This window comes from Xiphophorus hellerii, chromosome 11, assembly GCF_003331165.1.
Source record: "Xiphophorus hellerii strain 12219 chromosome 11, Xiphophorus_hellerii-4.1, whole genome shotgun sequence".
NCBI lineage: Eukaryota > Metazoa > Chordata > Actinopteri > Cyprinodontiformes > Poeciliidae > Xiphophorus > Xiphophorus hellerii.
Window position 1 is genome coordinate 1,885,114 of NC_045682.1, and position 135,553 is coordinate 2,020,666.

The 135,553-nt window shown below is 37.3% G+C and overlaps 2 protein-coding genes across 12 annotated transcripts; one reads left to right on the top strand and one right to left on the bottom strand.

The window, feature by feature from the left end:
- The first annotated feature begins 10,428 nt into the window (after positions 1–10,428).
- Positions 10,429–104,318, top strand: dbn1 (drebrin 1). Of its 8 annotated transcripts, none has more exons than XM_032575928.1 (16): positions 10,429–10,625; positions 79,398–79,453; positions 81,091–81,203; positions 84,506–84,580; positions 88,286–88,429; positions 88,750–88,827; positions 92,343–92,494; positions 92,922–92,979; positions 93,695–93,751; positions 93,986–94,100; positions 94,949–95,077; positions 98,103–98,107; positions 98,994–99,123; positions 100,426–100,919; positions 101,014–101,113; positions 101,605–104,318. In XM_032575928.1, exons 1-16 carry the CDS (start codon positions 10,543–10,545, stop codon positions 101,658–101,660), a joined length of 1,845 nt encoding a protein of 614 aa, XP_032431819.1. In that variant the 5' UTR covers positions 10,429–10,542; the 3' UTR covers positions 101,661–104,318. The 8 variants fall into 8 exon arrangements, with proteins under 8 accessions (XP_032431819.1, XP_032431821.1, XP_032431822.1 ...); XM_032575930.1 differs by having other exon boundaries at positions 93,695–93,745; XM_032575931.1 differs by lacking the exon at positions 98,103–98,107 and having other exon boundaries at positions 99,013–99,123.
- Positions 104,319–110,315: 5,997 nt separating this feature from the next.
- prr7 (proline rich 7 (synaptic)) lies at positions 110,316–126,922 on the bottom strand. 4 transcript variants are annotated; one of them, XR_004341043.1, is made up of 4 exons: positions 126,524–126,922; positions 119,016–120,588; positions 110,860–112,057; positions 110,316–110,756 (listed from the first exon to the last, which is right to left on the bottom strand). XR_004341043.1 is itself a non-coding variant. In XM_032577267.1 (4 exons), the coding sequence occupies exons 3-4, from the start codon at positions 119,476–119,478 to the stop codon at positions 111,501–111,503; spliced, it is 1,020 nt and encodes a 339-aa protein (XP_032433158.1). In that variant the 5' UTR covers positions 119,479–120,365; positions 120,458–120,588; positions 126,524–126,922; the 3' UTR covers positions 110,316–111,500. The 4 variants fall into 4 exon arrangements, 3 of the variants coding, with proteins under 3 accessions (XP_032433158.1, XP_032433157.1, XP_032433156.1); XM_032577267.1 differs by having other exon boundaries at positions 110,316–112,057; positions 119,016–120,365; positions 120,458–120,588; XM_032577266.1 differs by adding an exon at positions 122,998–123,081 and having other exon boundaries at positions 110,316–112,057.
- Positions 126,923–135,553: the final 8,631 nt, after the last annotated feature.

The window sequence follows — 135,553 nt, forward strand, 5'->3', positions numbered from 1 at the left end:
AGCAGTTGACTTCTCAGACTTACTCTTCTTGTAGACAGTCTTCGCCATTATTGGATATAGACCATAATATAACTGAAATAAATAACATTTCTCTATCAAATCCTTTTTTTTTCTTGTATAGTTTTAAATTAACACAAAAAAGGCTTCTTAGTACTTTGAGTAATCTATATGAAGGTCTGACTTTTTGAATAGAATTCAGAGAATTAAACTTTGAGCTGTGTTTTTTGTGTGTGTGGTAGTTTTTTGTTTGTTTGTTTGCTTTTTGTTTTGGAAAATATGAAATCCTTAACAACATTAATGGGCTGTTGAGACGAAATTTATGTTTTCCATAATTTTTAAGTCCAGAGACATGCTACAACTTTACAGTTTGAAAGCCTTTACATTTCTTAATTATTATATTCAGGTTTATCCAAACCCCAAAAGGCAATTAATGTTACAGCAAGTTAAAAAAAAAAGAAGACACATACACTAGAAGATACAATCAGTTCTAAAACAAAATGAGGGACTATACAGTGAGCCAAAACATCAAATATCAGACCAGGCAAGATGGTGGCAGTACAGTCTATTGCATCAACCAGCATTTACCAATAGCATTAGTGTGCAGTTGAAACTGTCTCAGATTCTCCTTTTTGCTGTTAGAAATCTACAGGAATGAATTTTTAAAGCCCACAGATCAGATGGAGACATGAGCTGCTAATCCCCACTTTGCTTCACTCCCACAGTTTTTATCTCCTAATCTGGTTTCACATCCATCTCCACGCCCACATCTGTTCTTGACTGGAAACATTAGAGAGTATTTTCACCTCATGGAGGGATAAACCTGCTTCACATTAGTAGGTTTAAAACATGGGGATCTGTTTTATCTTTAAGAGATGAGCTAGACAAAATGTTTAGAGACTAATTAAACTAAACCAGGTTAAATCGAAACGAAGAATATCTCTGAGTCAATAGATTTTATTTGAGGTTTTATCTAAGACCTCAAAGAACATAGAAGAACACATCAATATCATAAATATGCTGAAGCTGCAGTAGTGAGCTTCTGGTTTGTCCATCTGACTCCTTCCTGTCAATAAATCAATCTTCTCTCTGCTGAAGAGAACTGTGGATAACTTTTGGAAGTCAGACTTTTATTCTCATGAGTTCCATTTTAAAGCTAGGAGAAAAAGATATAATCTTAATCTTTGTGAACAGTTAAAAAAGGCAGAATTTAAAACAATAAAAATACAAAAGTTCTGTCAGTGCAATTTGACTGACACTGATTAAAAAAAGATTATAATTGAGTTAATGTTGGATGATTTTTTTATTTTTTCCAAAGAACAGTTAAAATTGACAGTGATGGTTATAATTCAAAAGTAGTGCACAAAATACATAAATGCATCTTACTGCCAACACGGCTCAAATTTGACTTATTAAATTAAATATGTTCATGGTGTTTTATTACAGTGAAAATAAGGAAATTGTAATTTATTTTGTAATGGAGCATCAGCTGCAGAACTACACCCCCTGTAGATGTAAAAGCGTTATGACCGGCCTAGTTTGCATGTTTCACTAACATTGTTGTCTTTGACCGTGAAATTGTGCAAATTGGAATAACAAAAATATATTTGCTTAGTGTAAAAACGGCAATAAAAAAATTCATGTTCTTTCTTAATGATTTTGCAATAGGATTTTCCAACTGTATCAAAATTATTATATTTTGCAAAACTGCAATGGAAGCTTTTTATTAATTTGTTTTTTTGCATCACATGAGTCTCGTGATCAACAGCTGGTGTTTCCACTGGCAGAGACGACGAAGACGACAGGAAGTGGAAGGAGGATGACGGCGTCGCATGTTTTTAACGTCTCATTACATCAAGAAAAGTATTCATATCATTTTTAATTGCGTTTCTCATGTAATATAAACTCTGCAATTGCAAAATAGTTTTTTCAACATTAGCAGAATATTGTCAAACTTTTGTGCACTTTTATAATGGAAACTCAGCTAATGTCAAACAAAACTTGAGACAAACTATAATAAAGAAAACACCAGAAAGCTGGCTGTGATGAACAGCATTTCCCCAGCAACTGTCACCAGACTCCTTCATGTTGGCTGACGATGTAACAAGTGCGCAAGTCTCACTTTTTTATACATAATCACTCTATGTGAACAAGCTGTGAAAACATTATCCAGACTGCAAATCCAGGCTATTTGCTGCCAACCAAGGACCTAAAATGAAAAATCTGTAAAAGGAAACATTTTCTTACTCCATTTGCATCAATGGCTGTGAACTCCCTGCTCAACTTAGCTTTTGGCACCTTTCAGTAGTTTCTTCCCTTAAATCAAAGATTCCAGTTTTATAATCCTGGAGAGAATGTGCTTTCTTCTTTTTACCCATTTACTTTCACATTCAGTTCTCTGCATAGCAAAACTGCTTACTTCACCCATTTTTGGTCATGAGTAATAGACATACAGTCACAGATCCATTGTCATTTATTTACATCATATTTTTTACATTGCCTAGCTAGAAAACGAGACTTTTGCCCAAACCCCGTTATCAAACATGGGTTTGGATAATTACAGAAAAATGTCTACAATATACAAGCTATTGAAGTTATTTGTCTGCTTGATGCATGAGAACAAAATGATTTGTACAAATTAAAAATCTAGAATGTTGAAAGAAAGAGCAGGTGAAAAAGTCTACTGTGGTAATATCATTCTAGGTTTAAGTTTAAAGTTTAAGACCTCTCCATACTGTCACAGATCAATAAAAAACAGCAACGGTGGCCAGTTGGGAAATCATTTGTAGAATAAAGCAGATCTCCAATGACCTAACAGTCCAGGAATTCCCCTTGCAGCCCGTCTCTTTGGGCTTTTGTGAGCGATGGTCTGAAATGAGGTTCTTTTCTCTCCGTTTCCCGGAAAAGTTGACATTTAGGAAGGTTTTCTTTTTTTTTGGTCTTCTGTTGGTTGCCATGGCAACCAGCCCGCCACGGGGTCACCCTTAGTGTTTGTCTCTCTGGCCCGCCGACTGGCACGGAGCCCACATACCTTCCCCTCGGTTGTCAGAGGTTGGAGGATAATGGAGCAGGGCAGTTGGTTCTGTTGGGCTTTTTAATTGGCACAAATGGCAGTGGTATGCAAAATGAAAGTTTTTGAATAATTCATCTTTTTCTCTTCCTGTAACTTTTACCCCTCCAAGGTTTCTGTAATGAAGAGATCTTTATTACTGGGACTATTTTACTGAAATCACTGAATAGCATTTTTAAAAGTATTTTTTGCACTTTATTAAGCACTGCACTTTAAGCATAGATTTGCACATCAATAACAATTTGCACACAAGAAGTTTTAATTGTATTTATTGAGTATTTTTAGAGATTAGCATGTAGCCTTTTGTTCTGGGCTCTGCACAGCTGCTCCTCATTGACGAGTGAGGTTGGTTGCCTGTGGAGGGAGGATAATTGTTACTCAGAGCAATGAGCTACTGGTGGGTAAAACTGAGCAAATGTGTTGTGCATAATCTGTTAGGTGTGGAGTGCTAATGTAGAGTGACTCACCTGTCTTTTCTGTGTCCTCTCCAGGGTGTTCGGACAAATACTGCCTCAGGGGTCCAGACACCATATATAGTCTCCGGGAGAGGCCATTGAAAAGTGTGGGGGGAATTGTTTATGGGTTTTGTGGTGTTTCATATGGTGTAATGATAAAACATAAAATATTTATAAAAAGTAAATGGAAATGTTTGTATTTAGTAAAAGGTATTTTAATTAAATAAGTGGATATTGATGAATTGAGATTGCCCTGTGAATTAAAGGTGGTTTGATCCGTCACAGCTGGGACTATTTAAGACTGCAGTTTCACCTGTGAAGTGTTGTTGATTTTGTGTGAAGAATAAACCACTGCTGTTTTCCACCTGACTCTGCCTCAAAGCTTCATCCTCACTGTAAAATCCAACCGTGAAAGGCTACCTTGTTACAGTTTCTAAGCTCAACAAATTATATTTGTGCAGATAATGGTTCCCTGAATCTAAATATATGATATTTCATCATGGCCGTTTTGGATTTGTGTGATTGTGCAGCTCCATCATTTCTCCTTAATATGAAATTCCCTGTTATAATATGTAAGGATTCAGTTATATCAGATAATTATTTCTCTTAACGTCTTCTTTTGCCCCACTTTAAGTAAGAAGGTTGTAAATTATGTTGTTTCACAATTTCTGAATTGTATTTATCATGTTACCAAAATAAAAATTTTAAGCAGACATTATTCTAGATGCTAACTCTGCACATTCTGCTAGTAACCTGTGGCTGTTTAGACTCCACGGTGGCACCTAAAAACTTTAGCAAAAAAATGATAAAGAATTTTTTAAAAGTAACAGTCATAAATAAATGCAGATCAGCAGATTTTTCAACTAGTAGTGCTAGAAATATATTTTGTAAAAAAAAAAAAAGTTCTGTCTTTAGATGTCCTTTTTAAAATTTGTGAAATGGAAAAGTTAAAATCAAAAAAATATATTCATTTTCTTATAGGGAAAACATTGTCTCAACTATAAAGTTGAGACAATGTTTTAGAGATTTTTTTCTCTCTAAAAATCCTTAACAATATTGTAAAAGATTGCTATTTTTGAAGGGTTATGTAGTTTTTAGAATAGAATAGAATAGAAGTACTTTATTCATCCCAGCAGGGAAATTACTTCACAGTTACAGCATAGAGACAAGACACAATAACAACTACCACTGAGTAGTAGTTGTAGATAAAATAAAAAATAAAAATAAAATATAAAATGCTATGAATTGTAAAAATATAAAATGCTGTTAATATAAAAAGCAACTTAGAGCAGTCCTTGCAAAGATTTTAAAAAATGCAGATATGTATGTAAATATATGTACAGCAAGTGTGCCATAGTGCAGTTGTGCAAAATTGGACTGATTAGTGCAGAACAATGATTTAGCTTTTATTGTACAGTGAGATGGCATGTGGCAGGAAGGATTTCCTCTATCTGTCCCTATGACAGCGGAGCTGGAGCAGTCTATGTGAGAAGGTGCTCCGCTGTCTGTCCACTATGTGGTGGAGAGGGTGCTGTTTATCGTCCATAATAGACAGAACCTTCTTCAGTGTCCTCCTCTCCACCACAGTTTCCAGGGACTCCAGCCTTAGTCCCAGTACAGAGCCAGCTTTCCTGATGATTTTGTCCAGTCTATTAGAGTCGCTGGCTCTGATGCTGCTTCCCCAACACACAGCAGCAAAGAAGATGGCACCGGCAACAACACTGTGATAAAAGGTCTCCAACATCTTGCTGCACACATTGAAGGATCTCAGCTTCCTTAAAAAATAGAGTCTGCTCATCCCCTTCTTGCACACAGCGTCAGTGTTAGATGCCCAGTCCAGTCTGTTGCCGATTACAACTCCCAGGTATTTGTAATCCTCCACCTCCTCCACCACTTCCCCTTTGATCTTCAGTGGCCGTGAAGATGTCTTCTTCCTTCTGAAGTCAATCATCATCTCTTTGGTCTTACTAATGTTGAGCATCAGGTGATTCTGCTCAGACCACTCCACAAAACTGTCCACCAGTGTCCTGTACTCCCCCTCCCCTCCATCCCCTATACACCCGACAACCGCTGAATCATCAAAAAACTTCTGTAGGTGACATGACTCAGAGTTGTACTGGAAATCAGTGGTGTACAAGGTGAAGAGAGTCCACAGTTCCCTGTGGAGCTCCTACATCACCGACCACCACATCAGACAGGACACTGCCCAGACGGACAAACTGTGGCCTGCCTGTCAAGTAGTCAGTAACCCAGGAGATCACTGAGTCGTTGACACCCATCCTCCGCAGCTTCTCACCCAGTAGCAGAGGCTGGATGGTTTTGAAGGCACTGGAGAAATCAAAGAATGTGATTCTCACAGTGTCTCCTCCACCATCCAGGTGCGAAAGTGCTCGTTGCAGCAGAAAGATGACGGCATCGTCCACTCCTAAGTGGGGCTGTAGGCAAATTGCAGGGGGTCTAAAAACGTCCTCACCCGAGGCCTCAGCTGGGCCAGGACCAGTCTCTCCATGACCTTCATCACATGAGATGTGAGAGCAACTGGTCTGTAGTCCTCTGGGTCGGATGGCCTTGACTTCTTGGGAACAGGAACCACATGTGATGTCTTCCACCGCAGCGGGACTCTCTCCAGCCTCAAGCTCAGGTTGTACATGTGTGCCAGTACAGGGGACAGCTGGCCGGAGCAGGTCTTCAGGATCCGTGTTGTAATGCCATCAGGTCCTGCAGCCTTCCCTGGTGTAATCGCTCCAACTGTCTCTTAACCTGGACTGTAGTCACCGTTAGCTGGGGGTAGGTGTTGTTGTCTGCAGTGGAGGTGGGTGGGTGGGTGGGGGGGGGGGGGGTGCTGAAGGAGAGGTGGTGTGCAGGAGAATGCCGGTAGGTGGTTTGAACAACTTGGGGCAGTGTGGATGTGTGGGGGGATGGTGGTGGTAGGGGAGTAGCAGGAGGTGAGCTAAACCTGTTGAAAAACTGGTTGAACTGGTTTGCTCTATCCAGGCTCCCAGATGTCTGTGTGTCCTTCCCCTTCATCCCAACAATGTGCTTCATTCCTTTCCACACATCTTTCACACAAGCTTCCTCCTGTAGTTGTAGTATCTCTCTGAGTTCACGCTGGACTCTCCTCTGCTCCTCCTTATCTCCAGACCTGAAAGCCATCTTCTTTTTGTTTAAAAGTGCCTTCAGGTCACTGGTAATCCAGGGTTTGTTGTTGGAGAAGCAGCGCACGGTCTGGGCTGGCATGACAGTGTCCTCACAGAATCTGATGTAGTCCGTGATGCAGTCAGACATGTTGTCGATGTCCTCCCCATGAGGCCCACAGAGCACATCCCAGTCTGTCGACCCAAAGCAGTCCTGCAGTGCCTCAGCTGCCTCCTGTGTCCACCTCCTCACCGTCCTGATGCGCACAGGCTGCCTACTCACTAAAGGGACATACTTGGGAGTCATCCTTACCAAGATATGGTCCGACCTGCCAAGGGGGGGCAGGGCTGTGGCGCTGTATGCATGTTTGGCATTAGCATACAGGAGATCCAGCATTTTGTTTTCCCTGGTGGGACAGTCAACATACTGCTGGAAGTTGTGTAGAGTTTTGTCCAATGAGGCATGGTTAAAGTCACCTGTGATGACAATGAAGGCGTCTGGGTGTTGAGTCTGGAGTTTGGCTGCGGTAGAGCTGATGACGTCAGAGGCCACCGCTGCATCAGCTGATGGGGGAATGTAAACAGCGATCAAAATGGCGGACGTAAACTCCCTCGGTAAATAATACGGCCGCATTCCCACAGCCAGAAGTTCAATGTCCGGGCTACAAATCTGTTCCTTCACGTTAACATGACCGGGATTACACCACCTCTCACTCACATAAAGTGCAATCCCGCCGCCCTTCTTCTTCCGACTCTTGGAAAAGTCCCTGTCCCCCCGCACCAAGGAAAATCCAGGGACCTCCACGCTGTAGTTCGGAATAAGCGAGTGTAGCCAGGTTTCCGTGAAGCAGAAGATACTGCCCTCCCTGTACTCCTTCTGGGTCCTAACCAGCGCCATGAGTTCGTCTGTCTTATTCCCCAAAGACCTCACGTTCCCCATAATAATCGCTGGTACCGCTGGTTTGTGCCGTCTCCTCTTCTCCCTCCGTTTAACTCCAGACCTGCAGCCCCGTCATCTTCTCCGTAACTCCTCTGGGACCACAGGCCTGTCTCCGGGCAGCAGCAGAGGCTTACACAGCGCAATCAGCTGTTCACGCTTGTAAACAATGCCGCTACTCCATTCGGCGAGGTTCTCCGTAACGAAGAGTAGAAAAAGTAGCAGAAGAACACGGAGAACAGCGACAGAACCACATCCAGCCATTGTGGAAAGCTTAACTGATGATCTATGGGTTCTTTAAGCACGGATCCTTAATCGGTTACAGCAAATATACACAGATTAACACACACGACGGGAGCTGCGTCTGCAAGCAGCCAGCTGTGCCGGCGCCAAAAAAAAATAAAAATGCTTTTGTAGCTTTAAACAACTTTGTTTAGCTGTTCTGAAGGCAAACAATTGTAAAGGTGGTAAATTGTGCCAGCCAATCCCAAGGAAGTGGGATTTTGGCAAAGACTTAAACTGACAGAAGTTGATGGCAGAGTATCATTTCTCAAGTTATTTTTGCTGCAAGTTCAGCTAAATTACTTGCACTAATTAGCATAACAATAACACCTTTCTGTCAATGTTGTCACATTAAAAGTAATGCTTACATGCTATTACACGTTATCATGTTAAATAAACTCAGCATACTGTCATTAGTGTTAGAACACTAGAGCCATAGTTAGCATTATAATTGTAGCTAGCATGAGCATGCTAACATCAAGGACTGGACCACAGCTGTGATTTTTCAGCATTGGCTCTTGTTTCAACACTTGTTCAAGTCAACTCAGATATTCTTCCAAAATTAATACTTTGTTTTTCTCTGTCTTCACCTTCAGTTGCAAAATTGTGAATGTGGGGAAGTGGGCTTTTTAGCAAAGGCTGGGAATAAACCAAACGAGGTTGCTGGAATAGTATCTGTGAGGATTTGGTTTTTTCTGTGTGTTAATTTAGGTTTCTTTGTTCTGTTGAGTCTCCTGTTGCCCCAGCTACCCCTTAATTGGTTACCTGATCCTGGTTTCCCCTGATTGTCTCCCTGTGTATTTAAACCCACCTGTGTCTCTTGTTTCCTTGTCTGTGCTACTGTCTAGTCTGATGTCAGTTGTGTTTTGTGTTTCCAGTTGCTACCAGCTCTGAGCTTTTAGCCTTCTGCTTGTCTGTGCTGCCTGGATTTTGGATTATTGTATATATCTTCATTAGACCATAATTTCTCTCACCATAACCTGGGTCCACTGCCTGGGTCTACCTCACCACTTCACCATCGCACTTTATGAGAGTATCGTTTCTCCAGATTTCTCTGTTGCAAGTTAAGCAAAATTATTTGGATAATATCACAAATTAAAATATAGCACATGCTATATGATTGAAGTGGTTCTCATCTTGCAAAGCATTAGCAGTGAATGAACAGTGCTGCCAGCAGAGAGAATAAAGGATTTTGCAGTCATTACTTGTGGATGGTTGCAATATGATGTCCATATTAACGGAAATTCTACTAAAAGCATTTTGTCAGGCTGTTTGCTTTACTTTTCTAGCCCCTGTCTTTTTAAAGTAGGAATTGAATTATTTATTTATTTGAACCTTTTAATGTATTTCTAATAGCAAAATGTGCTGATTATTTTTTAAATTTGATTAATCATTAATCATCAGAATATCAATTAGTCGTTTGCTGCAGTCCTACTTTTCTATAAAAATCTCCACAAACCCAACGTCTTCAAATCAAATCAAATATTGCCCAAGTGACCAAGTTCCTTCTTACAGTGTCAACATGAGTACCTTTATGTTTTTATTGGATTTCAAGAAGATTTGACTGTTTAGATGCAGAGAAGTGGCATTTCTTTTAACTAATTATCGGTGATTATGAGGATTACCTCATGGCAGCTGAACTGTTACAAACATCAGTCGGCCTTTCTTTCACGTTTCTGCGGCTGCAGAAGATGCAAAGGACTCCAAGTTTAGCTCTTCTCCTCTGAACGAGATCCAGAGCGAGCTGACACTAAACTGCTTTTTCCTAAAGGAGCCTCTGACTGAACAAATTAGTCTGTCAGGCTGAGCCAGGGAGATCAGAGACTTTAGTTTCTGGAGGAAATGAAAAAAGCTCTGGATTTTCATCGGAGAGGACAAACAGGTCAGAATAAAGCCCACCTAAAGTTTCAGTTGAGTTTCTTTAAGAGAGTTGGCTAAAATGTCGTTTTGAAGATACTTGGATGATACAACATTTAATTCCCCATTAGGGTAAATTAACTTTTTTAAATTTATTTATTTTTTCATAATCAGGAAGCTTGAATTAAAAGTAGACCAGAGACAGAGCTTTGGAACCTCATGTGTTGAGATGTTTTCGGCACATAACCAAAATCTGTCAGTTTTTAAGAATATCGTCACTTTTTGTTTTCATTTAATGATTGAACAAAAAAAAAATTAGCATAGCAAAGTCTCTTTCCAGATTCCATATTACTGAACATCTTGTGGTTTTGTTTGTAGCTTTAGCATCTTCCTGGATCCTCGTTGCCTTGAGGAAAAAACTAGGAAATTTCCGAGTTTCAGAAGTTGAAAATGTTCGACTTTTGACCATTTTCTAGAACGTTTTCTAGAAAATTTCTGAGATCTCAACATTTCTGAAATTTGTAGAAATTGAGTCCATTTTATCTACAATGGCCCTAATTCTCCGCCGTACTGATCCTCTTATATATTCATGTTTGTTTGGTATGTGAGAGGGTTTCGCCATGGTTTAGGGAGCTAATATCTGGCTCTAGGACCCCGCGGACTTGTCCCTCTCCTCTTTGTCTCCACCAGTCAGATCCTCCTCCTCCTCCTCCTCCTCCTCCTCCTCCGCCTCCTCCTCTTCCTCCTCTGTGGTTTCATTCCGTGTCTCTCTCCATCAGCAGCGGTCTGGATGCTCGCAGGGACAGAAACATGGCTGTGAATCTCGCCAAGAACAGACTGGCCCTGCTGACCGCCTACCAGGACGTCATTGACGAGACCTCGGACACCGACTGGTGAGTCCCGCAGCCGGACAGCTCAGCCCTCCCACCGCATCCCCTCGTGTCGCTGCCTCTTTGCGGGGCTTTTCTCTGGATCTTTTTGTGTTGCGGGGTTGAGGATGCGCAGGGGCACCTTTGGGTCGCATCATCATTATGAATTATAATAATACCATGTGGAGCGGCGTAGAGTGCGGAGGTTTTATAACTCCAAACTATTTACTTTCTGGTTCTCCGGGCTGTTCTCCTCCATCAGCTGCGGGGCTGCAGGAAGCCTTGCAGCCGTGGAAGTGAGAGTTTGTCCGGGCTTTTTTCTTTCTGCTCCAAGCCGCACTGCAGAGTCTCATCCTGGCTGCTTTGTTTGTTGCTTCAGCAGATTAATCCAGCAGGGAGCAGTTTTCAGGGGTTGACTGGCAAGGTTTGGGTGAGCCAGGAAGGCCTGGTCCAGGGTGGGGTGTGTGTGCGCGCGCGCGCGTGTGTGTGGCGGGGGTAGGGGGTAGGACGCTGAGCCCCAGCATCCCTGAACCAGGGAGGAGGAGAGGGGCGAGGCCGGTGGGAGGAGGCAGAGGGGTGAGGGGCCTCCATCATCACTCTTTGTGGCTTTGAATCACTCAAACGATGTGAAGGCAGTTCTTCATAATTCCTTTAAACGCGGTCCAGATCAATACTTCAAGAACTACCGCATCAAAAGCTGATTTCTATACTAAACCTCTGATTCACTTAGATTTGTTCTGAACTTTGACTGGACCATTCTAACACAGGAATACCTCAAAAATCGAACACATGTAGCTCCATCCACATTCCCATCAACACTCTTTCTGTACTATTGAAGGGGCAGTATGATGTAAAATGGATTATTTTAGTTTTACATCTTGTTATGATGTTATTCGCTCATCAGAAACACTCCTGGAGTGTCCATGCATGTTTGAGAAATCTTCATATGACCTCAAAGCTCCTAAGAAAAGTAGAAGCTCTGTTGCATCCTGAAGGCAGCATGTTGGAAAGAGCAAGAACTTCTTAAAGAGACAGAGTCCCAGTTTCAAAGTGTCAAATTTCTTCAGTCATGTTTGACATGTACAACATTTTTGTAAAAACTGAAGGTAACATGATTGTAGTGCTGGCCAATATGGCTCAAAAATAACATTTCATTTTTATACCTAATCTGATCTTCAATTCTGTCTTCCCCTTAAAAAATACAAATGACAGAAAATATCTTTAAAAACTGGCTTTTATTTCAATAAATCCATCTGTGAGTTGACTTGAATTCAAAGTTGAAATAAACAGTAGCTGTAAAACACACTTGTCAAACAAGATGGTGGTTCTCGGGTGAGTTAGCATCGCTATGGAAACTCAAGGAGTTCATTGGTGGAAAATAAATAAAAAATTCTAAAAACCAAATCTGCAAAACAGAAAATTTGAGATAATGGATTTATCTCCCAGTCCTACTTGATTGAGCTATAAAGTGGTACTATGTGCCTGGAAGATGCATAATACTGCCTCTTTAAGATCAACATCCCACAGCATAATACTTCTGTAACCGTTTCTGTCAATACAGTGCAGTCTTAGAGTTGTACATCGTGTTTTTATTGAACCTAAAATTATATTTTTGTTCTTATTCCTTACCTGAGCTGTGAATCTCTGCAGCTCCTCCAGAGGCTTTCAACTGATTCAAAAAAGAGATTTTGTTTTTCTTACATAATCCTTCTTTAAATCTTCCAACGGTCATCACTACTGAGAATTAAGCAGAGCTGTGATTGTGTGTTGACTTGGATAAGATACTACGATAAGAGGCATTATCCTTCAGTTGTAGATTAATGCTGACTTTCTAACTAATATTAACAGGTATTGCTGAGGGTAATCAATACCTCTGTAGTTGTTTTCATCCAACCAGGAAGCCCTGAAGGTCTGACTTCCCTTTACACAACCCAGAACAGGAATGTTTTTGGTGAATCCCAAAGAAAAACATTGGCTTTGTGTAGCTGCAGGCGCGTTCAGTTCTCTTCCTCCACTCCTGTTAGGGGTTTGATCATTTTTTGTTTTTTTTTAAATAGGAAGGACACTTCCTTCTCTTAAGAAGCCTCTGCTCATAGCAGAAAAGGTCAAACCAGACCTCTAGCAGAGCGATCTGAAAGTTAAACTGTAAGCTTTGTGCTCGATAAAGCAACGAGACGTCATGTTGTGCGATTAAAGGTGCAGTCTGTGAAATGTGCAGATTGGCCAAGCTCAGGTTTCAGATCCTGTTTTCCAGTTTGTTTGCGGTCAAACACTCGTGAGTCACCATCTTTATGGTGAAATGTGAACTGCTCCCATCTGTTGTTGGTCATTAGTGTGAATCAGGTTCTGCTTTGAATCAGTTTTGGTTCCATGTTTTTTTATTTCTCACTCTTTGGGGTGATAGCTGGAGAGCAGCATCAGTATTTACTGCAGAGCAAATTTTACTTCAAAATCTTTACTCATTGATGCTGTCGCTGAAAATATCGCCTCGTCAGGGATTTTGTTCATTTTGAGGACGGTTTCCTAATCTTTAGTGCAGCATCAGTACCCAGTGATGCAGAAATGTCTCTATGTAACATTTATGTTGTTGACAATGATGGGAAATTATGCTTTTTCCTGTTAAAATCTCTGGAGGCGCCATAAAAAACAACCAGTGTGAGTTTGTTTCGGACTAGAGTGAGGCCTCCTCTGGAGACCTTGTATCCTTGTGTTCGATATGCCGCAGCAGAGAGACGATGCTCTGGGCCTTGGGCCTGCCCCCGATTTTTACACTTGATGGGCTCCGAACAAAGACAGAGACGTGCAAACACCGCTGACCCCAAACAACACGGGTCACCCCCACCTAAACACCGCCATCTGAGCTGCGTCTTTCCTTTGGTCTTTTAAGATAAACAGAGGAAGTGGTCTGTTCTCAGGATTAAATCTCAATAATTTCAGAATCATCAACCATCAAAGACTAAAACATGGATTTATGTTCCATATTTATCATTCTGCATCTTTATTGTAGCTTTAAAATGACATTAAAAATCCTCCACCATCATTTAATGCCCAAATTAAGATGGTTATGGAACAAAAATTGCATAAAATTTATTTTTGATGTGTAAATTCCAAAAAGATTTTATTCCAATAATTCAGTTAAAAATATGAACCTTGTAATAAATAGTAATATATTTTAAGTCAAGTGTAAATTTATTGCCAGTTGGCTTGAAGTTTGTCTTCACTGTTGTCAACCCATAAGATGTTGCCATGTTGTGCAAAAACAAAGAAAAGGTTTGGCTGTACTACAGCACATGGACCTTCTTCATACTACGCCCAGATTTTTGTAAAAAAAAAAAAAAAAAAAATGTTTATTTGTTTTATGTAAAATTCCAATTTTCCCAGAAACTGATTGTAAAGTTTTCATTGTAAATTTTCCATTAGCTGTCAAAGTTTATCTAAGTCTATATAAGACTTTTACAGTTTGCTTATATTCTAATTTACTGAGATGAATCTACAGAAATCATTATTTGTACAGCAATATCTCACACAAAGTGACCAAAGTACTTCTCAGCTAAAATAGGCTGTTACGCCCCCCAAGGTCTAGGGGTTCAGGGACAGTAACATAAAGATGTGTCCAGAGAAAAAGTGGAATAAAAAAATGATTTATTACAAAAAGAAGGTTTTCACAGAACCAAAACACAATACAACTTAACCCAATTAAACAAAAGTAAAGGACCAACAAATGCAGAAATCAGAGTGCAAATTAAATTACAAGATGTTCAAACACATCAGTCTAAAGTAACTCAAAACAACCAAAAAGAAAGGACAAAAGGGAGCACCAAAACCTCCCAAACACAAGCCTCTAGCTTGTTCAAGATTTACCTAAAGCAGATTCAAACCACTTAGCGAAATAAGCGAGAACAAAATTGTTCAAACTGTCCAAAACAGTCACCAAACACAGAAGGTGGGGGTCAGCTTCACACAACCTCTTCCTGCTAGCTGCCCCACTGGAGGAATGAACTCAGACATCTTTTATGTGGTGCAGGTGGGTCTCATCAACGTCTGATTGGCTTTACTGATCCAATGGGGTGGCTGCTCTCCTGCAGCCTCTAGGCAGCCAATCAGCAAACTGTGCCCGCACAGTTGATCCTGCATAATAGAAAAAAACAAAGAGCCTGCACAGCCTCAAGAGGCCAGAGGCCGTAACAAGTCAAAAAGAGTGAAATAAAAGAAATAACACACCAACACAGAATAAAAATAAGAAACAAATAGTAACATAACCTCAGACTTAAAATAAAGGAAAACAAATTAGTTTTTAGAGATTTAAAATCTCCCATGCTGCTGGCAGACATGATGGATAGTGGTAGACTGTTCCACATTTGAAGAGCTACAGCTGAAAAAGATCGATCTCATTTAGTTACTAGTTTAGTCCTTGGAACAACTAAAAGGATTCAGTTTTTTCCTGAAGTGGATACTCCAAAAAGTATCCACTTCACTGAAGTATCCACTTCAGTGGATACTTTTTGAACTTCAAGACTATTGGATCAGAGTCAGATAACAGATTTGTTTTTGTTTGTTGCTTTTTAGCTTTAATTCATATACTTTATTTTTATCCAACTGATTTAATTCTGACAGCCAGACAGTTTTCACTGTAAGGTTGTTGGAAGAGCAGAAATGGGAGCTGCTAAGGTCTGCAAACCTTTATTGGTGGAAAAAAATAAATAAACAGAAAATGGGATCAAGTTCAAAGCCTGCCACCGTTTATTCCTCCTGACCCCGAGGCGATCGGATCATAAAGTCTTCCTCTGTTCCAAAGCTCGCACAGAGAGTCAAAGTTATCTGATATCAAGAGTATCTCCAGACGCTCAGGAATGCAGAGCGATCTATAGCTGCTGTCAGGTGACCTTTTGACCCCCTCCAGCTGCTGGAGGAAGCCATTACCTGATGAGTCACCTCTGGCAGAGGCCCACAAAAGCAGAAGAAAATGGAGCCGATCACCAGGAATCTTGTTGTTGGTCTCTGTTTAAACCTCTGACTCCTTCACACTCGAATGTATATTTATGAGTGCCTGAGGTGACTTCCTGTCTGGATTCATGGAGAGGGCCGGAGAGGGGTCTGAGGAAAGGAACTGCAGGGGAAAACAACTGTTTCACTGGAAAGAGAAAGCAGCACAAGCAAGTGACAACAGGGAGGGGTTACACTGTGTGAATGTTAATGTGAGGGTGGAAATCTAAACACGACGGGTTCACCCAGTAAAACCAACACAAACCTTTTAGGGACTTTTGATGTACTGTTAAACTGATTTCCAGATTCTTTTATATACTAAGCCAAACATTAAGTCAATAAATAATGAGTAATGGTCTCTCCTGAGAGAATATTGTAAGCTCTTATATTCTGAGATGGTAAATCAACTTAAAATATGAACTTACAGGTGACTGTATCTGGGTTTTCCTCATTTGGAAGTATCGCGAAAGAAAATGTTAATGAATACAGCAAAATTTGAAATAATTTCCTCACTTGTGCAAAAATGTTTTTACGCTTGCAAAAAAGAGTTGATGTGCGGAAGTGGAGATGGAGACACGTTTGCTGAAGAAGTTTTGACGTTGCAAACATTTGCTGGTTTACTACAGCCATGCAGAGCGTCAACGTCTGACATTATTGCGCTTTACACAGGCTGGTTGATTCACTCCAAACCAGTAGGTGGAAATACGACTAATTTGCATTTTATTTATTTATTTACTTTCATTTGTGAAATTTTTAAAGATTGCTTAAAATTCACATGCCAGTTGGACGGAAATAGCTTAACAACTCAAGGTTAGACAACGAGGAAACATCTAAACAAGGAGAGCAGTGCAACCTTTACAACATAGTCGGTACAGAGCTTAATATGATACGATGTTTTCTGCAACATACCGAGAGTTGTCTGCAGTTCATTCTGGCTGCGAAAGAGCGAGAGAGAGCAGGATTTCCAGCAGAACTAAGTCGGGTGAATGGCACAGTTAATTTGTTCTGTATCTCTTGAGCTTTTAACCTAATGAAACATGACTTAAACTGTTGAAAGAAATTTCCGTTTTATTAACGCTAGGTAGGCCAGCAATGCTAATCTCCTATGAAAGATGCTAAACCCCATAATCACTGTGTAATTACACTTATTCATTGAACACGGCAGCTTGGTGCCACTTATAATCCTAATTTAAATGACCACAATTAATGACTGGAGGGTTTTTACGTATTTTAAATTAGTAGCAATTTCTCCTAACACTGCAGCTTGTCAAGAGAAATTGGAATTGGTTAATATCTGGAAAATGACCAACTATATATAACTTTGAGATATCATGCAAAATTTTGCAAAATGGTTGATCAAAAAGCATATATTTGCTTTTCCTTCAATGGAAAACTTGGATCGCATTTAGTTTTTATCACAGCAACAAATGGCTGCTTAAAAAATGCAATTCTTCTGTGACTCACAACAAATTTATTTAAGAACACTTATTTGGTAAAATAAAAAAAAATATTGAGTGAAGTTTTTTATGATCTGAAAATTAACAGCAGTTTAAAAAAAGCTGCTCATTTCTGTTTCAGACAGTTCTTTCTCAGACAAACTTGATTATTAAAGAGCATGCAGATGTTTGAATATTGTTTGACTTACTTTCGGGGTCAAAGTTGCAGAAAATCAGTCCAGGTTTGACCTCCTGACCCCGTCCCATCTCTTTCTCATCTCTCCTTGTCTGCTCTGCTTTATTTCCACAACAGGCATTCTTCAGCTTGTAACTCTGCCCTTAAAACAGTTGGTAGACATTGTTTTTTTTTTCCCCTGCTGTATGAACTGCCGACCGCCTCTCAGATTAATATAGAACAGGGTCAGTAGTACAACATGCAGAAAGCTAGGCTTCTGCTTTTATCATGCCTGCTGGAGAAAACACGATCTGACATTTTCCGTCCTTCTCCTGCTCTGAACATCTATAACCTCTCCTCTACCAGTCAGCATGATCCTGCTTTAACCACGGTTTATTTCCTGAATATACCTAGAAATGTTTCATCAGTCAATCAGGCAGTTTCTGTTTTACCTGCTTTCCTTCCCTCCTTTTCTTCCTGCTGCCCACATTTCTACTTAGTAACTAATGCTTTGAGGTACAGCTGCTCTAGAATCGGATTAAATAAATTATATCCCTTGCAGCAGCGGCTCAAAGGATGCAGAAAAAAATGGATGAAAAGTCAAAATTAGTAGAGAATAAAACCAGCATGAAGCTCTCAGTGAATAGCTGTCGCACACTTCTGAGGCTGTGTGTCTCTGAGTCTCCAACTGAGACCTACAGACTTTCCTAATAGCGTGACATTTGAAGCATCGACTCCAGTTCAGACTAAATGATGTCTCTGTTCCCTCCACTGTCAGATCTGCCTGCAAAATGGGTGACTTCAGAAAACAGGACTTAACATGCAGTGTTTTTAAAAAGGTAGCTGATACAGAGGTGAACTCCTATCTCCTCTGAGCAGCAGGATTTACTATATAGTTATATAAAAACTTCAGTTTTATTTAGCTAATGTTTAAAAATGTTCATCTCTAGTTTTCAAGTATCTCTGTTTTATGCTACTTTTGGGGGAAAGTAACTAAAATATGCAAATGGTAGTATGAAGCTAACAAAAGCATCTTAAGCTAACATGAGCATGCTCTTGAGAATTCATGATCCATTAAAAGACTATCAGCAGCCCCTTTTCTGGCTGCCATCTCTAAGCCTCATCTGCTCCGTTACTCACAGCACCAGAATGAGGTCACAACCTTTAGGTAATGTTTCGAAGACGTGAGATTGCTCGAGGGATGGTGGCGGTGTCAGTCCTAGGTCGGCCTCACAATGAGGAACGAGGAGGTCACTCAATAGTCCTGATGGCAGACGCAACAAATCAGAGGGAGACTGGCCCTGCGGTAGAATCCACTGAAACTCAGAAGTTTTCCTGATTAGCTACAGAGAAAAAACAACAAGATGAATGTCAGATGATTTAGATTACATTAGATTAGTATATATAAACAGAAGTTTTCAGCAGCATAGCGCTACACCATAAAAACATAATTTAATAACAAATATTAAGAAAAATGTAGCAAGAAATAAACATTCTGAATTTCGTCAAATGCCACCATGAAGCAAATATTTTGATTATAGTTCCAGTTATTATGACTCAAAGGCAACTGTAAACAAATTGGTTTTTAGCTTTGATTTGAAGGAACTCAGTGTTTTAGCAGTTGTACAGTTTTCTGGAAATTTGTCCCGGATTTGTGGAGCACAGAAGCTGAATGCTGCTTCTCCATGTTTGGTTGTGATCCTGGGGATGAAGAGCAGACCAGAACCAGAGGACCTGAGAGGTCTGAAAGGTTGAAACCTGTATAATAACAGCAGATCCATCCATCCATTCATTTTCTTACACCATTATCCCACTGGGGTCAGGAGGGGTGCTGGTGCCTATCTCCAGTTGTAAACGGGCGAGAGGCGTGGTCACCCTGGACAGGTCGGCAGTCCATCGCAGACAACAGCAGACCTTTAATGTATTTTGCTAAGCAATTCAGTGATTATAAACTAACAACAGTATTTGTTGTTAGCTTACAACAGTATTTTAAAATATTTTCTGAGCTACAGAGAGCCAATGTTAGGACCTGGACATGTGGTGATGTACACCATCTACCTGGTTTTAGTGAGAATGTGATCAGCAGCATTCTGGATCAACAGCAGCTGTTTTTTACGACAGACCTGCGAAGATAATGCTGCAGTAAGTAATGTGGCTGAAGTTAAACACATTAAGTTTCTCTAGATCTTGCTACAACGTGAGTCTTTTGATCCTATTAATGTTGTTCAGGAGATAGAAAACCGACTTTGTAATTGTCTTTATAAGCCTCTGGAGGTGTGCATATGGTTCTGCATGGATTTCTGTCCCGTCCCTCTGCGATGGACCCAGGGTGTAACCCATCTCTCGTCCAGTAACCGCTCAGTGAACTTGCAAGGTTGCGTCGGAGATGATGTTCTGCTGTAATTGTTTGTTACGGCCCTGGCCCTTATGGGCTGGGTTGCAGGTGTCTTGTTGTCTGTCTTTGTGCTCCTCCCCTTTACAGGCGCTGCTGATTTTATTCATTTGGAGCACAGAGCATTTAAACCTGGCTGTCTGTACCTTCTGGGTCGCCATTGGCGTCCACTCTGCCTTGATGCTTGCGGTGTTTTGTTGCCAGGCCTCAGCTCCCCTCCTTTTGCACATTTGAGTTTGTTTTTGTTTTTGCACTTCAACAACTCCGTATGCACTCATACATCACATCCAAACATTTGCATTACACCACTGATACTGACATCCTCAATCCATTGTTGTTTGTGTTAATAAATATTCCTTTTTATGCACTTTAATCCCTGCATGGTCTCCCGTTATTGTTATGACCTTGAGCCAGTCGTAACATTGTTGAACTGAAATTTTGAGCAGAACATTTGCAATTAAAGATCTTTAGATATTTATTAGCCACATAAAGACTGTACACAAACACGCTTTAGCTTTAGGCTGACTGGCGCAGTGGAGCCAACAGACCCAAGACCTTGGGGCTGAATTTGACTCAACATTGGAGCTTTACCCAACAAATGAGAGCTTTGTGCAGACATGCTGAGTGTCTTTATATGAGAATGTGAGAAGGAAGTATCTGTACTCGGATCAAACTTGATGTCGGTGTTGGATAGTTTCCTCTGAAGATTTATTGAACTGTTCCCTCCAGTTCTTCCTCTGCTCTCCTCCCCAACTCAAACTCCCCATCTGATAAGTTCTTGTCTTTGGTTTCTGCTGCACAAACAGCTTTATAAAACATAACATACTACCTTCAGTAGAAGACTTTTTCCTTGTACAATGTTTAATTTGTTTATGATCCTGTTAATTTTTCCCTTAAATTTCTGTCTGAAGGTAGAATTATTGCATTTTTAGATAAAATAAGCAGGAAAACCAGCAAGTGAATGGAGAAAACAAATGATTGGAGTCGTCGGATTTGAAAGTGGTGCTTGAGGGCAGATTGGAGTTAATTTAAAAGGGTTTGCAGCACCTGAGCGAAGGTTGTGAGTAAATATGAGCTCATTAAAATGATCTTTAATTAGTGATGTGAAGGCCAGCTTTCAGCGCTTTGATGCTACTTAAGTTATTTGGGACTGGAAGCCTATTTCATTCTTTCTTTTTCAGTAAATCACCAGGGAGCAAAGAGGTCTGAGTTTTACATTTTGCTGATATACACTAAATAAAAAATATTGTTAGCAAGCATTAAAAGAAGCAACATTTCATTCATAGAGTGGTTGGGCTCAGTCTAACAGATAAGGTGAGCTGCCATCAGTCGGAAGACGGACAGAAAGTGAGAGGAGTCCAGTGTTTCAGAGAAAGTCTCTTTAGTTTAAACTTGAATTCAGTCTGAAAACAGCCTGGCAGAAAAGTGGCTACAAGTACATATCATGGAGGCAGAAACAGAAACCAATAAGAGCTCAAGAGTCTGAAAATGGAATGAAAGATGGAAGAGAAACAGATGGATAGAAAATTGGATGAATGGAAGTATAAATGGAAAAGAAACTGGATGGACAAATGGATGGATGGACGGACAGCCCGGTTGCCTTGACGTCTCCCTCCTGTAAGTGAGCAGCTCTGAGGTCGCCTCTCGGTGTCAGCCTGTCATCCTGCTGCTGCAGGCTCAGGGTCGGAGTTCAAGAGAAAGATGACTCCTTGTAACCTCACAGCTTTTCAGAGGCTTTTTGTCTGAGCTCTCTGCAGTCTTGTTGGACTGAAAAAAGAAGCGATTAAACTTACCAGAAAAGAAGCAGACAGGAAGTCCTTATTTTTAGCTCTGATTTCACACATTTCATTTGAAACACAGAGAGCTGCAGAGGTGTAATGTTGAAACCAACAGAGTTTATGTGAGATGCATTGTTTTGTTCTAGAGAAACATTTTAGTTCTAAGCAGATGCAGACTGTATTAAAACTACTCAAAATATGTTAACTTGGATCATAAATGCCAAGGAAAGCTTTTGAAATAGTTTCCCAGGTTTAAGTTAACTGAGATCTTTCTAAATCCAGGACAAGATTCCTGAAACCTGCCTGTTGGTGAGAAGTTTATATAAGATTCACTTCCAAAATCATGCGAGTACTATCATTTTAACATTAAGAAAGTGAGTTAGTTAGTAAACAGAATATCCAATAATTCATAAGTCTGTGGGGAATTTTCAAATGAGTCTTCCTGGTTTGTTTCCAGGTTCAACATTAACTTTCTTTTCTTTCCAAGAGGTGTGCTTTCTGGTTATACAGTTTCTTCATTCATCCTGAAAGCACGACCTTTAGACTTTCATTTCAGAGCTGCAGGTGTCACTTTTTTTTTTATTTACACCAACAGGATGTTCAGTTTCATTTTGACATCTGCCAAAGTCTGTTAGAGTCATGCTCATCTTCTCAACACAGAAACCTGCTCTAGTACAGTATAGTTTAGTACAACAGAAACAAAATGTTTTCTAGATTCTACACCCGTCGCATTGGTTTTCACTTAAAAGAGAATAGTTAATCATTTATCTCCTTAACTCTGGGTTGGAGCCAAACATTTTCATGTTGGTTTTACTGTAACCACAAAACAGCCCATGTCAGGCTGTGCAGATCATATTTCTCAAGGGTACATTTACAAAGATATTTCAAATGCCTGATACAAAATGTCAGTCTACAGACAAAAATAGTATCACTCTTTTATCACTCTATTAATCGGATACATTTTTTTTGCCACTTTATACAGATTTTCCATTTAACCCCTTAAGTCTTTTTTTCTTTTTTTATTACTCCTCTAGTAAATTTGAAAATAAACTAACTGGGTGCAGCTTGAGAAGTTTTGGCTAAAACAGATTTGCAGACAAAAGTGTTTTTTTTTCTATATATACTTTACACAGTTTTGGCTTAATTAAAGATCCAAATGTTTGCTTTGTTTTTTCCAAAATTATTTCTTTGGAAAAATAAAAAAAAGTGTTCTAGACTGTACTACTAGAGCATATTTTTCCAAAATTTTCTAAATTAGTTGAGTATTACTTTAATGATGACTTAGTCAAGATTAATCTCAGTAATACTTTCAGCCCCAGTAGAAATTGGTTGTAAAAATACAATCTACTGAAAGCTGGTGGTACATTTGGTACAGCAGAAATAATAATAATAAAAAAAACTGTTCAAAATTGATCAAAGTCAGCTTTTTGAGAACATGGCAGTGATGTGATCTAGCAGGCTTACTGTTCAAGAACATCTCTGCTTGGTTATAAATCATCCAAAGTGGTTTAATAGTTAAAACTCCTTTTGTGGTTAAATGGTACCTTCTGTCCTGCTGGCAAGCATCACCGCCATTATAATATGACAGAATATACAAAAATATGGATAGGACAGATAATGTCATGAGTGCTTGGTAGATTATGCATTAGCATATTTGTGTACTGTATAATTAGACAATGTCATCTGTTTTTTCAGATCTTTATTAACATCAGCCAGTTTTTCTGTTTCTCCTGTCCTCCATCGTTGGTTCCCAGCTCAGGTGTGGTCAAGCTGTCCTAAAGCGATGATGTTTGTCTCAGGCTGCTCTGCAGAAAGCAAAGAGAACATCGCAGCCTGACTGTGAGGTGGAAAAAGCCTGTGATTACAGTCATATTTGTATTGAATCTGTGGTTTGAAGCTCTCAACCTTGAGAGCGCTTGTGTGACAACTCGAGGCAGTCTGTGAATAAATGACTGAAAAGAGCTGGAAAAGACTGAGGCATGCCTGTGTGGGCTGTAATGGTTGATCTTTTCAGGTTTCTGTTTGCCTTTTATCCATTTCTAAGTGTTTTAGCAGCAGATGGTTTTTAGTTGGCTTTAATGGAATGATCTACAATAAGAAAGATTTCAGTCATTTAAGAATAAAAGTTAACAAGGATGGGGCTTATGAAACAGCATCCTTTTAAAAAATTGTATTAATGTGCCTATAACGCTGCCAAAGACGCTTTACAGGCTTAGAATTGCTGCTCCCTAAATTTAGTGCTGGCTGATTGTTCTATTAGAGAGACTGTAGAATTAGGGCTGAAACGATTTATCTGATCCATCGATTTTTGAAATAGTCACCAACTAGTTTAGAAATTGATTAATATTAATATACAGACAAAAATGGCCATTTGCATAAAGAACAATTTACTCAGGTCAGAAATTAAGCCAAAAATGTAAAAATAATAAATACATTTTGCATCTAAGATTTAAAAGAAATAAACATTTGTCTGTAGATTTGTTCTGCCCAGAACTCCTCCAGGGCAGTTTTACAAAAGACTCCTATTAAGCACTTTTTGCGATCCAATTATTAATGGGTCAATCAAAAATAATCAACAGATCAGCCTCACACTGCATTGATAAGTCAAGCAGAAAGGACTGAGCTTTACATTTTGCTATGCTCCAGATGATCAGGCGTTCACTGAAGGTATGGTAGGTTATTGAATTTTAGACAATAAAATATTTATTTGAAAAAAGAATTGAAAGGTTTTCTGAGCATCTTTTTAATTTAGCCATGTAACTAAATGAGCCTTTTTTTTCACTTAAAAAAAAATCTGATTAATGATCAGAATACTTGATTACTAAAATAATTGTTAGTTGTAGCTTGAGGTGGAATCAGATAATGTTCCTGGAACTGAAACTGGTTTGTTGGAGAATCAGTCGTACACTTTAAATTACATGTTGTTTATTTAGTCACCTAAAAAAAGACGCAGCCATTCTCTGCTGTGCTTGTTGCTGGGAGACCAGGAAAGGTTTAAAGAAGTTCAGGCTCCTTAACACCAAGGAGAGACACACAGGTTGCCATATGTATGGATTGTGCTCAGTTCTGAGTTACAGATTGGGTAAAAATTTGCACATAAAGTCCAAACCAAGTGCTAATCTTAGCAGGTTGAATTTAATAATCATTTAAACTCTAAATTCCAGTTTTATATCTGTATTCTGCTTGCTGCACCAATTTTTTTTTTACTCAAAAAATATTTTTACTATCTTTAAAAAGAGGAAATGTTGGTATTATGTTTTTCCAAGTAAATTCCGTACTTTCTGAATGGTCATCTGTTCAGAGCGGCAGGCTAGTTTCCAATCAACTTGGGTTATAACGTGATTATTTTTGGCTTTATTAAATTTGAAGAAAATATATCATTCATTGTGTTATGCTCATTTGCTGGTTGTGCAGGTCTATGTCACAGCAGAGCAGCTGTTTTGTGAAGCTTCCACCACTTTCTGTTTCCCATCTCTCACAGGTTTATTCCTTTCTTTTCACATAGCTGTTGCAGAAATGCATCTATTTTTTTTCCTGGAATGTTTTTGTTGTCCCTCCCTCTTCCCATCCTGCCGACACAAAAAGCGTTCTCTTTGCGCTCTCCTCAGCTGTCCCATCTTTTCTCTGAGTAAACAGTGGCGGGACGGAGGGACGGACGCCAACGTTTGTCCTCTGTAGATCTCTGAGTCACACCAACACCGCCTGGAACTTGAAGAAAGATCCATGGATTGGGAGGAGGGGGTAAAAACCCATCTCTAGTCTGTGTGTGTGGATTGTTTTTCTTAGGGTGGGTGTGATGACATCAGTGTGTGTGTTGGCAGGTGGACAATACTCCCAACAAATTTAACATAAAATTATTTGAAAACTGGAAACTATAATCGGTGGAACAGATAAAAGAATCTCTGGTAAGAGGAATGGTTCTGTTCACTCCTTTGTTTTAACTCAAGAATTTTAGGCACCCAAAGATCAGGCAGATCTGGAAAGGACTGAAATAAAACAACAAAAAATTTGTCCGGTTTCAAAGTCAGGCAATAAGGAAACATCTGATTTTAGCTATAAATTAGGTGAAAGATGTTCTACAGTTTGGTCTAAACTTTTATATTTTCATAAATATTTTTAATTAAATCAGTGCTGTCTGACCTTTGTGAAACAAATGCTTGATTTTACAGTAAAAGAATAGAAGATATCACCACTATGAGGACTGTTGATCAACCAAGAAAATAGACATACATCTCTCAAATGATAATAAACAATGTAAAAAGTGTATCAATTAAAAACAATTGATAGTTTATTTAGATTGTATTTTTTTTAAATGTGGAGAAAGATCTAAATCCTTCTAAATAGAATTGGACCATATATCAATAACAATATACAGTATATCACAATAGACATGTGATCAATATGACTGGATAATACACCTGATAGAATGTTCCATATTGAATGTTTTATCAGAACTCTGATCCAGAACTGCACAGCATTCTGGGAGATGTAGGCAGAGTAAAGGCTTATCTTCTCAACCTCTCACAGCCAGTTAAGGTTGGTAGCATCAACTATTCACTCTTTGGTTACTTAGCAATACCTAGCAATACCCCCACTGTGTGGTTACCTAGCAACAACTTGTTGAGTAACTTGCACAGCAGTAGTTTCAGGTTTTGCTACAGTGGCTCATAAAGAATAAAAAAAAAACAACAGCACGGAGAAAAAGCTGTAGATAAAAGAGGAAAGGTCACACCACCAGTTTGGCAGTATTTCAGATATTTTAAACAAAAACTGATCAATAATTATCTATCGACAATTTAAATAAAGCTGCAGATTTTGTTGAAGAAAACAGAACCTTATTTGCTCCTAAATGTTTGAGCAGATAAATCCTATAAGACATCGTTTTAAACAAATATGTATAACTCTATCTGCTGTTGATAACTGCTTTGAATCGTTTTAGTTTGAAACATTTAACAAATTAACCCTGAAAACCACAAGGTGAAGTTTGCTCCTGACAAGAAGATAATGCAAATGGGGAAAAAAGCACATTAGTTTCAATTAGCTTGGCATTACTGTGGTTGAAGAGTGAGTGCATTATTTTAGACCTTCAGATTGACACGATTATTGTCTAACAGCATGCCAGTACATTCAGCAGTACCTGAATACATGACTAAATGTAAGTGGGGGAAATAAGAGGTAAAAACTGCTGGCAGGATCAGCGAGCGATGATGGGGGAAGGGAGCAAAGAGATTTAGAGGGAGCAGATGAGGATTTGGGGAGGGATAGAAACTGAAACTAGTAGCTAAAGAGGTCAATAGAGGGGGGAGTAAATACTGAAGTACTGCTGACAGGAGGGGAAAAATCCAACTTGGTGGATGTGGAAAGCAAATCATTACAAAACGACCACAATATGTTTTTCTCTCACCCATCAAAAATCTAAGCTACAAATGTATCTGTGCAAGTGAAAAATATTTAGGTCATCTTATAAACAGGACCGACATGTTTCGTCCTTTTTATTTTATAAATAGATAATTAGGCATAGGCTATGACGTTTTGAATTCACAATAGCATAAATTATATATTATAATCAGTGGTAGGAGCTACTAACTAGAAAGTTAGTTGTGTTAACCTAGTTCCGCTAACGTGCAATATCAACATAGTATTTAGCAGAAGCTATTGCTAAAGCACTATGCCATCATGATATTTAGCATAAGCTAATGCTAAAGCACTATGTTCAACCATGTTGATAGACACTATATGTCAATAACATGTCACAGCATAGTAGATCGCAGAGGTGGGGACTCGAGTCACATGACTTGGACTCGAGTCAGACTCGAGTCGTTAAAATCACGACTTGAGACTTGACTTGAAAAAATGCTCAAAGACTCGGACTTGACTTTGACTTTCATGCCATTGACTTGGGACTTGACTCGACTTGAAGCTGTTTACTTGAAAAGACTTGATATTTTTTACTCAAAGTCTTAAAATTTAAAACACATTATTTATAAAGTGGCGTCATTAATTAATTTCACTCATTCCGTATCAATATGCGCAGACCGTCACTATGTTTTTCCTCTCTCCTTATGTATGTATGTGTACGTAGCTGCAGCACAACCAATCAAATTAACAGGATTTGGACGTTTAAAAAACCGCGGCAAAGCTACAGAGCTCAGGGAACGAAATACAAAATAACCGCTCGAATATGCTTCCGCGAGTAATTTCTTTTGGCTACGTAGGTTATGAACTTTCGACTAAAAAACGAACTGCAACTTGTAAAACATGCAAGAAGAGAATATCGGATGGAGATGCCACGACGTCCAACTTTGTCCGGCATTTGAAGCTTCACAAAGATCGGTAGGTGGCTCTTTTCTTTTGCTGTAAGATAGTTGACTATAGCTAACTTCGTGTTAGCATGTGTACTCCGGGTTAAATTGGTGATGATTTACCATAAATCCGGTCCTTCAAATGCCTCCACAAATAATGTGCACCGTGTTAGCTCAGGAAGCCGGTGGATAGTGAGCGGGGCTCCGGAACAGAAAGCAGATTCTGGACCTGAACACAGGGAACAGAGTCTCTCTGTCCCATCATGATGATGAGCCGGGTCTAGTATCATCTAAGGATGGTTGGTGTATTTGAAGACATCTACGTTGGGAAATTATATTGACAATATATTGTTTTGACAGGTCAGAGAAAAGAGGAAAAAACTGCTGTTATGGTTCTTTGTATTGTGCTGTGGAAATGTCAGCATTTTCGTCTTTTTTTATTGAATATCAAGTTTAACAGAACTGGACAATAAAGTGGTCCAATTTAAAAATGTTTTTTATACTTTGTGTTCAGCTACACATGTTCTATCATTTGAGATAAATACATATTTTAAAACGAACAAATGGTCTATTATTTGAATTTTTTGTATAATTGCAAATTATAAAAAAAAAATAAAATAAAAACGACTCGAAATGACTTGAAATTAAAGGTTCCTGACTTGAGACTTGACTCGACTTTTGCCTGTCTTTACTTGAGACTTGACTCGGACTTGAGGACAAAGACTTGAGACTTACTTGAGACTTGCAAAACAGTGACTTGGTCACACCTCTGGTAGATCGTCCTCTGTACTGTCAAATGTGTCATTACACACCAATCTGTATGGTTGAGCTTCACAAAGTAATTCTTTAGAGCAGACGCTTCAATCATAGTTTCAGTTTTATAGTTGTTGCAAACTCTGTTGCTGATTTTGCCTGTCTGGCCACAGTAGGGCTTCGGTCAGAAATCAAGCAGTAGATCAGTAGATAAGATATCTAACTACTTGAAGAATCCTCTAGTCAATAACCAAAGATTCAGCAAATTTGATTAGATAACTGCATGTTATCTAATCATCCAAATAAATTAGCACTTAAGAATTTATCCAGAAAAAATCATTTGGGAGAATCTAAGTGTGCTAAACATTTTTAAATTTAGCAAAAGAGTTAACTGAAAAATTATGCCTGCTATTAGCTGATTAGCAGAAGTGTGCCAGCCAAAGATTATGAATCAAAATATTTTGAAAACACATACTGGTATTATCATTATTATCACGCTGCAAGAAATAATTAAATGTTACTATATTCTAAATAGTTTCTACCTACATGTGTCTGGAAAACCAGTGTTTCCACTGCGCTCTATAATTTGGTTGCTAAGGCTTTGAAATAGACTGTAAGCCTGGCCAATATCCTGTTATCTCATTGGCCTATTTAAAAGTGCTCCCGAACATGAACCTAAAACCACCAAACCATCAGTCTCTGGTGAGGCAGCTGTAAATGTATGTCTGGAGGCTTTAGTAACCAAATCTACTCATATAAGCTCATAGTGAAAATCTCCCCAAACCTTTCACCCTTGGCTGTGAAGATTAAAGTTGGATTTGCTGATCTGGCTCGAAAACCGAATCCTTGTGATGTTCAGTCTGACCATCCTGTGGGATGAAGGCCCTCAGATTTCTTTTCACTGGAACAAAAAAGCGTCTGCCGCTCTCGCCAGAGGGCTGCAATGCAGCAGTGAGGAATGTATTGTTCGTAAGTGAGAAATCTGAACGTTTGTCTCTTGCAGGCTGTCCACGTGGAACAGTTCTGTCTTTTTAACTATGAGACAGTGGTGGCTTATAGTAAAGCCCGCTGTGATGATAACTGTGTATACAAAGAGATTGTTTTCTTCACACAGGGATCCTAAATGTTTTCCTTTGAAAATCCTTGGTATATGTACACATTAGTCAATAGAAACTACCTACTGTGAATAAAAAAAAATCATTTACCCAATGCAAATGTGTCTATAAATGTACACACAAGAAAAATTCATAAATATAAAATAAAAAATCTGGGAGAATCCTATTTTATGAAAAATTCAAGTAGAATTTGGTTTGTCTTTCTAGATACAACATGAAAAGCCAGTTTGAGCTATTTATTTAAAAAAAACACAGCATTTTGACCTTTTCTAAAAAAGAATAGTCAGGAAATATATATTTTTTTACCATGCACTATATATTTTCACTCATAAAACTTCAGAGGATTAACAAAAGCAAGTACATTACTTTGTCTACTTTGGAGGTCCTCATTGTTGCCAGATTGGGCGTGTTTCTGCCCAATTGGGCTTCTTTTGAACATGTTGGGTTGGAAAAAACAGCTTTGGGTGTATTGTTAAAATTTGAGCTGCTTTTCACAACATTTAGTGGATTTATAAAGTGTTTATAGGGAGATGTTCTTGAATTAGTTGTTGGTGTGTGGCAGAAAAGGACAAAACCTGAACATTTGAATCAAATTATCCTTGTACTCATTTTATTTGTCCATTTATTTGGAAATGTCTAGAATGACACCATCAATTATTAATAGTTATTGCTTAAAGTGTCACTTTGTAATAGGTGTTGTAAAACAGAAATCTGAGTGCAACTTCATCATTTAAAAGAATATAGTGGTACAAAAACACAAACTTTGTGTTCAAAAAGTCAACTTCCTTAAAGTCCCAACAGAAACTAGTGAATATAACAAAGGTCAACCAAAAACATTCTAAATTGAGGATTACAAAGTATATCACTGGTCACATATAGATGAGGACATTGACCTATAGGACATAAAAGATTTTATATATGTTCTATACCTTGCGCTGTTAACACATGTAACAATAGAGGTTTGTGTAACCCACAAAAAGGTTACTTCAAATACACTTGATAATAGTAGATGGCAGGTAAGTTAATTTACTTCAATGACTAATACCAACACTACACAAGTATAAAGAAAGTTGGACCTGATTAGAAGATTCTAAATTCACGGGAGCCTAGGTGTGAGCAACAATAGAGGAGAGCACACAGTGTCTTAAGATAGAGTAGAATTTAATATAGAGAATATTGTGGATCCACATTTACAAATAAACAAAAATTGCGTGCTTTTTAAAAAAAAAGAAAATAAATAACCCAGTATTTTTTTGTCTTTTCAGTGCGTCTGTCAAATGTTCAGTCAATGTCTAACTGCTAGTGACCAGTCGGGTTCACTCGATCCTCTGGGCTGGGACTCGCCATCCGAGTTCTGGAGGGCGTGATCTTGAGGTCAGGCCAAAAGTGCACCATAACAAAAAGAAAAAACCTGACCTGGAATAAGGCCAAAGTAAAGCATCTTAAAATACAGGATGCTAATATCAATAAAGCTTAAGCTACAATTCAAAGAGATCTTTCATCATTTCTCAAGTTTTTCCATGTTCTACAACAATATTCAAGTTATCAGAGTTCAATATTACCAACACATCAGTAAAGAAATTAGCTCATATGTGGTAAAAAATAATATATATATATACAGTACAGACCAAAAGTTTGGACACACTTTCTAATTGAATTCAATGAGAAGGTGTGTCCAAACTTTTGGTCTGTACTGTATATATATCTATATATCTATATATCTATATATATATATAGATATATCTATATATATATCTATATATATATATAGATATATATATAGATATATATATATATATATTTCAATCTACAAGTGCCAATGAAGTACATTTATAACACTATATTTAACATCAGATTGTGGATTAGAAGCTCACATTGGCTCTGACCTACTCAGAACAGAAAGTTCCCAAGCAATGCCAACAGAAAAGCACATTACAGCACCATGAACCATGAATTAGCACCGTTGAAATATTTGAACATGTGCAATTACAGAGGAAAAATACAACATACACAATAATAATAATACAAAATCTTACAATGCAATTTTATTTTTATTAAATTTGATCAGTTACTAGGTATTTTAGCCAATTTTTTTGTGAGTGTTTTTTGGAGTTGGGTGGATTTTATGTTTTGGCTGGAAACTGTCAGATCTGGCAACCCTGAAGTAAACACAGAAGTCAAGTAAATCTGGAAGCTTCTTGTTCATCACAAACTCTGACATGTTAAATAAATTTTCCAAAAACAGGCATATTTTCAGTTATATGGACCATGTGATTGAATCACCTTTAACCCTCTGATGCATTAGTGTCCACTTCAGTGGTCTGTGTGCATTTATAACATAAAAATCCACAGGAAGCACAAGAAAATGGCTTTTAGATAGCTGTCCACTGTAGTGACCACTATGCATGAAAGGGTTAAAGTCTTTGCTTAAAGTTATTTTAGACTTTGTCACCACTGCTTTACTGGTGGCTAAAAACTTTTTACTTAAGGCAAGATGTGAAAATGCATTACAAAAAATGTTAGTTTATGTAAAATTTGTTTTGCTGTGGATTAGTTTGTACAAGCATCAACAATCTTTTTTAAGTACAATAAGGCCCTTTTGTGTTTTGCTCCTTTGAACATTTTTGAACTTTTATTTAAGTAGTAAAGCATCATAAACCTCAAATCAGTTTTTTCTTTAGAAGCCGTCACAATGTTGTCCTCTAAAATGCACTCAAACACAAGCTATAATTTTGTAGCATTGCAATGTTTTGCTTTAATCTTTATTTCCCCAACCGGCCGTTACCCATAATCTTTACTAGATTATAAGTGGCCATCTCTGCTGAGGGAGCTCCCTGTTGGACTTTCGCGCTACATTGAGTTTCAGACATAAAACAGTCCAGCTGTGTGTGTGTGGGTGTGTATTGTGGGGTTTAAACTGGCCTGACCTTTAGTTCAGAGTTCTTCCAGCTGCTAAGTGTGTACAGCTGAGTGACGAAGACTCTTAAATCACCTTCCTGAGGATGAGGATGAGGATGAGGAGGAGTAGGAGCGTTCCCAGCTGTGGAGCGATCTCTGGAGGGCCGGCGCCTCACCCCAACAGCCTACAGCCGTTATTGCTTCCACATGTGTGGATGAGACAAAACTAAACACATGTGGAGGAGCAGCACTGACTATCCTATGAGGATGTGAGTGGAAACCAAAGATGCTGCAGGAGGAAAATGTGCTGCAGCTGAATAAGTATCTTAGATTTTTACAGTAGTGTTGAAGGAACGTTTGGGTCCCAAATAGATGATGCTTGTCTAATCTCTTGGTATGTCTCCTCATTCAGTAATGTTTCTGCCAAAACGATCAGCCAAATAAGGATAAATAGTATTTGGTAAAAAGGCTACTCAAGAACTTAAACTTCAATTCCCAAAAGTCAACAATTTTTTTTCTTTTTACTAGAAAATTTCTAGTTCAGTTTTTTCAGCAAAGTCAGTTAGTTCAGCAAATTTTCACTCTTGAAACTCAAAATGTTCCTTTGTTTTTTCTAAAAGATTTCTGAAATTAATTTCATTCCTTTTCCACGTAGTCTCCCTAATATTCCATCATACGTAGATTGACATTTTTCTAGTTCAATCTATAGAGACTCAGACGGAGAAAAGACAATTAGAAGAGTTTATTGACATACAGGAATTAAAGTCTTTGGCGCTCGGGCCCCGGCTGGCGATAACAGTTATCGCAGCGTTAGCAATAAGCTTCAGATGAGCATTCCCGATGCCGATAGGAACGTCATCCCCCAGGGGCCCGGCACTGGTGGTGGAGGTTGAAGAAGGGAGCGGGCCTAAGGACCAGGCGAATGGAGGAGGAGGGGTGGTGGTGGGTTGAGCTCGGCTGGAGAGCGAAGGACACCGTGGGTGAAGGTCCTTATCAGCTGGGACTTGGACGGTGATTGGACGTGACGAGGCTTGGTCCGGCGTTGATAGGTCGACGTCTGTAGGCGGGTCGCTTCAATTAGCAGGTCCCGGTGGGGATAAAAGAGTCTTCCAGTTTGAATTTGCGCCTAGGCTTCATTTTAGCCTAAGCTCTCCTCTTCCTCCTGTCCAAAGTTCTCCCTGTTTGCTTCCTCTTGTGTTTAACCGGAGCAGAATCCTGTCCTCACATGACCACAGCTGACTGAGTCGATCTCTTTTTATCGGTGACCCTCTCGGCCTCTCTCACACACGACTTGTCCAAGTGTTAACTCACGGTAGGATTGTTGTTCTTCGTATTGTTGTTCTTCGTAGAAGAGCCACGGCCTGGGCATCCAGCTGACAAAGATGTGGTAACACTTACAACCAAGCTGTTGACTCTCTCAACTCCCTGCAGTAGTTTCAGTGATAACGGCAAAAGTTCCCGTTTATCATCCTCATTCTTCTTCTTCTAACTGAGCAGTGGAATTATTTCCCTGTTATCAGGCTGCAAACATCAGGTGTGGTTTAACTGTCAGGGTTTTTTTCTTGTCTTGGCTCTCCTTTAAAGCAGAAACAATGACATTAAGAGATCTGAGTTGCTCCCCATTTATCTTAGTCTTTCAGCTACTTTTAAGAAGATAACATATCTCCTTTTAGACAGTTTTTATGCTGTCTGTTCCACATTTATTCAGAAATAGTTCCCAGGCCAAAGCCATTAAATACAAACAAAGCAGCTTTGACACAATAAAAATCACACAGTGGTTTCCAGGATGAAAGAAAAACACTCAAACTGCCACTGCTGTCTCAATCAGCAACTCAAACACATTTATTTTGGAAGTTCTTAATGTGGTTTTGTGGAAAATCTAAAAATACTACATGTCTATCTATCCTTCCTTCTTTCACACATTCCCTTATTATTCTGAGCTCATGTTACAAAGACAAGTCTGTGTCATATACTGTTTAAGTTTTTTAGTTCCTAAATTTGTTAATAATCTTGTTTTGTTTTAAGACTCTTTTTTTTTTTTACCCCTCCAGGGGGTCTTTTTGTGGGCTCTAGTGGCCCTTATATGACAGTAGGCTGACAGGAAACAGGGAAGAAGACATGCGGCAAATGTCGTCGGGTCCGGGAGTCAAACCCGCGACGTCTGCGTCGAGGACTCAAGGCCTCCAAATACGGGTCGCGCCAACCGCTACGCCACCACGGCACGCCCCAAGACTCTTTAAAAGTAAACTTAGTGTTAGGATGTCTAAAAGTCTGGCGTGTAGAGTGTGATTATTTCCATGTCTGCAAATTTAGTAAAAAAGGAAACTAAGGCAATTTTCATACGCAGCAGGTCATAATGCTCAATTCAGATTTCCAGCTGAAATCCGCTTGATTTTTGTGGTTTTTTTGTACTTCTGCTGGGGTTGTTACTACTAATTAAACCTGACCAGAAAGAAACTTCAGTGTGAACAGTTTACCGTCATGCGATTAACTAAAGCTTCACAATCACAATATTCTGTTTCTGTGACACAAAAAAAAATTCCAAACGTTGATAGGCTCCGCCTCCATCCGCATCACCAGCATGTCTGAGTTTTTGCCTCATCTGGCTTCATTTTCTTTGTGACTGAATCATTTTGCTGCTGCTCTGTCTCACTGTTTTTCCCTCCAGATATCATGTTCTAGCAGAAGATGACACTTGCTAGACGTTTCTATAAATTAAATCCAGGTGCAAAAAAAAAAAGAAGTGCCAAAAACCCTTGAAATAAGCTGGTATTCATACAGTCAACCCCCCTTCTTGCATGCGCTGAGGCCTCTCTCATTCTCCTCCCATCAACACGTTCGCTGGATGACGGCCGAGGCTTTGGGATTTATGCAACATCTCCAGTGATTTATGGGGAGGGCGGCAGTTTACAGGCTCTGCAGAGGTGTAGGATGTTTCATACAGAGTTTTGCTTCAAATAAAAGCTTTTTCTTTTTTTTTTTGACAAGTCATTCATTCTTGAAAGATTAAATCACAACCAGAGATGGTTTGTAGGAGGATGAAAAGCTGGAACCAACGCAAGCTTTGTCGTCATTTATAAATAGAAACATTTTTATTTTTATTTGAAACCCTTTTTTTTATTATTTATTTAGGTCAGCTGTAGAAAAAGGCAGCACTTGCAGATGAGGATTAAGGACCGCTTCCTTCAAATGTAAACATTAACATGTCATCTGGAAAATTCACTATTTGCATGTTTTTCTACTTCTATTTGGTTCTCAACCGCTTCCAAAAACACCCAAAGCACCACATAGCCAGTTTTTGGTAATAAGTTTGGTGTCTGGAAAATTAGACGTGTCAAAAACTTCCCATTTGTTGGGACACAATAGATATTACCCAGCAACCCCAGCCAAGGTCCAGCATGTTTAGTGACCTGATTTTACTGCTGTGTGCACTGTACAATGGCTGTTTTAAAAAAAACAAGTGTTTTGTTGTTGACTTACCATCCAGAAACTACTCGCTGCATTCTTGTTGGTTGTGCAGGAGGCTCCATTTCTGCTTTTCAAAGATGTATGGTTGTATGATTGGGCATTTGTTTGTAGCCATTTTCACATGAGAGTGCAAACATTAAGTTAAGGAGGCGTGGCCACCAGCAGCTTATTTGGATTTAAAGTGACAGAGGCCCTAAAACATCTCATTCTGACAGGAGTTCAAAATAGACAGAACTGACCAGACTGGAAGTTCATTGTCTAAGAATGATGTAATTAACAGGTTTTGTGTAGCCAATAGACATATCCTAACCCGGTGAAGGAAGCATAATAGGTCACCTTTAAACTCCAGCGCTTGGTAGCAGCAATTCATTATGAAAAATAATCAACAACCTGTTTACACCTTGGTAAATGTGGCATTATTGTTATGTTACCACCCAAACCAATTCTGCAATAGTGAAGACATATTTTGTTGATGTATTTAAATCTACAACATTTTGCCCTGTTCTTATTGTTTATACTGGGTTCAAAATGCAATAAAGGTCACTAAGACTTCATAAACTGAACATCTGCCTGCCTGGTATTAGCATTACCCAAATCGGATACTCCGATTGGTTATCTCTGACATGATGTTGATGTTTAGGAAGACAATTCACTGACTGCAGAAGAATTTTGCTTGAATTACGTCATAAACATGTTGAGAACAAAATTTTTATCCTCTGGTATTAGCAAAATACAGTGTAGCATTGTGTGGGGTGATAAGTCATGATGCATTGCTATGAAATTTTCAAGTACAAAGATAAAAAAATTTGCATTCTTTTTGATTATGTATAAAAATGATCCTATTTAAGCACTGAAATCTTATATTACATGAAGAAAAATAGATATTTATTTAATTTTTCTAAATATTTCTCAGTGCTTCCATTTAATTATAATGTATAATATGATGTTTGCTTTATTTGTTGAAGCATTTCCACTACGTCGCATGCTGTGTTTTGAAAAGTGAGTGTGCTTTCGTTTAGTTCTGCTGCAGCTCATTCTGACCTCCTTTCTTTGTGCCTCAAACGTCTCCCTTCCTCCCTGGACTCATGCATATTCATCCCTCTGCTCTCTGCACATGTGCTAACACAGTTAAAATGTCTGTGATTAACTCCTCCAGACCGGATCAGCAGAGGAATGTCTCACTCAGTTCATTATAATTATTTTATGCAGTTTTGAGCAGATTCAACTGTTTAATGATTTATTTCCATGTGTGGGACCCTCACTCTGTTTTTACATATGTATATATGTAATATTCCACAATAAAACTATCTGCTACACCAGTATTATGCAATATACACATTTTAAAATATTAAATAAATTGATACAGAATTATCTTATCTGAAACATTCTAATGAAACATCAATCCTAGTATTTTGGGTTACTCTTAGATGGAGATGCGCTATGTTTTTAAATTTCTAAGCATCACAATACTCTTTGAAATAAAAAAAATAATAAACATAAATGGTTTTCAACCAGTAAAGCAGAGGAGGGCCCTAATATATGTTCTGGACTTTGAGCGATGTACTGTATCTCAGGGGTTAGTTGAAGATTTTATGAACTCGGACAGCATAGAAATTCCTCTTACTCTGCAGAAAAAATAAATGATGTTTCCCTCATTAAGTTTGTATTAGGTTTCACCCAGAGCCACGGGTGTAAAGCAAGTTTCTGTTGACTAAACAGAATGCAGGGCTCCAGAACATAGGCTGCCGTTTTGTGCGGTATTTGAGTTACAGGCAGTCAGCGCCGGTTTGCCCTCTGGTTTTTTGGCGAGACTGAGTCTGCGTGATTTGGCTTCTGTCGTCTGCTGGAGAGGAAACGGGGCTTTGGATTTGTTGCTGGATCCAAACAGCTGATCCCCTACATGTCTGCCTGTCCTCAAATGTCCTTTCATCTTAATTGAAAACAAGTTGATATTCATCATGTAGTGTAATTTGGAAAGTGTTTATGTGATGGTGCAGTTTGAGATTTGTTATTTTTATGCTGAGCACATCTTCAGCTAGATCAGCAATGCTTGAATTTTAAATCCAGCTGGTTTGTATGTGCAGGGCAGAGCTGTGTCTCCCTGCAGAGTGGATTCTTACCGAGGCCTCCGGTGAGAAAACACACATGAGGACAGGTGAAGTAGAGATGCTTTGTGCTGTTTCTCTGTGTTCAGCCATTCACTGTGCACGCTGGTACAGAGAGTGCACCTTGAGGCTTGTATTTGTGCATCCATGTGCAGCTGCGATGGTGTTTGATGATTGGTGCTTTTGTTCTGAGCCTTTTAAAGCTCCTTGTTTTTCTCGCAGTGGATTTGGAGCTGGTGAGACAGTGAGATGCATTTTTAACATAAATTTTTTTTAGCAATGCAGAAAGAGATTAAGAAAAAAAGAAAACAAAAAAATGCCATTTTCTTCTTCAGAAATTGTGTCACAGATTTGCTGCTACATTTTGTATTGTGCTGATAATAACTGCGTTTGAGTCAATATTAAGCTACGATGGTCAAGAGATGCAAATGCACACAAAGGGCGAAACAATCTGCAAACACTTAAATGATAAGAAACAGAAAAAAATAAGAAACAGAAAAACCCTGCAAAAAATGTAGCAATCATACAAAATGGAAGCGAAAAGTAAAATACTGCAAATGACAAAAACAGTAAATATGAAATGCTGCTAACTCACTCACTCCACAGAACAGAAGTGCTTCAAATCTTTGCTGTTTGCAAAATTTTTTCTTATGCTTCTATTACCAATTATTCAGAAAAATAAAAGCTAAACAAATGCTTAAAACTGAATAGTAAAATAAAACAGAAAATCTGAAGTCAAAATAAATAACAAAATAACTGTTAAAATACAGTTGCACACAAAATACATTCATGTTACTTTTCTTGAATTTACAGGTTACATTGCCTTTATTCTTACAAGTTAGAATATTCTCTGTTCTTTAGCAACGGGATAAAGATAACATTTACAACGAATATGCAATGTGCTGCTGCAGTTTTAAGCAGGTTGTTTTCTAAGTTTATTGTGCTTTACGTTCTAACATTGCAACATAGAAACCTAAAACAAGGACAGGGTGAGAGCAGAGAGACAAACGGTGATGGCAGCTTGGCCTGCACTGTGCTGAGTTCAGCACTCTGCCTTATTAGTGTGTGAATGTGAGGAGGGCGGGTGAATATGAGACACAGGGGCAGGTTTGGTTTGTCGCTTACTGTCTTTGTCTTCTTGGATACAAGCATCTCTTCCCTCGTCTCTTCATGTGTTTCCATCAGACTGTTAAAACAGATTGTTTAATTTTTTAGGAGGATCTTCTTATGTGAGATCTTCCATGTTAGCTAGAAATGGACTTATGAAAATTTTCTATAAACATATCTTTTGACAGTTACTTTTTAGTATGTGAATAATACTTTTCTGATTTAGTGTGTGCACATTTTGAGAAAGTTGTTAAAATTTGGACCACTCAGTGGAACCCAACAAAACAAGTCAATGTATTATTAATTTTCATCCATTTTTTAATTTACTTTTTTCAAATTAAGTGTTGTCTTGTTTATGGGTTTAGTTTGTAATGATTGTTAAAAGTGCAACCAGTATATTCAAGATGACCATTTTAGTGACAAACATATTTTATTTCTGTAAGGGCTGTGGTTTTCCTTTTATATGATTTTTTTTATGAATGGTTATGAAAAATAGTTGCTTGCTATGTTGTTTGGATTTTAACACCATCCACTGCATTTAGATTTAGGATTGTTTGTGTGGGACTTAAAATCACACAAATATTTATCTGATTTATACAATTTTAAAGAAAAGATTATATAAAACAGAAAAAATATATTTGAAAAATAGCTCATTGAGTTCATTTATACAAGAACTGATTTTTTCTTTTTACTTTTACAAGGACTGGTCAATAACACTGGTAGAAATACTTCAGGTTTCAGGAAAAATTCTTTAGCATCATTAGCAACATTAGTACAATTGAAATAAGTCTATAGTAGTTTGCTAATTCGAACTCTAGTCAATAGCCACTGTCTTCTTTAACGTCCGCTCGGTCATGGCACTGTTGCCAACTTAGTAGTTTTGTCGCTATATTTAGGGATTTTCTTTATTTAACTTTTTAAATTTCTGAATTATGAGCATATGCTTTCAGCAACATTAACCCTCTCGTTAGCATCTGTTGTTTGGACTGTTGGCAGTAACCTTTACTGTGACGTACTGTCAACATTTTAGCTTTAGCCTGTAACACAGCCTAAAGTATTAGTGTTAGTGCCTAGAACTACAAGCATTAGCATTGTCTCCTGTACTATTTGAATTTACACTTTGTGTCTGTATTTTTGTACACAAATACTTGCTCTTAGCATTATACATGCAATTAGCTGTTGTTTATTACATTTGTAGTGATAGCTGTCAACACTACTCTGAGATTCGAAACTGTAGCCAAGGTCATTAGCACTTGTTTTTGGCACCATTGATGCCTGCCAGTTGTCTCAAGGTTTTTTAGTTGTTGTTAGATGTTAGCATTAGCCTTTAGCACAACTGATTCTAATCTTGGTTTTTGGTCTTATTTTGTTATTTTCACACAAAACACTTTGAGTCATTTGAATAACAACTGAAAAACACATACGAAATGTGAAAATTATGTCAAAAGGATATAAATATATTCATGTACATTCCAACACATTTACCCAAATGGGTGGCCAGTGGAAAAAGTCAAATAAAATAGAGGTTTTATAACATACATGACCAGTAATTATATTTAGTCATTAATGCATTTTTTCAATTCATTCTTGATTTTGGTGGATTCAGACAAAAAATGTTTTTTGCAACACTTGAGGAACCATATTAATCTAATTCTTCCTGTAAGTCTATCTGCAGCAGCTGAATGTGTTTAATAGTTCTGTCTTACAGTTTAAAGCACAGAGGAAAATCCTGATTCTCTCTCAGCAGCAGTGGGGGATTTTCTCCCCTGACTATCTGTTTTTAATAAATCAGCCTGATGCTGTGCAGTTTTACAAGCTTGAATGCCAGTTTGTACAGTTTTTGAGAACTTATAACTATTCCAGCAGAGAGTAATTTATATCTAGTTTCATCTCTTATGTCTTTTTATGTCTATCTTTGTTGTTGTTTTTGTCATTTCTGCTCCCATTTTATTTTTCTTAAATGAAGTTTGTGTTCACTATCCTCTGAGGGACTTTAGAGGTTAATTGTTCAGATCAAAGTGAGAACGAGTAACAGTCTTCATCTGAAACTCCTTTCTGCTTTCGCACATCACACGTTGTTCTCAGACCATCTGGGTGCTGTTAGGGAACTGCTAACCCTGCTGCTCTCTCTCCTAAAGGCCGACAATGTAACACTCTCACACTCCATCGAATCTCAAAAAGTTTTGTTTTGTTCGCTTTTTTTCCCCACCACACATTGGAAAACAGATGGAGTAGCAACATTTGAAGTTTTTCACTTTAAGTTTGTCTCTCCTGGCGTTTGGAGGATTACAATTAGGCCAAGCTTGAAATCAATGAGCCACTTGCAGAAACTGTCATGGCTCAAGTGCCATTTCTGGAATATCAGAAGTGATGACTGTTGGAGTGTGATCATAAAACTGAGCTAAACAATTACACATTTAACCTATTTTTTCATCTAATAAACTGTTTATAATGTTGAATAATTTTATTTTACTGTCTTAGCTATTGTCTTAATCTGAACAAAAGAACTCAGAGCATCATAAAGGAGAATTAAAATTCTCTTGAATTGTTTGAAATGTTTTCTGCCTTTATTTAACTGATCATCTATTCATAACCTAAAGGAGCAGGATTATGTAAAATCCACTTTTTTGAGCTTTACATCATGTTATAACTTTATTTGCTCATCAAAAACATACCTGTTGCTTTGATTATTTCGTGCATGTTTGAGAAATCCGTTAGTCTCCATGGCAACCACTCAGCTGTACAAAATGCCTGGGTGGATCTAGTCCTGCCTTCAAGGTGCAGCTCCTTCTCAAAGCTGCAGCTTCCAAGTTTCTGAGCCTCTGCTTCACAGGTCTCTCCCCCAGCCCCCAAGTCAGCTCCTTCAAACTAGCCAGCAGCAACTAGCAAACACCTGGTGGAACTTCACATCTGCTGAGCTCGTAATGCGAGCTACTTCTCAGTGCAACGCTGGTTAAAGTGATGTTAAAGGGTTAACAGAGGAGCCATGTTGTGAGCAACTGCAAATAGGTACTTGATTGTACTTGAAAATGGCACTATATGCCTGGAAAATACATAATATTACCCCTTTAATCCATTTGTAGATGTATGCAAAGGCTCACAGAGCTCTGAAACTGAAAAATCTGACATTAATGAAATATACACCTTCAAAATCCCACTGGACCCAAATGAAGCAGCATTGCCTATTATCGTCTCGGTTCTTTAACTTAGCTTCATCTTATCATCTTGTTGGCACATGAACTCCCAACCCACAGACAGAGATTATGTCTTTTTGTTTTTTTGCTTTGACTAAGTCAGTAGCTGGAGCTGCTCCGGAAAATGCTGTTATGTAAAATGTAAAGCTTACTCTGCAGTCTGTTACAGTTTGTACCCAATTTCCTGCAGTAACACACAACAGGATGCGATTTTGGGTAAATCTCTTATCTGTTCCTCATTACGGCTGCCAAGAGTTTGTTTTTATCCACAAGCAGGACAGCATTAATTTTGAAAAGACCAACTTTCATCTGAGAGAATCTGTTCTTTTTGATGAAAACCAGGACATTCTTGGCGGTTTGGAGGAAGGCTCAGTTGTGTTTTCTGGTGTTGGGTGTCAGGCAGAGAGAAGATGAAAATAGACTGAAGCTATCAACTCTAAAATCAGAAACTGGTGAGCAGAACAGGGCAAATGAGATGGAAGTGATTTTTTTAGATTCACTGCAGGATAATGTCAGATTTAAAGAAGGCAAATAGAGCTGAAAGATTAATCATAAAGATTTGATTTATTCAAATAATTGTCAACTAATTTAGAAATCAGCCAATTAACTAGCATATGGATTTTTAAAAAAGACAATTTTCTGAAAGAACAACATATTCAGAGCAGTAATTAAGACAAAACTGTACAAAAATGTATATTTTGCACTTCGATAAAAAATATTAAAAACAAAATAACTTTCATTGTAAATATGTTCTACCCAGAACTCAAATAGTTTTAGCTTCTGCCGGTTCCAATTCTACAAAAAATAAAATCTTCTGTGAAACACCCTTTGCTATCCAATTATTAATTGTTTAATCCAAATAATAAATCAACAGATCAGCTATACACTCTGTTTTTATTAAGTCAATCAGAAAGGGCTGATATTTTGACATGTTGATGTTAGAAGGATTTTTTTAGCTTTAGAAGTTTCTTTTGCTATAAATGGTCAGTTTTTGGGTACTCTATCTACTCACCTCAGTGTTGGTGACTTTTCAAAACTTAGAGTTGATTTCCCAAACTTGCAGGGTATCATGCTGGACGTTACAAGCTGATCAACTGGAAGAACTCAAGTACTTTTGTGGAGTGAGTTGCGTCATGAGGCATCTTTCAAGTTGGTACTTTCTCTTTCTGGAACTTACAGGTTGTTTTTTAGATCCTATTACCGTACTGAAACATGCCGGTTCATTTTCTGGAACTTGAAGTGTACTCTCATAAGCCAGGCTGGCACATACTTTCTGGAACAAGTCACTTTGTGGAGCTAAAAGTTAACTTTGCAAAACGTATATTTTATATCTGGCATTTAGAGACTTTCCTGGAACATGGAGGCTTTAGATATTATTGGGTATATTTTTAGAGCTTAGAGTGTTTTTGGTTTACTAGTTTTAGTATATCAAATCTGAAAGGTGTGAACTCATCAACCCTATTTTAAAATTTCTCCTCTGGCTTCCAGTAAAACTGAGAATAAATATTAAAATCCTACTCCCTGCCTTTTAAGCTTTAAATTACCTGGCTGCTCTTTGTGTTGCTGATATTCTAATACCAAACACATTGCTCTATGTGTTCCTTTAAAAAGCTGTAATCTCGATAACTCTTATTTTTGTCCTTCCACCTCTTCACACCCACATATTTTCTAAAATGTAATGAAAAAAAAACTGTTTACTGTACAAGTACCCAAATGCTTTCATCGGAGCTGAAAATAGGAAATCGATGATTATTTCACCATGCAAACGTGTTCTGGATGCGATCAGCAGTGTGAAAACTCAGATGTAAATTGTAGAAACGGTGTGCTACCAGCAGCAGCTTCTGTAATAGATGCTTCAGAGAGACTATATGTATCCCCTGACTTAAAAATAAGCCTATGGGGTGGCAGCTGCAATTGAAAACAGATAAGTGGGAAATAAAATGATAAAGAAATGGGTCTTTTGTGTCTTGTTGACTGCATCAGTGGTTTCCATCGAACCTATCTCAGGCTTAGAGGTCCAACTGGACTTTGACAGACAGAGGAGATAACACTGCATTAAAACCACAAAGAGATCATTCCGAGCTGGACAACAAAGAATTCACTTAAAACAAGCTTTTTAAAACCATCTTCCATTTCCTCCGTTTTTAAAGTTTAGCTAAATGTTAACAAGTTAATAACTACAGGAAAGGGTCAGAAAACTGTAATACGCAAATAAATTAAGAAATGTGTTTCATACATTTCCATTATATTCTACGCAGTAATTATGTTTTTTGTTCTCTTAAAACAAAACAATCTTTCAAAAATAAAAAAATGTCAAGGAGGACAACTAGCATATGGCTCATTATAGCCAAGTATTTTAGCAGTCTAAAACTATGAATCTGCCAAAGAAAATGCAGAGAACATAACATAATGCAATCAAGCCAGTAATAACCTAATTTATTAGCATTGAAAAAACAGATTAGCTTTTCTTAACTCTGCTTTTTAAGCTTTAAATGACTTCAGCTAACTTTTTTAGAGTTCTTAGTATTTGGTTAATTACAGATAAGTTTGGCACCATTTCAAAAATGTTTAAATAAATGTTTTAACACCATGCATGTTGATTAGCATTGGATTAGTTGCTGCAAACTGTAATATTCTAAACTGATTCATATTTTATATATTGAGATATTTAACACCATACCAGCTAGCTAAATGGGCCAAATTTTATAAGTTTTATAGCATTCCAAAAATAGAATGGAACTAATTAAAATGAGTTCACACTAAAACTTATAGTATTATAAAATCACTGTTTATAGTTATTTTGGCTATTAACAGTTTCATTTTAAAAGTAGATCAAATCTTTGATTAAATAATCATAAAGTACTGACATTATACATGCTAATTAGCATATGGCTTAGCATATGTGTGGTGGCATTCTAATAATGGATTAATTCATTGCTTAATTAATTATACATGGAAATAATTAACACCATAGATGCACAGTCAAGTTAGTCTGCATTTTATTATGAATTATTCAATTGAAGACTCTATTACAAATGAAGAAACTACATTCATACATGCTAACTAGCGTGTGGCAATGTACAGCTAAGTTTTGTAGCATTTTTAAAAGAATTGTTTTGCAATAGAATTCTGTTTGAAAGTAATTTGAAGGAAAGAGAATGGGGGGGAAAAAGAGGGAGAAATGCAGATAATTTAACTTAAAACCAGGACAGCCATATCATAATACACATGATGCAGCTCTACCAACTGAAATGGAAGTGATATCACCACATATGCTAAGTAGCATGTGAGTAAGCTAAGGTACATCTAATGGCATTCTAAAACTGTATGGATAAATTCATCATAAACTGAAGTAATTAAGGTTATACTTGTTTTTAATTAAAATAAATATCTCTGTGTTGCTAGTAATAACAGCTGTGTTTGTCTTTGTGTAAGCCAACTAGACCTTAACTGGTTGTGTGCATTACTGACAACATCAAGCAGTTCTTTGCAGTAAAGTCCAGCAGCCTAATCATTCATAAATCGGAGTAAATTTGCTATTTGGTTTCTAATATATGTCTAGTCTATTAATTTATTTTTTTTTGTAAAAACTGCCATATACAGTATTTCTTTAATAACTGCAACCATCATTGCAAACGGCACATAGATAAGTCATAACATCGTTGTATAGGGTAAAAAAAGTGAGAGATTATTCTGTTATTGTTCTTTTCTGTATTTCATCTTATAATTTTTTTCACATTTCAAACTTATCCAACCATGGATTCTCAGTGGTACATACAGTAGTTACACAATGTCTTCGCCTCACCAACACAAACTAATATCAGAACGTTACAACCTGGCACAGCACATTTGTCTCTCAGTGGGAGTCTGACAGAAATAGACTGCAGTGACGCTGCCTCCTGCAGCCACATTCTCTTATTACTTGTGATTTCTGTGGCATTCGGTACCTGTTCGAGGGGATTTATTGCTGCAGCGCTCTATTTAATGCTTTGTGACAGTTCCATCAGCGCTTTTGAGTAGAAATGTAAAAAAAAAAGCTCCAAAATATGCTATTTAAGACTGGAAAACTTTCTTTAAGTTAATAATGTGAGTTGCTGCAGAATGACAAAAGCAAAAGATTGACTTTAATTGTCTTTCATTCTAATAGGTGTTGTTTTTGTTCAACAACACACATTTACTCAAATATCACTCAAACACAACTCAAAACTTCACTCAAAGCATTTACTATAAAAATGTTCTCACATTGATAAGCAGAGATCAAATTAGTGCACTGAAAAAACTGAGTTAGTCGAAGATCCTGAGCATAACTCTTGTAGGTTCTTAACTGGTGAGAAAAATTTTCTCCGTTTATATTCTATTTAAATAATGACATTAAGTTGGTGAGAATACAGAAGAAGCGACTCAGCAACTATTATTTTGCAGACTCATGATGCTTTTGAACCTTGGGAGAAGACTCTGCAGTTTCTGGAATTTAATTTTAAAATGACACAAATGATATTATGTAGCACTTTCGCACTGAAAGTTGGCCAGTTTTTCTTATTTTTGTTGCGTATATAAAATCTCTGTAATCTCTGTTGAATCAAACTCATTTTACATCACTATATTACACAGAAGTTTTCCTTTGATTATATTAATTAACTTAATAATGTGTAGCCATTCCCAAGGACAAGGAGATTAATGTTTTTTTCAATGACTTATGACTTGAACAAGCTTATTTACATGTGTTTTTAGTTGCATTTCATATTTAGTGGAAGCACTTCAATTGTGAAATTGTGGGGTTTTTTTTACATTAGCAGAATATCTGTAAGTTTTTGCCACAGTTGTAGTGGAAAAGCATCTTCTGGCATCTCAACAGCAGAAACTTACATCTTAGGGATAGTATGATGGAAAAATCTTTAAGCCGTCTCAATTTTGGAACCTTGTAATTAAAACCAAAATGGTTGATTATATTTTCTAGACATTTTATGTTTCACTTTTCATATTTAAGTTTTTACACAAGAACAAGTTTAATTTTTTGTCATACAAAAAACATCAAAAGCTTGAAATTCTGATATAGAAGACCCTCCATATCAGGAATAATTTATTTTTCCAGCAAACTCAAATTTCCAGAAATTTCATGCTGCAGTCCAATATTTCTCTCTGCATCACTCTTATCAGAATGAGTATCTGTACCTGAACTGCTTAAATTTAAACAGTTGGATGTTGGGTTTATTGTGAAGAGCCTGATGACTCAAAGCATTGCTGCAATAATCTAATTATCCAAATTGGGATCACAGATTGGAGAATTATCTGACTAGAGCGCCTAGCTGAAGCAGCAAAGTGGATGATGTCTGTTAAATCTCAGTTGTTAGGCTTTTGTTGTCTTTATGTTGCCATTTTGCTTACTAGTTGCAAATATAAGCTTAATCCATGCTTTACGAAACCTTCTTTTTATTGTAAAGAAGGTTCTTCAAAGTGTAGAGTCATTTTGAAGAAGGGAAAATATGATGTAGCCTCCTGTAGTTTGTTACATGCACCAGTGTCCTACAATGCAAAACACATAATGAATTATATTTTGTGTATTTTCTGTAGTCCAAATATCTTAGTACACATGAAATAAGACAAAACTAACTTATAAGTAAGTTTTCAGCAACATAGAGCTTGTTTGAATCAACAATTCCTTAATGTTGATGAAAAACTATTTGTTCCAATGGCAGATTATTTCACTTGTAACATGGGAAAATGTCTTGCTAGAAGTGAAATAATGTTGTTCATTAATACTTATTGACTGAATTATTATTGAATACTTACTTAATAATTATTGACTTAAAACAAGCTATTATCTCTTGTTGAAAAGTTACTTGAAAGTTACTTTTATCTTATTTCAAATGTACTATGATTTTTGGCCTATAAACTAGACCAAAAATACTTAGTCAGATTTTGTGTTTTTGCAGTGTAATGTTAGAAAGTTCTGGATTAGCTTTAAGGCTTTTGAGGTGATCAGTGTTTTACTTGGTGAATAAATTATGACTTTCTACCATTAGCTTTTACATGCAGCAGCATTCGCAATACCTTTAAAAAACTGGAGCAAATGGGGCATTTCTTGGACTATTTTCAGCAGCAACTGGATTCATATTTGATGCTCCATTCCGAATATTTGGGGCAGCAGGACACATTTCTGTAGGAATGGAAATAAACATAACTGTTGTGTGTAGCATTAAAGTTTACCTAAAAGCTTACAGCTAAAATAAGAGGTAAATGTGATTTTATTTGAATAATCCTTACCGATGACTGAAAATTCTAACAACCATTAAGAAAATAACACTTGAGCTGCAGGATTTTTCCCGTCCTACTTTCTCTGTTGCACATCACACTGTAGAGCCGATGAGCACATGTTGGATTTTGTGCGGCAACGTGTTTTCATGTCTTTTAGGACCGGTCCGAGACGATAAGACGGCATTATTTAGGCCCTCGCTCGCCTCAGATACGTGATCCATGTGGTTTTCTAATGATACTAGTGTTAGAGCTGCTGCTGCTGCAGGCAGAATGATGGTTTTACCTCCTTGTTCTCATTTCAGGCCCTTTATACATGCATTAATGTGTCACACTGAGTCAATCAGAAAACTCTTCATGCGTGTCATACAACACACATACGTATTCTGATCATGGGTAGAAATCACCCCCATCCCCCTCATACGCAGCACATGTTGTCCTGTATGTTACGACAGAGCAGCATTTCAGAGCAATACAATCTGGATGTTTAACTGGGACAAAGCTTAAATAATTGTTCTCTGTTTTTGAGGGGAAAAGTTGAAATTATTCACCCGAGTCCATTTGTATAATATAAGCACCATTATTTATTGCTAAAAGCTTAATTTCAACATTTTTAAAGGAAATAATTCCCTAGTTGCTTCATGTTTTAATGAAAATTGTTATTTAAATGTACTTTAATGGAATATATGAGACAGTTCAGGGTCATTTGGACTAGCATTGCATTACCGTTTCTTTTTAGATCTGTCAGCTGCCAGGAAATTAGCAAACAACATACAGTAGTTTGCATATGAGGGATACAACCATTTAGCTTCTTTTAAGGTTGTGTTTACACTTGATATTCCAGTAGACTTGCTTTGATTGGGGAACAAAATTGCAGAATTTGTTAAATTTTCAGCAGCTGCACTGTCAAACCAACTAAACCCTTTGAAAAACCTGTTCCCCTCCTCACCTGTGGTAGCGCTGCTCTAAGAACCATTGAAAAAAACGAGACAAAAACCTCTGAAGAAAACAGTGACCGCAACTTCCTTCTTCACAAAATGTGAACAAAAATAGAGTGGCGTCAGATTTTAGCTGTTGTAGGATTTTTTTTTTTTTGTCTTTGGTAAAAGATCATAGCCATTTCTCCCACTAGAGCTAGAATCAGGTGTTAGTTTTGGTAGCATTTACCCAGAATACCCTGATCTATCAACTGCTTCCTGCTTTTGCAGTGGTATCAGTCCGCTGGCATTCATATTTAAATCGCGCCACAGTTCACTTCAACCCAACCAAGACTAAGGTTTGTAAGCGGACCAGAGTGTGCTTTTGTGGTCTGTATCAGTTTGCTTTCTTGTCTTTTCCATTTTGAATGATCTTATTTAATTTGTAGGCCACTGTATATAAGTCAGTTACAACTACAGCTCAGAAAATACCATCACACACATGTGAAACAGACACACTGGCCACAAAATCCCACATTACTCGTGTCAAGCTACTCTTAAACCAGCCTGTTTCACTTTCTTAAAAAATATTGAACTTTATCAATGATATTCCAACTTTTGGAGATAAACTTCTTGAAATGTAGCAAATAACTTGGAAGTCCAGGGACAAATGGTGAGCTTCCTTTAAAAGTTGCAGATGCTAATGAAAAAAGTGAGATGTGCTCTGAGGGACTCTTTTAACTGGTAGCAAATCACTGAATTATGGTGTTGCTAGATGTGCTCCAGATGTCCTAAAATACCAAATACATCTGTTTCACTCATTTATTGCAAACTTATTGGAGTCAGGAGAAACTATAGATTCTGATTTCCTCATTTTTCTATGTCTGTTTGTGATTTCCAATTTTTTTCAGCTATTTCTGCAGGGAGTATTGGGTTTACTAACCTTATTTATACTTTTTTGACTGTACAGAACCCAGCCGCCGTTCTAATGCAGTTTAATGGGTCCATGTGCCACGTCTGACTGAAATCTTTCACTTTTACTTGTGGTCATAAGACAGTTTAGCTTCAGGAACTTTATATTTACAGAAATTTTATTTCTTAATTATTTTTAATAGTATGACTTTCATACATAAAAATGTAATTGCATAGTGAATTATATCAGATGTTATTTCAGATGCGAGTTCCACTGCATTATTGCAGCCCATAAACATTACAATCATGAAAGCATCAAATCTTCTCACAATCTGCTTTCATGTGAAAGAAATATGACTCTAGTGGTTTTTGTTTCTGTTTTTGCAATTCAAGATACATGATCTGATATGGAAAAATCCCAGTGCTGATAGAAAGTTTCCTATTGATTAAATTACCTTTTAAGGAACTGCCTGTTGCTTCTACTGCTATCTTGTGGTTAAGGTGGAAATAGCACTCATCTTTGAGGCAGCCAGTCTAATATCTGATGAATTACAGTTTGTTTATTTGCACCAACTAGAACGGGATTTATTTTCATTAAAGACAAATAATTAAAAGAATACTAATAGAAAACATTAAGCACCAAATGCTAAAATGTTAATTTTAAAACAAATTACCACAGTTTCTGCACATCCCAGGTTTTCAGGAAGGTGGTTATGGAACAGAGGGGCCATCATTTTAAAAAATTTGAGGAGAGTGAAGTCACACCAGTCCTGTTTGGTCCACTTTAATCAAACTGTAGTTGGCTTGCTTTGAAAGTCCAATTCATTTGGGAAGGTGTGAATGCACAATAAAACTCTGAGAACCCAAAAAAGGGAACACTGGTGCACCTACAAACCTTTTCCTCTGCTCGGTTGAAATGAACTCTGGTGCAGTTTGAATGCCAAGCAGACTGGAGACCACTCCAGAAGACGGAAGCAAACTATAGCGTTGGGAATTCTGGGTAAATACAAGGGAAAAACCATGCAGGTCTAGGTGTAGCGGGAGAAATGGCTTGTGGTCTTTTGCCAAAGACAGAAGAGAAATCCTACAACCACTAAAATCTGATGCCACTCCATTTATACTTCCATTTCGTAAAGAAGGAAGTGGTGTTCGGTGTCTTTTTCCTTAGTTAAAGTTCTGTTAGGGCCAGATTCAAACTAGAGGGTGCATTTAGACATTGACTAAAGTGGCCTGAGAAAGAAACCTTGAGTACCTTCCTGTGTGATATTTACTTGCTCTGATTTAAATAGTAAATGATGAAAGATAGCCGTTCTGTTCTTGTAAATGGCCTTAGGAGCACCAGACAGTCCCAGCTACATTTCTGTTTTACCACGTGTCACTTAAAACTTTAACTAATCCATCTTAGTGTTATAATATATTCACATTGTCCTTATATCAATGGCGTCTGTCTTAAAAAGTGTGTATGTTGTTTATCTGCCAATGCAGTGGTTGTCCCACTTACAGTATATGTGGTGAAATCATTTTGTTTAATATAACTCATTGTTTTCCATGTTTTGGCCCGTGGCTTCCTGTAATGTTTCGGCTAACATCTTCCCAAGACTACATTCCAGTTATTGTACAACTACATAGTTTTGGTCAGTCACTTTGCTCACACCCACAACTCAAGTCTTCCAGCCCAATCTATTCTGGTTTGATGGGATGAGAGGAGTAAAGCAAGAGCACCGTCAGCTTTTTTCCAGCTGCAATAAATTCAATGGTTGGAACCATCCACTGCAGCACCACATAGTTTCAATATTTAATTACAAGGTTCTGTTTTTCACTCATGGCTCCACCAAGGAAGAGAAAAACATGTTAAACTGTTAAAACATTTTTAGTAACCAGAAGTACAAATATGACATCTCTAGAAGATGTTCCTACAATCACTTTTTCAGTTCTTAAGGATGAAGAAGACATCCTTAAGAAGACAGTAGAAATCTCTTTACTACTGTAAAGGGATTTTCTTTACAATAATAAAGAAAATCTCCTTGTGTTGGACCACTACCAGAGACCGTCCTTCCTCTTCCTCACTCTCAACAATTACAGACGTAAAGACAGAAAACAAACAGGATCTGGCCTGTAAGGAACAGAGCGCTGCCATCTGTCTGCAAGGAAAACAGCATGTTGGGACCCCATGGGGCGTTCTGGCACCGAGCTCAGGCTGGGTCTGATGACAGCTTCTTATCTGTAATAACTAAAAACATGTCTTTTTGTCATTACATAGAGCCTATTCCTAACTCTAATAGGCGTTTCTGTTGAGACTGACTGTAGGAAAACAAACTCCTCCTTTTATTCAGAAGACAAAACTGTCTCTGACCTCCTCCTCCCGTCCCCGTCTCAGTATCTGTGTCTGCAGAGTCGACGTCCCTACTGGCCGAGTTTTGTCTGACTCATTCTTTGCACTCCTGCTAAAAACATCTCGACACACATTCTCCTTTTCTGGCCACAAGCTCTTCATCCTATAATCTACCGTACTCTGTACTGTCGTGGGAATAACAAGGGTTTTCCTTCCCTCAGCAGGGATGAATTATTGCCTCACGTCTGCTGGCAACTCTAGTTGAAATCAAGGAATGCCTTGATGAAACCGTTAGTTTTTAAAGTATGTCATCTTTTTCCACAGGCAGCTGAAAATAAAATATCTTGACAGGTTTCATGAAGGCAGCTGGCTCTGAATCTGTCCGTATTGGCAGTTTGGAGGTGTAAATGGATCTGATCGGGAATTATTAGAATGTTGATCCTGCTGGACAAATACAGAAAAAAATGTGTCTGTGTTTGCAAAAGAAATTTGTATGTAGAAATTACTGCAGATGGTTGCTTGGTTTGATGCATTGGGTAGGAAGAAACACCATGTGCTGGATGTCTCTATGAGTTTTGCACATCATGTCCACTATTGTGTTGAGACCAGCTAGGTCTCAGTGCCACAAATGTGAACCCTGGTGCGGTTTGAGTGCATTTGTGAATGCCAAGTGGACTGGAGACCGCTCCAAAAACAGGAAGCGAATTAAGGTAGTTTTCAAGCCTAGATTTGATTTGATTGGAGACCAAAATTGCTACATTTGTTTCACTTTCAGCTGCTTGAGGGGGTTCTGCACCAAGAACGACTGAGGGAAACAACACTTTTGAAGATGACAGAACGCTACTTCCTTCTTCAAGAAAATCTGAACGAAATGGAGTGGCGTCAGATTTTAACAGTTATAGGATTTAAAGTGTTTAAGCTTTTCAGTTGTAGAGTTTTTCACTTGTGAGGAGGTTTGAGAGAACAGATTTTGGAGATGTATTTGATATTCAACAAGTTTTTGGTTAATTGAATCTTATGAGAAAAATATGAGACGATAATGGTCAAATTCTTTTGTTTTAAATCATTATTGATTAATAAATATGTTGCACATTTACATAGGACTCTTTATTTTGTTACTAATGTTTACCTTTTGATTTAATAGGCTCTTTACTGCTAATCTAGTTTTAATTATTTTCTGACAACCAGACAGGTTAAACTATTTCAGTTTTTAGCTTTTGTTTTACTGAAGTTAACCCTTCAACATTAACGTATACTGGCATTACGTTAATGTCTTGCTATAAAATCAGTAGTCCTCAGTCTCTTTGCTGGATGAATAAAGCGCTGAAAGGCTGATTCAGGACAGATATTGTAATCTTTTAGTGGTTCCTCCCACACAGCAGGCAGCTGTGTATCTAAATGATCCGCCCACATTTACCCAGGGAGGCATTGCAGCTCATTTCTGCATTTTCTTTAGACTTTAGCCAATGCTGCTCCATTTATGAAGTGCAGAGCATTCTTTTCTCAAGACAGAGATGATTGTATTCCTGTCATTGTAGAAGTCATCTTTGATTCCTTTTGCCATTTATTTTCACATTTATTTCCTCTGACTGTTGAGTAAATATGCTGTCAGGCTTGTGCCTGATTGATTTGCTGGGAATAAAATTCACAGCTGTACTTGAGAAGCCGTTTCATGCCTTCGAATTTCTAGTGTGGAGATAAAATATAGTAAACTTTAAACCAGTAAAATGTAAGAATGCAGAATTATTGTGAATGAGGAAGAGAATTATCAGTTTTCCTTACTTAGATGTTCAGTTTGATTATTATTTATTTGTAATTCCAGTTTAATAGACATTAGAAAACTGGTTGTTCAAATGGGTGATAATTCAAAAATAATTTAATATTAGTTTTTGATTGATATTTAGTCAATATCGAATTATTAACTTTTGCATAAAACAAATTCAACATCTCGTTTTCTCTAGTAGAGCTGCTGACAAACTGTTGAAATATTGGAAGTGTAGCAGAGAGTGAAGTCTGATTAAAATAATCAGAGATTGCTACACACACATCGGGTTGTTGATGATCATCATGACATTCAAATATAAAGATGAAATTAAATGAAACAAAGAAGTATTTTGACTGTAGAGTGTTAATGCAGGATGCTAATGCTCATTTTCTTTCTTCTCTTCCATGTTTGTTCTGCTGCTGTTTCACCCATTCAGGTAAGAAACAATTCTCCCTTTTTGTTTCCAGAATGCCTAACAACGTGTAGGTTGGCAGGTGGAACTAAAACTTGTTGAAACGCCATAACATCCAAGATTGTTGAAGTTCTGCTGGAGTGTGGAGCTGTTCTGGAATGTTCTGGAATCATCTTGATCAGATTCTCATCTCCAATTTATTTTGTGACCATCTCAGACAGTTTTTGATGGTAGTCAAAGGAAAGTTTGTGTCAACTCTTTTCTTTGGGGTTAATTTGAGGGTTTTTGACCTGGAGGTGTATGGGTGATGTCATAGAACTCCATTTCCTGGTTTAACTGCAGGCTGTTGGCATTAATTAAGCTGCCATTCAAACACATAGTGATCTGCCTCCTCAGCAAGCGCAGTGATCTGAAGGTATTAATAACCTCATTATCCAGCAGCAGTTGCTCCTCCTCAGGTCATCTAAAATATAAACAACTTCACATCAATAATGTATATTTATCCAAAACATCTTAAACAGTCAACAGATTAAATTGTTTTTGTATATTTTTCAGATTTTGTTTTGTCCTCCTCTGCACTGCTGCATCTTTAAACTGCAGTTCTGCTGCACAGCATCAACCCAAAGAAACATCTGCACCCAGTTTTAGCTTTTGTGCCTTTATAATTCTCTTATCCTGGCTCTTAAAGATGCGTTCAAGAACCCTGCTGTAAACTCTGAGAGCTATGATTATCATTAAGAATAATCAGATAAAAGCTACAAAAGTATTGCAGTACAATTTGAGTTGTTCACAAGCAGTTGGGTATAACTAAAGCAACATTTCCTGGATGATATATTGATAGGACTGCAAACTTTTATTAAAAAGTTAATTGATTTAACTTATTTAGGCGAACCTTGTCTATTATATTGATAATTTACTCACTGACTGACAGACAAGTGTTTGTCTGTTAATTATGTCATATATGCAATGACATGATGAAATTCAGTGTTTTCCATACACTAAAATTTTATTTTTTTTGTTATAGATTGTTTTGTTATTTTCTGACCATCAATAAGACAAGACAACAGTTGTCCAGCAGGCTGTCAGTAAATCCTCCATTGTTTAGGAAGACACCTGTACAGAGTGCTGTACCCACCAGATTAATGGAAAGTTAAATGGAACAAAACAGTGGTAACTGCCTCCGTAAGAACTGCAAAAACACAAAACCTTACCAACTAGTATGTTTTTTAAATCAATATTAAGGAATTATTTTAAAGCAAACTCTTAGATCTTGCTAAGTTGGTTTTATCTTTTCTTCAAGTGTACTAAGCTATTTGTGCTAAAAACTAAATAAACAATACTTGGTAAGATTTTGTGTTTCTGCAGTGAAGGGATGTTGAATCAAACCCCATTCAAGGTGCAACTGGAATCGATGTTTCAAGATCGTTTCTTCAAAATGCCCGAGCTATCTCTTTAGGACCCAAAAATTCACACCAGAACTCTGAGTGCCTTCATGATACCAGGTTATCTATGCAAAGTGATAAGAAAAATACAGATATACACCACTTTAATGAATAAATACATAAAATAAGATATTTTCTTCATCTTTACCTTGTTTTGATAAATGTCCAAGGCCTCAGTTCAGGATTCGTCCATCAAGGAGCTTCTTTATTGGATCATCACTTCTAATTCCTAGAAAGCCGAGCACATCCATGTCTTCGGCTGTTTGTCTCCTTCGGTCAGCAGTGCTGTTCCTGGCGTTCAGGTCTTATCATAAATAAAGCTAACCGGGTTAGAAGGGAAGGCCGGCATCGACGGAGCCAATCAATAACGTTCAGCGGCCGACCAATGGGGGTGATGAGGGGAGCGATGTCATCAAGGGTAGACAGAGGGCTGAGAAATAACACCTGGACACAGTTTACAGGGAAAAGAGCATCACGCTAAATGATTTACAGAAAAATTCATTTTCTCACCACAGCAGACCATCAGTTATGTGTCACACTATAAACTCCCTCATGGCTAACTTAGCAACCTTGTAAGATATCTTTTAAAAACTAAAGTAAAATACATAAATATTTTATTGATAAGGAGTAAATTATAAAGAAAGTGTTGACGAATTCAAATACTGTAGTCTTGATATTAGCAATAGCACATTTTTAAAGCAATGTTAATATGAATATTGATCAATATATGTAGATATTGCATAAATTTAGGATATTTTTTTATTTATGTTGTGCATGGCTGTTTATTTCCACAAAAAGTTGGTCAATTTTTTATTAACAATTGAGTTTTTAAAAAAATTGAGAAATAATTAGTGTTATTTACTTCTGAATGAAACAGCGCTCCATAACTGGTTTATTTTTTCATTAGTTTAATCAATGATGTCCTTAATTATCAAGCCCTTCAAAACATTATCAGTTTTTATAATATCTACTATAGAAAACTTGTTTAGATTGTTAAAAGAGAGAAAAAAAATATTTTTGCTTTTTAGGATTATTTTTAAAAAATAAATAAAATTTTACATTAAAGGAAATGGAAAAAAACAATGTTTTCAGTTAAATGTTTGCTTGATGTTAAAAAAAGTATATAGTTTGCAAATACTTTATGAAAAATATTCCTGCTAAAAACTTATTATCTTTACATTTTCAAGCATTGTTCAATTTTTTATAATTTTTGTCAAAAGTTATTAAGAGCCAGATAGGACTGGAAGGTCTGGACCGCTCTGTATTTAAAACTATGTTGGAACCATTTGTTCCATAGGTTCTTCTCTTGGATCTACACATTGGAATCAGACCAAAACATGCTAATAATATTTTGTTTTATCAAATAGTTGTTTGTAAAATTAAGTTTAAATGATTTCGGTTTCTGTTTGTAATGAATCGTGGGTTTTCTAAATTAAGCAATTTTTTAAAATCTTTTTCTGCTGGTGATTGGTTCTTTTCATCTTTGTCTTTTCCATTATATTTTCAATGTGGCACAAATAAATCTGTGCAATTATTCTATTGAATTATCTGAAATGTCAGATTTCTTTTAAAATCAAGGCTTATTTTAAATTCAAAACAATTCTTTATTACAAAAACGTTTGAAAATGAATATTTACATATTATTTTCTCCACCAGATTGTGATGCTGATGGGACTGTGAAAAGTTTTTTTAAGAATATAGACACATGAAACTTGATGAATAAATAGATAAATAAGTGCAATGGATAAGACCAAGCAACCCAACTGAAAGAAAAAAAAGAGGACAAAACATGAACATGAAGCCCTCCATCTTTACAAAAGCTTTCAACTCTTGGTTAAAATGTCTGTCCACAGGGGTTTCTGCATCGACACCTGTGAATGAATAGACACCAACATCGTTTTATAAAAACACTTTTTATCCAGCTTGTTTCATTCAAACTGAATTGCAGCCGAGGCTGGAATACAGAAAGCCACACGTTGTTTAAATAAAAATAAAATCAAAGCGGCAACAACTTATTCTTTTTAGAGTGCAGATTTTAAAGGCTTTATGAAAGAACACCATAAAATTAACAACAAATGAGACTACATCAATGCAAAAGAAGTAAACAAGTCAATTAGGAAGTAGGAAGCAATCAGGAGCTGCTGATCAAATCATTGATTAACTGATCAACATCGGTGTGACCATCTCTATTAAAGTGGTGGATGAGGGTTGTTTTGTCTTTTGGTGTTTTGCTGGTCTATGATCTGGAGTTTTTAGTTACACAATGCCAGAGAGGAAAGACGAGGGAAACGACGTCAGGCTGTGTTCAATGAGACCCATACGTGACTTTCTAAATCCAGTCTGATCTTTTCATCCCTCAAAAATCTGATCTGTGCCACTTTCACATGTGGAACCAGTAGAGATTTGTATCTGATTGTTTTCAAAGCGTCTGCAGACAGAACAGTCATGATGCATTTTGTCCGACTTTTAACTAATTGGTGCAAGTTATGGGTCATAATTCTGCACCAGCAGAAGGCAGACATATTTAGTCTGGACATAAACAATACCTGAAAATAAATTATAATTATTAACTTATGAAAGAAGTCTGTCACTGAAGCACATCACATCATAATCCACCACTCTTGGTTCTGACTACACATCCAAACAGACTTCTCTACAGAAATTGCAATTAATGCTCCACAAAATGTTGTTATTAGTTATGCTTTTTTTTAAATTAATTTCCTTCGTCTTGTTATGATGTGACGATACTATCTGCTCCCATTGCTCAACAACTTTAAAATCAACCTGTAGACGCCGGCATTTATTATTACTTCCATAAACAGTGCACTGCTGTGCAACATTGGTGTTCTTCTGCGTGTGCAGGTTGCTTTGGGGTTGCAAACCGTTCACACAGATGCCTGATTGCAGTCGGATTTTGTATGAACAACCAAAAAACTCCCATTTCAGCAGCCATTTTTAAACATTGAGTTGGGTCATGGCCAACTGCAACGTATCTGGATTTAAAGAGGTCCTAAAACATTTTATTCTGAGCAGACTAAAATCATAATCTGAGAATGATTTTGTGCAAAAAAAACATGTAATGAACAATGTTTTTCAACTCCCATTGACCTACCCTAACCTGATCAAGGAAGCATAACAGGTCACCTTTAAAGGAACAGAGGAGCAACAGGCTGTAATTCAGACCTGGACCTCGTCGTTCTCAGGTGTGTCGACTTCCAACAGGTGCTCTGCACATCAGTGACAACCTTACATTCACACACATGGTAGGTGACACACACTACCGCCTTAAGGCGGAGTGTCACAGCTAATTGGAGAGTGGATGTTGTGAAGTGTGACAGGCTCCACGGTGGGCCGAGTTCCACAGAGCCTCAGTTCGGCAGTTAATTACAGCTCTTCACTGTTTACGTCACCTCGAGAAAAACTACCCAAGGAGATAACAGCTAGCAGGACAGAGAACGTCCCTCCTGACGGACGTCTCCATCTTGTTGTCCTGCATTCAGCACCTCAAACCTGTTTGTAGCTCTGCCGTCATGTCAGGTCTGATCAGTTCAGGGCACCCTCTTATCACTTTTAGTTATACATAGAAATATTGATGTCCAAGGACTCAACAGCTAGAAGAAATGCTCAGGCATTGCAGCAGTTAAGGATGGAGAAATCTCTCGTCCCTCTTTCTGTTGTCAGTATAAGTTTGAATATTGTCTGCAGAGTTTTCTGAAGTATGTGTTTGAAATAAAATACCCAAATCTAATTTTTTATTTTTTTTCTTCAACAATTGCAAATTCTATTTCAATAATCTTTGTACTAAAATAAAGCCAAGACTTCGGAGACTCCATCAAAATGTAAATATCACAGCAGCTGCTCCAGTTTCAAAGAAAATGAGGATGGAACATAAAATAATTTGGATTTTTTTTCCCGTCCTATGCTAGAATCATTTTGGCTTTGCAGTATATAAACCTTTTAGAAATATAATTAGTAAGACTACACACTTTTGGGAACCATAAATCTATGAGTCTGACATTTCTGTGGATACCGAATATACCTATAACTATTTGTTCATTGATCATAAAATTGGGCAAATTGGAATTACAAAAACACATTTGCTTAACGGAAACACGCCAATTTTGAAAAAGCACAATTTTTGATATAAATTTTTCACGCATCAGCTCCTAGAATGATGTGGTTTTATTTGGCTGTATCAAAATTTGTTTATTTCACAAAGCAGCGATGGAAACACTTTTTCCATCACACAAGTCACGTGACGATCAACCAGATGTTACTACTGGAGGAAAAGACGAAGAAGTTGACAGGAAGTGGCAGGAGGAGGATGGTGTGCCATGTTTTTTGTCGCGTCAAAGAACTTATTCCCATATGATTTTAACTTCATTTCTTACTTAATGGAAACACCACAATTCCGAAATTGTGTGTTTTCAACACATTGACGCTGACAAAGTTTTGCGTACATTTGTAACTTATGTTTAACTGAGACGAGGCTCAGAAATACGTGTAGGGAAAAAAGTGAATTCCTTCCCCGATACCGAGGTGGAGTGGCTTATAACGTGTCATATTCCGTGTTTTTCTGTGTGTTTATTTTGAGTTTCCTGTGTCTCTGAGTCTCCGTGTTGTCCTGTCTTTCCCTTGATTGCTCCCAGGTGTTTCTTGTTCCCTGATTGCCTCCTGTGTATTTAGTCTCACCTGTGTCTCTGTGTGTTGTCGGGTCCTTGTCAATGCGTTCTGGTCCATGCGTGTAGCCTGTTGCTACCAGTGCCGAGCCCTAGCCTTCCGCTCGACTGTGCTGCCAGGTTTTTTGGACTTTGTTGGACTGTGTTGTTTCTGGACATTATTCATTAAAATCATTCATTTATCGCATTCCTGGGTCCACAGCGTTTGCCTCACCACCACCTACACCACACTTCATGACATAACGAGGTAGAAGTAAACGGAGAGTAGCATAAGAAGACAAAGACACATTTCCCAGTTTATTAAATCTACACACAAAACAAACATTCCTTCCTGGTTTGAAAGCGAACTGCTGCCTGTGGGGGGGTTTAAATTCTGGGGACACTTTGATTCATCAGAATTCATGACAAAATCCTTTTAGAGAAACTGTGACAGATCAAATCCAAGATTCTCCATTAAGCTGAAGAAGATCTCTACAAAGCAGTAGGAGGGTGAATGTGGAGCACCGGTCATCCATTAAAAATAACCTTCCTATGCATTTGGACTCTTCTGTTTCATTATGCACCTTCCTCCCACACAGGCTCCTTGTGGGTTGGTGTCTGAGCCACTTTAGACATAAATAACTGAGAGTGGTTCATATTGACCAAAGCATTCATTTACCTGCAGCCTGATGAGCTCATGGTGGTCATCGCTCCACTTCACACTGGAGTTATTATTGTGGAAAAAGTGGTGACTCATCTTATTCAAAGAAAGCACAAGAACGTAACTACCAATAAAGTGATTTACAAAGTAGTCATTGATTCTTCTAACAATTAATCAATTATTCTGACAATTATTTGATTAATCTATTAATCGGATAAAAAATGGCGCATGCTGCAGATTTTTCACTTAACCACTTAAATGTATTTTATAAAATATTAGTAATTAGTAAGATGCAATTGAGGAAGTGATTTATTTCCTTCTTAAAGAAAATGAAAATTACATTGCCTAAAATGCAATAACGTGACATTCTTTTAGAGTATGCCTGATCATTTCTAATAAGGATGCGTCTGCAGCTTGAAAATATTTCTAACATCAACATGAGAAAAGCTACATTCTGCTTGACTTAAAATCAACACAGTGTAGACCTGATGTGTTTTATTTTTTGGATTAATTGATTAATAATTGGATGGTAACAGGTGTTTAACAGATTTTGTTTACAAAATTTGAGCCAGGTGAATCTAACAATATGTAACTTGTTATATTCACAAGTTTCAGGGAGTTGTATGGGTAGAACAGATTTACAGACAAAGGTTTTTTTTATTATTTAAAATGCAAAATATATAAATTGCTTTTACAGTTTTGGCCTCATTACTGCTGTGAAGTTCTTCTTTCAGCAAGTGGCCTTTTTTGACTCAAGTTATACTCAAGTTTACTATTAATTGATTACTCAATTAGTTGACGATTATTTCAATATTCAATTCATCATGATGAATTTGAATAATCGTTCATCCCTTTTGCAAAGGTTGGGTATATATGAAATGATTTGCTTACAGATAAATAATGTAAATTTCTTTTAAGCAACATAATAGCTGGGCTACAAAATGAGGAAATGACTTGGTGAATTGAGCTGCAGCCATTTTGTTACAGTTTTGGTACATTTTAATTGAACTGCTTTCTTCACTTTATTCAAGTTAATTCTACACTTGACTAAGTCTTGACTTGGTCTGCTTTGATCGAAGGTTTAATTTGTGGTCTGTTTAGTTACAACAAAACTCCATGGAATCAATGCAAAAAATACTTGCAGCGATATGAGCTCAGCTTCAGTTCTATTGCATCAGTCAGTCTGTTCTAAAGTTATTGGGCTTTTTTTAACCAGCTTTAACTGGTTGAAAACAAACTTCTCAGTCCAATGATCCCTTTTTTCATCCACAATAAAGTCGTCTTTGAACAAACAGGGCTGTCAGTCCATAGAGAGCTAGATATCCAGCTCTTAAATTCCCATTAGTCACTCCCTGTGTCGTGGGTTTTCCCACAGAATGCCAGACATTTCGTTCGGGCAAATAGGACAAATCACACCAATCAAACCGTCAAGCTGGAATGCATACAAACACACACACACTTTATAAGGCTACCCTTTTGCCTCTCTGGCCAAGTTGATCTGATTTTACAGTTTCGAGTTCATCACCAATCCAACTTAAACCAATAATTCTCAGAAAGTACATTTTTGTTCATTCTTTGTGTTTAGGGATGAGATCATTCCTCTGATGACTGTGTGCTCTTTGAAAACTCCCCCTACCAGTGTGTGTTTGTAGACTGTGATGGCTGACTGGAGCATGACATCATTTCACAGGAGGGGGGAAAGCACAGGAAGTGTCATTACTGTGGTGAAAGTTGGGTCGCAGTGTTCACACCTCTAAAGAAACTTGTGTGTGTATCTGAAGTCTCCACACAAGGAAGAACTGTTATTAATATTTAATATTTGCACAGCGGATTTTAAACTGCACTGCAGTTCTATGAAGATATTCTAAGGATTTGTTTGATCCAACAGACGCAAAAAATGTCTTTTGTAAATATGATGATCTGAGGGAAGCTTTTTGATGATCTTTACTAAAAGGCTTGGTTTAAAAAAAAATACATTAAGAAGTAATATAATAAAATGTGTAAATAAGCCCTCAGAGAGAGACCACAGTGGAGTGGTGAAAAGTAAAAATAAGTAAAATGATTAAAAATGAGAAATAAAATAATTAACTAATTCTAATAGCCTTAAAAACCTGGGCAAATTTAAAGAAAGATACCATAAAATAATTTCCCATTAAATATTGTGTAGCAGAAATAAATAAAAAAAAAAAAAAAAATATATATATATATATATATATATATATATAATATACAGTACAGACCAAAAGTTTGGACAAAACTGTGTGTCCAAACTTTTGGTCTGTACTCAGTTCAGACCAAAAGTTTGGACACACCTTCTCATTGAATTCAATTCAATTGAATTCATTGCTTTCTAATCTTTCTATTTATTTATTTTTTTATACTTATTTTGGCATCTCTTGGATTCCGTACAGCTTAAACGTGAACAGCGTCATCTACTCAGATGTGCTGCAATTTGCTTGATTGTGAGAACGTCATGTGACCTACTTCACATCCAGCCTCGATGTGAAGCTCTAGCTGTGTGTGGGCATAACGGGTGAGCGCCTGTGTGCAGTGTTTTGATGTTCGGGCCACAGTGGCAGTGGGATGAGGGGCTTCTCTGGCTGCTGACCCACTCTGAGAGGAAGGGGCTCCATCACCACTCATAAGGGGGGCCTCTGTGTGTGTTCCCCTTTGAAATCCTGTCTTTTTGGTTTTAGTCTCTGCCACACAGGAGGGTCTGTTTGCGGCTTCAACACACGATCACATAGAGCCACAGGATGTAAAGAGACAGGAGGAAAACATTTAAAATCAGGAAGTGAAACAGCTGCACATTTCTAAACTTCCTTGTTAAAGAAGTGATGAAAAGGTAGCGTTTCTAAAAACAACAAAAATCCAACGTTGTTCATTTTAGAATAAATAAAAGAAACAGAAACTTCAGAGGTCTTCAGTGCTGAATTTTTTTAAATACTTTTTTCTCCTATATTTAATTTAAAATTATTTGGAATTATGTTTCCATCGCTGTCTACCTCTTATGTGTTGGCTGTTTCAGCATTAAACAAAGCACCATTTTCAAAAGGACTGGGAAAATATCATCACTGCGTTAAGAAATGTAAAATACTTTAAATACCAATTTTAGTACCAATATCAAGGTGCTACATTTCCATTTGGACAGTATTTGTGTGAATTTAATTCTTTGTTTGCAGCGTTTTTCTGTTAGTTTTTGTGTTTGTGTTTTGAACTTTGCGTCATTCACGTGTTTGCAGCACGTTTTGAGGTTTGCTGTGAGTTTCCGCTTGTAGTTGTCGCCACTGTAATATATTATGAACCATGAAGCCATTAGTCTGTTATTCTTTTTAAAAAATGCATTAGTAGGTTTCCTAAAAATATTGCTGATGTTAAGAATCCAACATTGTGTATCATCTCTTCTCAAGAGCTTTGTTAGAAATTGTTACACATCTATTGTCATGTCTTCATTAAAAGTCTTTCCTTAAGCTCATGATGTTAGATTAGGAAAAAGATTTTTAGGAAAAGCTGATGATGCGTAAATAGAAATGAATAACAAAGAATTGGATGTACAAAAGCAACACAAAATCCACCAAAGCAGCTAAAATGTTGTTTTAGGCCAGATGCTTTAAAACTATTTGTTCTAGGTTAAACATGGTTCTATGCTTTTAGTGTTTCAGACTGAACATCAACTTAAAGCTTTAAGGAAAAGAATAGTCCCATAATCTGCAGAGAAAAGGAGACAATCTAAACAATAAATGGTAAGGTAGCTCTCCAACTGTAGATACAAATATTCCCCAAACACTGGAAAATGGGAGTGTTATCGGAGGAAGTGGAGAGGATGCGTGAAGGACGTTTTGCAGCAGGAATGCTGGGAATGATGTTTGACATTTCTGTGCAGCACCGAGGGTTTAGCTGCTCCATCTGCGCGGCGGTCTCCGGTGGCTGTTTTAGCAGCTCTTAATATCCGAGGTGAGGACAGATAGATGCGTTCTGGCAGCGTCTGGAAGGTTTGATATGCAGTTTATCTAAGAAACAGAAAAAGCTCCTAAAAAGCTCAGAGGTTTGTTTTTCTGCTTCTCTGCAGACCACCAGGTCCCAGATGAACATTTCTATCTGCAGTCTAGATGTTTTCTCTGGTGTTTACACTTTCATGGCAGTGGCCCAACATTGTTCTGGACCCTGCATGGGTTGGCGCTGAGATGTGCATGGTGCAGAGCCGACCCAGGCTCCGCAGCCACAGGAAGTCCATTGTGAGGCCTGAAACAGACGAAGCTGGGCTGTAAGAGCTGCTAAGGCAGGACTGACCTGTCTGTGCCCATAAAAATAGTCCTTCACTGAATGTTAGAGGCATTCTGGCCTTAAACACACGTCTTCATAATAAAATCAGCTTCACTAAGAGCATGCCTGATAGTTTCACCATACCTATTATGTGTTTTCATAAGAGAAAACAAACTTAGTTTATTTTGTTTGTCAGGCTAAAAAACTCTGTTTGGATTTTTACTGGTTTGATTGCCAGATCAATGTAATGGTGTCCATTTTATTGTGTGTGTTTTGGTTGAGTAAGGGAACAGTGTTGCTTAGTAGAGGTGCAACAGCACACATCAGTGATTGTTTAGTATGTAGTTAATAAAAATGTACAACTTCATTACTTGTTCTGTTTTGATTTAAAAATAGTTACATGTCATCAGTAAACATTTACACTAGAAGGCTTTAGTGGTAATGTTAGTGGATGCTTTTGTTCCCTTATTGAATCTTAACCTTCATGACTTCCTGTTGTGCTTTAGCAAAATCGAACTAACCTGAAGTAAATTTCCGCTGTCCCAGTACAAACGTCCCTGACATTAGCCTATTTTCACAATTTAGCTATTGATGCAGAAAATCTGGGACCAAAACTGGATGTTTTTTTTTTTTTTTAAATGGAGCCAAAGATAACATGAAAACTGGTCAGGGAGGCAACCAGGAAGTCAAACATTGCTTAGGAAGGCAAGATGCCCCTTCCTCCAAATTAAACCCTAAGGTCTGGCTAAAGCCAACACACTCTGGGAGAATAAGCTGAATCAAAGGTTCAACTAGAACCGTAAATAATGACCAGTCAGTTTTGACCCCAAACCTTCTAGTCTGCTAGAAGAATGCAACATTGTGAGTCCAACCATAGTTGTATTGTGTTGTGATGAAAAATCTATTAATTTTTACAGTTTTAATTATTTTTGAGCATGCAGCTTGGAAATGCTTTAATAACTTTGCCTCAGTCTTTTTGTCATTGTGACCTCAGTTGATGTCCAGTTATTGGATTTCATGGAATCATTTCAGTTCCAGCCTGGGTTGCATCTGAACCAGCTCATCTGTCTGTGTATATTCATTTTTCAGAAAGATAAATCTATCTTGTCCTTCGATTTAAAGAAAACAACTCGTTATGCGCAGGAGGCTGAATGCTGAATGTTAAATAAAATCCTGGAAACAATGCTGTCTCTCTGCAGCACATTCACAGAAACAATGAATTGTGTTATTGTGTGAGATGTCTGTCCTGCTGAGTCAACCAGTCCTCCATTCTGGGAGTAAGACACGCTGGTCCACATCCCTGGGGAGCTGATTAGGGACTCAGAAAGTGATGGTGATGTGTCCTAAGGGCCCAGGACAACTGAACCAGAGACTCGTCCTGCTGACTAAGTTGCTGTGACAGACTCTGGACCCACAGCTGAGGCTGTTTTGACTTCCCTGTCCTTCTACAACACTCTGCTTTTCCCCACAAGGCAGCGTCTGATGACTTCCAGGACAAACAGAAAGCAATTAGGTCTTGGATGAGGCAAAAACACTTTAAGGTTTACATGAAACCTTTAGGCAATATGCAAATAAAAAATAAAGTAGCATATTTCCCGAAAGTTGAAATGACTTGTGATTTATAGATGATCTTCCTTTTTCTTAATTTTAATTTTAAAAACTCTCCCTTTTAATCTGAGCCTATGGCTTATATTCAACAGTTGACTAACTTTTTTTTTTCCAACTAAAGCAGTTGTCACAGTTTCTAATCTTGTAATGTATGCTTCGTTAAACTGAAAACATATTATGTGGGTCTAAATGAGAGGAAATGAATGCATTTTGTGCAACATGAAGTCTGAGGTCAGTAATCACAGTGTTCAGTTGCATCATGACCAGGGACATTAAATGTCTGTGACGTCACCATATTGTACACTTAAGAGATGCACAGCAGATCAGAATTTACATTGTATCTATTGATTTCAGTCATTTTAATGTATTGGTGTCAATCCTGTAAGTAATATTAAGAACAGAGGTTTATTTCCATATTGTTGTGTTTTGGGTGGAGGTCCATCATGTGGTATTTGTTTAGGAATTTGACAGTGATAGTGGTGCAGCACAGTATTGTTCAACAAAAGCATGATATGTGGATTTGACTTAGACTTGACTCACAAATGTCAAAATTGACCTGGACTTACAATATTAGGACCTGAGGTTTGACCTGGATTTATTTCTCAAAGTCTTGTTATTTGACATGAAACCTCAAACACATTTGACTTGACTCAAAAAGACTTGTGACTTCACTTGTAAATTCCTCTCAGACGTGAGACTTTTGTGGGACTTGCCCCTCAAAGAACTTGTGATTTCACATTTAGTTACTGTGTAGTTGTCCACATTTGTTTTCTCAAGGTTTTCTTGTTTGTTTCTTACCACTGATGTCTTGCCATGCAGAAGTGAGATTCTGAAAACTTCAGGTTCAGGAAATCCTGCTTCCTGCTTGTCTTATGACGAGTCTTCCCCATTTTCCTCCAGGTTGCCTGTTGCTCTACATTTAGTTGGACTGAATCCATACATGGCGCCTGAAATATGTCTGAAACGGAAGTGAAACCAGTTGTTTGTGTAGACGCTGAAGCTAATTCCCCATTATTTCTACTGGTATTTAAACTTCTCACTTTCATTGTGTTTCTGTTGATAGACTTGAGGTCCATTCTCCTTATAACTGATCTGTAGCTGGTAATCTCTTCACTTATCTAGCCTGTGAACCCAAATGCTTTGTGTTTTGCTCTAATTTGGACAGAAAATCAGTTCAGACAGCCTTTTTTCCAGATTCAGATCTGCAAAAAGCCCTCTGCCCAAAAATGGAAGTAGATTTTTCTTGGTCAAGTTAAGAGCCTGAACCAAATTCTTGAGTATAAATGGAAAATGTTCCCTCAATGATATCACCACCTTAGCAGCTTCTAGTTCGGGAAGATTACTTTCCATCTGGTGGAAGCATTATTAACCACAAGTATGCAGAATTTTTAGTGATGCGTGGTGGGAGAGATGAGGAGGAGGCGTACAGTTTCAGCTAAAAAAACAGGCAGAAGTACAAGGAATATTCACTCATTTATCATGTTTTATTATGGTTCTGCAGAGGAACCTTGTTTGGTGTTTCAGGCTCATATAGACCCTCTGGAGTCAATAGTTTCAAAGTGAAATGTGCAAATATTCCTGGAAATTATGCAGTGTTGTTCTGTAGTGAGTCTGTTTCTGCAGTTAGGCCACATCTGTTTTCACTGGGGGGGCAGATTTACTGACATCTCTGCTCTGAATCATCGCGCTGCCTCGTCTCATTGCTGGTTAAAGGCCTGATCGTGTTAACATGAGTTCTGTTTGAAACGTGGCTGCTGGGTAAATCTCTCTAAGCAGACGGTTTGTTTGAGCTGGATACAAGCTTAAATGCTTTTTTTTTTTGTTCGGCAGGAGGTGATATCTGTTCTGTTTGCATATTTTTAAAAATGTTTTATTTTAAACAATTATGTGAAGAAATGTTTGTTCCTCTTGGTTCTCTTCCCATTTTTCCACATCCCAGCCTGAAAGTTGAATGTTTTAGAGGCTTGTCTGTGATAAACCAACACAAAATAGTGGATAATTGTGAAGTGGAAGGAAAGTGATTCATGATGCAAATAAATTCCCATGTGCATTTGGAGTCAGTGATTTGAAACCACCTTTCTCTGTAAATACTTTGGGGTATCGTCCAAACTTTGCCATTTTTATCCATTCTTCTTTGCAAAATATCTTAGTCACAGACAGATTGGATGGAGATGGAGTTAAATTTCAAGTTTTGCCACAGATTCTCAGTTCGATTTTGGTCTGGACTTCACAATGTAAAATTTAACCCGGTGCTCGAGGGTTGTTGTCTTTCAAAGGCTTATATAATTTGAACTGAAGTAAGCACGTTAGCATTAGCTTCTGGTAAATTGCTTTAGAGTTAGCGTAGCTAATTTTTTTGTTAGCAGTGCCGTCAACTATCATTTTGCTTTCATTTCAGAAGTTTGCACTTCTGTGTCGTTATTAAATTCTAATAAAAGAGGAATCAAGTTCAAGGCTTGTACAAGAACCACCTCAACGGATACAGGAACCACACCCAGGAGCCCGACAAACCACAAAAATAATAATAATCATAATATTTTTTTTATTTTATTTTACGTTATGTTTGAAAATTGTGTCCATTTCTTTTTGTAAGCAAGTTTGATAACTTTATTTTAAAAGCTAAAAATAAAAATAAAATTGCTTTTCTTTCATTATAGAATCAAATCATATTAATAATTTATGCTAAATAAACAAATTTGTTTCATGTAGCTTTTGTATCTTCAAACAAAGTTTGTTTACCTGGACCAAAGGCAAAATGGCCCTCTGGGTCACAAAGGATCCCTGACCTCACTTATGTCACAAAATAGAACATATAAACCACCACCTCTCCATCAGACTGCCCTCATGTGGCAGCAACACGCTACTACACATAGCTGTGCCGTTTCTCCTGCTTTTCTTGCATATTTATTTCTATTTTGAGGCTGATTAGCTGCAACAGGCTTGAATAAAAAACCGAGGGTGCATGTTCAAAGGTCGCGTCTTGTCCACATTGGCTGCTACAGTTTGTCCAAAATCCTATTTATATCCTACCATTCCAGCAGTTTTCACACTGTCTGACCTTTAGCACGCTGAATAAACTGATTCTCTTTGTATCTTAAGAGCTTCTTGTGCCTTTGTGTGACTGTGTGGGCAACACTTCTGAGAAATGGAAAAGCTTCAAAGCAGCATTTACCTCCTGAGAGAGGGCATTAGTGCTCCACCTACACGGCTGGATCCGCAGCGAGCGGACTCGCATCCTGCTCAGACCCTGCTCCATTAGTGAACCGCGCTGGAATCTGCTGCTGTTTCACTTTTACGTCCACACATCCGTCATTCCCAGATTCCAGCTCTCCTTCCCGACAGCAGAGCCAGTCATTCCCTCTGAATGATGATCCATTACTCCATGTTCTCATTGTCTGACTCATTTTTAGCTCATTAAATCACCATGTAGGATTCTGTCTCTGTAAATCAAGCTATAAAATCCAACCACAGGAACAACAACTTTTATTAAAGTATTTAAAGGGGCCTTGTTAAGCAAAATTCACATTATGCATATATTTTGTACTTTCATATGGATTTCTACTGCTTCTAGAGACACCCCAAGCATAAAAACACACCTAACCGTTTTTTGGCAATAGGTTAATATTTGTTAATGTTAAAAAAAACGAGCCATTTCACAAACCTTCTGAATGTAACTTCACAAATCAGTAGGAACTGCCACTCACCTAGCAACCCAACGAAGTCCAACCTGTCACCAAACAGCTGGTCACCTAAAACCAAAATTATGAACGACCAAAACCAAAAATAAAAGCAGAGATATAAAAATTGCCTAATAAATAAATGAAGTAATTTAAAATGCACCAAGTAATTTTAAAAAGAAGAACTTTTCCTTATGTCTTATAATTTATTTGGCATCTATTTTTATTTTTACGGCTTAATGCCAACAAATGAAATTTTTACGCTTTTTTTTTTTTTACACAACAAATATTTTGTTTTTAGAAATGTTGTGTTTTCTTTTACTTACAGATGCATTTGTGTCTCTTTAATTGTTTTTTCCCCACCATTCCTTTTATTTTAAGTTTTTCTTTTTACATTTTTCTGTCTCCTCTTTTTACTTCACTATATGTATCTCTGCCTCATTATGCAAAATGCACTGCCTGGCCAAAAAAAAAGTCGCCACCAAAAAATGGTCACACTCTCTAATATTTTGTTGGACCGCCTTTAGCTTTGATTACAGCCCGCATTCGCTGTGGCATTGTTTCAATAAGCTTCTGCAGTGTCACAAGATTTATTTCCATCCAGTGTTGCATTAATCTTTCACCAAGATCTTGTATTGATGATGGGAGAGTCTGACCACTGCGCAAAGCCTTCTCCAGCACATCCCAAAGATTCTCAATGGGGTTAAGGTCTGGACTCTGTGGTGGCCAATCCATGTGTGAAAAAGATGTCTCATGCTCCCTGAACCACTCTTTCACAATGTGAGCCCGATGAATCCTGGCATTGTCATCTTGGAATATGCCCGTTCCATTTGGGAAGACAAAATCCATTGATGGAATAACCTGGTCATTCAGTATATTCAGGTAGTCAGCTGACCTCATTCTTTGGGCACACAATGTTGCTGAACCTAGACCTGACCAACTGCAGCAACCCCAGATCATAGCACTGCCCCCACAGGCTTGTACAGTAGGCACTAGGCATGATGGGTGCATCACTTCACCTGCCTCTCTTCTTACCCTGATGCGCCCATCACTCTGGAACAGGGTAAATCTGGACTCATCAGACCACATGACCCTCTTCCATTCCTCCAGAGTCCAATCTTTATGCTCCCTAGCAAACTGAAGCCTTTTTTTCTGGTTAGCCTTACTGATTAGAGGTTTTCTTATGGCTACACAGTTGTTCAATCCCAACCCCTTGAGTTCCCTTCGCATTGTGCGTGTGGAAATGCTTTTGCGTTCACAATTAAACATACTCCTGAGTTCTGCTGTTGTTTTTCTTTGATTTGATTTGACCAAACGTTTAAGTAATCGCCAATCACGATCATTCAGGATTTTTTTTCCGACCACATTTCTTCCTGGAAGACGATGGTTCCCCACCATCCTTCCAGTTTGTAATGATGCGTTGGACAGTTCTTAACCCAATTCTAGTAGTTCTGCAATCTCCTTAGATGTTTTCTCTGCTTGATGCATGCCAATGATTTGACCCTTCTTAAACAGACTAACGTCTTTTCCACGACCACAGGATGTGTCTTTTGCCATGGTTGTTTAAGAAATGAGGAGTTACTCATTGCATCAGCTGGGGTTAAATAACTTGTTGCCAGCTGAAAGATAATCGCCTATGCAGTACTTATCCAATAGGAGGCTTGTACCTATTTGCTTAGTTAAATCCAGGTGGCGACTTTTTTTTTGGCCAGGCAGTGTATTAGGGGCGGTGTCTCAAGACTTCAACTTCTACCTGTTGGTTGGGTAGTATTACACTCATAGCCCAAACCGATGAATCTACAAAATGCATATATAAACTAAAATTAATTGGTGCATTTCAAGTGTATTGATTTACTTATTGAAACTTTTATATGTTTCTGCTTTTATTTTTAATTATGTCAGTTTTGGTACTACGTATACAATGGCTACTAGAAAAAACAAGTGTTTAGTTGTTGACTTACCATTCAGAAACCACTTGCATTCTTGTTGGTTGTACAGGAGGCTTCACTTGTCCTTTTCAAAGATGTACGGTTGTATAATTTCATCTTTGTGGCCATTTTCTCATGCATCTGTAAACGTTGAATTGTGGGGGAGTGGCCAGCAGCAACTTATTTGGATTTAAAGTGACAGAGCCCTAAAACAGCTCAATCTGAAAAGAGTTCAAAATAGGCAAAACTGAGCAGATTAAAATCTTATTTTCTAAGAATTATTTTTCCCCAAACATGTTTTGTGTAACCCACAGACCTATCCTAACCTGTTAAAGGAAGCATAGGTCACCTTTAAACATCACCCTCCTCTTCTCTCTCAGTCTCTTTGCTCTTAGTCTGAGCTGATGACTCGACTAAATGAGACTTGCAGTCGGTGTCTCTGACGTTTCATCTTCACTGAGTCTGTAGGAAAGCTGACAGCAGTTGAGAGCTCACTGCCTGGTTTTGTAACATCATCCGTTCAACTTGTGTCCAAGAGACCCAAAGGGAAAAGGGGTTTTTTTTCTCATTTTGAGTCATTTAAACTCACTGGAACTGTCTTGGACTATGCTGCTCCTCTGATCCTGCAAACCCATGAGCTAGGCCAATTTGCATTCCTCACAGCAACTGATCCATTTCATAGTTGAAAGATTGTAAAACTGATTTAAAGGAAAGAAATTCTCAGCCAGAATGCATCCAAAAAAAAAGCAATCTTTTGTGCATGTGAAGAAGGGGTTAATGATGTGCACGAGAAAGCAGACTTGGGTCCAAACAGTGTCTTGGCCTGTTTTGTTGAGTGTTCTAATTGAAAAAATTAACTGGGATTTAGGATTGGAAATACGGGTTTGCAGTAAACCAATGTAGACAAGCTTCTGGTGATTTATTTGTAGTGTAAAAATCAGACTATAAATGTATCTCCTCCCATCCATCCATCGACTATACCGGGAGTCTGCAACCTGTGGCTCTTTAGATTGTCTGCTGTGGCTCCTAATAACTTTGGCAAATAATTATTAAGAATTTATTTTGTAAAATATCTCACTAATTAATGCAGATTAGCAGATCTTTATACTACTAGTTTTTGTGAGTTCATTTTTTTTACTTTATTTTGCAAGCGATGTACATTTTAAAATAAATTCTATAAAATTCATAAGTTAAATTTAAGAAAATATATTCATTTACTTTTATTGAAAAGTTTGATGATTTTCCAAAAATAAGTTGATTTTTTTTTCATTTAAAAATCTTTTAATAGACATTGTAATAAAATGCTACTTTATTTTGAAGAGTCATGTGGTTTTTGAGGCTCTGTTGGACTAAATACTATGGAGACTAAAGTTGCAACACTTGTTACATTTTCAGCTGTTGAGGTGCAGTTTCACACTGCACTGTGTCAAATGAAGCACGCCCTTTGAAAAACCTTTTCCTCTCCTTGCCTGTGGTGGTGCTGCACCAGGGAACCACTGAAGGAAACGACATGAAAACCTCTGAAGAAGACACGGAGCGCAACTTAATCCCTTATCAAATTTAAACAAAAATGGATTGGAGTCAGATTTTAGTGGTTGTAGGATTTCTCTTACGTCTTTGATAAAACACCATGAACCATCTCTCCTTCTAGCACTAGACTCTTGCATTTGTTTTGGCTGTTTTCATACTATGCTGTAGTTTGTACTTTTACTTCAGTAATTTTATTATGAACTGTCACTTCTACTTGAATAAAATTTCTGTGTACTATACCCATTGTAAGTAAACTTTGCTCAATGAAGAACAACCAATGAAACCAACAATTCACCAACTGACCAATTATTTTGGTCAGTTACTCAGCACTTGACCAGCCTTTTTACCAAATACTTGTTTGTGTTTGAGTACTTTCTTGGACAGGTTCTTCTGACTTTTAGTGGAATAAAAATGAAGTAGAGCCACTCTTACTTGAGTACATTTTCTGGGTGCTTAACCCACCTCTACCAAATAAGAAATGTTGACTGAAATGAGAAAACTACAAGCGAAATGCTCGGCCTTTTGATGCTTTTGCATTATGACCAACAAACTTTAACTTTTCACATTTTTTATTACTACTCTCTGGCAACAAATGGTGAAAGTCAGAAAAATTCATGTACTCTGAGTTTATCCAGCATCAGAGTGTTTATCTGTTTTTCTCATTAACATGACACCACAGTATTTCAGTGAAGGACCTGCAGGGTTTTCACTCAGGTTAGACTCATATATTGTTACACAACTGTCCTTCAACCCTGCTTGCATCTTTACATTATCTCTCCCGCACCCCTCTCTTCAGGTCACAGACCGCTGGTACCGAGATAATGACGGGAGGATGCTGCCTGGTTGCCATGGTTCTGCTCCCTGTAGGGGTGTTTGCGTGTACCGGAGGGGGGTTGGGATTGATTTGTCTTGGCAACAGTTATATTGAACAACAGATTCTCTCTCCTGCCAGACAAAACGGCTTTTTGTTTCTAAATCCGACAAAGAGAGGGAAAAGCATTCAGCTGATGTCAGATTAACATACAGAATCAGCATGAGGAGCAAATACACCAGAGTTGGGAAGAAACAACTTGAATTGGTGGTCATTTTCCCGAAAAAGTATGTTGAATTGTTAGAATATCAGTCTGTTGCACAGAAAGTGTCGGTCTAGATGGCATGAACATGTCAAACATAAGGTTGCATTCATCATTGTTTGATTTTTTATCATTTTTTTAACATAGTTGATCTAATTTACGATTTTATTTTTTTATTTTATTTTTTTTCCTTTTCTATTGAAGAAATTACAAATGACAGAAAATGTTTTCAAAAGGTGATTTTTATTTCAATCATCTCTTCTGTGAGTTGTACAACAAAGTGTCATGGCCAGGCTATGAGAATATAGTCATAATATTAGCACAATAAAAAACTATTTCACTAGATGAACGACTTAAAAATGCTGTACAAGAAACAAATAGTTTTTTAATGAGAAAGCTCAGTTTGTGTGGTTCTTTCTTTTAAATACACCTGTTGTTGTCCCAACACATTTCAAAGTCCTACTTCTGATAATAATTTGATGTTGAGGCGTTAAAAGACGAAGTATTACCTTATCTGTAACCTTATCTGAAACAGATACCAGAGTATAACTTCACAAGGTGTTCATAGTTCATGTATTGACATCACTGAACTGCACTGATGAAAAATAATCCAAATTATTCAAAAATTAAATATTCAAAAACCAAGAATTTAATATATCGATAAAATCGTTTTATCACCCAGCCCTAGTTTTGAACATACAAAGTCTGCATTTATATTGAAAACTATCTGCTCAGAGCTATAAAAGGATGAATTGACCTTCACGTGTATTTGAAATAAAATGTAGATGCTCTGCTCAGTGAAAGTGCCTGTTAGAGACGAGAGTTTTGCCCTGATTGGATGCGCACCGCTCTGATGAAAACGTTCTGGATGGAACCTCATTAGTTGATTAACTCAGCCCTCCTCTGTCTTCATTATTCAACTCATATTTCATCGTTCCATCTTGGCATTTTTTCCACTTTTCTCTGCGATTCCTTTCTTCCTCTCATGAGGTGTCCCTCTTTTTCCACTCATCTTCGTCCTCAGCTGCTTTCAGACAAACACACTCGGAGCAGTTTCTAGGTCATGAGGACTTTGAATGAATAATAAGCTGCTGTTTGCTTTAAAGAGAATTATTTATAGACAGAGACTCATGCTCTGTCACCATCTCAGTCCTAAACTCTTCCGTCTTTTGTCTCAGGCTGTTTTTGTTTGTCATCTTATCATTTCCTAACAGCCTGTTTGTTTCTGCCTGTGGGACTCTTCTGTTGCCTCTCATTCTTCTGTACCTGTTGTAGTGATAATAACGGCAGATACAAACCGCATATGTTGATGGATAAACACTCAGCGTAAGTGTTGTTGAAATACTCAAGCCAGACTTTGATCTTTTGTCTTCCAGCTTTCTCACTCATTTGCTGTACATTTTAAGAACATCTCAACTCCTGCGCTCAAGGAATGAGCTAATGTTGTGCTGACAAATGACAGCTAACTTTCTAAAGAATACATTACAGTTTGCATTATGTTGCCATCAGCTTTTTGTTACAAAGACAAGTTTTATTCCCATATTTTTTGTGGATGGGAAATGGAGCGTGGAGGCTTGTAGAGTTAATCCCAGAATCCTGTGGTGTAGAAAATACTGAATAAATGTTTTGACATAAGTTAGGTTAATAAACTTATTAGCTCATTAATGTTAAAAATGAGCAAAAACAATCAATACAACAGTATATACAGCTACTAAGCTGAACTCCATACATGAAGGTTTCTGAGGAAAAATGTTAAAGAATTAGTTGCTAAATAGCTAACACAATTAGCATAAACAACCAAAACAGTCGCTGAACAAGTTGGTGCTAGGCTAAGCTAATAGATGGCTATAAAAAAAAGAAAACAAAAAACAAAGCACTGCACCATCATATGCTACTTTAGTCCAATAGGCTAAAAAAGGAGCCAACTCATCAAAGAATACTGAAATACTCTCAACAAGCTTAACTGTCAATCAGCTTGAGGATAATTTAAAATCTGTAAAGCTATGGAAACAAAAAAATAGGAATGTAGCTCCAACTAGGTGATTCTTAAACCTAGAATCTTCTCTGTCACATGCATAAAGACTGCACATTTTACTCAGGGCAGGATTTCAGTTGATACTTTATATAAAATCTTTCAGAAAGCTTTTGGTATGTAACAGTCAAGCTTAGTTGGATGTTTTCAAGACAGTCTGGCTTCAAGGCTGTGATTGGTTCTGATTAAGGTTAAGGTCATTCTTGCTTGTTTTTCTCTTGGTCATCTTTCTTTTTGCACTACAATCAGGCAAGTAGGCAATCCAAATTACTGGTGAGTTGTTGCGTCGTCTGCCTAATTTAACCCCAGAATGATAAATCATGTTGAGTTCAAGATGTCTGTTTCATTCCCCTAATAGGAGTAAATACAGCTGAGTGAGGGGCAGAGTTTTCTGCTGACATTATAATCAGAGAGGAAAGCAAGAGAGAGACAAAAGCTGCAAAGTGATTCTGCAGAAACAGGATGGCGGGAGGCGAGCTGAGGTCAGCAGGAAGTCAGAGTATGACCAAACTAAAGCTTCAGGCTCACACAGTGTGAGGTTGGCTGATAATCCTCACACAGAAGCACATGGCATGCAGTTTAATACGGAACAGAGGCCAGCAGTCATCTACAATTCAAACTCTATACTTTTATAGAACCTCTCATGGAGATTTTAACAGCAGGGAGAGGTTGATCTGCAAAAGAATGAAAGACTAAATCTGATTTTTTTAAAATTAAGATTCTTTAAATGATAAACATTTGATTAGTTAAACTATAGCATAGAACAGACAGTAGTAGGAATAGGCAGTAATTGATCAAATAGAAGGAAACTGACTTTAGATCATGTTTACATCACAGAGCTAAACAATGAAAGGGTTACAAGACTGTTTACAGCAACACGAAGGCAGCAAGTGATATGAAAATGATGTAAAAATGTTCAGAAAGGAAAGGGTCTTTTTAATGTATTTAAGGCCGCTCTTAGTTAGTTTATGAATAATGTATTTTTTGTAGATGCTTTGACTAATATCAAGTTGTATTTTAATCCCATTTTTACTTTAATGACTCTTAGTTTTTTCTTCTTCCTTTATTATCCATATTGTATTTGAACTGGGTTTTGATATCTGTAGTTTTGGTGTGAAACTGTCGTTGTACTATGGCCAGTCTTGGCCAGTCTTGGCCAGGTCTCTCATGTCAAGAGATTCTTTATCTCAATGAGACATACCTGCTTACATAAAGGTCATATATGTACACACACTGGGAGGTAGACGTTAGGTTTCGATATCAGGGGTCTCTCTCACTTAAGTTCCAGGATGCATTTAATGTATTTAATGCATTTAATATCTCCTGATATTAAACGCATTATAGTTTAATATCAGGATTATCGTTAATAAACGATAATCATGTTTATCCCATTTTATTCTGACATCAGCCACAGATTATCAACAAATTCTTGAATATGTCTGTATGAAGAAAAAAATGTAAAAGTTTTGCTATTCTTTAGCTAAACATACATAAACAAATGTGTTGACTGTTTCTACCTCTTCTGGGTTTTTATCAGGAAGTTGCTGATTAACTCACTGATTTCTTGTGACTGCTGTGTTTCTAATGAATCTTTGCCTAATCACCAGCCCCTCTCTGTGTTTCAACAGGGCCTTGTACACCTATGAGGATGAGAGTAATGACCTGACACTGGCTGCATCCGGAGGTACGCGTTTCCATCTCTTTTATTTCCCCTCACACATGTGGTCTCTGCTGGGACTCCCTCAGGAGGAACGCATCGCTGTTGTAATTTCTGTGTTTTAAATGGAAAATTAGACGCGAGGCGGTAAAGCTGATGAGCTCTCCAGGTTCTTCATCGAAACGTCAAACATTACCAAATATTACTGACCCAGTTTCTAGTGCAATTATCTTAGTACACTTGAAATAAGACAAAACTAACTTACAAGTAACTTTAAAGCAAGATATAGAAGCTAGAAGCTTGTTTTACTGAAGTAATAACAAAGGAATTATCAATACTTTTATTGATTAAAAAGTATTAGTTTCACTGGCAGATTATTTCACTTAAAACATTTTCCCATGTTTTCTCATATTTGCACCAGACACTAAACCAAAAATACTTGGTAAGATTCTGTTTTTGTAGTGCACTGCTGCTAACAGACCAAGGCTTCTTCTTTATATTTGATTCATTCTCGATTCATGATGCCATGTTGACACTGCAACTGTTGTGTGAATGGTTCCTCATAAATTAGCAAATGTGCATATGGACCAAATGCTTCAATACCAGAGGAGAGAAAACTGCTGAAGCTCGGGTTTGTTATAAAATGTCCCACATTGGCAACAAATAGATCACTGAAAGCAGATCTGTTATCTTACATTTACGCAGCTATATTTGCTTTCAGTTTGAAAAGAAGCTCCTGCTTTTGTTTGTATTACACAACAGTGCCTTTTTACACAGCTATAGAGAAGCATTACCTCATATTGTCCTGCTTTCGGTAATATTTAGATGCTGTAAACTCCAGCTGTGTCTGTGCCAAGTGCGCCCTTGTGCCGGTACAGTGAAACTGCGAATGGCTCATTAAATCAGTTATGGTTCCTGACAAGTGCACAAGTAAATACAATACGAATACGAACATTTGGAAGAGACCTAAAGCTAATCCAGAACCAGGAAGTTCAGCTATCTGCTTCAACCAGCAGGGGACAACCTGTTGTATCATACCCAAAGAGCTAGAGTTTTTATATGCTGCTTTAACTTGACACATTACAAAGCAAACCTCAATGTGTTTTACTGGGATTCTATGTGACAAATCAACAGTATGTAGTACAAAGTAGAAGGAGAATCATACAAATCTCTCCTCAAAATGTGGCTCTTTGTATTGAATACCCCAGGTCATACCACCAAGCATTTGGGGGTTTCAGCAACTTTGCATATCTTCAGCTTGGAACTCAGATGTCTTCATGGCATTCTGTGACTTGAGGCAGTTTAGGCTAGCTGCTAATATACCTAGCTAGCTCATTTTTTGAGTCTATCATGGGTGGATGCAAATTTATTGCCTGTTGGCTGGACGAAGTTTGTACATTTCTGTGGAGACATAGGTATTAAATTTCCTTCTAAATGCTCTGCAAAAGGTCTTAAATGTGAGTTGGTGAAACCTGCAGACAGGTGGTGGTAACTTGTTGAAGCAACTCTATTGAGTTTATTTTATTTGGTCGAATTATTGCATGTTGTGGACCTTCCACAGAGCCAGTGTGGAAGGTCCAAAGAGCCACTTGCAGCTCTGGAGCATCAGGTTGCAGACGCCTGAGCAAGAGGAACCAAAGCCTCTCCTCTGTTTTGTCCTGCAGGAGGAGGTCTGGCAGAGATCACACTGACCTTCGACAACAGCAGTGTGATGTACGGCTTCTGCAGCCTGAAGGATCCCACTGCCGCTCTGCCACGATACATTCTCATCAACTGGGTGAGTCGCTGTTTGAGGGGGAGAGAGTTGGGGAGGGGAAGTGAGGCAGAAATGTCCTTCGGTGTGTTGAAAGAAGGATGTCCAGGTCAGAAGGACTCGCAGCACATTTTTAATTTAATAGCTTATCTTTCAGGGATTGATCTAAACAGAGTTCAGTGCACAGCTGCTGCAGATTTGATGGTTTGATTCATCAAGGTGTTGTCATGCTTTCACAATAATCTAGATTTAAATATGTGTGATTGCTCTACTTGATTTTAAATACATAGAAAACAAAAAGCTAAGAGCGTCCAAACAAGAATCAATAAAACACGATTTTGTTTAGATTTTTGTTGGAAATCACTATACTTAAATATCTGGAGATGGAAACAGGCAGTACGATGACAAATGAAAAACAACTACGCTACTTTCTTGAGCTTGTTTGTCTGTTTTATCTTTTGACCACTTCACTCCAGTTCAGATATTAATCTCTAAACTGAACAAGATTGAGGCAGCTCTTTTACAGGCCTGAAAACTTTAATAGTAGTGAATATATCACTAATTACTTCACAGGTTATTGATGCTAATTGTGCTAATCACTTAGTGCAGCGATAAATATAGCTTAATTAGTTTTAAGTTTTACTGCATTGATAAAGAGAAGTTCTACAATTATACACCATTTATTATAGATCAATTTTCGTCCTTTGGGTTTGTTTGTAGACTTATTCAATAAAGTGAAGCAATAAACATCCAGTAAGGATACTGTTCTATTCACAGTAGAGAAAATGTAACACTAGTGAAAGTGTGTCGTTTATGTATTTGATGTTGGTGCTTTAATTAGCCAAATAACAACTTTTTGATAATTAGGCCAAATTGAGAGACCTAAATCAACCTCAAATGTAAGACCACACATAACATATAGGTGACAAAAGAAAGAAAACATGAATAATTTGTGAAGTTGAGCTCATTCATTCTCAGAGAAAGTCTCAGTAAAACGTGTTAAGAGCATTTGAATGCAGTGGGACTCCTGAGAGCTTCTAGATGAACGTTTTACTTTGTGGACCTGACAGCAGCGGGGGCTCACTGAGCAAGTACATAATGACAGAGTGCAGAATGACGAAGAAAGAAAGAAAGCTTATGTTTAATTACTGCCTGTTTTTTTTTTTCTTTTTTTTTGGTTTGTTCCCAGGACCCAATCTGCAGAGGTGAGCAGAAAAAATTTCACCCAGAGATCCTTTCATTAATGCAGCAAATAGTGATTGAAAGAGTCAGACAGGAAGACATTTGGTGGTTAATTGAGCCTGGGATCGCAGCCATTGGTGTTTTTCATCATCAAGCAACAGAAACAGCCACAAGAGCAACAGCCGGAGTTCAAATGAGCCAAGCCAGTCTGAACTGGGCCAGAAGGGGGAATTAAAGTTCCTAAATTAAACTTTCCAGCTGTATTTTTGTCTGATCCTGGCACAAAAACATGAAATTTAGATAAATTGTTATGAATGCAGATGAGATGAGTCTGTTTTTTTCCATCTAATTGGTGCTCACTGTGTTTTCTTTGTCCTGGTATGAATGAGTTGTGATTAGTAAAGTACATTTAGCCTGTTATAAAAAAAACTGTTTCAGTAACTGAGGCCAGTACCAAGCGAGAGCAAAGCAAGGCTCAAGTTGCGCTCGAATGCGGTCACTAAAAAGGAAAATTAATGAGTAATTCTGAAAAAAAAACCCATTCAAATTAAAATATTCAGTGCAGCTGGGGTTTAACCTTTTTTTATATTGGTTCGTTGGCCAACGCAATCTTTATTAAACCAAACTGCTGTTTTTTTGTTTAACTGCAGCTATAAAAATCTTTGGAAACTGTGTCACCTTTGACCCCTGGTATATTTTTAAAATACAAGATGTGCTGGTGCAGTGTCAGTCACTCATGAGATTACAATTTTAAGTGCTAGGTTGAAGGCAAACATATTTTTTTTGTTTCTCTCATCCAAGACTCTCATCCTAAAGGTTTCTTTGGTTCAAGTCAAAGATTTGTGTCCAAGAAATAAGAAAAGTCCAGTTTTACTGAAGCTCTTAGGAACATACAAGATAATAAATTACAGATCATATTTTAGGCCCAGAGTCAGATTTGGTGTAATAAAGTTTCCCAGTAGGGTTTTGCTTTTGGGCACACAGAGAAAACTTTGTAGTCGTCCTACATCCATGCATTCCTCAGCAAAACAGCTGATATACATCAACTTTTATTCCCCAAGTAGACTTTTATTTCTCACTTCATCTGCTGGATAGTCAGCCTGAACTTAAAACTTACAATTATCAGCCACTCAGTGTTAATATTAGTCTGAGTTTCTGGGAAAGTCTGGCCAGTGTATTTGACAACAGCTGCCATCCTGTTTCTTCCTCATTCTGATGCTCACGTTAAAGAATTTGATGTCTAAATTTGAGTTCATGCCACATAACTTGATTGTTAACAAGTTTTGTTAGCAAGCAATCAAACAGGTGTGCCACATAAAGTGGACAAACAAAATGGAGTCTTTGTTTTTAACACTTTCTTTAAGGTTGCCAATGGATGGAAGCACTTGCTACTGTATGATGTGTTATTTTATTATAATTATTCAATTTTTCCCACAGATGTTTGTTATTCTGAGAAAAGACACATTTTGCTAAACACAAATTTCTAGCATTGTTTAATCTCCATGTGTACATCTTCATATTGCCTCCCAGCTGTAGGACTCACTTTCTTTTGTTATGCTCCCAAACATGCAGAAAACTTTACTTCAGTTCACTAAATGTGGTGCTGAATTTGAATTTTAAAACTATTAGTGTAGCCTGTGATGTTGCCCACATAAAACACTGAAAACATAAAAAAAGTTTTGACATTCGTTGACACCAGAAGATTCTGATACACACAGTTCAAATTTTACCATGGATACCCAGTATCGCCAGGGATTAGGTGGAATTCTTTAAGAAATGTTGTAGTTTTGTAGGTTGATGTCTTTATTATATCAACTTTTTATCAAAACCTTCATTTAATCTAAAATATATTCATACATGTGTTGATATTAAAAGGAATAAGATGGGACTATTAGGATTTTCACCAATAAATTGAAATCCAGAATGTGTCTTGTACAGTTTGATCTTTCTAGACGACTTCTGTCTTTAGTTTTGTTTAATGAATTGACAACCTGTTTGTTTTGGAGAGGAACTAGTAACTGCACTAAGGCCAATAAGTATCTACTCTAAGTACCAAAAGCAAGGATTGGGGTGTCACTCAATCCTTGCTTTTGGTCTCGTTGTTTAAAGCTAATCAACATTTTCTCTCTCTCTCTGTGTGGCAGGTGGGAGAAGATGTTCCAGATGCCAGGAAGTGTGCTTGTGCCAGCCACGTTGCCACCATTGCAGACTTCTTCCAGGTCAGAATTGCACATTTTCATGAGCAACATAACCCATAAGAATATATATAAAGTCATAGTCATCTTCCACTAGTGTAACCTCTTAAAACAAAATACGTTAAATACGTAATTTTTTTGTGGTACAAAAAAATTCACAGAAAAGCTTAAAAAGTATTAATATTTTTACAAGGCACTATGTCAGAGGTCTGCAACCTTTACAACTATCTCCCTAAAAGAACAGCCAAAATAAACTTGTTTAAAGCCACAAATGTCAAACAACTCTTTGGAAAAGTACAACTTTATAGACAAGTATCTACTTCAGGACATTTCTTATCATTTTTAAAGAATCAGCATTTTCTTTCTAGGATTTTAAATAAAGGAAAACGGATCTAAAAACATTTTATAGAAAGTTTTAGTGTTATTGTTTGTGAAAATTCATTGCAAATATTGCAGGAAGGAATTTGTAAATAGTTAAAAAGCTGCAACATTAATTGGATTCTTGTCATTTTTAGCCATAGGTCAAGTATAAAAGAAACAAACTTGCAGCTCCTGACCTGCAGGTTGCAGGGCATCAGTTGTTTAGTGAATTAACCGGTTGGTGAGTTTTCTTTATATCTGAACTGGGCAGACTGCGAGGGAAGCTAACTCAAAGATTAAAATATTGGTCCAGTACTCAGTCAATGCACAGAAGGCTGCACTGGCATCCTCTTCCATTTTAACTCAAACAATTAACTGCTTTGGATTTTTTTTTTTTTCATCAAATGTATGGCTTCCATCTGGATGGATTCAGAACATTTTTCTTCTGCAAAATATCCAAGTCAATTTGGACAAAACTTGAATGTTTTCATCAAACCTTTGGCAGTGAAAGGAGCTTCATCGCATTAAAACCTGTAGGAGGATCAAAGAGGAGGAACAAGTGTGTGTGACAAATTGCATCTCTTTTTAAAGCAATCTATTGGTGCTGAGAGCATGGAGATGGTGTTGTGTGTGGAGGAAAATATACAAAGCATTTGTTTCCCTCCTGCACACCTGGCTGAATGTATTTTAGGATTTATAAAGCAGATGAAAAGATGGAGATTAAAGCAGAGGTGATGTTTTATTTATCCATTTTTTTCTAGCAGCTGAGCTGAGTGTGTGTTGGAGTGTCATTACTCTAAGTGGCAGCTTTCTCTCCCACACAGAGCCAACTTCATCACACCGACAGGGTTTTAAATAGCCCTTTTAGGGATGCACATATTGTGTTTCTATCACTTTAGTGGGCTCTGCAGGAACTGAGATTAATTTCATGCAGCCCCAAAAACTCTAAGAGTAATCTTACATGATTGGTTGTGTTAAACAGGAACATTAGCAAACATACAGTATAAAACTCTGAAGATGCTAATTTGCTGCTATGTATTTAGACAGCAGCTTTCCTACAGCCCTGATATCTCTGTTAGGTGATTGGTACTCCTGATCCAAGGATAGTTCCTTTTTTTGAGTCTGTATATTTTCTGTAACCATTCAAGATACTTGAACTTTCATATTCTGAAATAACTCCACTTTAAATCTAGGAGTTTGAGCGAGCCATTTATATATTTTGATTATGGTTCAATTTTGCCACTGTTGCATCTTTTTTACTTCAAGCAATTCAATTCTTTGTTGTCATGCTAACACCATTACATGTATTCAGCCACCAGCCTGCCGTATCATCCTGAAACATCAGTTCAAGATGATCACTCATCATCCATCATGTCTGTACAGTGGTAGAATCTTTTGGTTCATACAGTTAGTGTAGCCCCAGAAAGCAGCAAAGGTTCAGCAATATTCAATGTCATCATTCCAATCCAGATCAGAAATTCTTTATTGATCAAAAAAGGAAATGAAAAGAGACTGTTTTTATAACAGTCTCACAATGTACTCTCAAATAAATATATTGTTGCAATTAACTTATTAATATAGGTTTCCAGGCAAACCATTTAGATCAATTTTGAATAACAGTTAACTGGAGTTGCTGTTAGCTTGACTTACAGTGTTAACTTCAGCAGCTGCTGGTTGATTCTCTGAATTCGGTACATTTTGGGGTCTCAGGTTACTAAATAATTACCACAAAAAATTTTGTTTTTGAACACAATTTTAGAGTCATCTATTGAAGGACTCTTTGAACCTCCAAGAAAATATGTCTCCCCACCTTATGCATGAAATACCAACCATTAATACGAATTTCTTTGTTACTTAGGTTGCTTGTTCAACCCCATAACGGGACAATTTCATTCCTCTATCAGTATAACTCCATAACATAATTAAACTAATTCTTAAAGTTCCTTTGAGATCACCTGTCCCTTGAATATAATAACTAATTGTAAGTATATTTTTATTTGGTTCTGAATCATAATAATTAGACTGATAAGTAGAATATGGCAACTTGATATAAAAGCACTTTTCATAAATTATGAAAATACACTTTAAAATAAATATTAAATCAGGCTTTTTTTATATTTTCGATTCATTCTTTAATATTTGCATACAGTCCAAGATTAAAGTGTAATATTAGTGTAATATTTGCTGTTATTATAAAAAAAATCATAACAATGTATCACGTTACAGGGTTGAACCCAGTGTAAAAGTTGACCAGACTGTAACTGGGTTGAACATTCTGATCAGTCCAACATTCAACTCCATAACAAAACCACAGTTTTTGTAACGGGGTTGAATGTTACAGGGGTAAAGATTTTCACTAAAACTTGCCATAAGTCCACATTAGCTAGGGTATGGAGCAACATATGATATGATAAAAACAAGAAATTAATATGTGTTTCAAAGACAATTCTTTACTTTTTCCCAAACAACAATAAATATCATTTACATGCATAACAGTGTTGAAAGGTTGAGCTTGACGATGACGATCTATGGATAAAAATAATAAAATATAAGTAAGAAACTATACTAACACTTATCTATCTTTACAGTGTGAGCAGGAAGAGACTTAAGTGATGTCACTTCCAGGGTGCTGAGGAAATTAGACTGAACTTGAACTGAATTTATAAAAAGGAAAGGAGGGATTGGTATGCTGTTATGGGGTTGAACAAAACCGGAGGGACATGATTAAAAAGTGCTATTTTGTAAATAATTCATGTATTTTTCTCATATTTCTTTTATTTAGGTTCAGGTATTGTAAAAGTTTTTTTATATTAGTAGAAATAACTTTACTGTTACTGGCTATTTTTATTTGTTTTATATTCACTGAAAAATTTACATTGGTCAGTGAGGACATGCTCATTTGGCTGACTTCTACACTTCAACAACCCATAAAATTTTTCAAAACATAATTTTTAAAATATATTTGCATGTTATATTACTAAGATACATGGATATTTCCATTTCTTGATTTTTCTCAAACAATTTTGTTTGCATTATATGAAAATCTTTTAGATAAACATGTGAGACATAAAATGCACTGAATTCAGAGAATGACCCAGCTAACTTGATTCCAAGAAGCTGTTAGCCTCAGTAGTAGTTAGACTCAGTAGTTGTTAGCTTGATACTGAGTGACTGTTAGCTTCAGTAGCTGATAGCTTGACTCGAGGTAGCTGCCTATTGGCAGAGAATTTGAAATATTTCTCAAATTTAGGAGAAAGTTATATCTGAATAAATAGCAGCAAACAGACAGACTGTTGATACCACATCTTGTTTGTTTAAAAAGAACTAAATTCATTCTTTTCCAACTTCTTTCATCTTTGTTTACTTCAGGGTGTGGAGGTTACCGTGAATGCAAGCAGCCTGGATGACATAGATCCGTCAGCCATTGGTCAGCGGCTAACTAATGGGACAGCAGTGGTGGCGAGCCCAGTTCTGAGCCGCCTGAAAACCCGAGATGAAGAGCATGGAGATGTGGTACATAAACAGGAACAACATAAAATCAAGTCAGAATTTATTTTAGTTTGGACATTTTTAATAAAATAAAAAAGTATATTTTTTAAATGTATTCCTTTAGCTTTTATTTTTATTCTCTTGAATTTGTACACCTGTTCATAAATTTCAGCTGTCAAGAAATTAAAATATATAATCCTTCTACTTTAAAAGTAAGAAGAAATGTCGGGGTTTTATATGATAAAGGTAGAACTCAACATCAGAATGAGAGTTCAAAGTTGATGTGCTTTTTTGATTACATGACCAGCTGACAAATATGTATCCGTGCATCATTCCTGTTGCAGGGCACAGTGTACCAGAAGACTAATGCAGAGGTGGAGATGAAGAAAATCAATAGAGAGGAGTTTTGGGAACAAGCCAAGGTACACACTGAGCCTAATACAAGAAGAGGAAGAGAAAAATGCAAAAGGAAAATGTTAGGAAAAGAGTTTAGTCCTGCTTTTTGTTTTCAAGTGATACCTATGATTTATCATAATACAGGATTATTTAAAAAATGAGAATGTTACTCATAGTTTTTCATTTCAAAACATATTTTAGGCATGAGATAAGAGCAGAAGCCTGTAGAGGTTTCATAATGTGAATTTAGGAATTTTTTTTCTCTTTGTTTTTGTGGACTGGGTGGACATTCTTACCAGATGAGTCAAATCTGTAATGACTGATATGGAAACCTGGAGATTACCTTTGTTATTTTCTTCCTTCAATAATCTCTTTGATATTTTTCATTATTGTCTTTACGTTCATTTTCCTGTCCAATAAGTTTTGAATTAGCTAAAAAAAAACAGCTTCTTTAAAAGTTTGTTGACCTGAACTCAGCTAATACATCTAAAACCTGATCGTCATTTATTTATTTATTGCCTTGTCTTCAAGAATAGTTATTTTTTTTCATTTAGTTGTGCTTTCTTGCAAAATGACAATAAAAGGAATTCTGTAACAAAACAATGCATCTGTAGGTGCTAGGCTAAGCCAAGGTGCCATGTGTAGCTATCATAATAGCATAAACATGCCAAGCAGTGATTTGTAAATGTATATTCACCGTTCTTTGTTAAGCTGCTTTCTGAACATAGTTTGATAAGAGTTAGATAAAGTAGATAAAGTAGTCTGTAAGAAAAAAAATGTTGTCACCTGCAGCTGGTAAGCTCAGCTAACAAGTTAAAAATAGCTAACCATTGCTAACAGTTAAATTTAACATTTCTGTTAAAATATCACAGGTGCTATGATAAGCCTAAAAAAGTTAATAAACAGCTAAAAATACTATAAATCAAAATCATAATACATGGTCAAATTGAAATCTTTTGTAAAGTAAATTAAACTTTATGCTGGCTTTTCAGATGTGTTTTTTTTAATGTTTTTTTTATTACTTGATGAGTCTAGAATAGTTCTTGTGAATCCCAGTGAAGCTGGTGTTGAAAAGAGGTGAGAAGCAAAGTCATTGGTTGTCGATCCTCCGGCTGTTTTACTGGTGGCAAGTTTAGATGAAATATAAAATGACAATATGAATCATGGAGCCGCCGGTTGTTCAACAAATGTACCCTGCAAATGAAAGAGAGACTTTAAAGTCGAACATGAAAATGTATTCAGAAAAAAAGTCTTTGTTTATCAAAAAGGATGTGATTAGTTTTTATGTTTCTCAAATTTAATATTTCCACTGCAGATGCAGAAAAGTAAAGAACAAGTTACTGCACTTTAAGCGAAGCTTTTTGCCCAAACTTATTTAAGCTGTTGAAAAAAACATTGTTTTCAATGTTTGTACAAGTAATGTAATGCCAAATATATCAAATTTCATATCATAGAGTGGAAGTAGAAGTTCATTTTTGGGAATTAATAGAACTGACATTGGAGTTGCAGAACAATTTGAACATTTCCCTATTTTGGGTCATTTACCTGTACAAGATAAGACCAGCCAATATTTTCATATTTTACTCATGTTTGTTATGATCAGGAATGCTTTGATTGACTAGCTATGTGTTGGTAGCATCTCCACTTGATGAGATTTAGGGTAGGTCAACAGAACATTTTCTTTTCCAGCAGCCAGTGCATACAGTGGTAAAGTAGCTGACTAAATAAGCTGGAGCTCAACTTGGGTTCCTAGGTTACAGGTGGAGCTCTGCTGGAGTTATAAGGTTAGGGGCAGTCCCTGTTGATTTGTGTTGTTGCATTCAGAAGGTTTTTGAAACTGCTCATTTTCCAGACACCAAACATTATTAACTTATTGCCAAAAAACAGCTTGGTAGTTTTTTAAAGCTCTTGGTCTGTTTTTAGAAGCAGCAGAGACCTAAGTGGAAGTACAAACATGCAAAATGGGAATTTTGCATAATAGGTTCACTTTAAGAAAGGTTTTTTTTCTCTATTGTGTAATTTATTTGTCTTTGGTTTGGATTAGGAAACAGCTTCCCTTTTTTAAGACTTAAATAAAGCTAAAGTTTTCCATGTTGCTGAGTCATTGTGGCGTAGAATAAACCATAATTTATGAACGATTGTGAAGCTGAGTTTTCCATCTTGCATAATGTTAGGCTTACTGGTCTCATTGAAGAGTTAGGAAACAGAACTTCAAATATTTTCTAACTATTTTGGTTATGATGATGTAACATAAACTATGTTATAAATTATATAAAGTAATCCTATAAAATGCTGGTTTCCAAATAGGACTTTCATTCTTCTTTATTTGCTTATTTTTATAGATTGCTTAAGCTTAGCTGCCAGGTTTGGTGGTAAATTTAAAGTTAAAATGGTCTTCCTTCAATTTTAAGCATCAAATCTGTAAGTTTATCACAGCATTGGGCTTTTGAAAGTAAAATTATTTGTTGCATATCAGTTATTATCAGTGACGTGCGGTGAGGTTCATGGCTGGTGAGGCTCTGACTTAATCAAAATCATAAGACCCCCTGCATGTAATTGTTTACATACGGAAATTTCGCGCATGCGGACAACATTGAAGGGCAAAAAGACTATACTTTCACATGCCATCCATAGCCGCGCTGCCAAGGTAGAATAATTCTGTTAACTCAATGAAACTTGGAAATATAGATATTATTAATTTAGTGCTATGCTGCACAGCAAAGGGGAAACCCGTTGAAGTACAACTCAAACCACCGTTTTCTCTCTCTCTGTATCAGCCAAGCTACACGTAGGCTCGTTGCGTGTAGCTTCCCTTATGTAGCTACTGTATCACTACCTCGCAGTTACTGTCTCACTCTGTAGACGCGGAGTCACGAAGTCTGGGATCATGAGCGCCCCCTGCCATGAGGCAAGAAAACTGCTTGCCTCACCTCGAGTCTGTTCTCTGGCGTTTCTGATCGCTCCTCAGCACACGAATCACGTAACACACACAGTTGGTGACCACAAACACTGTACACTATATAGATAAGCTAAATGATGGAAAATCAGTTAGTATATTAAATGTTTTTTAACCATTTTATTGGCGGCGTACAGACAGGAGGAACATGCGCCAATAGAATAGCAACCAGTCCAGTTACAGAGGTTGCTCAGCTCGCTGCTGCCTCACCAGCTGCGCTTCCGAGCATGTGAATGGGAAATTGCAAAAATTCAGCAATTTTGAAGAAAAAATAATCAAAATTGGTTAAGCTAAATGAAAAATAAATATTTTGTAGTACAAAACACAGAATAAAAATAGCAATATAATTTATCTTATTATATTATTCTTCCATGATGACAGGTGAGGCTGTGCCTCACCCACCTCCCCTGACCGCACGTCATTGGTTATTATTGGACCCTGGTACCAAACTTGGTGCCAGCTCTTTCTGCTTCCACCTGCTGAATCCCAAAAAACAAGAAACAGAATATTACCGCAGGAACTGGACCAAAAACTCTGGGATGATAACGCAAAAACTGTTTAAATCCTGGTCACTCTGCTCTCCAGCGTGAAGAGGAGATGAGGAAGGAGGAGGAGCGAAAGAAGGCAGCGGAGGAGCGGCAGCGCTTCGAGGAGGAGCGGATGGAGCTGGAGAGGAAGGAGCAGGAGAACAGAGAGAGGAGGTACCGCGAGAGAGAGAGGCAGATCGAGGAGCACAGGTGGGCGTCCAACTAGCATCCTCTCCACATTCCAGAAACAAATCTGCTTCAGGGAATAATGTTTTCAATCTTGCAAATAAGAAATATAGCAATATATATATAACAATCAAGAGTCCTAAATCATCAGCTTTTATTTAACCTGGAGAAAAACTCCTTGAGATCAGAAATCTCTCTTATAAGTGTCCTGGCAAGTGGCAGCAACACAATTACAGCAGCAAAACAATGACACACAGACTGTTTCTGCTACGTTATTTAAAGAATAAAATTCATTCAGATGGTAGTGCACAATTAAAATGTTTAATTTTTAACTTGGGATTTTCTTTTTGTTTATTTGTGTTGTGCAGATTTAGTGGTGTAAAAAAAAACTTACTCTTTACACTATTGTTATCTGCATTTATTTTTATTTTTATTTATTTTATCTGAACAGGAAGAAGATACAGGAGGAAGAGGAGGCCAGAGAGAGGCTGCAGAACCAGACCACCATAGTGAGTCCCGTCATATAACTTTATTATCATCACTTATGGTTGCATTAAATCAGCCATTAAATCAGTTATTGGCTTTGTGATCTTTTGATCTTTTGATGCCCAAGTTATGCATTTAGATCTACAACTGAAATTAACAGTCATCCAATATGGAGACTAATTAGGGACACAATGTTTGTTTGAAGCATTTGTGAAAGTTTATTCAAAAAGAGGAATATATGTGTTGAAAATGGAGAGAGGTTTGTCATAAACTTGAGAGTAAATTTATACTAAATAAAATCATCTTTCTGAGTGTAAGTACTGAAGGGATTGATTCCTTTTAGAATTAAATAAAACAATTAATTAATTTTAATAAACAATATTTCTTTGAAAACTTTGACTTAAATAATCGCAGATCACTGTTTTAACTTTAAGTTCAATTTCTTGGGTTAAAGCCTAATGGGCTGTAATTAAGCTTTAAAATGATTCTCTCGGTTTTTACTTTCTCATGAATTGAATTTGGACCAAAACATTTTTTACGGCAGCCATATTTATTCAAGGATTACTTTAGAACCAATTTTGTTGTTAATTTCCATTCATCTTTTACATTTTCTTCAGTCTACGCTCATACTAAAGCGCATTATTTGGCATCTACTGACCTCTACTGGTAATAGTATGTATTTGTTCCTGTCTTTCACATTTGGTGAAAAAGACGCATGTCTTCTTTTGTTTTTTCCAGGCGTCTGAACCGAGCATCGAGGACCTGAACCTGGACAAGAAGGAGTCTGAGGTAGAGGTCAGTTTGATGAAAAACCTGAGCTCACAAATTGCAGCAGCAAATCCATTCAAAGGAGGGAAGATGAAATCTCAAAGCATTAAAAGAAACTGAGCTGATTAATCTTCACTGCTGTAGTTTAAAGCTCTAGGATTTCTTTAAAACATTAGCAGGCAGTTAATCAAAAGAAACATTACCCAGTGGTTTTGTTTTACTGCCCACTTGTGGTTATTCACTGCATTTTAACTTTTCCAGGAGGCGAAGGCCATCATCGCCCAGCGATCTGGGAACCCTAGAGAATTTTTCAAGCAGAAGGAGAGAGCAATGACCATCAGTGTGGACACCTCACCCGTCTCCATCCACAGGACCGGTAAACATTTTGCTGTCCCTCATTTCATTAAATGTGACCTATTATGCAATCTTGAAAAGGTTATGATAGGTCTGTGTCAAACTTTTGAGAAACAGAGAAAATGTTGAGGGTTTTTTTGGGGCTGTTAGCCAAAAAAAATAAAAATAAACTCGACCGGGGCCACAGTTCAAAAAAATAAAGAAACAAACACCTGAAATATATCACTCTGTGTATTTTTAAATTGAAATACTGAAATAAATGAAGTTCACAGTGATATTCTAATTTACAGGAATGTGTCTGTACAAAACTTCCTTACAGCTCCTTGCCTTTGACGTAAAGTCTTCGTTACACTGAAGTGTAAACCGCTTGTCGGACGGAATCAACAACATGAAACAAAACCCTCTGATCTCATCGACGACCTGCTTGATCAGAACTAAATATACGAATTTCAGTTAGTTAGTTAGTTAGACTAACATTTTTGCAATGCAGGGCAGCATAAACTATGCATATACCGTCTAATATCCACACATCCACACACAGAAGCTGTCAAACTTTCCTGCTTCTCCTGTCTGTCGTCATCGTGTTTATACCGTATATTACACTAATCGCTTTTCTTTCTGTCTTTTTCTCCTTTTTTCTGTCCATTCTTACTTTTGTTTAATTTGAATCTCTCAACTCTGGGTTTTCTCCTTGTTGGGCTTGGACACACCCCGATAAACCTTTTACCTCCTGACTTCCTCTTCTCCTTCCTGTCTGCCATCTTTTTGTCTTGTCACACCTGGTGCGTCGTTTCATGTCCGTGTTTTCTTGTCTGTGGCCTCATGTTGGACTGTGTGTGTGTGGCCACCGTGTGTTGCCCTGACCACCAGGCCGCTTGGACAGCCCGTTCTTGAAGCAGCAGCACAGTCCCAGCAGTCCCAGTACAGCCACCCCACCCCGGGGCGTGTCGCCCCTCCGCACCCCGCCACATGCACGGAAGCAGCCCTTCGCTGCAGCCGGTAGGTACAGCAGGAGCCAGAAAAAGGAAATAAAAAGATTTTTGTCCTCAACCTCTGGCACTAAGGACAAAATGAGATTAAAACAGGAGGTAATTACAGCACCTTCCTGTTTCCAAAATACAAATCAATAAAAGCTTGGAAATATTTTAAATTGCAAATGAAACCCAAATATGTATCAATTTGAGCTTTTCCAAATGTTTACCTACCAGGGAGAGAATATCATTTAGACCAGGAGTGTTTACAGCCTCTGGACTGATATGGTGCCCCCCCTGGCACAGGCGGTTGATTTAGATGAAGACATTTTATTTTTAACTATGGCAAAATTATTACTTAATTCAATGGAAACTGTTTGGTACAAAATAAAGTATTAATTCCTTAATTAATCACACTATTTTATTTTCTTAAAATTTTTAGTTGGAAAAATAAAAAACACACCAATCGCATGAATTTTACCCAAAACCAGACATGTGGTGTGACTAAATCCAGTGTTTTTTTGGAAACATTTAAACTGTAAGTTGATGTAGATATTAACTGCTAATAAAAGTGGTTCAAGGTCACGCTTATAGCTTTGTATAAGTATTACTACAATTATCTGTTGGAATAAATTGAAAAAAATGAAACATCAAAGTGCAAAATAATTATAAGGAATCTTCAAAATGATTAAAATACATCAGTTGTGAAAAAAATATTCAGAAATATTGGGAATTAATGTACCTCACATTTGAGCTAGCATAATAGCATCCCTCAAGCTTTTAGTGTGTAGACCAATCACAATGTCCAAAAGAATGCATTGTAGTAAGCAGCCAATCAGTCACAATCTCACTCATCATTGACAAGAACATATTTAAATGTTTTTTAATGTATTTGCAAAGTCATAGGAGCAGCAGGTTGATCAATCTGTCCAGCAGTTTTGACGTTTTCTATACAATATTAATAGAAGTTGGTAAGGTGCAATTGTCCAACATTTTTCACAAACACTGGTAAATAAGTTTTTTGTTTATTTTTTCAAAGAATGAAATCATTTTGTTATTGCTGAAAAGTGAAAATTTTTCCTTTCGGGGTAAATATAAAAAATCATTTGAAAGCTTTGGATCTGGTATTATTTATGTGTCTGTTTCCTCGAAAAATAAAATCAGACTTTTATTTGACTAATTGAAATACTGCATGCTTATGTCAGTGGTAAGCAGAAAATATATATATATACAGTATATTTATATACTGTATATATATATATATATATATATATATATATATATATATATATATATAGATATACAGTATATTTATATACAGTATATATATATATATATATATATATATATATATATATATATATATATATATATATATATATATATATATATATATATATACATATATATATATATATTGGCTTCCTTTTTTTCACTTTTTTTTTGGGGGGGGGGCACCCAAAAGATGTTTTTTCAGCCCACATCGTAAAATGTTTTTGGACACCACTGACTTAGTTTCAAAAATATATCCTGCAAAAATGAACAAATATTAAATCTGATGCACCAACAATAGGATATTTTACTGGTGAGGAGGTCGAGATTAGAAACAGAAGGAGAGTCCTCTAGATCTGGAGGTAGTGCAGGCATCTGGTTTGGTTTCCTCTTGGACTAAGAGTGAGTCGGTAAGCTCCCACTGACTGGAGACTCAGAGGAAAACTATGAAATGTTTCTCAGCTAGCCTGGGAACACCTTCAGCTCTTTCCTTCTGGAATGAAATTATTTTTGATCAAGTTATCCAATTATTTGGTCAGAAAACAACTTGACTGAATTAAACTGGTTCTAACCTGTTGACTATAATGTCTTCAGTGGAAGCTAAGTCGTCCTTTGGAGCTGTAAACTCTTTATTTATGGATTTTTGTGATTCAGTGGATGTTGTCATCATGCTTTCGATGTGGTCCAGTCTGATGTTAAACTAGTCTATAAATGTTTCTGTTTTATGGTGGTTCTGGTTTGATTTTGAAGAATAATTGTAATGTTTTATTCACTTTCTGATTTTTTTGTTTGTTTTAATCTTGCCCGGCTGATTGTGGACTCTGTCACCTTTCTGCTAACACATCCTCTAAAACCCATTCCTGCTGCTGCCTTTTATGCTGACCGACCAATTGACCTGTGAGTTTTTTTGTTTTAAATCATGTTGTCAGTCGTCTCCGGCTTGTTGACAGTGGAACTCGTGGGTTTTCTTGGAGGTTCATGTAGTTTTTGTGTGAATGTCAACATAAAGACCACAGTGGTGATTGTTTTTTTCCATCTTTCAACTTATAACTACAGAGTTTCTGTTGACCACTTTCCACAATGCAGTTTGGCATTAAAACAAATGTACTTTATCGGAAAATGGCCAACAATAATGTAGTTAATGAAATGGCAGATAATTTACCAGGACAGAACGTGAAATAAAGAAAAAATTAAGAAGGACGTCCTAATTACTTGTAAAGAAGGTATGGTTGGATTTGGTTTAGCATAAAGTTATTTGATTATCTGAAGATCTTACTTTTTAGTCCAATTAGATTTATCTTATAATTTCTAAACATGTTCTGCCATTTTATTGTATTCCTTCATTAGCGGTTCATTTTGTTGATGGTGAACTCTTGTTAGCAGGTACTAGAGTGCATTGGACATCTATGAATGAAACATCTGAGAAACATCTTGGTTTTAATATGTGATAGCTGATACTGTGATGATGTTGGTGTCAGGGTTCCTACACGTCATGATAAAAAAACTGACACCATCTACTTTTTTCATTTTTCATATTGAAAGCTTGACTACTGATTCAAAAATTGTAGCTAAGTTTATTTTTTTATTTTAGAAGCTCTCATAGAATTTGGAAATTTGAGCGTGGAAAAGTCTAATTTGTATGAAAAATGTGAAGGAACACTGAAATTCAATTAAAATGTATGGTGATGAAACCAATTCCTGTCAATGATTTGTAGGATTATTTACATGGTGTTTTTCATAGTGATTAACTTAAAATCAACTGGACGTCTTTGTTCATGAAGATGATTCACCTCACATCCCACACGTTTCCTCAGTTCTGAACATGAGTTGAAGTTGTTAAGTTTATAGTTTATTTCAAGAATAAATACACTAATGGAGTTGTTAAGATCAGTAATGGAAGTGAAAGTCATGCGATCACTGGTTTTATGGTGTGTTCTGCTCCATGTTTGTGCAGTTCTCACTTGACAATCCAGAAATGTCTCCTAATAGCATGTGAGTTGTTTTGGTCACATGTCTTGAACTGTCAATGTTAGGTGAAGTGTAAGTGACAAACGCAGACTGCAGTGTAGGTGTTCAAAAGATGGAAGTTTGATAATTCAGGCATGTTACCTAGCAACATGTAAGTTGCTTTGGTCATGTGTTTCAAGCTGTAAATGACAAGTCCAGGCTGCAGTGTAAGTATTAGAAAAATTCAACCAGAGGCAACCTCTTTTTTTATTGAAATCTTGATAGTTTTTCATTACCCTCTTGAACCACCAGTCTTGTTCAGAACTGGTGAATTATTTTGGATGAGAGGTGAAACATCTTCAAGAATCAACAGAGGAAATCTAGTTGCCTTCAATCTTGAATGCTGTGAATCTTGAATCTTATGGATTTTTTGCAATATTATGAAGCAACAAAAGCTAAAATCCTTTTCCTGATTAGGAATAAAAAGGCACCATAGATGTTTGCCCTAACTTGGGGGCGCTTTATTATCAAGAAGGAATCACTTAAGGTTCCTCTGTGAATGAGGAGCCTCTCCTTTATCATGCTTCATCATGTTTAATTCAGCTCAGAGATGCTTCATTTAAATATGTTTTTCAGAACTTGACTTCTCAGTGGGAAAATGCATGGAAACAAAGTAGTCTGTGAATTATGTGTATCTGTTTTTGTCCGTGTTTTTTTTTTTTGCAGATGACGATGATGATGAAGTGAGCATAGAGCGCAACATGGCCGCCATTTCGCCCATTCCTAAAATAGTCACTACGCCAATCAAAGAGGACTTTAACAGGGAGGAGGAAGACCACAGAGAAGATGAGTGGGGTACGAAGAAACATCTCTATTCTGAAATGACACATAAATTTACTCCTAGCCAAAGATGGTTCAGCCAATGAAACTCCTGTCCTGTTTGGAGCTCAATTATTCAGCTGGAGTCCCATTAGGAAAACCATGTAAAGAATGGAAATGACACAGAAAGCTTGACTGTACCTGGCTAGACCGTTTTTCCACAGCAGCAGTGTAGACATTATTATTTTTAAACATTTTTATGCATTCTTTCATAAGTACAATTTGTCTTATCAAAATGTGAACATCTAGACAGTGTGGTTTCTTCTACTTTACAGTTTCCTGTCAAATCATCCTAAAGTACCCACCAGATTAGGAATCTCTTTAACCTGCAAGATTTCAACTCAAAGCTCATTTAAATGTAGAAGAATTTGCATGTTTGACAACCAGAAAATACTCCTACTGTCAGCTGATTTGTTTGTTTGACTTTTGGGTTCCCTTTTTTATTTGAAGCTAAACATAAAACAAGAAGAGCTGCTACCAGTGACTCAGCAGGTTATGTAAGATTTCACCAACTTTAAATATTGTATTTTAGTACTAAGTGGATTTACAGAACTGATATGAAATCATTTTAAAAAACATAAAACATTTAGAAAACACAAACAGATTACAAGATTTTGAAAAAATTAAAGGCAAGTCTGGTTCTGTCATGGACTATGAGCTTTCACCAAATCCAAACTAGGCTGACAACAGAAAGTTTAGTCCAAGTTTCCTATGTAGACTGTCTTTGTAGCAGAAGGTCACGCCATTCTTTTTCTGTTTTTCAATAAGTGGCCATACATCAATTCAGCACATTAAATATGTATTTTTTCCTAAGAAAAAAAAATCTGATTTGTGTTTATGTATGTGTAGTGTGGCAGACTTCACAGGTTGTGGTTACAGATCACCCATATATGGAAATGTCTGTCTGTTTTAGTGGCATTGATTCCATATAACTGAAATTTTCTATTGGTATTTTTTATATGTATAGATAGATTTATGAATGGAGGTTGAGCACAGTCCAGTTCTACTTTTGTCATGCACATGTATGATGGCAATAAAGGCTTTGTATTTGTAAATGTTTTTGTGTTCAAAAAGGGATCCTTAAAATTACTTATCCACTTTGAAAACCAAGAAAAAGGCTGAATCAGACTTATTTATGTTTGACACCTTCAATATTTTTAGGTTTTCTGGGTCTAATATGTACTGTTTACATGGCGTAACTGTAATTAATTAAAAAAAAAAAACAATTGAGGAAGAGGATATTTTGTCTAGTAATGATTGTGATTTTATTTCCTCCAGATTCGGTGCCAAAGGAGGAACAGAAACGGCCCATCCAGGAGTCGACGTCCACCAAGCCTGTGCAGAGCGTCGCACCACAGGCCCGTGAACCCTCCGGTGTTTCTGCGTGGGACTCCGGGACAGACAACCTGGTGGACCTGTGGGACAGCAGCTCCACCCCCACTGTCAACCCCACCCCGTCCACCCATTCATCTAATCTAGTTGACCTGATGGGAGACGGCGACGTTCTCCATGACGACGTCCCACCCAGCATAGCCGCCGGTAGCGGCAGGCCTCAGCCCCTTCTCAGCTTTGACGAGATGATGGATGGGAGTTTCTGCTCAGGCACCGGCGCCGAAGACGACCCCACCAGTCTGGTGGATGTGACGGGGTCTGACCAGATGACCGTCAGCTACCAGCATGCTCTGCAGCACGCTTCTGGGGAGGGGCGGGATTCGGATGATGGGCAGCTGCTGATGACCAATGGGGAGACGCTGCTGAAAGAAGGAACTCAGGTTAGACGGCTTCAAGCTCCTGATGATTGTCTACAATTTTTTGTCATTATTGTGTTTTGTCATCTATTTTTCCTTCCTCTCATTTGTTTTTTAGGCGAGTGAGGGTTATTTCAGCCAATCACAGGAGGAAGAATTTGGCCAATCAGAGGAGTCATCAGCTAAGCCAGCACCTGTGTTTTATAACAAGCCTCCAGGTTGGGCCAGTCTTTTCATCTTAACAGTGTTTACAATATGATGGTTTATACAGTATTTCACTTTGCAGGATTGTTTAAGAGATTGAAGTTACTCTGATACATTTGCCACTAAAGTCTCATTTTTTAAAAAACATTAATGCTTCTGTTTGAAAAGAGCTGCATTGTGGTAAAAACATGTTTTTTGTTATGATTAACTATGTTATGTATGTATGTATGTATGTATGTATGGATGGATGTATGGATGTATGGATGGATGGATGGATGGATGGATGGATGGATGGCATCACACTTTATCAAACACAAACATCTGCACAAACACACAAGCTGCCACTTGTTGTTTTTTAGATTTCCAAAGTTCTCCAGCTGTTTCTTGGCTTATCTTAAACCCCATTTGTCCTTTCTTGTTTCTATCGCAGTCTCAGCTACATTGTCTGTCAGAAGTTTGTCTTCTGCAGAGAATAAAACCAGCTTCTGTTCTTGTGTCCTCTCAGAGATTGACATCACGTGCTGGGACACGGATCCTGTGGTTGACGAGGACGACGACTAACCCGCTGCTCTGACATCACCGTTGTACCCGGAGGAAGTAGGAACCGAGCTTCATGAAGAAACAGATTTCTTTCTTTTCTAAAAAAGAGCAAACAAACAAAAAAAGTAATAACAAAAGGTCTTGCATTAAAACTCTTTCAGTATAATCTTTTAGAGGAAGCAGTAGCCACCATTTGAGTTGAAACGGCTCAGATCTGATCTGTTTTCTGTGTTTATTTATTTTGATATTTTTTTTTCGTTTCTATGCAGATGTTTTAGCCTGGATTGAGGGGTTTTATTTGTGTACATGATTATTTCACGTAGCGCACTGCTGCATTAGAGACAATGAAGCTGAGTGTGCAGCCGGCGGCCCACACTCTTAGTTTGTAGTGCTTTAATAACACCTAAAAAAAAAACAAATCCAGCGGATGAAAACAGCTGCCATGTTTATCTTCACTCTCTTCTTTTCTCCTTCCTTCATACCTGAACATATTCACCTCTGCAGCTCAGTTAATCATGTATTTAGACTTCACCTTCATGGAGGAAAGTTATTTATTCGGGTGTATCTGAACTGAAAATCCTTTGAACAAGTCTGTGGCGCCGTTTATTTCATCTTTTTCACTCCTTTTGTATGATTTTAAAACTGAGTTCAACATTAAAAGGCTTCTTTTCTGTCCCAGTGCATTTTATGCTTCTTCTGCCTCCATGTGGTTGAACTGCAGCCTCACCATCAGAGCCTGAGATTCATTCAAATTTACCACTTATATATTTACACAAACAAAACAGTTTAGATAAATATACTGTACATATTTTTCAATTTTTTTTAAAAGAGCATAGAAATGCAATAAATTTCTTCTGTTAAAGTGTCTCCAGTAGACAAAAATCTAAGTTTCTGTACCAGGGCAGGTTGCCTTATTCTTCTTAGTTTTTAAATCTAGTTTTTAATTTTAATCTTAAAGTTCAGCTTAATTTTATCTCTTTTTTAAATTGACTGTTTTTGCCTTTGTATTAATCTGCAGGAGACCAGATGTCCTGGATTTGTCTCCAAATTGAAAGACGTTAGTTAAGCCTTTCCTTGTTTTGTTTTGCCAATCAAATTTCCTTCTGTTAGTTCTATTAGGAATATAAATCTAACATAATAAATTAATATAAAGTCAGAGAGACTGAAATTTGACACTTAGAAAATCCTGTATTAGTGGTTGCTATGGTGATTCCCTTTATTCTGGGAGTAGCAGGTGGAGAAAAACAGAAACAGACACAATTTTAGCATCAAACAAATGTTTTTTGCTTCAATCCTATGAGTTATGAGTTTTGTCCCAAAAAATTGGTGGACAAGCCTTCTAGCCGTTTCAATTTTTATGTGTCTGCAGTGTTTTATGTTGGAGATATGACAGGTTTTTCAAGGAAGATTCGGAGCTAGAACATAGTGAGAGTTATGATGGATCTAATTTGAGATTAGTAGAGATTTGATGGAAAGCTGTAACAGCTATAACAATGTGAATAACATCTGGTGAAAGTAGACAAAATTGCTTATAATTTGGTGTATAAAATGTAGATGCGGCAATAAAAATAAAAGCTTGAAACTAATATAAAGTAAAACATTTTAATATTTCTCAGGGTCAGGGACTAGAATGTGACATCATCACAGAGTAGAACAATCATGAAACACTAACTGCAATTAATGTGAAAATAAAAGGTGTGAAAATATCAATTCAGTTAGGTAAAATCCAACTTTCTGTGATCCATTTAAACACTGAAGTGTGACTCTGCCATAAAGTATGCTCAGGCATACTGAGCTAAACAGTAGTCCAGTAGTAGGCCTGAGTAATATGTCTGACATTTAGGTCAGTCCTTAACCTACATTTTATTCTATGTGTTTCTCTGCTAATTTGATTATACTGTTTATAATCTAGACTTATTTCCAATCAAGCCGAACATGTTATGTGTATTGGTTATGAATTTTATCAACACTTTGGAAGAAGTAGTAAACTGATGACAGAAACCAAATGTAGTGAAAAGCTTAGTGTGTCGTTCAGTACTTAGCTTAATATATTCTGTAAATTTCTCCTAAAAATTCTATTCACAAAGCTAACCAAGAAAATTGTTATTCTATTTTTTAAGAAAACCACTAGTTTTGATGAACTGCCTTTTGCCTTCAGTTAGAATAGCAAACAGCACAGCAGCAGCCTTGTATTTGTTGTTTCTGGTGTATCACATGGATTAGTCCTCAGTCTTTGGTTGAGTCCCACACTTAATTTTTAAAATTGTTTCCCGCAGGAGGAGAAAATGTACAGAAACTAAAGAAATTGAGTAAATGAGCACCATGTTTGTGTAAAAATAAATTCTGACACTTCCCTGACATCTGGTACTCAAAGCAGCTTGAAGTATATAAATATATAAAAGAAAAAAATCATTGTTGCCCCACACCTGCTAATATTGTTTTGTGCCAAGACAAAGGAACCACCTCAGTATTTTGTTACGTTTGGTTGCTAAGAAATGACTAGTTTGGTTGCTGTGGAAACTGGGTTTAAGGGGGCTTGCAGAAGCTGTATGTTTTTAATAACCTGTCAATATGTGTGATAGAATCGATTTTCAGGTCCCCTATTTTGGATTTTGGCACAACAGTGTTGATCTGTTTGCTGTACATCCCTGTAGACAATAAAAAAAAGCAATAAGAGCAGCTTTGTGTGAGTCTGTGATTATCTAGAAGTCCATGGCATGTTCACATTGCAGCCTAATCTTAAAGTGATAAAAATGCTGGTTAAAGCAACACTTATTGAACTTTTATCTATTCTATTTTATAAACAACTAAAGTGTCTTTTGACAACTGACAAATCACAGTCACCATTTTACATAATCATTACAATATTGTCAAACATGTATTAAATAAATCTGTATTAAACAAAAAGTGTATAAAACAAACAGGTTTTGCATTAAAGTACACCACATCAAAAGCAAAGACAAGATATGATGTTTAAAGAACTCTTTGTGAGACATTCCAAGGATAAATTTAAGTAAAATAAAGTGAGATGAACAATTTAATGAATGGAAATACAATAATACTGACTCCTAAAGAAAAGAGAGAGGAAAAATCACGGACAAAAAAAACTAAATAAAATGCTAAAAAACCATCAGGTTTTCGGAAAATATTTTTTGTAATTGGAAAGAAACGTGTTGCTCTTTTTATTATTAATCAATGACATAAACACAAATAAAATAACACCATTCTTATGTCACGTGTTAAAAAACCTAATCCCTGCTCAATTTTCTCCAATCTGCAATTTTGTTAGTTCAGATTTGCAAACCAAAGAGTTTCGTTCATCATGTGAAAAATGTATTTTCCGCTCATGTCACAAACTGCAGCGAAAATGATTCTGATTCAGTCCTAGTCTATTCATAATTTCCATCCAAGCAACCCAACTTCCTTAAAATCTTTTAAATTCTCCTCTTCATCAACACTTTTTGATTTTTTTTCCAATATCAATAGATTTGAAACTTCTCATCATCGATATACTGAGATATATCGCAGTTTCAGACTTTGTTTCCCCTCAACGGCTTCTTTTCGCAAAATGTCTGAACTGAAGCAGTCGCTGCAAGTCCCAGCTCTACCACCGGGTGTCGCCTTTGTCTGTACTTTAGAACAAACAAGCCAATTGGGACAAATTTTAAACTTCAGCAAAGTCCAAGCCAGCAATAGTTTTTCAATAGCCGAGGGTCTATAGAACAAAGTGGCTGTTTTTGAACAAGCTACGTTACAATCTGCAATGAACTTCAAACTGGGGAGGAGATTCACCTTCCAGCAGGACAAGTCAGGATTATGTATATAGAACAGCCAGAGGGGAATGCATTAAATCAAAGGATGTTTGTGTTTGAATGGTCTAGTCAAAGACCACACCTAAATCTAACTGAGAATCTTTGGCGAGACCTGAAAACATATCTTCACAGATGCTGTCTGATGATTTAGATGTTTTTGCATAGAAGAATAAGTAAAAATGTAAACATGCAAGCTAGAGCAGAAAATGAGTCAGTTGTTGCCTGAATTAGCAAGATCACCATCAGACCTGAGGGAACCAAAACCTTCAGATGAGAGGGAACAACAAGAAAACATTAAGCTACTCTTCCAACAAGCTCAATGAAAGAATATTTATTTCAATCCAATTATAAAGTAAGTACAGTCCTGTTCTGGCAAATTATAACCCAGTCCAACTCAGAGGACATCCCTTTCTCTGTTGTTGTCATAGTGATGTGGCATTAGGGGTGGGTGAGACTGTTACTTTACAACATGCAAACACTGCTGAACAGGTTTCCAGGCAACTTGCAGTCTCACAGATGCCATCCCAGACTGGATGAAAAGAGTCGGGTCGTGGCTGATGCTGAAGGAACTTCTCCAGCAGCCGTTTCCTTCAGTTGTTTTAGTGGAAATGTTTGTGCAGCAGGACTCACACTGAGTGTCAGACTGTCAAAGAAGCATTATCGGGTCTACTGCCATAAGCTTCAAATAATGTTTCAGTGAAGCTTTTATCACTTTCTGATGTTAACATTCCTTCTCAAAATCCTTAAATGTCTTCTGAAACTGAGGACATGATGAGATGAAGACTTTCAGGTGTTACTTCATCCTGTTCCTTCTGTATTTCTGCAAAGTCTGGTTGTTCTCTAACCACTCCTGCATTTCATATCACTGCCATTATGTAAACAAAGGTAGCACTCATCCTTTTTGTGGGTTAGGGAAAAGCATGTAGTTTTAGTGTTGTAATACAATAAATACATAACATGGTAAATCAATGTTTATATATGAAATTGTACCTAAAATTATTTAAAATAGAGATGCACCGATCCAATATTAATATTGGTATAAGGCCCAGTATTGAAAAAAAATTCTAGATTAGGTATTGGTGACAATGTGCCTAATCCATAGGGGCAGATCTATTCAGTATAATTCTATGCTTTGTGCTCTGAGTAATATCATGCTTTATTATTGTTACATTAAGTTTAGTATTTCTTATTTCACTTTCTGAGCAATTTGAAAGATGGCTTGTTGAAGTTTATTTTTACATGCTTGACCAAGGTAGTCAGTCTATCGTTATGTTCAGTTTCCTTATTATTTATTTTACTTTGGCTGCTGAATTCAGCTCTGTTCTGTATCAGCCAATACTAAACCTCTGAAGCATCCAAAGTGAAAAGAGTATTTTTGCATCACTAATTTAAATTTGTCGGTTCATTCAATACACACCAAAATAATTAAATGGTGAAAATAATTAATTAAAATGTGTTACATGTTAACCTCAAATAATTATTTTACATTTCCACTGCTATAGATGTTCATAAATCTATTTCAGCTGTCACAATAGCTGTCCCAATTGACAATTGGTAAATCAGTAGATTTACCAACTACTGATTGGTAAATCTGAACAGTGATGAAGCTGCAGAACAAACACTTTGCCTATTGTACTATCCTCTACAAAAAAATGTATTTGTTGGAAAATTTAACAAACCAAGAACAAGATGCAAACATCCTTTCCAGGAGTGTGTGCTGCTCCCCCTCCAGAGACCCTTCGTTACTTAAGACATTTGCAGTGGTGGAAAACACTCCTGAATGGTTTCTTTCTTTCTCTTTCTCTTTATATAACCTCAAAGGGTGAATCATCGAAGACTTTGTCTCCGTGGTGAAATGTGTCTCTAAGCTAATAAATTCATTTAGGTTTTGTCAGTCTCCTCAAGGCCAGGAGACATTGCTCTAAAGGTGTGAAAAGGTTATGAAGCTGAAGGTGCTGGTCTATTTCTTGCATACAGATGAAAATATAACAAGTCCATTTGGTCCAAACACTCAGTAAGTGCAAATTAAAAGACTGAACCTTGCTGAGAACATAAAACATCCATACTGTAATTCAGAAGCAGCACATTGGCGAGTTAAACTAAGAAGACACTGCCTGTTTGGACCTGCAGTAATAGCTTCAAAGGAGAAGGTTCTGTACTTGCATAAGGAGGTCAAAGTCAATTGCATACATTGCAGCTCAATCCTGAAACAAGTCAAGCAAGTTCAGCTTACAATGTCAATAGGTTAAAAAAAATCTTTTTAGGAATAAAGCATGGTCCATTGTGTTATTCTCTTTGTAGCAATCCCTTATAATGTGTAAGCAACAACAGAGGAAAAGAAAACCCTTTTAACAGGAAAAACATCCAGCAGAATGAAGCTTGTTTCAATGGAACACAGTGAGGAGAAAAGTGCTGCTTCTCCAAGGTGCATCATTTCTCTCACAGCTGCAAGGACACAATGACTGCATTGATATTCTGGTCAGAAATGGGTGGCAATTAAAAGTAAACATGCAGTATTTTCTCATATTGTAAGATGATTTATTTTTCATTTTCCTTTCAATGTGGTTACATACAGTTATTTACTAAAGTTGATCTATAGCTAAGGAATTGTGCTGTGCCTTTAACAGGAGCTGTTTCCTTCTTCGTTGTTTTTTTAGGACGAGACGCGTTCTGTTCGGTTAAAATGAAAGTTGAATAAACGTCGTGGCAGCTACTCTATTCCCTCTCGGTGTTCTGCTCTTTCTCCACCCACAACCTCCTATTTTATGGAAGCACGTATTTATCCCACATCGTAGCGTTGCAATGTCCTGCAACCTGATTGATGTTATGCTACAATCTGCCACTGAAAACCTTCAAAATCTTTTTCAGATGCATCTATTTCTCCCAAAGTTGTCATTATAACTTTCATTAGCATGTTCTTTTTTTGTTTTTGTCTTAAAGCATTTATGTAAAAATTGCAGAAGACCTAAGGGGGAAAGTTTCATAACCAGAAACCAACTACACTACTACACGCAAATATTTGATCCCAATGTGATTTAACAACACATTTTTAAAGGTTCTCTTTTAAAAAAACATTTTCCAGAAAGGCTGTGTGTGAATAATTAATTAATCTGGTCAATATAAAGTTTTTTTATATATCCATTTTCTTGCATTTTTTTCATAGTGGTTTCAGGAACAAACCCTAGTGGGTACGAACAGACACCAAACGTTCGCTGGTGTTTATCTCCAGCAAACGTTTCGGGTGAGAGGCAGGGTCACCCTGGACAGGTCACCAGTCTATCACAGGACAGACAACCATGCACACACACTAAACAAATTAACCTGACAGTCATGTTTTTGGACTGTGGAAGGAAGCCAGAGTACCCAGAGAGAACCCAGCATGCACAGGGATAACATGCAAACTCCGTGCCGAAAGACCCCTGGCTGGGAATCAAACTCAGGACCTTCTTGCTGGAAGGCAACAGTTCTACCAACTGCGCCACTGTACAGCCCATAAAGTTATTTTTTTATTTGAGGCTAAAAGTTCTTCAATGAAATTTAAACTTTTAAAAACTCTGAAGACAAAATAAATGAATGAAATACAATAAAATCTAAATTATAACTTCAAACCTATTAGGTCCTAATCATCTTATGTACATGTCAAACTGAACATTTCTTACGAAAAATTATTTCGGACTTGAACTAAGGGAAGTTCTTATTGGCAACTTTAAATTTGATCATCTTGTCAAATGGTTTCTCTGCTGCAACCAAATTGGTTGAACTCTAAGGTTGTTTACGAGTATAAAATGGAAACATGAAGGTATGAAGTGATATTTGAATACAAATTGACAAACTGAGTCTTTCATTTTAACTTTGGAGAGTATTGATTATTGTAACTTTAATGAAAAAATAACAAATTAGGTGATTTATAAGTGAATTTAACACATTATTCATTTGTGCACTACTTCCAGAAAATGTCTGTGTTGAATGACGAAATGTCACTTTAATCAACAACATGCTTCCGTCTCCTCATTCTGCTCCCTGTTACTTTGTCATAATAACTGTCTCTGATATTATTATGATCGAGCCTCTTCACCCTGATAAAAACCTTATAACGAGCATCATTTTGCAGCAGCGGGACACGATGAGGGATTGAGAGCATGTGACATTTAAACAAATTGCTCTGTTTGTTGCTTACAGGCTGAGACTGTGAAGTCAAATCTAGCTTTGTAGTCTAGAATTTGCCCATCATTGCTGATGATCCGTTTAAAGGGCAAACCAACAGGGGATTCTTCTGTTGTAGGTTAGAAAAGTTCATCTGAACTCCTCTATTATTTGTGCCAGAAAATTTAAAAGTTGCTTCACCTCAGGCGATGCTTTTTAGGATGGATTTTTTTAAAATCACGACTATTTACTTTTACCCAAAGTTAAAAGGTCAGGTGGATGAATGTGGAAGTAAAGCTGTGTTTTTTTTCCACACATAAAATGTAAATCTCATGTTTTCTTCCTGTTCAAATACACATGAATCAAATGAAAGTCTTGTTACCAAGGCATCTGCAGAGCTTGGTGAGATCCAGTTTAGTTTCCATCCTTCATCCATTATTATTCATGTACTCCATAATTACAAACTTTTCAAAATGTTGCATTGGTAGATCCGTTTATTGACCAAATATTGGCAGATTTCATGAGTTTGCATGTATTGGATATGAAAATATATATGTTTCCATATTTGGGTAGCCAATCATTGATTAGAGCCAATCAAGGAAAAACTTGTTGATTTGGATAGCTAGCTGATTGATTTATGCTTTTTTGCATTTAGTTCTATTAAAGGAAGTGTATATAGTCACTTTTCCCTTTGTTGCTCCCTAGACAAAGGAAAGAAACCTTGTTGATGAGAATGTTTTATTACACAAGAAAAAAGGCATTCTGACAATGTTTCAAAGATTGTCTTTCATGGCTGTACATGAAAAAGGTCCTTTTCGGATCAGAGATCCAGCTGACGTCATGTAATTTAAAAAACAAATCTCTACTGACGGTGAAGACAGCACTGAAAATGACAAAGCAGTTACAAAACAACAATCAAAGTTCACTTGATTCTGAGCAGTTGTTCTCCGTTCTTAGACGAAGCTTGGCCTTCTGTTTGGTGTCACACCATGTCTGGGTCCCACTGAAGGTCACCGTGTGCTCTTCTCCTACGCCTTAATTCTCACAGTACTTGAGAGGATGCAAACTGTGAGCCGAGTGATACAAAGAAAATCAGAGCAGATAAAGGAAACAGGCAGTTCTCAGGAGCCATGGCAACAGCAGGCCGGTACAATGGGTGGCTCTGAGACAGAAGCAGAGATCAGGGATGAATGAGAGAGGAGGTGGAGATGGAAATAAAGACCAGGAGAGGTTGGATTTGCAGATCGTTTGTTGCACATCTTTACCTCGTTATGGCTTCTTCTTCTCTCCTCCTCTGCACCTCCAAAGTTCTTCAACTCCGTCAGCCGCAAAAGTGATGGCAGAACACCGCTGTAGCTCTACAACAGTAGCTGTGTTTCAATTGTAATGTGTGCAAAACTGTCAATATTCTGCTAATGTTGAAAAAACACAATTTTGCAATTGTGTTGTTTCCATTAAATAAGAAGCACAATTGAAATCACATGTGAGTAAGTTTGTTCACTCGATAAGTTATTAAAAACATGTTATTATCTTCTTTGTAGTTAGCACTAGTGGCAACATCCAGTTGTTGATTGTGACTCATGCGATGCCAAAAAAAGTTTCCATTGCAGTTTTGCGAAATAAACCAATTTCGATATGGCCAAACAAACCACTTCATCCTAATGGCAAAACTTTTTATTGAAAACAAGTTTTTTTTTCAAAATTGGTGTATTTCCCTAAAGCAAATTTATTTTCCAAATGTCACATTTCATAATTACATGATCAATGGAAGCACAGCTACTGGTACAAACTTGTTTGTGTCCTCCTGTACTCACACATTAGCTCTGCAAACTAAGTAAGTACACTCCTGAGTTCATTTCCAGTTCCTCTTACTGGCTGATACGATGCTCCCAGTAGGGATCCAGGCTCAGACCGCAGTGCTGCGACCCAGCAAAGGGAAGGCGGTTGGCATACCACAGCTAGGCTCCAGACTTCTCAGTCTATGAACCCCCTGAATACCTTGAAATCCTCCCTGAAATCCCCGCATGCTCCTCTGAAGTCCCCGTATTTCACTTTGCATACTCTCATAATGAGTCCTAGACTCCCTGCGCGGCATGGTCGCCATGGCGGCGGCGGTGGCCACCTGAAGCGAGCGCGCCCCCGGTGGGGTCAGGCTGTTGTTCAGGTCCATGTTGGACAGGAGATGACCCAATGAGTCCCAGCGCTGGGATGAAGGCAGGCGGATTAGCGAGGAGTAACCCCTGTCAGGGAACACGGTGGCCACTGGGGGCTTGCTGGTCTCGGATGTGACGACTGGAGGCAGGTGGGGGTTTTCCCTGGAAGGCAGCGGCGCTCCCCGGAGTGGGCCGGGCTTCAGGTACGTCCCCCCTCGAGGGTCAGCCAAGACCTCGCTGTAGGGTGGAGGGGGGTCCTCCATCAGGACCGCGTCCTCATAGCAAGGCGGCTTCCCAAATACATCTGTGTCTGGAAGAGAGAAAAGACTGGCTTAGAGACGGATCAGGCATAAAATTCCTCAATATGGCTGCTACTGACAATTACTTTAGAAATCAATTACTCTGAAGATTAATCAAATATAAAAATTTGGAATATTCTGCAGTTGTTTCATTTAACCACTTAAATTTATTTTGTAGAAAATTAGAAAAACATTAAAAGATACAAATAAGTTAATTCAGATCCTTTAAACATTTTATTGACTGAAATGCAATAACATTCTTTTATTGAATGTTTTATAATTTGCAGCAAACCCTAACCCATATACAACAACAAAAAAAATACTTCTAACATTAATATGTGAAAAGTTCAGCTCTTTCTGCTTGATTCAACATCAACAGTGTAGGGCTGATCTGGTGATTCTTTTTAATAATTGGATAGTAAAAGGTGCTTAATAAGAGATAAGAGATTTTTTTAAACCAAATTATCAGTAAAAAAAAACCCCTGATAATTCAATTTTTTTACTGATTATTATTTTTACTGAATTATTTGGATAATGGAAAATAAATATGTTCTACCAGTTTCATTTTTCTGGCCAATCATCGATATTTAAAAAGCAATAATTTGTTTCTGTCCTAAATAGAGCAGAAAAGTTGCCAAGTTGGCAACAGTAGGCTGAGTATTGTGAAACGTAGCCCTCTCTCAAACCCTTATGGTTGAAGAAAACATCGGTGGATAAGTTTGGGTTCACATGTAAGTATCGACCAATCATCAATCACCCAAAATTAAAGAAATGGGGGCAATCAATGTAGACATCCCTAGAATCTCCTCCCATCCTCCCCTCCAAGGCCAAGTCCCAAAGGAGACTGAAGAGCACATGGATCACTCTTCTGAAGTCCTTGTGATATTTGGTCAGGTTTAATGAATTGGTGCTTTAGAATAAAAATTGCTGAATGGATGAGATGAAAGCACAAAACTTAATGATGTTTGATAAATGATGAATACTTTGTGTTGTACCAAACATTAAAAGAAAGTTCTGCTGGACTAAATTCAGAGGACAGCAAATGGCACCCCAAGGTTGCTATTTGAATATCCATTTGTCTTCTTGCAAGACATTTTAAATATCTTTTTCTGCTTTAAATTTTCTAAACAACACTCCATGATTGCAACGTAAAAAGAGTTTTCCTGAGGTGGTACAAAATGAAGCATTGCGTGCACCAAGAACGAGGCTGCAGCGACATCTGTGTGCAAACATGCTGCGTTTTTGGGACACCGATCATAAACCTGTTGACTGCTGGGTTACACATAACAGCATGTTCATTTGCTGCTCTGATCTCAAGCTCCCTCTCCATCTTTCCTAAGCATCCAGATTTGTTCTTTGTCTCATCACCCCAGCTCTCCATATTCCTTTGGTCTGACTGTTTGTTTAGCAGTTTGTCATCCAGTATTTTTCTGCGGCGCACACTCAGATATTCCCACGGTGGGAGCAAAATGCCAAACAAACCCACACGATATGGAGGTGAGAATGCGAAGTTATGAAACGGCTCGGTGCTGATGATGGCTGAGATCTCCACTTATTGCTCATGACTGACTAACACTGTTTATTATATACAATGGAGTGTAGTGAATGAGTGACAGAGGCTGTGATTTCACATGTGGGGTTTTTTTCTGCGCTCTGACAAGATCAAGAAAACAGTTTTCACAGATTCTTTTTATTTTTTGCAGAGCTCTGTCAGATTTTTTGTGTCATTCTTTTCACAGGTTAAAGTTTTTTATACTGTCCATGCCTTTGGGATATGACTCGTTGTATACTAGTCATAATTTATTTTTGTTTGCTTGAGCCAAGTTGGATCTTTTCTTCCTGCTTCCACACTGTAAGTCCTGGCAAGGAGTGACAATGTGCAACATGGAGTTCATAAACTCTCATGTGTTTAACAAATTCTGCAGTGCCACACTCATCAGCACCCCTGCTGGTAAGTCTTTGTACAGCCCCAGTAGGACAGCACTTAGTCTGGGCCTGGAGCATTTCACATGGTGAGAGCACACAAAGAGAGAAATCCTTGGCTAGTTCACTTCTCACAATGTTTCTCAACTGTAGAGTCCTGGTCCTTTCTTATGTGCTATTCTTTTCAGCTCAGCTCAAGGGCTTTCTGCAGGATTTTAGTGTGTGGAGTCAGATGGACATAGAAGAAGGTTGATTATTGTGCCTGAGCTGTGGTGGAAGCTTCAATGAAAGGTGCAAAGGTGGCTACAACTGTAAAACTACAACACTAAAACTGCTTCAAATTTAAATGAAGGTCTGAAACCCATGCAATATTATTTTTCCTTTATTTTATTTAGCCATATGTCAGTTAAAATTGGAGCCTAAACTGATGCCTAAAATAATGCAACCATTACATCATCCATCTGGATGTTGTAATGGTTGACTTCAACATTTAAAGGGGCGGTATTACATATTTATCCATGCACATGGTGCCATTTTACAGCACAATAAAGTAACTATGTTTCCTTGTAAAAATTATGTCCATATTAATTTTGACTTAAAAGAAATTTGAGTTCATAAATGAGCTACTTCTCATTAAAGAAGTAGCTATAAACACATGCTAATTAGCAAACACAGTTAGTACATGTTTGCTAATTGCTGCCAGCTAGTCTGAATGAGCTGAGTGGGGTTTTAAGGGAATCAACAATTTAGTCTCAATAGGCCACGTCAGTCTGAATTTTCAACTTTATCTGCAATCAGAAAACAACATATGGAACAAAGACAACATTTTAAAGGGAGATAATCTTTTGAATAAGTCTGATTTTTGTGAAATTTTTGGAAACCAAACATGAGGATAAATCGCAGCAGCTTCAACCCACATGAGTTCTCTCAGGACCTGTGCACAGTTACTGTACACCCAGGCATCACTGTTGGAAACTAACAGCTGGTTGCTGAACTGTTGCCATGGAGCTGGGTGTATTTATGGATGCAAATGTGTTTTGTGTATGTTTGTGTACCTGGCTGCAGTCCATCACCTCCCCCATCAGGGCTGACAGACACCTACAGGAACCCAGCCTCATTGTTTCTCATGTCGAACGTGCCGCGGCGAACAATACGAGCAGCTGCCACGGAGGCTTGAAATAAACATTAGCATGGAGACATCAGCAGCGCCAACATCAAGGTGGACGTTTGTGTCCACAGGGACAATCACAGATTTACTCTGATGGACAGATGATGGCAATCTCTAGGAGCTACTGTTAATAACGGAACCTCGCCTGAATGTTTGTGTCTCTGTGAAGTAGAGCTGCAACTAATGATTATTTCAGTAATTGATTATTCTCATGGCTAATTAAGTAATCAGACAAAAAAACTGGCACATTCTGCAGATTTTTTTTTTTTAACCAATTAAGCCTTTTTTATACACTGTTAGAAATACATTAAATAATTGTTTTTCACATAAGGAAATATTTTGTTGCCTGAAATGCTATAATGTAGCATTCCTGTAATGTACACTTAATCATTTGTAGCAAAGGATGAATCTCCAGATGCAAATATCATTCCACCATGTGAAAAGCTCAACTTTGCTTCATTTAATATCAGTACAGGTGGGGATGACCTGCTGACTATTTTTTACATTAGCAAATTAAGAATTGGATAGCAAAAGGTGCTTAATAGATTTTTTAACATATTTTGAGCCTAGTGGAGATAAAACTACCTCTTGATTAGTTCTTTTTTACAATATATGTACAGATTATTTATATTTTTATCTTAAAAGCACATGTATCAATATTTTTTAACAGTATTGGTTTAATTACTGCTCTTCCTGTCCTTTCACCAATTGACCTTGCTGAGTGTATACGACAGTTAATTAATTGACAATGGCATTGAATGACATCATATACTGATTCAACAAACCCACTGTCATCTGGACAAAGCAGGCAGCCCTGAGGATCACGCCCTTTAATTTCTCCAGAACGTTTAACATAATTTATCCTGATTTCCTTTGTCAGAAATTCCAGAAGACACAGGTGGAGGCCTCAACAATCACCTGGATGAACAGACCAAAGCTTTGGGTGTGTAACCAGGTGGTCAGGAGCCCCACAGGGAGCTGTTCCTGTCTGATTTCTTTTCACTCTGTACTCCTCAGACTTCCATTCCCAAACAGACTGCTTTCATCTGCAGAAATACTCAGTGGACCCTGGAGGATTCTTTATAAAATCAAGAAAATTACGAACAACGCTGACCATTCTAGTGTCATTTACAAAGGAGGTTCTTCAATTAGAGGCTTTTTCAGAGTCACTGTAATACAGACTGCTACAGGAGATCCTTCCTGCCCACAACCATGAGCATCAATGAAGAAGAACCTTGGACAGTTTGAGTTGCATTTAGCACTTATTAATCCCTGTTTTTTGAATTTGATTTGAAAAGGTTGAAATTGCCATAGCAACCAATGTTTTAGCCACACTCTTCCATTACTAAGCAGCTTCTTCTTTCTTATATTCTTCCATCATGAATTCGCCTCCACAACAAGACAGCAGGAAGTTGGTTTGCTCACTGTTTTCAGGCAGCAGCTGCACGCTTTTAAATTTAGATTTTTTTTTCTTCTTTTTTTAATGTTTTTTCTTCATTTCCATTTCTTTTGCATTTTGAAGGACTTTACAGTCCAATAACTTCTGTTGTCTTAATCTCTGCAAGGAAAATCACAACTTCCTTCTCTTCTTCCTTCCCCTGCTGGCCGATTAACTATGAAGTGTTAAATATTAAGCTGTGAGGGCATTAATATATTTCTTTGCTGATCTCACTGCAGCCTTGAACATCAGCGCTGAAATGATATACAGAGGAACAAGAAGCCTAATTTCCTCAGAGGTGCAGATTTCCCTCTTCCCCCTTAAAAATTTGAGATCAGAGCATCTCCACAGCTCTCTTTTATTCACATAATCTACAACTGAATTGTGCAGCTTTATTCGTGCTGCTGCCTGGTTACTGGAGCTCTTCATCAGTCTGCCTTGTGAGCAAGACTCCAGCCTTTTGTTTTATCCTCTTTGTGATTCTCTGCTCATTATACGCCTCTGACAGGAGTTTCTTTAAGTTTCTCATTTCCTTTTTCTCTTCTTGTTTTGTTAGTATCATCCAGAGTTCTAAAAGGATTAGCAAGTCTTACTTTATCAGTCTGTTTATTTCTGTTTTACTCTGTAGATGACCATGAATTCATCAGTATTTAACATATATTTTGTCCGGTGGTGAATAATGCTGAGTGATTAATGATAAATGTATAAGTTGCTTCGTATTTAATGCTGCACACCAGCTATTCAATTATTTTGCTACATCTCTGCATTTTTATTTTCTGGATTCTTTGCACGCCAGACTGCTTGGGATTGTGGTTTTTTAAGGCTGAATTCCTTCTGAGAAACAGAATTTTTACCTTTGTGAGGAAGGGGAAGGTAAAGCAGCGCCTAAATCTCATGAATAAATTTAGATTAAAAAGCTGCACAGTTCTGCTTTAGGCTGGCAGGGAAAAGGAACGTCTGAGGATTAAAATTTTCTACTTACTGCTCATGATTTTGGTGTCTGAAGGAGGGAAATATTCTTATGAATTGCTTTGTTTGTTTCAAAGTACCTTAAAATGATATTTGTTTCCAATTGGTTTAAACAATTGAAACAACAATTTCAGAACGTTTTCATTGAGAGAATAATAAAATGCTTGAGAGGTTTCAGTGGCACTGGTGCAAATCTGCTCTGCTGACTCCCTGCTACTTCCTACATCAAATTGAGGTTCAGACCATGTTGTCACTCACTCTGTCAACGGTCAGCATCCACAGCCGACGCCCACGCCTCAGTTGCAGCTGTCATCATGACGCCCTTTGGGGGGGCCTGAGACGCCCAAAGAATCTGATTGTGCGTGATGCGGCGTTATTACATGTTTAAAGTTTAATCTTAAAGAGGCCAACATGAACTGATGGTAAACTGGAAATGTAAGGTTTGTGGGTGAAATTCTGATCTTGTCCTCAGATAAATACACCTAGCAAAAGTTTTCAAACTGCTCAACTTTAGGACATTTTGTCTCGTTACAAACACAACTTTGAATGTATTTTATTTACACTTTTATGTGATAGTTTTATAACATTTCCACAAATACAAATGTTAGGATCATAGCCTCCATTTGCGTTCAACTGTCTTTTAAAGGGGCACTATTATGTATATTCATGACAGACATAGTGCCATTTTATAGCATCATCAAGTAACTATGTTACCTTCAGTTGATATAAAAATGCTTTAAAGATCAAACATAACGTAAAATAAATTAGCAATTTAATGACTTAAATGGGGCCTCTGTCTCTTTAAGAAGCTCCTGATTGCTTTCAGAATGTCATCACAACATTTCTCTATTAACCCTTTAACAATGCAGCTCCAAAGTGGAGATTTCACACTGCACTATGTCAAATGAACCAAACACTTTGAAAAAACGGTTCCCCTCCTCGCCTGTGGGGGCGCTGCTTCAAGAAGTACTGCGGGAAACAACATGAAAACCTCTAGAGAGGACACTGCGCACAATTTCCTTTATCTCTAAATGTAAACAAAAACGTCTGATTTTAGCAGGCGTAGGATTTCTCTAGTCATTGGCAAAAGGCCACAAGCCATTTGTCCCACTAGCTCTAGACTCGCACGTTTGCTTTGGTTGTATCTACCCAGAATGTCCTGCAATTTAGTTCGCTTCCTGCTTTTGTAGCGGTCTCCGTTTTGCTTGGTGTTCACATATGCTTTCGAACCGCACCAGACTTCACTTCAACCAAACCAAGACCCAAGCTTTTTGGCGGACCAGAGTTTACTTTTTTTGCATCTACACCTCCTGAAACAAACCAGACTTTCCAGACAAATGAACTAGAGTTCAAGTAATGTGGATAAACAAGGCTGGTGTGAATCCAGCCCAAGAGAGTTGTGCTGAAACAAATTTCTGGACATAAAACATTGCTTTTAAGTTCTCACTCATGCCACTCCTTGAAACATTACCTGGCATGCTGACCCAGTTGGCTTGTGGCATCGGATGAGGAACCGGCAGAGCGACGGGTGCCGCCAGCATCTGGGAAGGGCAGATCTGCGGTGGCGGCTCCCTCTGCACCTGCGGAGGCTGCGCCGGTGGCGGCACCGATGGGTATCCGGCAGGATGTGCAGAAAGCGGCTCCATCTCAACGGCCCGCAAACATTGTTCTCTGAGTCTGTCCTCTCTGTGCCGCTTCAGCCGGCGCTGTAAAAAGCTGCAGAAGCAGCACAGCATGACGATGAGGGCCCAGACCAACCAGAAGCCGGCGAAACAGGCCAGGAAGGTGTAGGTGCCCTGGGACATCACCATGGCGGTGACAAGAAGAGTAGTGAATTCTCCGCCCGAGGAGATAAGAAAAGTTTTTTGGAGATAAAAAATGTTTTTAGGAGATAAAAAATGTTCTTCACAACAATGAAAGGGAGAACAGACCATCCAAGTTCATAAAGCTTGAGACAGATTGAAAAATACCCCAAATGTCACATGTTTGAAGACTGATATAAGTCAAAGTATCAAATTAAAAATAAGGACGAATGTTTGTGATGGACATTATTATAACAGCTAAAAGCTGTTATATGTTATATGTTATAGTTTTGAATCTGTTAACAGCTGATCAAATTCTTAAAAGCAGTCGAGGTTTATGTTGCTCTCCTCAAAATTCTGCTATTTCATAGGGTTACAACTAGCAATTATATTAGTAATTGATTATTCTGACGACCAATCAGATAAAAAATTGGCATATTTTTAAGATCTTTAAGCATGTTTAAGCCTTTTTTATGCAATATTAGAAATGCTTTAAAAGTTGCAAATTAACAAATTCACTTCCCTTTTAAATAAGAAAATAAAGATTGTATTGCCTAAAACATCAAACAGCTTGATGATGTGCAATTTGACTATTGCTTTGCATTAACTGATTATTAACTGAGTAGCAACGGAGCTTAAAAGATTTATTTTTTGTTGTTTACAAAATTTGAACCAGGTGAAGCCTGAACTGAGCCACTGGAGGAGTTCTGTGTAGAACATATTTACAAAGGATTTTTGTTCTAAATGCAAATGTACATATTTTGTACAGTTTTGGCTTAATTACTGAAAATGCTATTTCAGCAAATAGCCTTTTTCTATACTGTATACTCCAGTTAATGATTAATCGATTACTACATGAGTTGCGAGGTTAATCATGATTAAAGCGATTAATCATTTTAGTTGGACTATTTCTAAAGAATCAAAGACAAAATCTGTCTTTTCCTCCTCATTCCCACAGCAAACATCCACTTATAGCCCCCACGGCGCTCTGCAGGATCCACACGACTGAAAACATTTTCCTGTCAGAGAAAAAACAAATGGTCTTCTTTCAGGTTGTGATCTTTGGAGGGTTGAATGGAGGCGACATCCAATCAGAAGCGGCAAAACCCACAGAAGTGATGCCTTCATCCGCACGCAGCCCAACAGCTGGTCCCTTCAGGGAGTCGGAGTCCCCCCCGCACCGTCGGAAAGCCGAATTCCTCCCCCTTAGATCCCGGCGGGACTCTTCATTCTCCCGCCGTTCTGCGAACAGAAACAGACATTTCTGATATAGCGAGGAATAGAGACAAACCGTTTAGCTGCTTTGATCAGATTCATGCCCACAGAGGAGCTTTGAGATAAAATATCCAAAGTGAAGGAGGTAATTGGAAGCTTACGTCTCAAAATTATGAAGTTCAGGTTAGGATAAAAACAAATCTGGGTTCTCTCTGTGCATCTCCACTTCCTCCCAGAGTTCAAAAACACAACTGTTGACTGATTGTTGCTTGTCTTGCATGTTTCTGTGTAGCATATTAAACTGGTCATAACATTAAAACATGACATAATGCTCAAAAAAGTCGATTTTACACAATATTGCCCCTTTAAGGGGAATGGAGATCAAAATTGCAACATTTGCTGCAGTTCGCTTTCACACTGTCAAACAGACCAAACTATTTGAAAAACCTGTTCCCCACCCTCACCTGAACCAAGAACCACTGAAGAAGACACTGAGCGCAACATCCCTTATCATGAAATATGAACAAAAATGGAGTGGCGTCAGACTTTAGCGACTGTAGGATTTCTCTTTTGCATTTGGTAAAAGACCATGAGCCATTTCTCCCGGTAGCGCTAGACTCTTGTGCTTCTGCTTGTTTTTGTTTAATTTTTTTATTTCAGAATGCTCTGTGCTGTAGTCCATGTCCTGCTTTTGGAACGGGTTCCAGTCTGTTTGATTAATGGATTAACCCTTATGAGTGTTGCTTGTCTTGTGTGTTTCTATGTTGCCATGGATTGAACTGGCAATCTGTTTGTCGTGTACCCCGCCTCCAGTCGGAGATGGGCACCAGCAACCATGCAAGGAGAAGCGGATATTGACAACAAATGGATAAACGTTTCTTAAGTCATAAAAGCACAAAACTAAATCTAATGAACAACAGCAAATCCTGAGATTTCTGTCCTGTTTCTACACAGTGATTCACAGACTCTTCTGTTCAGTTTAAGGATTAATTCTGAACACAGAAGTTCCCGCTGGGCTCCATGTCAACAACCCCAAACAGACAGACGGTAATTAGGCCATAGACATTAAAGTTGGATCAGCGTGTAGTGTTATTTCACTTTAATTTTGTGTGTGGCTCCAAATCCAGGCCTCCATTGGTTAATAAATTTGATTTCCATTGATGATTTTTGTGTGATTTTGTTGTCAGCACATTCAACTTTGTACAGAACAAAGTATTCAATGAGAATATTTCTTTCATTCAGATCTAGGATGTGTTATTTGAGGGTTCCCTTTATTTTTTTGAGCAGTGTATATATATGGGGTGCTGTGGTGGTGCAGGGGCACAGTATGACCCATGTATTGATGCCTTAGTCCTTGTGGCAGTGGTCACAGGTTCGATTCCCGGCCTGGTGACATTTGCTGCAAGTCTTCCCCCTCTTTCTTGTCAAATTACTTTCAAAGAAAGGCCACTAGAGACAACAAAACCTTAAAAAAAGAAATGTATATATATATTTTTTATCAGGATCTGTCTGTTCCACAAATTTGTATCTTGTGAGCCTTTGTCACAAGATAGTTTTCTGTGAACCTTGACCTGAAGTGGAATTAAACCATGCCAAAATACAAAAGAAAACAATAAACATGTACATGTTAGATAATGTTTTCTTTCAGCCTGAAGAAAGCCTGATGTAAATAATTTTATTTTAGGTATTACAGCTACTAGATGAAGTTAGTCAGAGCCATTGCTCACAACTGTCATGTTGTACTCATTACTGCTGCAGCAGTGCAGGCTCAGATCTGTGTGAGAGTGGCGTGCTATGTATTTTAATTATGTTCTCAAAACAATAAAAGTTCTCAAACTCATTTTGTTAGAATCTAAAAAGTATTTTTGCAGACATAAGTGCCTCTGATCAAATAAGTAGACCTGGCTTTGTTTTGGGTTTTTTCGGCTGCTGTCATCTCCTACATCTTTTTTTTCCCAGCAGCCCGTTACTCAGTGATGTGTTGCTGATGTTAATGAGCCATGTGCATACTTGTACTTGTAACTTGTAACTTATTGCCTGAAAGCCAAACAAAAGCATGTGATACATACAGTATATGGTAGAAACTATAGGAAATTGGCATACGATAGAGATCTGCAGACTATCAGCTAACTGTGGTAATGCTTGTTGATGACTTAACTGGCCGACATCAAAACAGAGAAAGCGTGAAGCAGTGTGGCTGAGAGCGCAAGGGAAGAGCTTGTTTAAAAGGCAGGTACAAAAACATCAATGATCTGGACTTGGTCCAGGTTTAACCTCTTGGTGCAACGCTCAGGAGGAGCGTGAGGAGCGGTCAGACAGCGGGGAAGCGAGGGGCGAAAGCGCACGTGAGGTCGGTGCGATCCCTGCCAGGACGTGAAGAAGGTAAAGCTCGCTGAGTCCAATGGACCCTGTGTCTTAACACTCCTGCTGTCTTACCGCGATTCTCAGGAGGAGTGCGGCAGATATCACGGTTAGACAGCGAGACAGCTCTGTGGGGCGGGTGATGGCCTGACCGTCTTTCTGAAACCAACGCACAACAGAAACTCGTAAAAGCACATGGTGTGACAGTGCACAGAATGAAAAACTCATGAGGACCTAGTAATTAAAGCATGGATTGTTTTTTTTAACTTCAAATAATGTATTTTGCAAAAACAAAACAAAACAACTGAAATCACTATTTTCTCAGAAATTGGAAGATTTTATCTTTTTTTCTCAGTTTCCAATGTGGCAACTTGTTCCTGGTTTTGCCACCACATTTTGGCTGATCTCAGAAGATATCTGCTAAATTTTACCTATAAAAATAATCTTGTAACTATTAATCTTAATAATCTTGTAAATAATTTTGTTTGTCTATTTTTGGAGAATTAAAAAGTCACAGCAGGGTTGCAAGGAGCTGCAGAGACAATCAGTGTATGTGTTGCCCTGTTGCTTGAGATTATTCCACACCATGAGTGTAGGTTAAGCTGAAAATATGACATTTCATCAATCTGAAGCACATTCATCTAACTGAAGTGTTTTCCTCTCTGGACTGGACTCTTCCACTGTATTACAGAAACATTTATAGCAGGAGTGGAAGTGTTGGTGTCATTGCCCATCCCTGCAGCCTCCCTAAGGACTCGTATGGCAGTGCCCGTTGTACTTTACAAAAATTGTGACTCATCCTGTGAGGTTGAACCGCCGCTGGTATTTCAATCTGTAGGTGCTGATGTGGAACGGAGCTTCTGTTTATTTCCTCTATAACCCACAGCATTCTACACTCGTAAACCTACACATGTGCAGCAAAACCGCAGCTAAGCCACCTGCTGAGGCTATTTAGACCAGCCTTGTGTCCCTCCTTTACCTGATGTATCTCAAGTGAACTGATAGAGACTTGATTTTTCAGAGCGACAAGAAGCGTTAAATGGTGTGACGTGAGTGTTTTGGTGGTTCCTCTGTATATCTGCTTGAAATGACAGGACAGGTTTATATGGTGTATCAAATCCTTTCAACAGATCAGAGAAGCTACAGCTCTCTATACATACTGGCTATGGAATTAGTCAAAAACTATTCAATTTCAAACTTAAATAGTTTTAAAACATTTCAAACAATGGTTTTAAGAAGCAGAATTTTGAGTATTACATGTACTACAAATTTTTTGTTTATTTGCATTTTTTATGTATTTCTAATGAAGTTGTCAAATGAAAAATCTGCTACATTTCACCATTTTTTTATCTGATTGATCGAGTAATCGTAGGAATAATCAATAGAATAATTATTACTAAAATAATCGTTAGATGCTGCCCATCTGAGATATTTTTTTGTCTTCTGGTAAACTTATTTGACCTGATCCCCTCTACCTTTTTTAAAAGCAAATGCTTAAAAAGACAGGCAAATTTCTTTAGAGAATCCCTCAGAATGTTCCTTACTCTGTTGCATTGCTAATACCAGCATTACTGCCTCCTGCTGGTCAGGGATGGGATTTCTGGATGTTTTCTTTAGTTGCTCAAGAAAATACCAGTTAAAAACAATTCTACATCTGTTTTAGAAGGATTTTGACAGGGTGTGCTCTAATATCACATTGATTGCTTGGGATATAATACCACATGAGTGAAATCGGTGCATCAACAAGTCTTGCTTCTACGAACAGAGCTTCACATGTCAGCCAGGATTCAAAACCAGGAGTCTCTTTGTTTTAAGGTGGATCTGTGTCCTTACCTGAAGGCTCTAGGGCACAGAACGTCAAATTTCACTTAAAGTTTGGGATTATAATTCCAAGATCCATGTTGTTCTCTGTTCTGATGGATTTGTTGATCTGATTCTTTTTGCCTTATCCTCCTCATGTAGAGTTTTAGGGATGCAGGCAGTGAAGAAATATGCCAATATTTTACGGCAGTTCTCTAAGTGTCATTTCCTGGACTCTTTTTTTTTTTCATTTTTGATTTTCCTGAATTTTCAAGGTTTTAAAATCCTAAATCTTTTCTGGACCTCCTAAACGAATACAATAAAGTTAAATTGTGTTTTATTTTATGAGTTTACAGACTTAGCTGGAATTCCTAGGAGATAATGTTTTAGAAAAATATACAGGAAAGTTTCTGCTTGGATTAATAAGAAAAAATTGGTACAATCTGCAAATATTTCAGTTAACCTTTTAAGATTTTTTATACAATATTACAAAAACATTAAGAAAATGTAAATTAACCGTTTTATTTCTTTTTTAAAAATAACAAAATACACACTTTGTTGCCTAAAGTAAATATGGCATTCCTTTAGTGTATGTTTAATCATTTGTAGTTTTTTTTGTTTGTTTCTTTTTACCTAAAATGCTAAATGTATACATTTTTGCACAGCTTTGGCCTAATTACTGTTCTCAGTGTGCTCTTTAGGCAAATTGCCTTTCTTAGGGTCTGTACACTCTAGTTAATGATGATCTAGATTAACTAAATTAGTTGACGATTATTTCAAGAATAGACTAATCATGATTAATCGTCCTTGAAAGTGCTTGATATTCTATCTGCAGTTTTCTAATAAAGTTGTAATAATTCTTTTAGGAGAAAGGACTCCTTACAGAAAGTCAAGTGATTATTAATATTGCATCTAAGTATTTAGTTTGAGCAGGAAGATAATTTACCTGAACACAAACGATTTGTTCAATGTAATGAACATTTATTATACTCAGTGAGTTATTGATCTGTATAAATGAAAATAGGTGGTCTTATGTTTTATACATTAAAGTGATTGAAATTGGGATTTTTTTTTGTGTTAAAATTGTTTTGTTCTCAGACGAAACAAATGTGGTGTGTGAAAGAAAATTTTTCAAATTTTGTTATATTTTGTTATATTTTAGCTTACTTTATCCCTGCTATGTATGTAATATCACAGGACATTATTAATAACAGTAATAAATTATGTCATATAAGTGAATTGAAACTGGCGGCTAAAAATGATACAAATAAACTAAAGAAGACAAAGTGTGGTGCCGTAAAAGTTTGAAAACTAACTTTGGAAATGCTTAAAGGGTGCTTGAATTTTAATGTGGGGAAATGTACGAACCCTGTTAAGAGTAAGCATGATATAAAAAAAACTCAGCATAGATTAATTTAAATATTTTTGAATTGTTTAAAATCCATCTTAGCAAACAATAACAATTTATTAATAATTGCCTTTAAGCTCAGTTAATTAAATTGTATTCAAATAAAAACACAGTCAGTGGTGGTTATGAACAGGAAGTGGGCCCCAAATCAGATTCTGCCTAAGGCTCCATACAACCTCAGATCAGCCCTGCCCATAAGTCATATTTAATGTGGCATAAAATCATCCTTCAGTCAGCCTGGTTGAGTTTTTTACATTATGTAACCCTCTGAGACGCCTTTCAGCGTCTCTTCTTCACCTGTCATCCTGACACTGAGAGCAAACATGATGATGAGACGGTCTAATAATGAGGCAGCTCAGGTAATAAACCTCCTGTTACTGTGGAGAAACTCACCTTGAATCCCTCCGCTGCTCTCGACGGAGTAAACCACTCAACTCATTCCATGGCGGCGAACTTTATGCCCCAAAATGTCCACAAACACGCGGGGAAAAAGTAAAAATAAAAATAAAAATAACGCGTCCTTCCAGCGAAGACGGCTCCGTGTCTGTGAGGTTATTCCAGCGGCTGCACTCTGACCGTCACCCCGGGGACAGGCGCGCGATCCGCGGCTCCGCTTCTGTTCGGCACGTCCGTATAAACACGCAGCTTTAAAGGTTCACCTTGGCAGCAGGACTCCTCCCCTGCCTCTGCTTCATCCAGTCTGTCCCTCTTCTCTCATCAGTGTTTCGTGACTCTGACTTTCCGCCTGCCTGCCTGCCTGCTGGATGGGAATACAAATCAAACCGCCAGCAGGGGGTTTTCCAAGGACGCAGCACCAGAGGCGCAGACTGGTTTAGGTTGACATATCAGCTGATTGGTCTCTTGGTATGTGTCTCCCATCACTCCTGAGAAAAGCTTTTACTATTAATTTAATGAATAATATAATAGCGATTCATGAAAAAACAAAAATATTTAAGAACTGAAGCTGCTTTGTCTTGATAAAGTTATGGAATCATCTTTTTTTAAATATAAAATACAATTATGGAAACTATTGTATAATGAAATTAAAATATTAATAAATTCGAAATAAATATTATGCATGTTAGTATTAATAAAGACAAATAATTGCAAAAATAATTACTGATTTATGAAAAATAGTTTATTTCTTATTTCTAAAATAGGGTGAGTCCATATTGTGATCTAGTCAAATGATACAACGGTTTTATTATAATATTAATAATAATACGGATAAAATAAGAAATAAAAAAAGAAATAATCAATTATTATTAATGATAATTCTAAGGAAAAAAATAAAAAGCAAGAAATAAGAAATTATAAATAATAAGTTATAAAAGAAGTTAAAAATAAGGGTAAAAACAATAATCTAATAAAAGATAAAATAGTTTTAACAACTAAACAGTCTTTTTTTAGATGAAATTTTAGAATTTTAAAAGCCAATCGTTCTGGCTTTTTACTGATGGAGTTATGGACTCGCTGTTTTTAGTAGAAAGAAAATAACATGGATTCACTAAATCATAAAAAGGCAAAGAAGGTAAATCAACACATTATTGGCATTTCTTACAAATGTCAATCAACATAAAGAAAACAAAATATCAGCTACAGTCAGTATCAGGTAGATGTCAATAGTCAGATGATTGTTTCCAGTGTCCTGGTTTTTAAAGTCCAAGCAACATGCTGGACCATCCAGGTCGATCAAGGTTGGTATTAGAACCCAGAACTCAAAATAATTACTTCAAAATAGAAAATACACAACAACAAAAAACTAAAATACATGCATGACCAGGTCCATCCTGCAAATCTGATCTGTCAGCTGCTATTTAATGAAACTAGGATCATGCTGGATGAGGAATATTTCTCATTGGTAAATTACATTCCTAAAATAACTTCAGCTTTCTGATAAGCAATAGGATAAGTAAAGTACTAATTGTGATGTTTTATTTATTTTAACTGAGTGTTTCCATAAATGTTTTTTTTTACTTGATTTGTAATCAAAACATCCCACTCATTACAATAATGTTCTTTAATTTATTAAGTATCTCAAACTGAGACGGTTCACTGTAAGATAAGTAATGTCATACCTCTGTTAAACTCTTATCCATGCTTTTTGTAAAATACTTTATCATCTACAACCTACAACCTTCATGGGTTCCTCAAAATAAAGGATTATAAATAACTTCAAGCTTCTTAGTGATGATGAATAAAATCTTTACATACATGTGAGGCTCTGGTCAGTCCAGCAGTTAATGTCCAAACTGGTCCAGTGCAAGTGACTGAAGTTGGTTTCATCACCTGATCTCAGTTTACCTGCAGCTAATTTGACTTTCAAACATCTCCAGTAGGCAGCATTCAAATTGTGATAAAGTGGGTCGCATCTGCAGGGGCCATTTGGTTCTCTTGGTAAAGCATGTTGAATAAAATGTTGCTTTTTGATGTATTTATAGGCTAATGTTTTCTTTTTTCTTTTGCAATAATTGTGTGAAGTAGGTAGGGCTAGTCAAGATGTTAGCTTTAGTAGAAAGTAGTCAGAGATGTGAGGGAGGAATTATCACTGAGGACACAAGCTGACAGATATTAGGGTTTAACCTAACAACTACTCACAGAAAGATGAAAGCTATTAATTTAATCCAGAACACAGTTCTGCATAGGAGACAGAAGTGGAATATCTCAGAGCTTGCAACATTAGATGCATTTCCATTACAAATGTGTGCAAAGCTTTGTCGATATTCCACTAATGTCAAAAAAACAATTTCACAATTGTGGTGTTTCCATTGAATAAGAAGCACAATTAAAATCACACACAAATAAGTTTGTTCCCATGATAAGTTATTAAAAATCCCTCAAACTATTTCATCTTCTCCTTTGTGGTTTTCTCTAGTGGAAACATCAGAGCTAACATGATCAGCTGTTGATCATGTTACTCATGTAATGCGAATAAAGTGTTTCCAGTGCAAATTTGAGAAATAAACCAATTTTTTGTTTTGTTGTGTACATTTGCTCCATTAAGCAGAGGTATTTTCTAAATCTCAAATTGTGCAATTATATGTTTAATGAAAGGAGTACTAGATTTGGCTAATTTTAATTTAGCTGATTATTCTTACATTTGAAATTTGGATGACAAAATGAATGTCTTCTCTGTCATGGATAGGGCTGTCTAATAAATCAATACCTATGTATTGCAATAGACACGTGATCAATATGAAAAGGCTTTAGCTGTTCAATCTCTCACAGCCGGATAAACAAGCTTGGTGGCATCAACTAACTTACTCACTCCTTGGTTTCCTGGAAACTCCCTGCATTTCTTTGGTTATGTAGGATAACTGAGTAACTTGCACAGCAGCAGTTTTAGGTTTTGCCACTGAGCCTCATAAATCATCAAAGTAGAGTGAAAACTGTGCATAACACAGGAAAGGTCACACCAACAGTTTGGCAGTATTTCAAGTATTAAAAAAATTGTAATAATTATCTATCAACAATTATTGATATCGACTGTTATGAAACGCTTCATGATAACTTTTTCAGCCCTATCATCCAGCACTAGTAATGGTAAAGTTTTAAGTGACAGTAGAGTAATCAAACCCTTCTAATAGCTTCTGAAAGCTACAGATGTGAACCTAACAGTAGTTTCTGAAGCTAGCAGCTACTCAGACCCAAAAGCTAGTCAAAACTCAAGTTTTCACAAAGAGCAAGGACATTTTTTAGGGAGAATTTCCTTAATGTGTTTGTGTTTTTTAAATAGTAATGGTGGGAGAGACTTGTAATCAGGTCTGCTGCTGATTTAAATATACAAATATTCCCAATAAAACAATAAAACAAGGGCATAAAGTTAACTCCAACAGTCTTCAAACTATTTTCCTCTTATAACTGTTGTCACTGCTTATTATGGCCAGAAAGCTTCTGCCATTTATTTTGTACATTTTATTTTATATCTAGAGACATTGTCATGGCTCTCTGCTCTGTGTTTAATGATACTGAGCTGTGACTTTAACTTTGGCACACATTAGCAGTATTAGTTTCTGTAATGTGAACATGTATACACTGTGGTGTCTTTGCAGCAGCGCCAGCTTCTGAGAAATTATTTACATAGTCACTGCAGGAGTGCATTAGCTCCAAATTACAGTCAAGTTGGACTGAGCCTTCTGGATACTTAACTGTTGACAGGAAAAGACTTTCTGACACCGAAATATGTTGGATAAATTTAACCGAGTTTGATATGAAGAGATTGTTGCTTTCAAGAAATAACACGCCACTGTTACCACAAGTTTGAAACATACTACAGATTATTAATAAGCAGCAATTTTCTTGCTGTAGAGCTTCAGTAGTTCTTCTGACGAATGACTATGGCTATCATGTTTATTTCCCAGGAGGCTTTGCAGCAGCTCCTGAGCAGAATGTAGGTGGTGCATATTATAACTGGCATTAGGAGACGGGAGGTAATAAACTATTCTTTTGGTAATACACATTAAATATGACTATCATTAGCATTGCTGAGCTAGCTAGCTATTATTTTTTGCTGCTGCTGTTTGTTTTTTACTATATTTAAGTTAAATGTTTATCCTGGTAATTAAATCTCTAACCAATAAATCCAAGCATACAAATGGTACAAAGATTTGTCACACCTCTTGATTTATCTTGAATGATTTTGATCAGCAATCAGTGCAGTTTCTCAGTCAGTAATGCCTCTTCTCAGGTTTGTGTTGAGTCTCCATGGCAAACATCTGTCCTACAGTCCAATGGGTGTCGACTTCTTCATTAATGCAGTCGTGTTCCAGAGAAGCAAGATGTAAGTTTTGTTATATTTCCATTTAGTTGTTTTCAATTGTTAAGATTTTGCAGATTAAAAACCTTTTGCTGACATTTACATTGTTGAAATTATGTGAAAAACATCTCATTTGTTTAGAAGAAGCTCTAATGTGTTTTTTTAGTGAACGTTTATGGCCCATTTCTTTCCCCTTTTGGCTTGGCTTTTTTGTAAAAAGATTTTTAAGATATTTATAAGACATTGGAAGAAGAAGTGCTGATGTAACCTGGTTCCACCTTAACTGCCTATGAGTAGCTAATAAAATGTAAAACCTGTTTGATGTCCAAAACATGGACTTCAGTGGTGGGAAGTTTTAAGGATTTTGTTTTCATTTAAATCAAAATTCATTTAAACATTTGTGATTATAATTGTGATAATTTTAGTCAATTTAAGAGAATGAATGTCTAAATGGAGACACTGGTCCAAGTGCTGTTTCTTGCCTTTATGGGACATTATGTCCAACAGAGTTCTAATCTGACTGGTTTCAAGTTTCAATTGGAAATCTCTAATAAATGTCAACAGGATTCTGAGGGTGATCTAGTACTAAAGCTTCCTATTTTGCAGGAAACAGGAAGGAAACTATGATTATCTTTAATGTAACAAAATTCTTTTTTTAATCAGTGTAAATTAGATTTTTCTGTAAGTTAGAGCTTCCAGTTGTAGCCATGTCAGCTGTAAACTGAATGACACTTCAGGCTCACTGCAAACATCAGCCGTTTTACGACCATTCCTGGGAATCATTTATGATTCTTTCTAACAACATCAGAGTTTTTGCTCTGTTTTATTCACGGCCGTTTCCCCTCCAGCTGAGACGAGAAGCAACGTAGTAGCAGTTCGTTTTCAGGCTGACAGCGTTTCTAAAAATGTTCTGAGCCATTTCTGGTTCCCAGCAGGTGGAGCGAAGCTCCGAGTGGAAACTGCTCTGAAGTGGTTTTACAGCTGACGTGGCCCCACTGATAGGAGTCCACCTACACAGAGGAGTGGGTTTATGTGAAGCTGCAGGAATCAGATTGCAAACTGGTTTTAATCCTAAAGACATGAGCTTAGAGACTGGTCTGACACTTTGATCCAGACTGAAATACCTCAACATGACAGCTGTTTATGAAGAACATGAATATGATTAAAACCTTAAAATCCTGAAAGTATAAAACATAAATTTAGAGTTGCAAATAATGATTGTTCTATTAATTGATTATTCAGTTGAGTGTTCTGATAAGTAACCTAGTAATCAAATTCACATTTTGCAGGTTTTTCCATTTAACCACTAATTTTTTAATTTTGTAAATAATTATTTTGTTATTTACAATATTAGAAATACACAAAAAAGCAAACAAAATAAACATGTTATTGATTAAAGTGTAAGAACATAGCATTCTGTACACTTGATCATTAGTAGCAAAGAATTCATCTGCAGCTAAAAAATAATGCTTCTAGCATCATGTTAAAGCTCAACCTATCAACACACTGATCTGATGACTTTTTTTTAAAAATTAAAACTGAATTGGTCCAGATTACTGGCTGTCTGTTTTATAGTGTGAGTGAGACCTGTCTTAGGAACTGTGGGGAATAATAACCGTTTTGTAGAAAGAGTTACAAGCGCGGCGCACAGGCTCACAGCAAATAACAGTTATAATGATCTCAGAAGATGACGGCATAATGAGCAAAGTAATAAAGAAAGGATTATACAGGTACTGACAGGATATTTAGAAAATAAGATCGTAGTCCTGGGTTTAACAGGGCAAGCCGTACTGATTCAAACTAAATGCACTGTTGGGCTGCAGTTATTTTTAGAAGTAGTGCCAGGATATTGATGATCTCTTTACTGTCCTTAAAAAACTAAAAGAAATAATAATTAAAAATTGGACCAGGTAAGTATATAAAGATAATTTGAGAGACATACATGAGCATCCTGGTTCTGTTTAAATCATTTATTATCTAACACATTCTGCTTTTACCAGCTTTCCAACTGTCCTGTTCTATTTTAGATCCTGACTTTTGAACACATTTTCTTTTCACATTAGTAGGACTGAAACGATTAATCAGATTAATTGTGATGAATTAATGAGGATTAATGAGGATGAGGATTATTGAAATAATAGTCAACTAATTTAATAATGGAGCAATCATTAACTGGAGTATACAGACTCAAAAAAGGTAACAAACTCAGAGCAGTAACTAAACCAAAATTGTACAAATAATAATATATCCATTTTACATTAAAAATAAAGAAAAACTTGTGTCTGTATGTTCTACCCAGAACTCCTCTGGTTTTATCTTCACCAGATTAAAATTCTTTTTTTTTAATTATTATTATTAATTTTGAGCATTTTTTCTATTAAATTAATAATCAATAGGTCAGCCCTCCACTGTCTAGATGTGAAGTCGAGGAAACATGGCTGAGGTTTTTATATACTGGTGTTAGAGGTAATTTTGTTTTAGCTGCAGATCATCCTTTGTTACAAATGATCAAGCATACACTAAAGGGACATTAAGTTATTGCATTTTAGGCAATAAAATGTTTATTTCTCATTTTAAAAAACCACTGAATTGTTCATTTGGATCATTTAATGTATTTCAAGTATTGTATAAAAAGTTTTAAGTGGTTAAATGAAAATCAGCAGAATGTGCCAATTTGTTTTTATCTGATTACTCATCAGAATAATCAATCGATTACTAAAATAATCATTAATTGCAAACCGTAAATGTATTGTGATAATAATGAATTAGTTACAGTAAACCTCCAACATCTCCACATGTTGACACAGGTATTTTATTACATCTCCAAAAGTAAACGGTTTTTGAAACATTTCTTCTTGGTGGTGCTGATGGTAAAATCTTTACCTTCCATTTTTATTGTTGCTGTTTTTTTGTTCATTTCTGCTTGCATTTGTCAGTATCCGAGAAGTTCGGTTCATCCTGTCAAGGCTATTCTGACTCAGAAAAACCTGACCAGTGAGCAACACTGCAGAGTGACCTGGATTCTGACCCAGCAGGCGGGACAAAGTGTCAGAAAGGGCAATGAAGGAGAAAAGGAGCGAGCAGCGGCCGGAGGGGTCCAAGGTGACGTAGATGCTCTGAGGTTACGGGACGAAGTGACTTTCAACTGGCAGCAGCAGACTACTCAATGCTGAGAAATGTGTGTGTGGGTGGAAGTGTGAGAGCGTGACGTCCGATCCAAAAATGACACAGCGACACACAGTGGAGGTCTTTGTGCTGGATGTTCAATAAAATGCGTCTATACACAAAGTTCAGACTTGATTCAGTCTGTAAACGAGCTGATTCATCGTAGATATGAAGCATTAAGTTACATATTTACTAGATTCTTCTCATTTACACAACCTGATATTAAAGTTTCCATAAATGTTTATGTATGTTATGAAAAAACCCTTGGAGTTTATGTCTTTTTCATTTCTCCTCACATCTAAATGTTTCATATCATTAAAGAAATGATAGAAATAGACAAAAGAAACCTGAGTGCATGCAGTGTTCATACAGGAGCTTGAAATCCTTGAAATGCTTGAATTTTAATTTGTTGATTTCAAGGTTTGAAAAGTGACTGATTTCTGTATAAAGTCCTTGGAAGTGCTTGATATTCAAACTGCACCGTTTTGTAATAAAATGCAATGAAACGTTTGATTAAAAGCTTAAATGTGGAAATTGTTATTCACAGTAGAAACCAGATATTTTTATACACCTAATAAAAAACAGAGACATCTTTTTCTCTCTGTCAGAAGTTAAGTAAGGCAAAACTTTTCTTGCTTTAGGAAAGTTATAAAAAGATATTTCTACTTGCTGAATGCTAGAAAATGTAGCAAGAACATTTTTTAGAGATTTTTTTTGTAACTGTTTATTTTTCCTAATGGAGTCATATACTGGTAACCTGGTAACTGGCTCAAAGACATTGACCTGTGTATTTGAAATAGAGGTTGGCTTATATTTGTTATGTTAAACAACGTTATTGAAATTGTTTTATTTTATTATTACTTTTTAATTGTTCTCAGAACATTGAGGTGTGTGAGGTGTGTGTGGTGTGTGTGAGAGAGACATTTGAAAACATTACATTTTGCTATATTGTGGTTTATGCTGTAGAATACCATCAGAAGACAGCACTGAATGATATCATATAATAATTAATTGAAACCGTCTTTTTAGTTGTATCTTTATCTTTGTTTTTATCTTGAAAGTGTGGTGCTTGAAAAGTTTGAATCTTCCCTTGAAAAGTGCTTGAATTTTACTGTGGGAAAAGCCGTTTTTGTAACGATTATTTGCATTCTGGGACTCAGAGTTTTCACCAGCCTCCTATTTGGTCTCTGTATGTAGTTCAGTAGTTCATACAGACACCTTGTTTTCTATAGCTGGGCCCAACTTATGATTTAAATATCTGGTTTCATTCATGTAAATATATGTTAAAACTTGGCTTTTCTTTCCAACTTTAAACGGACAAAAAATATTTTACTTGGTTGGAAAATTGCATATTCTCTCCACAAAACTGACGGGATACTTTAGATGGTTTATGTTACTGACAGTGAGAAGTCTCCTTCCTGCTGGTTGAATTCCCACATCCTCTTCAAAGCTCCCGTCCCGACAGGTGAAGGGGTTGGCCTCCTCTCGACCTCCGCCGCCTC

Excerpts from the sequence above, each read along its gene's own strand:
- dbn1 (XM_032575928.1), top strand. The coding sequence starts at position 10,543 with ATGGCTGTGAATCTCGCCAAGAACAGACTGGCCCTGCTGACCGCCTAC. Across the intron at positions 84,581-88,285 it reads CCATTGCAGACTTCTTCCAG|GGTGTGGAGGTTACCGTGAA; the intron begins GTCAGAATTGCA and ends TGTTTACTTCAG. Across the intron at positions 99,124-100,425 it reads CCACAGAGAAGATGAGTGGG|ATTCGGTGCCAAAGGAGGAA; the intron begins GTACGAAGAAAC and ends TATTTCCTCCAG.
- prr7 (XM_032577267.1), bottom strand. The coding sequence starts at position 119,478 with ATGGTCTGTTCTCCCTTTCATTGTTGTGAAGAACATTTTTTATCTCCT. Across the intron at positions 112,058-119,015 it reads CAACTGGGTCAGCATGCCAG|ACACAGATGTATTTGGGAAG; the intron begins GTAATGTTTCAA and ends TCTCTCTTCCAG.